The 143,849-nt window shown below is 50.3% G+C and overlaps 1 protein-coding gene and 1 pseudogene across 1 annotated transcript; one reads left to right on the forward strand and one right to left on the reverse strand.

Moving 5' to 3' along the window:
- Window positions 1–14,385: 14,385 nt before the first annotated feature.
- Window positions 14,386–72,604, reverse strand: LOC148091716 (protein Daple-like). The gene is given in 34 exon segments (XM_087823778.1): window positions 14,386–14,600; window positions 14,603–14,695; window positions 14,698–14,782; window positions 14,784–14,953; window positions 14,956–15,089; window positions 15,091–15,202; window positions 15,205–15,328; window positions 17,711–17,779; window positions 17,782–17,861; window positions 17,864–18,001; window positions 18,665–18,736; window positions 20,841–21,027; window positions 23,060–23,247; window positions 28,317–28,501; window positions 30,150–30,239; window positions 32,295–32,434; window positions 33,210–33,732; window positions 33,961–34,131; window positions 35,986–36,129; window positions 38,975–39,624; window positions 40,969–41,106; window positions 45,618–45,796; window positions 48,880–49,024; window positions 49,671–49,817; window positions 57,281–57,439; window positions 57,756–57,837; window positions 58,561–58,745; window positions 59,181–59,321; window positions 60,555–60,638; window positions 61,445–61,503; window positions 66,274–66,343; window positions 69,336–69,444; window positions 71,683–71,783; window positions 72,545–72,604. Coding segments are annotated over 34 exon segments (5,229 nt in total).
- Window positions 72,605–125,257: 52,653 nt separating this feature from the next.
- On the forward strand, window positions 125,258–128,761 carry LOC148091717 (phosphofurin acidic cluster sorting protein 2 pseudogene; annotated as a pseudogene).
- Window positions 128,762–143,849: the final 15,088 nt, after the last annotated feature.

Here is a 143,849-nt window from a genome sequence, read left to right on the forward strand (position 1 = left end):
AAGATTTATTTCTCTGAGTTCTGGAGGCTGGAAGGCCAGGTTCAGGCGCCAGCATGGTCAGGTGAGGGCCCTCTCCCTGGTCCACAGCCGGTATCTTCTCCCTGTGTCCTCACAGGGTGGAAGGGCTGAGGGGTCTCTCTGGGGTCTCTTTTATATGAGCGTTAATCCCATTCAGGAGGCTCCACTGTCATGACCTGACCACCTCCCAAGGCCCCGCCTCCAAATACCATCACCTTGGGGGTTAGATTTCAGCAGATGAGTTTGGGGGAGCACATTCAGTCTATAGTGCCTCCTCCCCTCCACCCCCTCATCCTTTCCCCCTCCATCCCCCACTCCTGCCTTAGTCTAAAGTATATTTTTATATCATTATTTTCTGAATCGCATTTGTCTTACTGGGATGCTTGACTGTGGGACTACGCACTTCGTCAGGAAAACGCCACTGGAATATGGTTTTACCCTGTGGCCCCAGCAAGACAAATAAATCACATTGGGACAATATAGTCCAACTTCAGCGTGGGCTTTTAACATTTTAACTCCAACACTCCCTCTCACGCTACTTGTTATTCTTGTCTAAGTTGTGTTCTTGATTTTACACTCCCACAGTTTCTGTTTTGAAATTTTATATCTGGTGCTTGCTTAGATTTTTGTGAGGTTTGACAGAATTAGGTGGGACCCAACAAACAGCATCTGCGTCCCCCAGAAAGTCAGCCAAGACTTTGTGGCGGTCATTAGAGTTCACTACAGACAAGCCGGTGTTGGAGACTGTGCTTGAACAAAGGGACCCCAAACACCCACCTGATCGCACCCCTGCAACCCGGCACCAGCCTCCCGTGGGGGCCTTCTCTGAGCCACCTGCAGGAGGACCAGAGAGCCCGGGGCCAAAAGCCCAGGGAGGCAGGAGCCCGGAGGTTCGGCTGCACAGGACGTGTCTCTTTTCAAGCCCCCAGCCAGGCCCATCCCCAAGGGAGCGACTGGAGTGTGAAGGGAGGCCTGGTCTCTCCCCCACGTGGCTGGGCTTGGCAGTGCCCCAGTTCGTCTGGGAAGGGGGGGTTCCTCAGGCAACAGACTTTGAGTTCTAAAACCCAGACAGTCCAGGACAAATGGAGACAAGTCTGTCACCATGGGTGCAGAGCTCCCTCCCTGTGCAGGGGGCATCAGAGATGGGGGAGAGCGTGCCTGTCCTAGCTTCCCCTGCATTTCGTCTTCTAACTTTAGGCTTCTGGAGCCTTAGCTGCACCCTCATCCCCTGGGAGCTCCTGAAAACACCGCCGGGGTGGCCCACTCAGAGGATCTGAATAAATTGGCCTGGGCTGGGGTCTGGGGGTCCGCATGTCTAACAGGTTTCTGGGGATGTGCTCCCTCTGGCCTGGGCTGCGCTCTGAGGACCACTGCTCCAACATAGCGAGAGGTGACACTAACATCCCCACTGTCCCTGCTCAGGAGCTCTTCAGGGCAGCTCCCCATCCTCGTGAAGCTGATCCCCAACTCTTGCTCATTTTTTTCCTCCTGGACCTGCAATTTTACCCCTCAGAATGCTCTAGAAGTGTCGGCAGAGTTAAATAATTAAATTTATGGACTAGATATGAAATAATAAAATATAGCAGTAGAAACTGACTTTTGATTTTATTTCCTGCCCCAGATTATGACGTCAGGTCTCTGGAATGTGATTAAATAGCAACAGTGGTTTTCCGATAATGCATGCTCAAAGCTATTCCAATACTAACATTCCAAAGGCAGAGAAGCCTGCAATTCAAATATGTTCATTCCCAGAGACAAGGAATGAAATTGCTGCAGATTCACATTATAAAGTTCAAACTCAAACCCTCTTCCCTGTGAGCTGTCTGAAGGCATCGGGGTGAAAAGGCATCGTCTTCATTTCTCATTTGGCTCCATCTCAGCCAAGGGTCTGTGACGCTGTGAAATTGGGTCCAAGGGGCTCCCAGCACCTGCTGCCTGGACTGCTTCTTAAACTGCCTTCAGGGTCTTCGAGAGGGATTAGTTCAGCCCCTAGGCTCTGATGTCTTCACTTTTGAAAGGGTCAAGAAGCCCCTGGGACTCAGGAAGCACAGCACTGGCCTCGCTCAGCACCTACAAAAGAGGATCCAATTTCCATCCTGTCTCGGTTGGTTCGGGCTGTTGTGACACATGCCACAGGTTCGGTGGCTTTTGAACAACAGAAATGTGTTTCTCATGGTTCTGGTGGCTAGAAGTCCAAGGTCAGGCAGAGGTGTGGTTGGGTGAGGCCCCGCTTCCAGGTCGCAGACCTTCCTGGGGTCATTTTTATAAGAGCACTAACCCCATTCATGAGGCTCCACTGTCTTGACCTGCTGGCCTTCCAAAGGCCCCACCTCCTAATGCCATTGCTTTGGTCATCAGCACTTCAACACAGGAATCTGGGGGGCACCAATGTGCAGACCGCAGCACATTCCCCAAGCAGTTAATTCAGGAAAAATTATATACTTAGATTTGCAGACCCCTGCAGAGACCCAGTGATGTTTGGGTGAGAGTGACGTCTGGCTCCTAGCTCTTCTCGATCTCAGGCTCTCCACTGGTGCTTGGAGCCCGTGGTTTAGGAAGACACTGCATGGTGCACACAGGAACTAGAGACACACACCATGGCTTAAAGTTCTGCTATCACTCTATTAAAAATCCTGACTTTTAAACCAAGGGTCTGATCTTTACATGGACTGGGCCACATAGTGGTGTAGTCTGTCGACAGATCACTGACTGAACAGGCCAAAAAGAGGGTGACCATGCTGGCCATGGTGGCTGATCTTGATTACCAAGGAGGATATTTTTTTTTGCCATGACACAGTGCAGGCAGAGTGTTTCTGGAACTCAAGGATCATCAGCATGGCTCTCAGTACAGCAAGTTCACTGACCAAAGCTAATAAAAAATTATAGCAACCCCAGTGAGTGCTCGCACCCTTGAGGATGAAGACCAGCCCTGGGACCACTGGGCTCTCACACCCTTGAGAATGAAGAGCAGCGCTTGGACCACAGGGTTGTAACACCCTTGAGAATGAAGCCCAGCCCTTGTGGGTGAAGATCAGCCCTGAGCCCACTGGGCTCTCACACCCTTGAAACTGAAGACCAGCCCTGGAACTAGTAGGCACTCACACACTTGAGAATGAAGACCAGCCCTGGGACCACTGGGTTCCCACAAACTGGAGAATGAAGACCACCTGGGGGACCACTGGGCTCTCACGCCCTTGATAATGAAGATCAGTCCTGGGGCCATAGAGCTCTCACACCCTTGAGAATGAAGGTATCAGTCATGCCACCTGATCGACAAGTCTTGGCAGCTGAGATGCTTTCAAGAAAATGGAACTGGAATGAGAAGGAAGATAATGAATAAGCCAGGCCTTGCTGCTAGTAGGACGGTCATACTCATTGCTGAACTAAAAATAAAGGCCTTTCAAAGTAAGGAGAAAAACAAAGAATAGCTCTTAGGCAATCACTGCGTCCCAGTTAGGAGACAGAGGCAGTGGGTATTTAGGAGAAAGGGAGCGGGAGCAATGGCGTCAGTAGAAGGAAGACGCCTCCCCCGGTGCAGGTTAACATTCACAGTGATGCTAATTCTAAACGACGTCTTTAATCTTCAGTCCAGTGGTCTTCAGTCCAGTGGTCACAATGCCTGCTTTCTTATCTTTGCAAAGAGTTCTTTGGGACACAGTGTTGCCCTGGGCCCAGTCCAAAGGTGATTTTGCCCTGTTTTAACATTCAGGGTTTTAGGTGTAAGACAGGCAAGGGGATGGCAGCCTTGAAACCATTTGAAAGCATCGGAAATAAGTGACAGCACAGAGGGAAATCTCTGAACCAGAGGAGAGGCGAGGACACTGGCCTTGAACAGTCAGAAATCTGAGGGACGGTTTCAGTTTCCACAGGCCTTGAAATGAGGTATTTAGCCAATTTAACATACATTTCAAGTAACAGAGCCTCCACCTAATACCAAAGGGTCAAGCAGCAGAATTTGCTCTGTAGCTCAGACCAGGGGAGCTTTGTGGGCCGTCCAGAAAGTGATTTCGTTCATGACACTCCCGTAGGGCAGGTAAGTGCTGAGTGTGCTCCACGGCGGGGATCCGAGTGAAGCCTCTGGCTTTTGCTTTGGAAGATATTTCAGTAGGCCTCGCCTTCTGGAGCTTTAGAAGCTGAACTGGGATGTGCCTCTATTTCTGTTGTAGTTATCTTTTCTCCTCTAACACACAGGTAGCTAACCAAAGCTTCTAAAGGGACCTGCCGTTCCCTGCTCTCAGGGTCCAAGCCATGAGATTGCTGTGTGGGGGACCAGTGTGGTGGTCGAGGCAGGGCCTCTGGGCTGGTGCAGGCCCCTGAGGTCTGGGTGGGGCGTGGAGGGTGTCGCACGTCCCTCACTGTCAGATTCCTCCACCTCCTCACCCTCGGTGGTTACTGATGCCACCCCCAGCGCCTCGTCTCTTCCCTGCCATCTGAAACCCCCTCAGTTGCCTGCCCCGAACCCCCCACCCGCAAGTATACAGCCCAGTGAGAACAGCCAGTTCAGATCCTTGAAAATACTTGGCACTGACTATCGAGGCTGACTGAAGGGGAATGGGAAAGGCACTCACGGGAGTGTCCTGATGGAAACCCTAAAACAGGCTGAGAAAAGAGAGCACATGTCCTATTCCTTAGTGATGTGTGGGAGGAAAGTCAACTTTTGGGATCTGTTCTTTATGTACATGATAATTTGTGTTTCATTTATGCCTGAGTCAAAGCTGCCCTCTGCCCAAATGAATCAGACTTATTTTAAATTATTCCATGATTCCCTTTTCTTCCCAGTCTCATGACTAAGCAGTGCTCTAACCTCGGTCCCTGCCTCACAGTCACCCCGGTTGCTGAGCGTGGTTCTAGTGCTTTAGTTATGTGGACATTGTGACTCACTCACCCTGGAGCCCACTGGGTACAGCAGTGTCAGCTCCTTTGCAGCTTGAAAGTTTAAAGCACCACCTGCCTCAATGTGCTTGGGAATATAGGGTAGATCTTTCTTCCCAAAGTTTCAGCAGCTGTCTGGAGGGGAGATTAAAAATGAGCAGCCAGGCAACAGGCCATGATGGAGGGAAGAAAAGGAGAGATATCTGGGCCACTGTCCAAGAAACTAGCTTTGATGGAAGACAGGGTGAGGGACCTGGTTGTTGTTCCTTAGAGAACTGTGTAGGTTTACACAAATCTCTGTCTCCAGGAGCTTCTGGTCCCTAGACAAAGGGGACCTGGAGGTGCAGAGCCAGATAATGGCTGTGCATTAACTCCTGACAAGCTCACCTGGGCTCCAGGGCAAAGTGGTACCTCGATCTAGGGAAGGAAGGAGGGAATCATCCTTTACATCTGGCTTAGGCTCTGGGAAGGATCTAGAAGGACTAGTGACTCCAAACACAGTGGGGCATTTGTGAGGTTAGGCCCACCCAGGAGTCTGGTGGAGACCTCACCAGTCAAGCATGGAGTATACCCAAGGATTTGGCAGGCAGAAGGCTTAAGGTCACCACGTGGGAGTGTTTTCAGGGTCCCAGCTTTGTTAGTTCTTCCATCCATCTGGTCTTTCACCTGGTCTCCATGCATACCCTGCTTTCAGCATGAAGCAGACATCCCTGAGTGGGCGGCTGGTAAAACTCGCTCTCCTCGCTGAGGCACAGCCTCTGGGCTGGTGTAGCTAGGACTCTGGTGGCAAGAGTTTGCTGCTAATGTGTTTATAGAGTGAATGTATTTCATTCAAATCTGTGTTCCTCTAGGAAGGATTAAAATAAAAACTTAAAAAAAAAAAGCCAGCCTGGAGGGGCTCCGTTGGTTGAGCATCGCCCTGTAGTCCTGTGCACCCCAGGGCTGTGGGTTTGATGCCCAGTAAGGGCCCATATGAAGGCAACTGATCGATGTTCCTCTCTCTCTGTGTCCCTCTCTCCTACTCCCTCCCTCTCTCTTCCTTTCTCTCTAATCAAGTCCTTGGGTGAAGATTTAAAGAAAAAAAAAAAAAAAAAGGTCAATCAGACTAAGACTGAATTCCAAATTTCTGGAGAATAGGCTCTGATTGGCCCACCAAAAAATAAAACAAAATACTGCACCAATCTCTTCCTTAAGGCCTGGATGAAGGAGACTGTGGGGAGCAGAGAAGACTGGGGGATGTGGGCAGAGCAAACAAGTCCAGCCCAGTATTCTTGTCTCCCCGCTGTTTGATTTCCTTCACTCCCATTATGGAAGAGGAAGCATGGCCTTTTGGAATCATTTCCCGTGGCCAGCTTGCCGTCCAGCTCTGGACTGGCCATCCCGTGAAGTGCTAGAGCTCTAGCCAGCTGTGCCCGCTGTCGACAGAACACAGCCTCTTTGGGAAATGCAGCCATGCCATATATTCAGCCCAATTGCAAATTATATTCCATACTCTTTGACTGAGCACTCTCAACATTTCCCAGATTTGGGTGTGTGTGTAAAGAGCACATTTCTACATCTCCTTTTAGATGTTCTGTCCTTGGAGTTTGAATCCCAAAAGGCAGGTTTTCATAGGAGGATAGATTGCTGGAGCTGAGAAACCTGGTTCCTGGTCTCCCTGAACTTAATCCATAAGCGACACAGTCCCCTCCATAGACAGTCCTTTCTAGGAAGTTAGCCAGGATCCTAACGAATGCAGAAACTGGAGCTAGCGGGTAAGCTGCCTCCTGTAGACTCTCAAAGGAACAAATGTGAGTTTCTTGGAGTTGGACCCAGATGGGAAGGACAGTGAGACTCAACCATTGTCTGAGACGTGAAGCCAGTGCAGGTGGTCTGTAGTAGCAAAACCACCCATCACCTGTGGCTCCGTGGGTGAGGAGCCCACTGAGGGTGAAACCCTGGGAGACCAGGAACTGTGGAGAAGACCAAGGGAATGGACTGAGCTGCCCCTGAGCAGGGCTCACAAAACACCCAAGTCTCTGCTCAGGGAGCAGGATGACTCAGTCCCTCTGTGACCATGTTGGGGAACCTCTGACTGTGCTGCTAGATGTGTTCAGGCCCTGGGCAGCGCTCCATATGGGAGTTAGCACAGGTTAGGAGAGTGGAGTCCTCCCTGTTGTTTCCCTGGCCCGTCTTCCGCTGCTTTGCACATGGGAACAGCGATGTGAGCTCAGCTTGGCCAGGGCAGGAAGGGGGAGGGAGGGTGGCAGGGTGAGTTAGCTCAGTGCTGAACTGGTACGTGGGAAAGAAGACTAAAGCTGAAAAGGAAACGTAGGGTTTTCTCTCATCCCAAATCTGATTGGCTTAGCATGGGCCACAGTCCCACCCCAGCTGTGAAGGGGAATGGGTTCTGTGTTGGACAGCCCACCAGGGTCACCAAAGGAGGGAGAAGGGCAGTGCCCCAAGGGAGTGTGTCTGGTAGAGAACATAGACAGTGACCTCCTTGGGGAACCAGCACTGGGGTATTTGCTCCAGGCGGCCATCGGGCAAGTGGCCCCTGACCCTGAGGTAACCAGTCCCAGGCTTGCTTGGGACCCATACTTAAGACTAAGGAAGAATGGCTGATCTTCATTGAGCACTTGCTATGTGCCCTCCCTCCTGCAGGTGCTTTGCATAAGTCACCATGTTTAATCTGCACCAGATTCTGGGATGTAGGTGCCCTTGAGAATCACAGCTGACAAGAGAGCATTTAGTGGTGGAGCAGCCCCGGGAGTGGGCGCCACAACGCCCAGTGCACGAGAGGGGAGGTGCTGCGTTAGCTGAGAGGGAGGCTCGGGGTCTCCAGTCTAGAACCCCCACTGGAGCCTCGGGAGAGACAGGGCAGTGCTGAGAGGGACAACACGGACATGCAGATACGAGCAGGGAGACAGGCAGCAGCTGCCCACGGGGGCATTGAAAGGCTCCTAGAATCACACTCTAGTCCACCTGTAGCCTTGAAATAAATTGGCCAGCAGAGAGAACGACAAGCGACATAAAAATCAAAAATAAATAGTCTCTCATCGAAGGTGGCTTAATAGAATTCTGTTCATTGTAACAGAAAAAGTAAATGAGGGGAGAATGCATGTGCTTCCTGCCCCAGGAGAGGGGCTCAGTGTGGCCCTGATGGTGAAGTTGACAGCAGAGAGCAGGTCCTCGGTGGCCCACAGGGGGATCTTGGGCATCCAGGGCAGGCCCCGCTCTTGCTCTTTAATAACAGGAAGAGCAGCGGGGAGGCCGCCCGGGGCAGTATTGACCTCAGGGGCTAATGCTTCACTATTGGGAAGCCATGGGGACTGAGAGCTGGCATGCGAAACACCCGAACGGACCATTTTAAAACCCAGAAACTTTCCGAGACATGAGATCTTTTGCATCATGCCCACACAGAGCCTTTGTGAAAAGTGCTGATGTCCCCCTTCCTTTCCATTTGTGGCACTCGGGTGCCCAGAGGCTGACACAACGAGTCCACTTAGTAGTGAAGTCCTGCCTTCCCCAGGACACGCCGGCCAGAGAGCACCCTGGATCTCTCTGAATGGCAGCCCAGCCTAACAGGATGTGTTCACACAGGTGTCCATGCCTGAATAAACCACTGATGACACTGTGTCCCCCCTCAAGACTCCCAAGCTGCCCAAGCTGCCCAGCCCCCGCTGCCAACAGTGTGCACTGCCTCGTCTGGAATGGGGAGCCTTCCTCTGTCCAGGGCCAGGGACACCCTTTCCCTCCTCGCTGGGCCTTTGGGACTGCAGAAGCTGGCTTCAGGTTGACTCAAGTCACTGAGCCCATGTCCCCCATGAAATACGTGCTCAGGGCGAGAAAGAACAGCCTGTGATCTACTCTGGTGCTAGGATTTTGTCCTTGAAATGGGAAGGTAGGATGAGAAATTGTGATAACACCAAGCACCAAGCAGTCGCCCGAGGGGTGCTCAAGACCCATAACCTCCACCCCTGCCCCACCCCACCCAACCTCTCCAAGAAAACCTGTAACTAAGTCAAAGCAGTGACTTTGTAATCTAAACATAGCCTCCAGAGAAGACCCCGGCCCTCACCCCATTCAAACTTCTCTCCTTAAGCTTAAAGTGCCAGAAACTTGGGGCCCCCACGGAGCAGAGAAGGGCACTTAGTGAAGGGGAAAGGACCTCACGGGGCTGCCAGGACCACTTCTGTGGCTCCTTCCATCCTGCAAAGACCTAAGGGCCGAAATTGGGCCAAGCCCACCGCCGGAATTCATTTCCCCACCTGTCTCTCAGCAGCAGTGACAGTGTCATGAAGCACTGCAGACCCCCTGGGATGACAGACCTGAAGGCTGCCTGAGCCCTGGGTGTCCCTGTCTGCACCCAGTGTAAACGTTTGCTCCAAGGACCTAAGCTCTGAGGGGCCGGTGCACTTTCCTGAACTGATCTGGAGACTACTTTGAGGGTTAGGGCCCCAGGACACAAAGCCTTAGGGAACCCACAGGCCCCCAGAGGTCCAGGCAGCCTGGGTGACATGACAGGGTAGACCCTGGAGTCTTCCCTGAGCTGGTGGCACCACACAAGGCCCGGTCACATGGCTGCAACCCTGTGGTCACAGGATAGAGGTTAAAAGCAGAGGCTCTGGGCCAGACTGAGGAGGCTATGTCCCTGAGCTGCCACAGGCTATGTGACCTTGAGAAATCACGTTCCTGGAGGGCCAGGGCACTTCTGTGCGAATCAGAGAAATGAGGTCCAGCAAGTTCCTGGCACTTACTAGGTTCCGGATCAATGTTAGTGAGGACGCAGTGATGGCAAGGATGGCGGTGGTCACCCAAACAGGCTCTGTGATTAGGCCCTAGGCAGGGATAGTTGTATGTCTGCTGGTCTTTGAGCAAAGATGACTTCATTTGTTACCATGGCACCCAGGAAAAAAGCAAAAAGCAAGACTTTCAAGTTTTGGTAGATTCAAGATGGTTGGAAACTGATGCTCTTCTTACTGAGAGATGGTTGGTTCTAAGTCCCCTCCCCTTGAATCTAGGGGGCTCAGTGACTACTTGACCAGAAGAATAAAGTGGAAGCCACACCGTGCCAGCTTCAAGTCCAGGTCTGAAGAGATGGGCAGCTCCCACCTCCTGTCTCTTGGGATGTTGCTCCTAACACTAGGCGCCCTGCTGGGAGGAAGCCCAAGTGGCCTCTTAGAGAGGCCACACCAAGAGGAACCGAGACCCTGGCCAGCAGCCCCCGCTGAAGCCAGGATCAGGGCCTCGCCAGGTGTGGTGTGACCCTGGAAGAAGACCAACAGGCCCAGCTGGACCATCTCAGCTGATGCTGCAGGAGCAGAGAGAAGCCATCCCCACCAAACCCTGCCCACATCCCAGGCTCATGAGCGGAACAGACGAGTGCTTAGCCACCATCTTCGGAAGCGGCTTGTTATGAGGCAACAGGCAACTGGGGCACAAGCATTATTTTTCTCCAAAGTCACTTAAGGGCTTATCATGTGCTGCATTCATTCATAAGGTCATTTTATTTTATTTTTATAGCAACTTTGCCAGGTGGGTACAATGATTTCCATTTTTTTCCATGAGCTAGTCAGAGGTAAGGTACCTTGTTTGAGACCAGCCAGGTAGGAAGGATGAAACCTGTTTCCCACTCTGTGCTTCCTGTTAGCTGAGTCTTCTCTCCCTGGAGAGTGCACTGTACCCAGAAGGGTCCAGCATGATCAAACATCAAGAACCCCACAGCTGACATTTGGGGGGCACTGCACGGCTTTCAAGGCAAGACTTTTACCTGCTTGATCTCATAACCACCCTAGGAAGCAGGCTCCGCCATTATGCCCATTTCCCAGAAGGTGACACTGAGGTTTCAAATGAGGGTAGGTGGTTATCTCAAGTTAATAGCTCTAATAAGTGGAAAAGCCAAGATTTGGAAATGGGGTTCACTTTCTTCAACGTGCTTATAAGAGTTGCCTCCTAAGGGGCCCCTATTGCTTTGGCATGTGGATGCTGGGGGAGGAGAGGGTGAGTTTGTGGTACTCGGCATCCAGGATCTCTGCCTGGAGCCCCTACAGAGAAGCCCTGGAAGCCACTGGAGTTTCCCTGGATAAGCGTGAGGCCTCTCCTGGGGTGTGGAGGTAGGATGGTGAGAAAGAACTGAGATGGGGGAGGCCTGGCAAAGATCTGTGACCTGGACAGGGGCCTCACCTGGACGTCTTGGTGAATCCCCGCTCTGTGCTGGGCCTCAGACCTCGCCTGGCCTGCGCAAGGCTGTCAGCCGCTGTCTTGGGGCGAGAATGGTGCTGGAGAGCAGCGTAGCCTCGGAACCCAGACTGCCTGGGTTCTCATCCCAGCCCTGCCGTTGCCAACCTGACTCAGCTCTCGGGACCTCACCTGCCAAGTAGAGCCGCGTGACATCCGCAGAACAGCTCCTCGCCCAGAGGCGGGCTCGGTCAGTGTCGGCTGTTGTTCATATGCCGCCCGCGACGGTGCCCTCTGACTACGGGGACAGCTGTTGCGGTAGCCTGAATAGTGGCCCTCACAAAGATGTTCAGGTCCTAATCCTGGAGCCTGTGAATATGTTGCCTGACATGGCAAAGGGCCATTGCAGGTGTGATTACGGATCTCAAGATTGGCAGATTGTTCTGGGTTATCCAGGTGGGCCCACTGTCATCACAAAGCTGACAGCATCAGGCAGGAAGGGAGAGAATCTGAGACTGAACCAGCCACTGTTGGCGTGGAAGATGGGAGTTGTCAAGTTTTATTGCAATGGCGTATCAGCTCCACTCCAGAAGATGAGCCAAGAAAGGCAGGCAGCTTCTAGAAGCTGGAAAGGCAATGAAATGGATTCTCTCCTAGAGTCTCCATAAAAACTCAGCTGTACCAACACCCCAAGACCCACTTCTAAGCTCCAGAGTTGTAAGATAATAAAACTGGATTGTTTTAAGCCACTAAGTCTGTGGTAATTTGTTCCGAGCACAATGGGGAACTCATAGAGCTGCCAAGACCCAACACAGCTGCATCCTTGCAGGAAGAACCACAGTGAGTCACTCCACAGCAGTTATTGAGCCCGTCACGTCACCCATACTGCTCGCCCTGTGGACACGTAGGAGCGCACTAGACCACGGAACTGAGTGTCCCCTGGGCACAGGCATGGCCAGAGCTGGGACATTCAGGGCAGGAGAGCTCAGGGTGGGCTCATGGGTGGAAAAAGGCCTCCTGGAGAAGCTGGGCCCTCAGCAGGGCTTTAAAGGGTGGAGGGTGTGGGGTTTGGACAGGGAGGAGGAGGGAAGAAAGGCATTGCTGGAAGGGGCCCAGCAGGATCACGTCCACCCTTGTGCTCCAGTCCCTGTGGGAAGCCCCTGCGCAGTGAATGGAGTAAGATAGAATGGGTGGTTTTCTTATGGAGCTGACACTCTGCAGTGGAGGCCAATATGCCATTGCAATAAAACTTGACAAGTGTTACAGCAGACGTATAGCTTGTTAAGGGGGCATGTCAGGATGGGCTTCCTGGAGGAAGTGGCCCTTCAGTTGATACGAGATAAACTGAGGGTTTGTTCTGTATCACTTTGGGCACCGGTGGTACTTTGCATTCAGTAGGTGCTGACAGGTAGTTTAGCCATATAGTCTGCTATTCTCTGTCCAATTCCTTCTTAATCCATCTTCTTACACTAAGGAGAAAGTCTCATTTGGGGGTTAGTATGTCCTGAGCGCCACGTTAATTCTTGTTAATCTTCCCTTGTAACCCACAGGCTGTTCTGCAGGCAATTGGTGCTAATTAAAATTTAATAACACTCCTTGATTTTCTATGTAGTTGTTTTCATTTAAGTACCTTCCTTTTGGGGCAAGGGGTACTGATTTTCTACTCTGCGAGTAGAACAGAATTGCCTTTTAAATGTAAGTGAACTTGCCCTGGCCAGGTGGCTCAGTTGATTGGCCCATCCTGTACACCAAAAGGTTGAGGGTTCCATCCCGTCAGGGTGTGTATGGGAGGCAACTGATGGATGTTTCTCTCTCACATGGATGTCTCCTTTCTCAGAATCATCAAAAAAACGTCCTCAGGTGAGGATTATAAATGTGTGTGTGTGTGTGTGTGTGTGTGTGAACTTAAGTGTAATAGAACCATGAGTGAGCATGTGTGGAAGAGGGGTTTCCTCTTGCCCTGGAATTGCCCACTGTGTCCAGTTATGGACAAAGAGGCACTAAGCTCCAGCCCCTCAGCAATGGGCCTGATCACTCCCTTAGGGCTTCTACATCCTAATCTCCACCCCCAACACTCACACTCAATAGTGGGGGGGCAGAGTGGGAACCGACAGAGGGGGAGTAGGGTGGGGTCAGCCCTGAAGGGGGCATGGAGGGAGCTGCCTGGAAGGTGGAACCCAGGAGTGAGCTCACAGGACTTTCAATGAATGTTTGTGGGAGGAAGGAGTGAATGGCTGAGCGACTGGCAAGTGTGAGCACTGGAGAGCTGTTCCAGAGGGGTGAGAACCATGAGAGAGAGGCTGAGAGCTCCAAGGAGCGACTGGCCAGCGGTCAGGTCCTGCAAAAGCCTGCATGGGACACAGCTTGCAGGTGCCGCTGCTCAGTTTGGCTCAAAGCATTCTCGGTGGCAGCTCCCGCTGAGCGGTTGGCTAGGACAGACTGCAGAACCTCGGGAAAGGGGAAAGGAGGCAGGAGGGGACACTTGTACAGAAGAGGTTTGGTGAGGAAGGAAGGGACATGGAGGCAGCAGCTGGACAGAAAACCATTAGAAGATTGGGCCCGGTGAGGATATTTACATGCCTTCCTCCCACCCTCACCTTTGAGCATCTATTCTGAGAGGCCTCCAAGGCCTAAACTCCAGATCTAGCTCTCCCTGGCGGAGGAGCCTTGGAAAAATCCAAAGGATGACTTAAAGCTGAGCTCCTGTTGTGATATAAATCCCGTATCAAAATGGGATTCGACTTACAGGAACTTAAAATAAACACAGGTCCAGAAAAAATCCACTGCATGGTGAACAGGAAAACCTCACTTTCACATTCTCTGACCTTGTGGCAAAGGGAGCTGTGGATTCCAGGGGCCAGGAGACGGGGGGCTGACGCAGGGAGTCCCGAGAGCCCAGATAGCCCGACACCCGTCAACACTGCCATGGATGAGTGAGGACAACTAGGACTCAATTCCACTCTTTCTCATATTATTACAACCCCACCCTTGTGTCCACCATGAGTAGCTATTTAATACAAACCCCAAAGCGCCCCTAAAATCGACCCCATTTCTTTCCCAGCATATGAACTCAAAAGGAAAAAATCTTTATAAAACCAAAACCACCAGGTTTAGTACGTTCAAGAAGAGCACCTTTAGTAAACAGGAAACCGTGTGTAAGGAACCTGGCCAAATACACACGGGAGCAGGTGAGGCTCCCCGTGGCAAAGTTCAGTGGAACATAACTATAGGGTGTCCCCCCAAAAAGTTTCACAGGTGAGACTCCTGATGGGAGTCCTTTCAGGACACCACGGGCAAACGGAAAGAAGGCCCTCGTCAGAAGGCAGATGGGTGGTTTTAAGGCTCAGGAGCTGCTGGTCCAGGAGAGCGTCGCACAAGCCATGCTCCATACAGTCCCACACTGCATGCTGGCCCACCCGGGACTGGGGACACCGGCCTGGTGCTCTTTGACTTGTTCCCATGACTGAAGTCCTCAGGGACCCAGCTGGCATGGGGAGCCAAGTGGGGAGGCCTGCCCGGGCTCCTGGCAGGGAGCCCCTCCATGGCCCTCTCATGGACCCATCATGCCAGCTGTAGTAGGTAAAGTCCTGGAGCTGGGAGTTGCTGCCACCACTGCCAGTGGCAATGGCTGGGGCTGTGGTGGATGCTGCGGGGGAGCCAGCCTCTCCTCCTTTGGGGGAGCCAACAAGAAGCACCTCATGTTCAGTGGTCGGCTTCATGGCCCTGGGCCCTGAACAGGAGCTAGCAGTCTCTCCCACAAGTGGGGTTCTCTCCTGGGCTAGGCTGTGGGAGCTGGGGGTGTGGGGCTTTGTGGGTGTGGCTGCATGTTTCCTTGTGCCCTGAGGTCTCAGAATCCCTGGATTCTCAGGGGGCTCCAGTTTGCAAGCCTCTGGCCCACTGGCTTGAGTAGGGTGGCTGAGGCCTGACTGAAGGCCCAGCTCAGCGACACACTCTGGCTGGCAAGCATGTGGGAAGTTGGGGGCACTGTGGCCTGCTGGGGTCTGCCCAGAGACAGGCTCTGGCAGGCTGGGCCTGCCTCAGGGGGCACTGGGTGGGGCCTCGGCCTCAGCAGGTCTCAAGTTGGGCTTCACATGCTGCTCCAGTTCCAGTAGCTTCCTCTCGGAGGTGCTGACAACCATCTTCATGGTGGGGCTACAGAGCTGGTGGGCATCCCAGCCCCTTCCCTCCTGGCAGGTGGCCCGGGCTGGCCTCGGATGGTTGGGACATCGGCCTTTCTGAAGAGGTAACATAGCAGGTCATCCCGGCAGCTGAGAATGTCCTACAGAGAAGAGAGGAAGAACTGAGAGGCTGGAGAAAGGCCAGGAGAGTCCTGGTAGAGGCTCGTTCACCCAGGACACCCCTGTGCAGGCCATGTGGCCAGGACTGAAGTTTCTGGCTCCTGCTTGGCCTTTCCACACACACTACCCATGGTGGGGCTGGGGTCATACACGGATCAGGAAGAAAAGCCAGGCAGCCCCCTAACTTCACCAGCAAGAAAACAGACCCAGAGAGGGAGAGGACTTTCCACAGACGCTTCCACTGGATGGGACGGTCAGGGCTGGAGGCCTGAGCACAGCAATGGTTTTCATCTGTTCCTCATTCCCACCAAGCAGAGCCTGGAGGAGCCTGGTGGAGGTGTCTCCTGAGGCAGATGGACACCATGAGAAGAGGAAAGGCAGTGAGTGCATGCAGAAGAGGAGTTGGGGTTCACCAAGGATGGAGTCAGACCCCGGCCCGCTGGACCCATGTCAGGGAGCGTCCGTCTGTGGGACGGCTCAGCAGCCCAGAACCACCTGCACCTACCAGCAACTCCTGGCCCAGGAAGACATCTGGACGCTCAACTTGACAGAGACACAGTCTGCTGTTTTGCGTGCAGGTTGGGAGTCACATATCCAGGGTTTTTGTACAGTGAGACCTGTGGTCATTAATATCAACAGGTAGCACGTATCAGCTGCTTCCCATGTGCCAGGCACTATGCTAGAAACAACAGGTGTAATCGTAAGAGAATGAAACCATCCCCCCTCCCTCCCCCAAAACCTCATTCAGTTCTCAAAGCACCCTTGCAAGGCTGTACTAGGACAACCTGTAATAGGTAAGGCAACGGAGGTCACAAAGGTCAAGCAGGTCCCACATTGAGAAAGGGACAGATTGAGGACTGGAACCCACAGCTGTCTGACTCTGCAGCCACCTTCCCACCACCCAGCCCCTCTCTGCACATTTCTAAACCTTTGACACCCAGCTTCATGAGTCTGCCCTCTCTGACCACCCAGAGGGCCCATCTCCTCACACCCCTCCCCGCATCAACACTCACGGAGTGGAGGCCTGGCACGGGCACCATTGTGACTTCCACGTCTTCAGGCCTGTTCAGGGAGGGGAGGGCGACAGGTTAGTGGGGTGAGCACAGTGGGGAGATGGAGGGAGGTGGGGGCGGCTCTCAGGGGAGGAGCATACGTTTCCACAACCAGCTCCTGCAGGGAGGATGCTTTGGTCTCATTTAGGCTGAAAAGGACAAGCCATCATCTGGGCACTTGGCAGGAATGCAGATTCTCAGGGAGCCCCCCTCAGCGCTCCTGACTCAGAAACTGCAGGCCGGCCTGGGTCCAGGCAGCCCAGGGGAGTGTGGCTCAGGCCTGCATGTGGGAGCCACGGCTTCAGACCGTGACCTTCCTGAGGGCAGGGCTTTGGTTTTTCTGCAGCTCCGGGCGCAGAGTGCTTTGTAGACAGAAACAAATGGAGAGCAGAGACCAGGATACATATTTCCTTTCAGGCCGATGCAAGACCAGGCACAGGGCGAGTCTGTGATAAAACTTGCTGATGAGCCGGTTTACTCTGTTGTTTTGAGAGCAGGCATCCCCCGGGCTGCCTACACACAGGACACGCTCCAGAAATACCGACTGAACAGATACTTTGAATTCGCTGTGTCACTGGGCTCTACTAACGCAGGCCACAGAACTCACAGTGTGGCCAGAGAAAGTCCCACTGTGTGTGTTTAAGGGAATGAGACTGTAAGGCACGCATTTCATCCATGGGGTGACCCAGAAGCGGTGACCCCACAGCTCCTGGCCAGAGCTGTGTGAGGTGCCCCTGCGGCTGCAGGAAGCTGCCCTGAGCCGGGAGGGTGTCCCCACAGCTGACGGCCGGGGGCAGAGCTGCAGCACAGACCTCAGGGCGCTCGAGCTGCGGCCACCTCTGGCTTGCGCCTTGTTTTTGTATGGCCTGTGAGCTAAGAACAGTTTTACATTTTAAATGATTAAAATATTTACTATCTGGCCCTTTACAGAAAAAATCTGCCAAACTCTGCTGGTGAAGGTTCAGAATAGGTAGGTGTCCACGCTCTGACGCACACCTAGTGGGAGATGCTAACTCTCAAGTGGGTGCTGACCACATCTTCAGGGGAGCTCCAGGGGTGGGCGCACACCCTCCCACCCCCATGTTGGCAACACACTTCTGCCGCTCACTTCACAGGGGAGGAAACAGTCTCCTGGTCTGGGCTGGCTGACAGCACGCTGTGATTTTCTCGCTAGTGGTTTTGCTCCCCATCTGAGCCAGGCTGCACCACCCCCAGTCCCATCCCTCTCTGTGACTTTGTTGTCAAGGTCCCTACCTCTGGTCCTGGTCCATCTGAGGGAGTGAGGGAGGAGAGTGCTCCCAGGCCTCTCACAGCAGCGGGGGAGCCCTGGTCACTGTCCTCCAGGAACTCCTCCAGGCTGAGCATCTCACTGCTCTGCTCAGGGAGGTACAGGGCTGCACCCAGGCCTGGGGCTGGGCCGCACCCCTCTTCTGGATGCCCTGCTGGAGGAGAGGTAAGTTCCGGGGTGGCGGTACTCATGGCAGCTGAGGGCAGTGCGTCCTGGGGTGCTGGCATCCCGGGGCAGGGTGGCTGTGTCCCTGCTGCGAGTCAGGTCTTCACTGCTGCAGCTCTTCGATCTGCAGTGGAGCTCACCGGAGGAAACTGGGTCAGGGGAGGGGACACAGAGGAACACACTTCAGTCTCCTAATCTCGCTCACCGGCCTCCAGTGGGCTCTGTGCTGCCTCTGGCTCCCTGAGCACAGAGACAGCCCTGCCTAGGAACCCAGAGCACACTTCTCCCATGCTGGCATTGTGGGCGTCCAGGGCATTCTGGAATTCTCTAGAATTTACACTGGCATTTAAAAACAAAATAACTTGGGATAAAAGTGGAAAGTTCCTTCTAAAGCTTAATTTATCAACAGCTGTAAGTACCATGCTCATTAGCCTGGGACAGTGCAGACCACTTTCTGCACCAATAAACAAACTTTAAACATCAAAAAGGAATCAAAGTCACTCACTCTGTCCTCTGCACACCATGTACTGGAACTGCTGGCACTGTCCCCATCCCGAAGCTGAAGTGACTCAGACTCAGAGAATGGGTTGCTTTCCCAGGTGCACAGAGCTGGTCAGTGGAGAAGGGATTTGAACCCAAATCTGTTCAAACCCACAGGCCTGAGCTTGAAGTTGCGTGATGTGGCCCTATGAATGCAAACGCAACGTGCTTTGAGAAACCTCACTAATTGTATTTTTTAAATCATACAAACAATATACACCCAGAACCAAAGATCCAGGTCCGCTGAAAAGCACACAGCAGGCAAGGTGGACTTACCCTCAGGCTAGGAGGGGAACTGTCACTGGTCCAATTCCAGCTGCTCTCTAGGCTGCCTGGCCAGGGCACTGAAAGGAAATGACAACACTTAACCTACAGGGCTGATGCCAAGTACAGCCCACATTAAACCATCCAATCCGAAAACAACTAATGACCCTGCCCAAGTTCTGGCAAATGGCCTCAGGAAGGACAGACTTCGAGTTGCTCTCAACGCTCCCAGGAGGAGTCCAGCCTCACCTGAGTGCTGGGTACCACGCACAGTGGGCTCTCAGGAACAACATCTTCTATGTGTGTGAGGTCTAGGGCTGTGGCCTCAAACAGTTTTGTTAATACAGAAAATCTCACACAAAACTCCAGTATAGACAAAAGGTCTGCTCTGGGATTGGGGGTTGGGGGGAGCCCGCCATTATTACCGCATGGAGCTTTCTGGAACACAGGTGGAGACACCCTGCCTAGACCAGGGCAGTGCCGCCTGGTGAGGGCAGGGGCCAGGACATGGCAGGTCATGCGTCCACGTGTGGACAATGTAGCCTGTGCCGTGCGCAGCCCACTTCCCCTCCGTGGTCCATGGGGCCGGGGACGGGGCCCTCAGGAGGAAAGACGTCTGCACTCTTCTTGGTTCGCTGCTCTTCAGCTCCTCTCTGTCCCATGTTTACATCTGCCCCAGAGGGGAAAGAAATCAACCTTCACAGTGACGATTTGGGGGAACCAGGCTCACCCTCTGCTCCCTCGGGTCAGAGGGTGAGCACCAGCTGCAGGGAGTGGGCACCGCCCCTTCCAGGGGCAGGCTGTCCCTTCCAGGCCTGCAGACCTCCCCTCCTGGCCCACTTCTCCAGCACACGCAGAATCAGGGGCCTGCCCCAGGTATCATCAGTGTCTGTCCTGCTGCACACAGACAGCTGGGGGACAGGGACACGCTTCATCATCCCTGCTCACATCTTGTGCAGAGCTGAGCTGCACTGAGAACCGGAGACTCACCAGGAGATGCTCTGCTTCCCGGCCCACCAAGCAGTCTGCTCTGGATTGACCGGGTGCACAGGGCACCCAGGTCCCAAGTGCCGGTGGGCCCCGCAAACAGCAGGCCTCTGGAAAACACCTGTTAGCAACGGTGCGTGGGGCTGAGCCCCAAATACTTGGTTTTCCTGAAGCACATAGAAGCAGAGCAAGTCCCCTCTTTGAGAAGGGAAAGTTTCAACTAAAAAATCCACCTTTCTCTTTGAAAAGGACGTGTCACTGAAAGGCAACCGCGATACAAATCAAAGGGATCCGAAAATGCCTGTTTGTCCGAGCCCTTGCTGCAAAGCCCTCTGCTGCCTTCTCCTTTCCTCAGCTGATGAAGCATGAACCTGGCTGCTCGGGAAGCTCACGAGAGGGGAGGCGACTCCTCCATCCTGTTACCCTCCACCCAGGGCCAGGAGGGAGGGCTTCGTGGTGTCCAGCAGTTTCACCAGAGCCTGCCCTTGCCTGAAGCTGTAAGTGTTTGTCTATGTCTGAGTGATCAGAGCCAGCACCATTCACCGCTTCAGGCAATGGACAGGGCAGGAGATGACGCTCGCTCCTACGCTTACTGTTGATCACTCCAGAAGCTGAGTCCAGTGTGAACTCTCTGAGGCTTTGTTTTAATTAAAAATTTAGCTTCCCACCCTTCTAGGAGTTTGCTTTTCAGAAATTGCAAAAACCCAAAGCAACTTAATTTTTGAGAAGGCTGGTCTAATTCACCATTTCCCTTCTGCAGAAATTGACAACATGCCTAAATCAGATGGCAAGTGTTTCTAACAATTTCTGAGATCAAATTTACAACTTGGAGCTACTCTGGCCAACTAAACTCCAGGTGAGGATAGCGTGACCTCCATGCAATCAGTGCTCTCTGCATGGGTCACATGACCTTTCTTCAAGCAAGGGCAGCCAGAGCCTTAGAAGTAGGGCACTTGGTAGGTAGTGACTTCCCCATCACTGGAGGTATGTAAGCAGAAGCTGCATGCTTAGGCCCATAGGAGGGCAGGGAAGGAGTGTTGAGGAACTGTGGGTCCCCTATTCCCACTTCAGCATAACAGCTCCACTTCCACCTATTTTGTGTGTGGACTTCCACAGAGAACAGCTTGAAGGACAAATCCTATTGATGGAAACAGGTCTGAGAACCCAGGCTGAAGGGCACATGCACCAACTACTCACTGTGCTGCCTGTGGCTGATGAACCTGAGCTCCAGGGACCACTCACAGAGCTGCCATCTGAATTCTAGCCTATGGTGAAAATAAGGCTGAGTCAGGGGACCTGGACCACCCATGGGGAAACTGCGGTCCTTTGTCAGAGGCCACTTCTGACTCCTGCCCAGCACCTGAGTGGTGGCTGTGTCCAGCGCCTGGAAGAGGGATACGTGTGGACCCTTAGGACCTGACTGTACTCTCGTCTGTACTCTCCCTCCCCCATTGCTCCTGCTGGGACAGCCTTGCTCTCTGCCTGTGCAATGACTGGGACAGCAAATGGAAGCAGTGTCTGGCCTGAGGATAAAGCAGCAGAAGGAGCTGATACTTAGTACCCTGGGAGCCCCACCAACCGGGAGGGGGGCTGCACCTAAAGCAGAGGCTGTGAAAGCAAAGCTCTCCTGGGGCCTTGTTCTCTTCAGGTGGCTGGAGGAAGCAGAAGGAAAGAATCCACCACCTGAGGGAGGATGCTGGGTCCCTAGAGAGGGAGCCCTGCACCAGCAGCTCCTAACCAGAAACAGACGTTGGAACCCATAGGCCACCAGGCACTGCTCTTTCCCTGGGAAGGACTACACTGCCCTGTGCTGACAGCAGCCCCGGATTTCCTCCAAAATGACTCCAGGGTCTCCCCCATTTTGCAGACAGTTCTGCATCCACCTGAGCATGAGAACCATGCTGCCAGGGAATCACAGTGGGCAGCGCTTTGTTTGCAATGTGACAGGCCCTCGGACAGGCTCTGCAGGCATATGAACAAGTGTGGGCTCTGGCTCAGAGTGGGATCCCGGTGGAGACAGCCCCTGGGTGAGCCTTGAGGGCCAGGCCTGGAGTCCCACAAGCCGCTGCAAGACTGAGGGGAGGTGGTGCACTCAGCTCCTGCTCCAGCCAGGCAGGGTTTCTGAACCACAGAGCCTGGGAGACTGGGGCAGACTACTGACTGCTGACAGTGGACACCTGAGCATGGCTGCCCAGCCATACATGGCACAGTTTCCTTGACACCCAACAGTAAGGGACTGCCATTCTCAGTGTCTGGTCAGGAGCGCAGGAGGACTGTCTGGTTGCCTGTGCTCACCCAACTCTTCTTCTCCCAGGGGTGCTTCTGATTTGTAAACAGCAGGGACCAGGTCCTGGAGCTAACCTAGGCTTGCCTTGGGGGCAGGGGCCCTATCTTTTCTTGGCTTGTCAAACCAGGGTTCTGCAGGCCATACTTCCAAGAGTCCAGTGGGTGATATCATTATGAAAACGAATATCCCTTCATGTTCTCATCAGTTTCTAACACCCCAGGGGCAATCATTTTCAGCTCTTCCTGCTGTCTTCAGATATTTTCATCTCTAAGTTATAAGCAGAGTGTCTCTTTCAGTTTTAACCTTTATTTTTCCCTTTCTGTTTGCATATTTTAAGTGCTTTTCCCCGACTGTTCCATTTAATAACATCCAGGTGGAGTTTTGGGAGCATCAGGACAGCGCTGCTCTGCAGTGTCCTGCTCCAGGCATCTTAAAGCTTTTGTCTCTGACCATGACTCTGTCACCTCTCACACTAGTTTCTCTCTGGTGTTGCAGGTCCTCCTCAGGTGTCTGGGGTCTCTGAACCTTCATGGGCTTCACCTGGCAAGATGGGACTAGACTGTTCTGCTGGGAATTTCTCCACCTACTCAGGTGACTTGAGGAGCATTTGACTATCACACCTACAGGTGTGAACACGCATGGCTACGGCATCCTGGGAGACGTTCAAGTTGTAAACCCTTCCCTGAGTCACCCCATTTTTCAGTTTAGGACACCTGCCCTCCACTCTATCAACTGACCTCCAGTTCAGAGATGCTGCTAGGTCTCTTCCCTGGAGAGTAAACCTCCAGTGCTGCCTGAGTTTAGCCCAAAATCTGGCTCACCTCCTTTCTGGAGCTCCTTGGTGCCACCAATTCCTGCACGGCGGAGGTGGGTTCTGGGCTTTCCCACTAGGGGCTGAAGACTGGGCCTCAATATGGTGATGTTATCTGTGCAAAGTCACACAGCTGCAGGCAGAGCTGAGGTCAGGACCTGTGTCTGTGTGACACCAAACCTGTCCACAGCTTAGCCCATCTGCTGACCACCCTTCAGTCTGAGAGACCCCTCCCGCCTCTGGGAGCTGGGGTCTCCAGGAATGACCTTGGGCCCCAGATGCTCATGCATCTTGGTTCTGGAGGGACCTGTGACTCACCTGGGGTGTCGCCTGGTCCCAGGAGATGGGGGTGGAGCTGGAAGGGGTAGTAGTCATGGCTGAGGATGAGCAGGCCTGGGAGCCCAGCTCTGATGGCCGGGGCTTCATGGTGGGGGTAGCCAAGGCCTCCGTGCGGTGAAGGCTGCCTCTGTGCAGGGCCACTGGCTTCGGTATTAGGTCCCTGGGGCCTGGGGCAGAGAAAGACAGTGAGAAATGGGGTCGCAAGATCCCATGCCAAGGCGGGGCTGTCACCCCGAGTCCTGACAGCAGAGGCAGCAGGGCACACGGACCGCAGGGAGAACAGCTGGGCTGCGCCTCGTGGGCTGTGGTCTGCACAGGAGGCTCAGGCTGCAGGCCTGTGCTGGGGTCCCCGGGAGGCCGGCCTCGGCTCCAAGGATAGATCCCACTGTGAGCCCCAAGCAGCTGGGAGAAAATAAAGGACAAACTCAAGAGGCTCAACAAAACATTGTTAAAATCCAACACATTAACCATTGGGCACACCTGCTGTATACCTGTGTGTCACTCGAATCCCTGGTTTAAAAGGACCTTGACAGGTAGGTGTCTGCTCAGGACCATGGTCAAGGCCCTCAAGGCCCAGAATGTGCACCCTGCCAATAGGCATCCGTTACGATCTGAGAGAGGAGTTTGTTGCCACCCAGTAACTTGTCTGAGGTGTCTCCATCTGTGCATGGTGACACCGATGTCTCCATCTCTGCATGGTGACACCGCCTGCAAAAATGACATTTACCTTGTAGTTGTGCTTTTCTGCCATCTCTGAATTTCCTACTGTGAACACATACTCTCCTCAAAGTTAAATAAAACCCTATTTTAAAAAAAAATTGAGGGATAAACAAAAAGATCTTCACTACCTAATATCAGGAAAGGGGACGGGCTCTCCAAGTACAAGTCATAAGTTTCTGCAGGTGGAGTTCCTGGGAGCATCAGGACAGCGCTGCCTGCACAGTGCCCTGTTCCACGCAGCCCATGGGCTGTGGACCCAGAGCCACGCCAAGGTCAGATTCCTGCCCCTCCCCACCCTCTCCCAGGGACCTGTCCCCGCCCCTCAGCCACTCAGTGTCTGGACTCACTGGGAAGTCTCAAGCACCCAAGTCTCACAACTTGAAATCAGGGGAAAGTTTGGATTTTGAAAGATAACCTTGATGGGAAGCAAGGCAAGTCTGGTGGAGTGAGTCAGACAGGCGTCCACTGGGTGAAGGTGACACGAGGAGCAGAGGAGAGGCGGAGATGGGCAGAGGCAGCGATGGCAGAGAAACCGCGCACTTCCCACAGCTGCCGGGAGACAGGCGGACAGACAGGTGGACGGAGGACAGGACGCAGCAGCCCAGGAGTCAGAGCAGGTGCGTGAGGCCAAGTCAGCGCCACTCGACTGACTTCAACATGGTGTAAGTCATAAAATAAATTTAAGTGGCAGCGAAGAATCGATTGGAGGGAAAATATGTGAGTAATCACAGAGGTGATACAGACATGCCAGAAATCGCGAGATGGCACAAGGATGGTGACGACAGGAAACACTGCAGGAGCTAGTGGCCCCCATGGACCGTGTCCCGGCCCTGATGGTGACCACGTGCTGATGCTCCATCTGTCCATTGCAGCTCTAACACCTGCATCCAAGATGTCAGGGGACCTCACCAAGGTCATACAGTCTCACTCCGGGCTGATCAGTTCTGCATTGCACACGGCCGGGCAGGACATACAAGCCTGCCGGTGGGAGAGAGGGTCAGCGCCTGGCCAGGGGAGTGACTGAGCATGGACATCCCGGCCTGAGGACCTGTGGGTGATGTCCCGAGGCTCCCCTAGCATTGTGCTGCGCTGGAGCACGATCCAGAGGGTGACAGCTCATCTTCTTTGAAATCGGAGTCCACACTGGCTGCTCTCAGCTTGGCTGGGAATTGGGGCCAGGAGGAGGGGTGCACTCTGTGTCATCTGGCCTTTAGGTACTGATTTGTCGGTTTTTTTGAATTTCAGAAATGAAGGAGGGGACATGAGAAGACACTGGTAGAGGGAAATATTGGAAATCTCCAGTGTCTGAGGAAGGGAGAGGCTATTTAGAGGAGGCTGGTAGGACAGAAGCCGACCAGAACCGCAGGCGTCTAGAGAAAGCCGGGCGGGCCGCTGGAGGCTTGTCTTTGTCCTTGGGTTTGCCTCTCAGAAAGGGACTCTTTCTGCGCCTTGTTCCTACATTGTCATCCCCTGGATAAGCCAAGAGAGGAAGGAAAAAACACACAAAACGGCAAATAAATGAAATGAATAACAGCAAATGCCACTACATTAGCTAAGTGTGCAGGGAAATCGTAATCCCGTCCAGCCCAGGAGAGAAGGAAACGCCGCCCAGGGCAGAGCCAGAGCCAGGGCCCGGGGCCACTGCTGCCCGGGCTCCGTTTAGTGAGTTCACCCGCGTCCCGGAGCCTGTGCTTCACTGAGCAGCGAGGAGAACTCCATGTTCCCCGCGGAGCCGACCCGTTAGGCTATTTCCAGTCCCAATGTGCTGAATTGCTGAATGAGAACGCATATAAATTTAGGACCTCATTTTCCTTCTCATTTGTTTTAATGACAGGCTCCCTGACAATTCAGCTCACACACAACTGGCTCCTGCTCCTGGTACAGACCTTGGAACACTTTGTGATATGTTCCTGGCCTGCTGCAATGAAAGAGTCCACCTGAACCTTTCTCTAAGAATTCTTTTTTTTTTTTTTTTTTTAATCCTTACCTGAGGAAATTTTGTTCTATTGATTTCTACAGAGAGTGGAAGGGAAGGAGGAGAAAGGGGAGGGGAGGGGAGGGGGGAGGGGGAGGGGAGGGGAGGGGGGGAGGGGAGGGGAGGGGAGGGGAGGGGAGGGGAGGGGAGGGGAGGGGAGGGGAGGGGAGGGGAGGGGAGGGGAGGGGAGGGGAGGGGAGGAGAGGAGAGGAGAGGAGAGGAGAGGAGAGGAGAGGAGAGGAGAGGAGAGGAGAGGAGAGGAGAGGAGAGGAGAGGAGAGGAGAGGAGAGGAGAGGAGAGGAGAGGAGAGGAGAGGAGAGGAGAGGAGAGGAGAGGAGAGGAGAGGAGAGGAGAGGAGAGGAGAGGAGAGGAGAGGAGAGGAGAGGAGAGGAGAGGAGAGGAGAGGAGAGGAGAGGAGAGGAGAGGAGAGGAGAGGAGAGGAGAGGAGAGGAGAGGAGAGGAGAGGAGAGGAGAGGAGAGGAGAGGAGAGGAGAGGAGAGGAGAGGAGAGGTCTTGTACATTTAAAATAACCTCTCATGGCAAGATGAATTTGAAAATGATGAAAATACCTCCTTCTGATACCAAAACACCCTCAACATTTAGACCCCTACGCATCCTCTAATCCAAACCTACACTTTATGACCTTTAAATCAGTCTTATCAGAGCAGACACTTGGTCTAACTTCCTGAACCTGGTCTCACTTTCTGAACATGCCCTATACATTCACATAACTGATTTATCCCATTTCTAATTTAGGATTAAAGTCCATGGTGGAACCTCTTGTTTCTTTCTCCACAGCACCCGTGGTGGCCACAGCTCACACCACAGGATAAGGGACAGACTTCAATGCTGGTGCCCAGGTCTGTTCAGCATCTTCAGGGACCAAAGCAGCTTTAGCTGCAGGCACTGCCCACAGTGGTTAAGAGTTCAGGCTCCATAATCTGTCAGACCCATGTTCGGACCCCGGCTCCAGCACATATTCTCTGGGCAAGTGCTTAACCTTGTCAAGAAGGGGACAGTAAGCGTGCCTGCCTCACAGGGCAGTTAGGACTGGATAATAGATACAGCGCATAAACGAGCTAAAGGGGTGCTGAGCCCAGAGAAAACACCCATTCCATGGCTGCCGTTACTAATATTTACCACTAACCTGCTCACTCATGGATCCAAACAACAGTTTGGCTCAGTCAAGCATTTTTTTCTCTGAAAGTTTTGCTAGCTCAACTAGGCTGCTTTAGTTCACTAGCTCACCTTAGACAATACACAAGTTGAGGCGATAAACATAAAAAAAATTAAGTAGCCAGCATGAAAACCTGAGGCCACAGAACCAGTCTAGATAAAACTAATGCTAGTAAGCTTCAACCTGCAGTGAGTGTTTTAACCAGTTCATCTCCTGTAAAGACCTGGAATACAAGCATTAGTCCCTAAACTGTGTGTTTGTGTGCATGCTTCACTTTTGCATTTTGAGTGACACACCAGGACTTGAAGTGGTGAATGTCATCTAGCAAGGCATGTGCACATGTCACACTCAAAAGGCGGCTTATCATCCGCCTTTGGGCTGCAACGTCGGCCCCTGGAAGTGCACTAGTCTGAGGCATGGGCCTGGTCTTCAGAAAGTCCTAGTGTCCTTCATAACATTTAAATTTCTCAGGGTGCACGTTTGGCAGGTTTATAGGTAAATTATCTATAAAATGATATTTAAAAGCAAAATTCAAAATTAAACCATGTTTAAGGCAATGGCTTTGTTTAATCGATGGTAAGATGCACATTGTTTCCCTAAGCCTTAGCCTCTCTGAAATCAGGACTTAGCTTCGAACATGTCCTGCAGTCACTGTCGGCAAGGTGGCAATTCTGACAAAACAGTCGCTGCCACGACCAACTTATTTTCTTCTCATGTGCGCACAATTGCACAGCTTATAACTGACAGCTTCTTAGATCTGGTGAAATACACCCAGCACATTTCAGAACCTCTGGCAGACTCCGGATGACACCCTCAATGACAAGGTGCCTGCACCCCATGGTGTCAGGTCAGAAGACAGATCAGGTGGGAGAAGAAAACCCAACCTGCTCTTCACTGTGACGACAAGGTCAGAGCCACACACGGCCTTGCTGAAGACCTTGCGTATGTCCATTACGTGTTAAATGCATCGGGATCTCCCTTCAGAAACGCTTATTCTAGGCCTGGCAGACATGAGGAAACCCAAAAACACACACTATGGAGCCTGTCTCTGCGGTAACTTGTGGGCACCAGCTCTGGGTACTCACGTCCCTACCACAGTGCACACCGTGCATGAGGCTTCTCATGCTAAAGTGACTACCTTGCTCTGGGACCGAACTGCCACAACACTGTGGTGGGTTTGTGTTTCCTACTTGGTTGTTAACATACCTAAGGAGCCAGATGTGCCTGCATGGAGCACACCCCCTTCAGGCTCCTATGCACACGTGTGCACCCTCAGCACGCTGTCCCGTTGGTTCTACCCTGCCCAGGAGGGAGGCCTGGCACCCCCCCTTCACTTCACCTGCAGCCGGGTCAGCCCCTCCTACCTTTTCTTGCGGGCCCACTGGGGGGGTCTTGCTCTTCTGCCCAGTGTGAGCACGATGGGGTGGCCTCGAGGGGCTCCTGTGGACACACAGCACTGTCTGGGGGGGACTTTGGTCCTTCTCTGGAACGCTTTTTCTTTGGCTTGATGAATTTGACAAAAGCTTTGGCTTTTGTCCAGCGGGTTTTCCTAGTTAGATGTAGATTTTTAGGTCACAGCTAACCCTGGCCACCCCTCCAACGGTCACTGGGTGCCCTACAGTGAGCTGGGATTTCCCTCACCCGCCTGGGAAGTTGGCTGTTAATTAGGGGTTCAGAATGAGGGCCCTCTTTGCCATCACCACAATGATCGTATCTGGGGCTCAGAGGTAGAACCTAATTTGCCGCTAATGAGCACAGACCCAGGATGGGGAGAAGCGTTCATCGTGGCAGAAACCCACGCTAGCCTCTCGGGAGACAGAACTTCAAACACAGCCCCCAGCTCTTGGCTGCCTGTGCCGAGTACAGGACCTGGTTCTGCGCTAATCTAACCCATGTTTGCTCCAAGTCCCCAGCAAAATGCCACTTTCAGGAAGAGCCAGGGACCTTCTCGTTTGCTGCCATGGTTAATAATAAGTGCAATAGGCTGGGATACTCTGCCCATTCCCGGCACTGAGGAATCTGGGTGGGGGGAGAGGCAGGGCAGATCGGGCCGTATGAATTGAAAACAGTGCCCCTTGCCCATCCAGCGTGGCTCAGTGCTTAGAGCGTCAGCCTGTGCGCCAATGGGTAGTGGGCTCAATTCCCAGTCAAGGGCATGTACCTGGGTTGCAGGTTCAATACCGGGCCCAAGTCAGGGTGCATGGGAAGCAACCAATGGATGTGTCTTTCTCACATCGATGTTTCTCTCCCTCTCTCTCTCCTTCTCACTCTGCCTCCCTCCTTCCCTCCCTTCCACTCTCTCTAAATATCAATGAAAAAAAATCCTCGGGTGAGGATTAAAAATAAATAAAATAAATAAAAACAGTGAATTTAAGGGTAATACATTGCAGCTGACTGGAAATGGAGGTCCTCTGACCTAACAGAACAACCCCATCTGGGTTTGAATCCTGGCTCTGCATGAAACAGCACTGTGTGCACACAAATCACTCTATTTCCTCATCGGTGCCTCAATTCCTGTCAACAGAGGGGTCAGGCGGAGGCTCTGAAATTCTGTGGTTCTGTGACTTCCACAGAGAGGCCTTGCAGGACTCACGGGGATCCGACTTCAAAGTTGGGCTGGGGCAGGACCGTCTGAAGGACCAGCTCCTGGGGCTCAGGCCCGGGACCAGGGGAAGCCCTGCTGGACAGGGACCGAGCCAGCCCACAACCAGCCTACTGTTCTCTGGAGAAAGGAAGTGTTTGTGGAAATCCCTGGGGTCCCATGAATCCAGAAGAATTTAGGTTCAAGGCCAGGAGGTTCCTGTGCCTGAAGATCATGTGTGCTGGTTCAGGTGTCTGACCCAAGCTTCCTTCCCAAAACAGAAACATGGTTTTCTATGTCCTGAAATCTTGAGACAAAACCTGACACTCCTGCTTTAATGGCTCTAAAACAAGAGACCCCTTTCCCCCTTACACAGGCTCATGGCCAGCTGGCATTTGCCATACCCTGTAGGATAGCCATGAGTATGGAGGGTGGAACTGAAAGAAACCCTAAATCCTGTCTGTGGTGGAAGGGACCTGCACACAGGTGACCTGTCATACAGTGGAAGACACGGGCCCACCCACTGGCCACCACTCCAGGTGGCTACAGTGTCCCCTCCTCGTGAGAGAGCAAGCCCTCTCTTCTGTTTAAGTCACTGGAACTTAAGTCAACTCACTGCTTTGGAGCCGGATCAGAGAACTGATGCTGAGCCATGAATTTATCTTCTACATTTTCCTTTTGTCTCTCTAAGGCATCTATTTCGTTTCTGTAAATAGAGGAGAAAGAAAAAACAATCTGGCTTTTAAAATAAAACACATGAATTGACCCATCAGCCTAGCCTGGGACCTGGCCCAGAAGAGCCCGTAGTTTTCTGGGGTTCAGGCATCATGGTGCGCATGACCATCACGGTCGCAGAGGTGGGGATGTGTGAATGGAAGCATCAGACGTGGTCCAGGAACCCTGACACCTGGAGGAGACCTGCTGGAGCACCTAGGACCAGGCTGTATGTCATCTTAGGAGAGCAAACCCCGGATCACCTGAAACTTCAAGCTTGGAAACCCCGAGGACTCTCAGGCCAAGTCAATTCAGGAAATTGTGCACTCAGGGGCAGATACAGGGCTAAGCTGGCATTTGCAGGTGCAGACTTACAAGACCTTCCATGGTGGGGAGGGGTCTGCCCTCAGTCAGTTAGATGGGCATCAAGGTTACAAAAGTCAGCTTAGCAAAGTCAGACCTCTGACCTCGACCCATTCCAATGTTGGTTTCTGATAACACTCCCACGGAAGCAAACTCAGAGCCTCTCTGGGGCCAGACAGAGGAGGAGAGGAGCAAAGCGGGCCTGGAAGGACCAGGCAGAGTGGCTGGGCTGCCCTGGCTGAGCGCTCGGTGCTGCGTGGGACTGAACTCAGCCCCTGCAAAGGAGCGCTGCTCCCGAGGAGGCGGAACTTCTGGTCATTTTCCCAAAGGATCCAGAAACCCAGGGTGTGAAGCAAAATCTCTTAATATCTAAATGCTGGAAATCAGTTCACATTTTCAAAAACACAGAAAGGACAAAAGAGGGCACCCTGCTCACGGGGAGAGGGCACCTGGCCTTCCTGAGGCAGATGGCCTGCTTTTGTTCTACCCTGTCCCCAAGTGGAGCACGTGGTGATATCCATACAATGCATCCCAGGGGGCTGCTGGCTCGTCCTACTCCTGCCTCTTGCAGCTGGTGTGGCCTTGGCAGCTCAGACCCCTGGTTTCCTCGCCTGAAAATGAGTCCTCTGGACCAAGGCAGCTGCTCAGGCTGCTCCGGTCATGAAGCTGCCACAGTCCTGCCTAAACCAAAGGCGTTCCCAGGAGTTCACTGTGGGTGAGCACCCTTGAAAGGTGATCGCTCGCAAACCACAGGGCCCCTGACCATCGACCCTGCTCTGCTCCCAGCGCCCTTGGCTCCACATCTGCTATTCTCGTCTGTGTTATTCTGCTCCCACAGCCATGCTGCTTGGCCTTATGCTAGAGCGTTTTCCTGTCTGGGTTTGACGGCCTGCCCCCTGCCCCCCTGCCAGCCGCACAAACACATGGAGGGCAGACACCGCAGCCCTCCCAGGGCTGGGAAACAGTCTGCTCAGAGCGGGCTCAGGAAGCCCTGGCCTCGTGCAGATACCCTCTAATGCAAAACCGTCACCAGATCATCCCCTTGGGTACCAGGTTCCCTCATGAGTGCCCCCCCACTGGCTAGCCTTCCCCCATCCATGTCAGCAGCAGCACCCAACTCCCACCACCACACTTCCTTCTACACCCCCATGGAGCCCCTCAACACATGTCAGGTGTGTATGTAGCTCTGCTCACATCCCATCTCCCATTCTGGTTCCTGGCGACCAGGTAATTGGTCCTGTGCACCTTGTAGGGCCTCCGGCAAACCCAGGACCCTGTAGATATTGGCAGAGGGAGGACAGTCACAGCGCACCACAACCCATTGCCCAGCCCATGAAGAAAAAGCGGACATAGGAAGGGCTCAGCCTTCGACCTGAATTCCTTCCCTGGGGGCCTCTCTTTGCTGCTGTCCTATTTTTTAAAGTGAACTTCATTCCAAAAGCAGATCACAAAGCGTCTGGCAGAGGGCAGTGTCTTTGAAAAGCAAAGGCCAATCGCCCCACTTGCAGAAACCTAGGACCATCCCAGGGAAAACGAGGAGGATGCCGTGGTAGGATGGTCTGTCCCCTCACCCTTGGGATGTGATGCGCCCCAGGGGTTCTCTGCCCTGAATGTCAGGGTCTAGGCTGGAGCTGGAAACCAGGACCCCTCTGTGAAAAGGTCCCAGCCCGCCCACACCCCTTACATGTACTGCTGCTCCTCATGGTACTGAAGTTGATTATCCAACTTCTGCTCCAGAAGCCTCAGGTTCTGGTCCATCATTTGGATCTTTTCCGAGAGGTAGTGATTTTCTTCCTCCAAGTCCCCCTTGAGATCAAACAGCATCTAAAACACAGATCGACAATGTCTCAAACGCCATGCTCCCCATGACTCATGCTGGGAATCTACTTCCAAAGAGGAAGAGAGCCACGTGCACAAAGATGGCCATTTCGGTATTTTCTACGCCAGTCAGAATGACTAATATGGTCAATGATCTGGGGACGGCCAAGCCTTCTGTCACTGCACCATCCAATCAGGCAGCCGCTGGCCACGCGTGGAGGCCGAGCTCTGAAAATGCAGCCAGTCTGAGCTGAGATGTGCCATTAGGCAAAATATACAACAGATTCTGAGGACTTAACAATTTTAAAAAATAATGTTACATATCTCATCAATATGCTGGTGGCTGGTGTGGTCCACTTGGACGAGGACTGTCCCACGCGCCAAGAGGTCTCAGTTTGATTCTCAAGTCAGGGCACACGCCTGCATTGCAGGCTGGATCCCCAGTAGGGGGACGTGCAGAACTGCGTGAGAGGACCCGGGTCAGCACTGAGCAAAGTGCTCAGCTGGAAGACAGACATGAAGCAGTACTGGGCTGTCTCCATGCACTGCCCGACCCTGCAAAGAGCCATGGCCTGATGAAAGGTGTTTCCTAACACATCCCTGCCAGTCATGGAGTTCGTCCCTTCAAATACTCCTGGCTTCCCCTCGGCCTCTGTGTGACATTCACACAGCCTCTGAGCACAGACCCCAATGAGGGCCCATTCCCACCTGGCCGAGACCAAGGCTGTCAGCCCAGGGAACTCAGCCCGGCGTCCCGAGGCCCACCAGCCCTGGGCCTCACCTCGCATTGTTTGCGGGACTTGGTGAGCGATGTTTCCGTGTCCTGGTGCTGCTCCTTCAGCTCGTGGTACCGGGCCTGCCAGCGGTCCACCTCCAGCTCTGAGCTGTCCAGGGAGGCTTGCAGCTCTGTGCTGTGGGCACGCAGTTCCTCCTGCTCCCTCCTCTGCTCTTCATACTGAGCCTGCCAGCGGTCCACCTCCAGCTTGGAGCTGTCCAGGGAGGCTTGCAGGTCCTTGTTGAGGGCGCTCAGCTCCTCCTGCTCCCTCCTCTGCTCTTCATACTGAGCCCGCCAGCTGTCCACCTCCAGCTTGGAGCTGTCCAGGGAGGCTTGCAGCTCTGTGCTGTGGGCATGCAGTTTTTCCTGCTCCCTCCTCTGCTCTTCATACTGGGCCTGCCAGCGGTCCACCACCAGCTTGGAGCTGTCCAGGGAGGCTTGCAGGTCCTTGTTGTGGGCGCTCAGCTCCTCCTGCTCCCTCCTCTGCTCTTCATACTGGGCCTGCCAGCGGCCCACCTCCAGCTCTGAGCTGTCCAGGGAGGCTTGCAGCTCTGTGCTGTGGGCACGCAGTTCCTCCTGCTCCCTCCTCTGCTCTTCATACTGGGCCTGCCAGCGGTCCACCTCCAGCTCTGAGCTGTCCAGGGACGCTTGCAGGTCCTTGTTGTGGGCGCTCAGCTCCTACTGCTCCCTCCTCTGCTCTTCATACTGAGCCTGCCAGCGGTCCACCTCCAGCTTGGAGCTGTCCAGGGAGGCTTGCAGCTCCATGTTATGGGCGCGCAGCTCCTCCTGTTCCTCCTTCAGCTCCTGGTAGTGGGCCTTCCAGTGCTTTGACTCCAGCTGGGAGCTCTCCAGTGAGGTTTGCAGCTCCTTGTTGTGGCTCTGCAGCTCCTCAAGCTCCTTCTTCAGCTGCTGGTGCCGGATATCAACCCTGGGGATGGAGAGACACAGGGCCAAGGGCTGAGGAGCACTCCCAGGCTCTGTCCCAGCTGTACAACCTTACTCAAAACCACCACCTCTCTGGGCCTCAGTTTTTCTCATGTGTAAATGAAGGTTGAACAAAATCAGCAATTTTCAAACTGTCTGTTGGGGTTCTATAAGGCTGCCCCTGGTGTCCCACTGTTGGCTTGGGCGACAGGACAGGCAGGCTCGGACACCACTTCAACACAGCGTCATTATTAGCACTCTTTATACTTAAGGCGTTGGCATCCCTGCCTACATGGATAAAGGGTTCTTCTATTAAAACACTTTTAAAAAACACTGAGCCAGAACAATTTTGCTCTAAAACTCTATGCCTATGCCCAGCTCTTCTCCCCAATTCCAAGTCCCTTTCTAATTTCAACTCCTGAGATAAATGAAAGATGAGATTCTGGGTACTATGTAAACCCAGTGAAATTATGGTCATCATCATAATTACCCCACTGGGTTTCCTGGGGGAAGATTTATACCAGAAACTCCAATTACCAGAGGCCCATGGACTCAGTTTGAACACAGATGTGTCCAGTTTGGCCTACACAGTTGTTGTTTTTAATTAATTGGTTTATTAAGATTTAAAAATTTTTAAGTTTCACATCAACATTCAGATGTCTAGCTTCTTGGGGAAAAAAAAGCATAAACAAAAGCCCTTGGCCAGCCTCCCATTTGATGCCTTCATATGGTGTGTGCTCTCCACGAGGGTCTGGTCTGTCGCTGACACTTCTCCCCCATGTCCTGGACCTGCCTGGCCACCAGAGGCACCTGAGTTTGCAGCCCTTCAGGACATTCTAAAACAAGGCTGTGGGGAGGAAGGCTTCCTACAGTCATGACTCTGGATTGAGACAGGACCTGGACTCGAAACCTGACTGTGTCAACTAGGAGCACTGACCTTGAACAAATGACTTAATCTCACTGAGCTGTTTCTTCACCTGTTCAAGAGCTCAGTCAATTCCCATGATTCCCAGTATAATGTTCTATCATCACCGTGAACACAGAATCAGTGTCCACTGAACTTGTTCCCCATGCCCCTGTAAGTCTCAGGGCACACTTGTGTCAACTGAACAAGACATAAAGATGCCTGTGTAACATACTCACAGCAACAGCACTGTGACTCCTGCCTGCATGAGCCTTATCTACCATTCGTGTCCTCCGTGAGGCCCGGTGCAGCACTGCACATGGGAGCACTAGGCAGCACTCAGCACTCCATTTGGGGGCCATTTCAAACAGCAAAATTGCCACCCAAAAGCACAAAACGAGAAAATCATGGCACTAACTGGGCCATGAGCAGGACGCTCATTTGCAGTGTGAGCACTGGCACAAGGCAGGAGTCAAAGGCCTTGTCGGCCTCAGCTGCAAATGTGCGCATCAGTCAACACCAGTGTCCTGCACTCTGGGCACATCCATGAAAGGCCACAGGTGCCATTCTGGGGGTTACAAGGACATTTCAGCCAGTAGGTGATTCATACACAGGGATTTCGTGAATGAGGACTGGCTCTCCCTCCCTCCCTCACGGGACCGATCGCTGGAGTTAGAGGCTGAGGGTGCCCGGGCCCGATGCCATCATCATCACCACCAGTGTGGGAGGTGAGGCTGTCCAAGCCCAGACAGGGCACCATCCCAGGTGTCCCTAGTCCTTCCATCCCAGCCACCAGCTGGCGTCCCCTTTTACCTTCTTACCATCCAGCAGTTGACAGGGTTGGTAAAAATATACCATCATCAGAGGACTTTCTGGAGCTTTGCTCAGCGGGTGTGAGTGAGTTGGTCTGAATGAAACCCTGGCAGACGCCGCTGCGTGGGGTGGGGCAGTTACCTGTCCAGCTCTTCCCGCAGCCTCCGGTTCTCGTCTGTGACGTTGTCGTTGACCCTCTGCTCCAGCTGCAGAGCCTCCCGCTCAGCGCTCAGCAGCTTCTCCAGCTGCCCCAGCGCCGCCCCGTGTCTCACCATGTCGTGATGCCTGTGGAGGGAACACACCCACTAGGAACAGACACCCCAGAAGACTGCAGAGCCTCCCAAAAGCAGCTTCTCTCTGCAGCGCTGAGGGGGATGCGGATGGGCAGGGAGTGGGCCTGGGCAGCTGAGAAATGGGAGAATGACAGTTGGGACAGCCTGGGGCCAGCTCTGGGGGATCTCCTCCAGCTGCGGAGCTGAGCTCTCCTCCTCCCACCTGAGGGGTCTCCATGGTCCCTTCTAGTCCCTGTCACAGCAGCCTCCCTCTGCTAGTCTGCTGAGAACACCACGACTGACCAGAGGCTTGCCTGGTGGGGCCCAAGATGCTGCCAGGGGCGAGTTGCACATACACATGCACACACACAGACACACCCTGCTCCTCAAGGCACTGCCAATCCAGCCCTTAACCTCCCCCATAACTTCCCCCTCAGTTTGGGGCTTTTATTTTCTTCCTGCCTCAATCTTCATTACAGAACAGTGTCTCTGGAGGGCAGTAGAGCACAAGAGGGAGGCCCTGACCAGCCCTTGGCCAATCCTCTAGTGTCCAGGGACAGCCTGACCCTCCTGCCCGCTGGAACCTCTCATGTCCAGGGAACCTCTTGTGTCCAGGGATGGCTCAGGAAGCTCTCCCCCAGGCTGACCTTCCTGCCTGCTGGAACCTTCCAAGTCCAGGGATGGCTTGGGAGCTCCCCACTTCCAAGGTGCTGACTGAGTCGTCTGCAGCCCTCCACCCACCCCCTATCAGCTGTCCTTGTACCATCTGCCTGGAGCCAACACTTGTGGAGACTCAAACTCGGAAACCAGCTGAGGCGGCTGTTTCAAGACAAATGTGCATATGGCCTTTAGCCACGGGCAGAGGCTGCCCCGAGTGGGAGGTGAAAAGTGGGGGTGGGCTATGCCTGGCTTGCAGGGTGGTGATCTTTCTCATCCAGGCTAACGATTCTGGAAAAACTCATCCCCATTTGACAAAGAGGGCCACGGACCATTAGGGTCCCGACCCCTGCCTCCCAGTTGTGTCTTGGACAAGCACACTGGTCAAGCATATTCCAACCATTAGTAATTGCCCTGCTGCAGGGAAGACACTGAGTGAGTCTTGCTCCCATTGAATCCCTAGTACGGGGTCTGACATCAGCCAGCATGTGCTGGGGAACGAGTGAGTGTCCGTGTTGGGTCAAATGGAATGAATGCAGAGCCATCATCCTTGTCTTCCAGGCACCTGCACCACAAACCTGTAGCCCGGCTGCAGACATACCAAGGGGTCTCTAGCTATCTTTCCAACCAGCGAAACCTACAGAGTAGCACAGTAGGTCCGCATGTTTTATGGAGCAAGAAGCTACAGGAAAAAGAGCAATGAACTCCTCCTTCAGAGCCAGTCAGATTCCACCTGCACAAACCGTCCCAGTCTGAACAGACATTAGGAACACATCATGACACTTACAAATATAACATTAGGTACATCATGACACTGTTATAAATATAACAGGACATTAGGTATATCATGACACTGTTATAAATATGACAGGACCTTAAGGATGAGGCCTGTAAGCACCTGGTGAGGGGTGGGCACCACACCAGTTTCCCATCATTAGTCAGCTGGGTGCATTCCCGCCACATCTAGACACAGGACCCACATCCAGTAGATGCTCACTAAGCATCATGTGAACACAGTATGGGTGCGGGAGGAGGAGGAGATGGAGATGCCAAGAGGCTCATGACGCTCATTTTGGCTGGAAGGAGCAGGCCTAATAGGAGCAGACATGCCAGCACCCCCGAAGGATGGAGACCTGGGTGGAAAAGGGGGTGGAAGGTCCCAAAGAGAGTCAACAGGAAGTGCTAGGTAAGTGAATACATGAGTGTCATCACCCCCAGGCTCACGACATCATCAGATGCCCTCACCAGGTTTGGCTGGCTTAGCGGCCTCCCTGGATCCCTGCAAGGGAAACTCCTGCCCTTCAGCTGCTCCCACTAAAGACCCAGCATCTGCTTCGCGTCTTGTGAGGCAGAGTCACAGGAAACACCGTCAGCAGGGACGTCTCACAAGCACAATGTGTGGACGACAGCTCCCTCCTGCACTGCTCCAGGTGTCTGAGAGGATCCCCCCTCTCCCGCCTTTGAGTCCCATGCACATCCACCTCTCCCAGGCTCTGGGTCCTGCTGCACCTTCCCAGGGCCTGGCGCAATCAGGATCTGCCCGGCAGGAGCTCGGGTCATGTTGGCGGACTGCATGCACACAAAGCCCCCATTTGTCAGGAGCACAAAGTTAAGATTTATGCATTTCAACATACATCAGTTTTACCCCAAAGAAAAGGTGCATGGAGGTAGAGAGGAGGTCACAATGAACCGAGAAAGGCAGTGTTGACAAGGACTGAAGCTGGTGATGGCACACAGTGCTTTCACTGCACTATTCTGTGTATTCCTATCTATTCAAAAGTTTTCAAAATTAAAAGTTAAAAAAAAAAAAAAAAAGCCCAGACTTTGAGACTTTGACAGGGAAGAACAGGCCCGGGAATCTAGGGAAGCACATCACTGCAGACAGGCAGCTCGGTGAACATCCCCCGACATTCTTGGTTTGGAGACAAAAGGAAGAGGGAGTAGGAATCCTCAGGGGAGCAGGGCCCCCAAAGCTAACACGTGGTTTCCCTGAGCTGGGAGTAGTGTGCACACCCTTCCCCCTGGGGACCCTCCTGCCCCTGTCTCCAGCTGCACAAAAGCCACACCGCTGAAGGTGAAGCTCGATGTACTTCTATTCACTGTGAAGCAGCAGGTCCAGAGGAAACTCGAGGGGCCAGAGCGAAGGGGGGACAGGAGCCCAGGGGAGCCCGCCAGTCTGCCCGCCAGCAGCCGGCACGCACCTATCCTTTTGAGACTTGTGCACCAGCTCCAGGGTGCGATGCAGCAGCGTCTTCTGGCGGCTATGCTCATCCTTGAGGGCCTCGTACTCCCCTGACAGGTGCTCGTGGAGCGAGCCCAGGCACGTGTGCTCCTGCAGCCGGGCCTCATAAGCTGCTGCCAGCTGCGCCTCCTCCTCGGGCCTCCCCAGCTGCTTGGTGGCGAGCTGCTGGGCCTCCGGACCCTGCTGCGGGGCCTGGCTTTCTGCCTCCAGCTCCCCGAGCTCCTGCTCCTGGGCCTGTGACTTCTGGCTGCTGCTCTCCAGGGTCTGCTGCAGCCTCTGGTTCTCCAGTATCAGGCCCTGGTTCTCACACTCCAGGGCGTCGGTGGCTGTCTTCAGAGAGGAGACCTCCCTGGCCAGCTTCTCCTTCTCCTTCTCCAGCTCCGCCACCTGCTCCACCTGCTCGGTCATCTGCTCCAGGTCCCGGTACAGCTGCTGCTTCACCAACTGCAGCTTGTTGAGGCTGGTGCTGGTCTCTGCCACCGTCTGGTGGAGGTCTCTGCTCCCCTTCTTGATGTCCTTCATGCAGGCCTCACTGGTGACCTGGGACCTCTGCTGCAGGGACCGGACCAGTTCGTTGAGACAAACCCTTATTTGAGCAAGATCATCAATCTGCACGAAAACACAATGAAAAAGACACAGGCAGCTGTGTGAACATATTTCAGGGGTTTGGGTCCAAACTAGGGGACTAAAGTGTAGGCCTGGAAAGACCACACCACCGTGGACCCGACAGAAGTTCTAACATTTCCCAGAGGCCTGATATGGACACAAGGTGAAGGGCACGGAGATCCCCACTGAGACAGTTCAAAGTCAAGCACATGCACAACAGCCAGGCTGGTTTAGAAACATAAACTACATCTCCTCCTACTTAACACAGTGAAAGTGATGTCCCAGGGTTCTTTCTATCCTGGTCGGCAGGGGCCCGAGGAGCTGGCCCACCCCTGTGGCCTCTCCTTAAGACACTCTCCCCACAGACACTGCATGTGACCTTCTCTCTGCCTTGAACACACACCGCCCTCCAAGCTCTGGCCTTCAGCAGCACGGGCTCCTCTTCACCCTCCAGGGCTCAGTGTGTGTCAGCTCGTAAGAAAAGCCCTGCACCACTATTCTAAATGTCCTGCACCTCGCAAGGCGCTCCCAGGACGATCGCACATTCCCTCAATAGCACACATCTGAAGTTACCTGGCTTGTCACCAGTCATTCTGACTTCTAAACTGTAAGCCAGATCAGGGTGGCGATTGCGCCTGCCCTGGGATGATACACAGCACCTTGTCAGCACCCTCTTCAGCACCATGAGAGAGGCTGAAACTCAAGTGCTTGATCCTGAGCCTCCCTTGCAGCTAGGGCTAGTCATATGTCGGGTCTGGCCAATGAGATGTTGATAGAGAGTCCTGGGGAGACCTTCCCTCTGTACCTTCTTCCTGCCCCCTACCTTCTTCCTGCCCATTTCTGGGGGAGGTACAATAGTCTCTGCCAAGACCAGCAGAGCACAGAGAGACAAGCCTGGCTCCTGGTGGCCTCACTGAGATGCTGTCCCACCACTGGACTGCCTACCCTGGGACTTCTTGTGGCGGGAGGCAAATTAGCCCTGGAGGTTTACCAGGGTGATCAGTGTGACACTGGACATTTGGAGAAAGTTCATTCTTTGTCCTGTGGGGCTGACCCATAAGCTGCAGGACACTTAGCAGCATCCCTGGCCTCTACCCAGCATACCCAGGAGCACCTCCTCCCTCCTCCAAGTCATGACTATCAAAAGAAAGATGGCCAGTGTCCCTGGGAAGCAACATCTGCCCCCAGCACCCTGCTGTGGCTGAGAATTGCTGTCTGAGCTGCAGCTGAGTGAGGAAACCAGAGACCCATGGGCCACTGATAAATTACCAGGCCATGACAATGGTCCTGGACTCTTCCTCTGGCAGGCAGGGCCTCCAGGGGAGTTGTTCGCTCTGGAGGACCTACCTGTCTGGCCTTGTCAGACTTTAGGATCTCCATGTCGCTGTGCAATCGTTCTCTATCTTCCATCAGCTCCTCGCTGAGGGTCTCCAAATCCTGGCTGCTCTGCTTTTCTCTCTGCAGCTCCATCTGCAGCTCTTCAATCTGCAGGGCCAAAGACCAAGCCCATTGAAGAGTTAGTTTTATGAAGTGAACTGTAATTTAAAGAAATCCCAATGCTGTCAGCCCCACAGATACTTTAACAGGCCTTTTCTCAAGGAAAGACCTTCTTCCTGACATTGGGGAGGTCCAACAGCCACTGCCAAGGCCCGAAGAGCAGGGAGATACAAGCTGGCTCCTGATGGCATAACTGGGCCACCTCCCCACATCAGGCCTTGTTCTGCAGTGACCTCCCCATACCCTTGACCACTTCTTCTCAGCCCACAGATTGCACCTTCAGCTCATGGTAGAGGAAAAGTTCTTGGCCCCCATTGGTCAGCTTCCCTCCCAGCTCACCACTCCTCACTCTCTCTGCTTCCATCTTAGGTCCTGTCTACTACTATCCTTGGAGCCAGGTCACATGTCCTGGGGCCAGCAGCCACACCCACTGGATATCCTGGAGGTACTCCACCTGGTTGGGGATATTCCTATTCACCCAGCTTCTCGGAGTAGTCCTCTGCCATGTCTCTCCTTCCTCTCACCCTCCAAGTAAATGTGTCCCCAAGGCCTGTCCTCTTTCTACATGTGGCTCCCCCCTCCACAGCCCACTGCCTGCCACAGGCCACACCACCTTCCATCTTGCCTGGACAATGGCCCAGTCACCAGCCCCGCAAAAAGTTCTTCTGCTGGGACCCACCAGTGCCCAACCTCCCTGAACGGGAACGGCCAAGATCAGCACTTCTCTCACACTGTGCCTGACACCTCAACAACGTGATGGACACAGACTCAGACTCCGGAGGCCAGGGCGGGACCTGAGGTTCCGCTCCCAGGTGAGGCCCATGCTGCTGTCCTTCCCACTGACACCAAACTCATCACCAGCTGGGAGGTGGGAGAAAGGCTTGCTTCCTGCTACCAATGTGACCACTAGTGGGTTTCCATAACTGACACAGGGCCAGCAAGCAACAGGCATCATCAGGAGCCTCTGTCAGTGTGAAGTGCTCAGCACACAGCTCACAGGCCGCAAGTAGGAGGCAACAGCTGATCCCTTGTGAGAGCCCTGTCCCCTCACCCATCACCAGAGCTTCTGACATAGTCGATTGGGGCTGGGGCCCAAGAATCTGCATGTTGACTTGTGACCCTGATGCTGCGGGTTTAGGGTGACTGCTCTAAATACTGGATCTCCAAAGTCAAAGATGGTTCTCAAAGCCTTTAAGGACTCCAGACCTCAGGACACCAATTAAAACCTCTTGGGGTCAGTCTCTCAGACCCCGAGTGGCCCAGTGGGCAGCCAGGACCAGGAGCCTACTCTCTTCGCCTGTCTGGAGTGTGGATGGCACAGGTAGCTTTACAAAGCTCCCAGAAAGATGGCTGTTCTAATGTCAGCTCTGCCCTCTTGTCTGGGGGAGGGCCACCCTGCCTTTCTCTCACAGGTAAAGGTTTCTGTCTCCAGACTCCTCTGGAAACAGCAGCCAGGCTCGCTTCTTCCCCGTGAGTGGGGAGGGCCGGGCACACTGGGGCTCCCATTCATGTCCTCACATCTCCCTGTCAGCATACCAAGCCCCCTGCCTCAACTTGGGGACTCTCTGACGGGGGAGCCTCACCCAGCCAGAGCCAATGGCAACATGCGCTACAACATGCCACGTGTCTGAGTCTTTCTCAGAAGTAAAAACGTCCTTCTGGTCGTTCTTCATCATTGCCCCATTTCCTAGCACAAGGCCTGGACTCAGCAGAGAACCAAGCATCTCCTCAGTGGCAGGGCCCATACCTGAGAGTGGCTCTGAGGAGGAAGGCCCTGGACAATTGTCACCAACCATCATTCAGGGAAGGGTACGGGGTCAGAGAAATCGAGTAATTTGTCCAAGCCCCACAGTGAGGATGTGGCTGAGCTCCATTTACAGTGGTGGGCCAACCCCAGCCCTGCTGTCATTCAGCCGGGGCCTGTGGAGTATGCCCCCAACCCCACCTCGCTCACCCTCCACCCCTTCCCTCCCAGAGAAAGAACGTTGCTCCAGCCTTTGTGTATCTGACTGTTGTTGCTTCTGGTCTGAGATGTGGCTGCCCCACGTCACACCCACACTGCTGGCCAGCCCCCCCTTTCTCTCTGTCTGATCCTTTCTGCCCTGCACTGGAGCCTTTGTTGCTGTCTGTCCCCAAAGGACTCCATTCCCCTGGAGAGCTCACTGGCTGAGATGCGAGTGGCCCCACAGGGTTTCTCGTCCCTCCCAAAGCACCGGACTTGGGCTCATGGGGTGAGGCTGTGGTTCCCAGAACCAGCCTATCAGCCCCTGTGCTGCCCTACTGTTCCCATGACAGGCCCCCAAGGGGCTGCCTCTCTTCCTCTGACAACCAGGGATCCTCGTTGAAGAAATGAACTCTTGGGACATCAATGTGGTTAGATGAGGGAGTGGCACCTTCTCTAAGGTCCACAGAAGTGTCCTGAGTTACAGGGAAGGATGTTAACTTCGGGAACTAAGGTTTAGAGACATTCAGACCAAAGTGAGCCTAAAACCTGGGTACCACGCTGAGTAGTGGGAGACCAGAGCTGGCAGCAGAGGGCCAGGGACTCCAGGCTACAGTGTCCTGGCTGACCCTTTTCCCTCCTTCTTGGACACCTTCCAGAGTGGCCATGTTGTCTAGATTTGTCAGAGGCTGTGCCTTCCCTCGCCCAGGAAGGTCACTGTTGGGCCATGTGCCCTATGGTACTTAGCTGATGGCTGAGAGGCACCATCCACTCCATGTTAAAGGGGACTGGTCACCTGCCAGGCTCGGGGGAGAAAGCACAGCCAGCCCTGCTGGGTCAGGACAGATGCAGCCGGGTCCCAAGCAGGCCGAGCAAGAAGGGAAGCCCGCAGGATGGAAGGAGGAGCCCTCCACAGAGCAGAAGGGCCACCTTCCCAGGGCTCCTGGCACCTGGCACAGGGCAGCTCTGGTCTGGGAACTGCGGCCCCTCCCTTCTACCAGGGACTCTGAGCCAAGACATGGCTCCCAAGGGCTGTGGCAGGACCACATGGTGTCCTACCAGGGAACTGATCCAGAGAGGAAGCATGTGTGGGACCTGATAGATGGGGGGATAAGGAGTTGTGCCAGGGTGATGGCACCCACCGCCAGCCCTGCTTGTGTAGAGGAGGGGCTGGAGTGGACCCCAAGGGAGGAGAAGCATCAGCGGCATCTCTTGGGCCTGCGGGTGCTGGGCCACAGGTCACATCGCAGGCCTTCTGCGGCAGACCGGGGAGGACCCGCCCAGTCAGAGGTCTCATCTTTCTAATGGAAAGTTCTTATTATTTCAGCCGAGGTTGGTCTGCCATTTAGAGACATTTCCTGCGCCAGGCCCACGTGAGCCTAAGAACCCCACACTGTCCAGTGGCTTTCCCTGTGCGGGCTGCACCGAGGGACATGGCATGAGTCAGGCTTCCTACTGTCCCACAGAGAAAGGGCAAACTATTTGCCAGCTACTGTGCTGAAAGGCACAAAATGCCTCAAGGGGACAAGGAGACTGAGTAATGGAACCTTGGATGTCCCACGGGAGGCCTGGGCAAACCACTCAACAGGAGGGGTTGCCCTGAGCCTCACCCAGAGATAAAGTGCCAGCAGAGCTGGACCCAGGTCTCCTGCCTGTAGCCCATGTCCTTCCTGCTGCTGATGCAGCTGCAGCAAATGACAGTGGCGGGACTCATGGGTAGGTTGGGACAGACGCCCAGACACCTGAAAGCACCAGTCCCACAAGGTGGTCAGCAAGAGTTCCCTTGCCCTTCCCTCATCCAGAATGTGGTCAAGCTGTGAGCACAGCCAACAGTGCCGCCCTGCCATCCCCGGTGTGTCTGTAGGAACTGATCCCCTGACCCAGAGTGGCCAGCACAGGAGGCCATACCAGCCTCTCCCAGCCCTTCTTGCTGTAGCAATGGGGTGCTCCTGACTGCAGGACGAAGCCTGGTTTGTGAGCCTGCCTGTCCCCCAGATGTCCGTGTACACTGTGCTGCTGGGGAGACCCAGGGGCTGTCCAGAAGAGAAATGCAATGCAGCCACCTCCCCGCTCATCCTACCAACGGGAAGGGGAGTGAGCATGGACCTTGTTTACCCGCAGCAGTGCCCCGAGATGGCCCATCAGCGATCCCACACTCAGGTGCGCGTCTCCCGTCACTGCTCCTCTCCCACGCCCACCCGGGGCTCTCCAACAGGGCGCTGCTCTCTTTCCATTAACCGCTTACCATGTGCTGGACCCTTCATCTACACTAACTCACACGACCCTCACACCACCTATTAGGTGGGTCCATCGTCAACCCCATTTCACAGATGAAGGCAACAAGGCACACAGAGGTCCATCTTGTCTGGTCACTTGCTGCAGGGACACCTCACGCTGCCTCCTGACTCTTCTCAGTGATTAATTGCCCTTGTCCCTCTGCTACCCCTGTGGCTGCCCTGGATTCTGCATTTCTCACAGCTGCGCAGCCTCACCAGCACCTGGGGGCTCCACCTGGCCACCTGCTTGCCCGTGGGTTCCAGACACCACCCATGGTTACCTTCTGGCTGAGCTGCTGGTTCTCCCTCTCCAGCTCCTTGCACTTGAGGCTGCTCTTCTGCAGTGCCAGGGACGTGTCCTGCAGCCCCTGGATGGTGCTCTGGAGGCTCTGGCCCTCCTCCAGCTTCAGGATGTGGATGGAGGTGCATTCCTTCAGCTCAAATTCAGACTTTCTGGAGGCTGAAGTTCAAAGTCGAGTCAGAACCCAGATTCCAGGGGCCTCCATTTCCCCTCTCTGCCCCCGGGCTCAAGATAGCCATCAGCCTGAGCCCGAGGCTTGAGGGGTTGGGATGGTCTCCCACAGGTCATCTGGGTACCCTGTCTTTTTCACAATGTGCTGTTGCAATCAGCACTTGAGGGTTCATCAGACCACTATGGCCCCCTGCTGGCTCAGCTGATATCTCCCAGGGGGGCGACCCAGAGCTGAGGAGGAAAGCAGGTGACAGTGAAGAAGCCAATGCAAAAGTTCAAGGCCATGGAACTGCTGGAACCACTTTTCCAAGTTCTAACCTGACTGTCAAGTCAAGGATTTCAAGGACTAACAGAGATGGCAAACAGATGTCATTTTCTGTGCCAGCTCTGAGTGGTGGGAGTCTGGGTAGCTCAGCTGGGGCGAGGGGGGGGGCACAATAATTGACCATTATGTCCGCCAGGGGTGGTAGAGGGCATGGGGAACATATGCCCAGTACTTGCCAACCCCATATGAGTGCCTTTGGACAGAGATTTCATTTTGTAATTTCACAATTACATTGGAAAAGGAATGACATAGTATATCTAAATTGCTTTAAAAATCTGAAGCGAGACAAAAACGTAAGTTAAAGATAGAAAACTTTACTTTGCTTTTAAACAGCTTAAATGCAGAATAGAAAAGGGAGCACAGATCCAAGGAGTATGGGGGTTCTGGGCCCTTCCTGCCACACCAGGTGCGTAAATTTAGGTAAGTCCCAGGACTTTTTCAGGAAGAAAAAATGAATGTATATGAAAGCCCTCGAAGGAGGGCTCAGGGTTATTCCCTTGCCTGTCCCTCCATGCCATGTGCTCAGCCCTGGGAGCCTATCACACTGTATTGCTAATAGTGCGGCACCTCCACCTGCTGCTGCTTCACCACCCTAGGGCTTGGGAGAACACAGGGGTGGCTTTCACAGCAGGCACATCAAGCTGGAAACAAAATGTGTGTGCCCAGCAACTCTGGACCATCACAAGGACAAAAGTGTCTGCATCCCACCCTGTTTTCTCATCTCCCACCAAGGAGAGCAGTGCAGACCCAAGAAGTCAGAACATGCTAAAGACCCCAGCAGCAGGCAGCTCAGCAGTGCAGCAAAGGAGCATCATGGTCCTGACTCTATCCCAGCGCTGACCACACACAGACACGCGCCATCAACACAAGCAGACAGGTGAAGGGCTTCGTCTTGACCAGGCTACAAATGACGCTAACCGACTAAAACACCTGTAATCCACACACTGCCGTCATTCGACAGTACCTTTACAGCATTCACTTTAAAAATAACATTTCTTATAACTGTGCTGAAATATATTCAACACAGAGCTCACTGTTTTAACCACTTTCAAGCATGCAGTTCTGGGGCATTAGATACATTCCAACTGTCCGGCAACCGTCACCAATGCCCACCCCAAGCTTTTCCATTGTCTCACCCGAAGCTCTGCACTCATGGAAATGATTGTGAAGGTTCTTCAGGTACAACAATGGAATTCACTGCAAGCCTCATTTCCTCTCCCATAAAAGCCAGTGCCTCAGGCTATTATGATGACAGCAGTTTATTGGGAAGACAACCAATGGTTCTTTACTGGGTGCTACGCTCATGAGCACCCCAAGAACCAGGGCAATGGGATATCTTCTACTAAGACAGGGCGATAAGAGCAGCCTTCTTTTGTTGGTGCCCGTGGGCCAGGCACAGCGTGTGCTTTGCTGTCTCCTCTCAGAGGATATTCCTGTAAGGCAGCTTCATTGCCCCTATTTTGCAGATAAGAAAACAGCTTTAAAAGGGGTCACCTAGCTAAAAAGTGGAGGAGCCAGGACTCTAGGCCAGGCCTTTCTGCCTCAAAAAGTCACATACCACCCACGCAGAAGTACATTCCACTTTGTTCATGAGCTTCCAGAGAAGGAGTAGAAGTGGGAACATGGAGAATAAATCACTGCCACTGACCCGAGGGGCTCACAAACTACCTTGACCAGTCTGAGTCAGTGAGGCTTTCCAGCCCCACCAGCCACCCTGGTCTCTTACAGAAACACATTGGGTCTGAGATGGTCCCTGCCAGCCAGCACCACCTCTGTTTGCCTCCAGGGGACAGGGGTCCTCCCGGATGAACCTGAACTCCCAGACCCCGAGGGACTCCCTGTTTTCCTGAGAGACTCCTCGGCCCCAGGACTGCAGCCACATAAACCACAGAAAGAACTAACTTCTCACACAGATCAATAGATAGTTCGATGAACTGATTTTAGGTTTGGAACTGATGGGACCCCTGCAAGAGAAGAAATATCCAGCTGCTTTCAACAGCCTTTCCATTAGGCTTAGGACTGTTTATCAGAATTGAAAAAGCAGCCCCCTCCCCAAACCAGCCAAGAGCCCTCCTGCTCTGTAAAGTTCTCAAAAAACATTCCTTGCACCCTCAGGTGCATGTTGGTATCTTTGAAACCAGGAACTGGCTATTGTTTGCCAGGCGCTGAGGCTTCCTGATGCACTGGCACCCCCAGCCACCTACCCCTGGCCAACTCAACACCTTCTCTGTCGGGGGTATTGGGCGGGGTGCAGACACAAGAGGGAGAGAAAGAGGCCTGGGTCCCGTGAGAAGCAGCCACTTAGCAGCCCCTACCCAGGGAGACAGAGAACAGACAGCATCCATCTTGCCCAATTATGCAAATGAACAAAGGAAATAATGCCCAGGGGACATTTATAGTGAAGATTAGTCACCCCTGGGATGTCTCCTGCCCTCCAGAGCTTTCAGTCACCCATGGGTCGATCTGAGACATTCTCTGCAGTCAGCTTGCTGTAGTCTGTGAGCTCCTGGCACTGTCCATATGGGAACTGAGAAATCTGGCAACACTTTGTAGTGCATGCCAGGCCCTTCATGTTCTCCTGGGGAGAGCTGTGAGGGAACAGTTCTAAACGACCCTTGAATAGAGTCCTATGTCCTTGACGTGAGGATGGGCTGACACTTAAGACTCAGAGCCAAGGGCTCAGCTCCCTGAATGAGGGAGGCACCACAGCTGGGCTGGCTCCTGGGCACCTGGGGCTGCGGCCTACCCTCCGAGAGGGGTGCGTCCTGGGGCAGCTGCTCCAGCGCCCGGCCCAGGTGGGTGGACTCACTCGAGCTCCCCCGCTGAGCAGTCTTGAGGACTGTGATCTCCTCCAGCAGCTCCTCGGTGCGCTTGTTGTGTGCATCTTGGTCCTAATGCAGGAAGAGAGGTGGCGTGAGGATGCAGCCTGGGGCACCCCCTGGACAGGCCCCAGCCCCTGTGCATTCACCCTCATTCCCCCAGATGAAGGGCCTCCGTGCACCTGCTCACTTCCCAAAACACAGCTGCACAGAAATGACTCCTGCAAGGCCCAGCTGTGAGAGTTACAACCACTAAGAGATGTTGAGCCAGGGACCTGGGTGATGAAGACACCTGAGGTCTCTAACTGAGTGGTGTCTGAACAAAGTAGCTACAGCACAGGCCTTAAAGCACGTAATGTGATGAAGGCAGCTTTGAGGCCCCTGAGCAGGCCTCGGGCCTAACACACCTCGGAAAGGCCATGGGACTCACAAACCACAGCTCAGCCCGCATCACACACACCAGCAGAGACCCTTTTTGCAACAGACACCCATGTACATCCATCCTTACAGAAGAGCAGCACAGCGGTCAAGCCCTATCTGGTTGCGGGACCCTAAGTGGTGCCCACTCAAGCTGCTGAGCTTAGCAAGCGTCTCTCTCAGTCAGCGGGTCAGCTTGTCAGCAGCAGCACCAACCCAGTAGCTGAAAATCAGAGCAGGGCACCGCATAACCTGACACTGCCCCAGTCTGTGTTACATGGGTCACAACAGCTTGTAATACCAATTCCAGGTCCCGCAGCTTCTGTGTCAGCTTCAAGTTCTTCTCCTCCAGCTGGTAAAGTTCGTCACGCTGGGCCCGAGCCGCAGCCAGCTGCTCCTTCATGATGGACTTGGTGTCCATCAAGGTGAAGTTATCTTGTACCAGCTCCTGGTCAGCAAAAACATACACGAAACCGTCAGATTAAAGCCCTTGCTTCATGATGACAGCGTCCTTCCAGGCATCTGGGCCCAAACCAACAACCTAGGGATAAAACTGCCACCACAGGAAAAGTCTGTCTCCACTTTTGAGCCCCTGAACCTTTTCCACGAGGCCAAGCCAATGGACTTTCTCTATGAAAAAATCCCTGAATCAAGAAGCTATTTAAATCCGGGAAGGAAACCCTTCCTCAGTGTCCCCTTTTTGCCAGCCGAGGTGTGAGAGTGTCTGACATGTGTAACCTCTCTGATTGGACAAGTGCACCTGCTGACAAGAATAGGACTTCATTGAGCCTGGTTCCTTAACAAAAAAGGGCTGGGGCTAAGAGTTGCTCCCGGGTTTCAGGGCTGAGTCTGGGCCTCTCTATTCAACATTCACCCCACTGATCTGGGTCCTGGAAAAAAAGGGCTATTCAGACAGGCTTTCGTTCCACACACAGTTCCTATTTGAACATTTTACACACGCCCTCGGGAAACCAACAGCTCTCTGCAGTTTCCTGGAAATGAGGAGTCTGTAAGACACAACAAACAAATAAGTACTATGGGCCTACTATGTGTCAGGCACATGCTGGGTGTGGAACACAAAGGCTTGTCCCTTGCAGGCCCCTCCCAGGAGTTGTCTGCTGGACTCACTCCTGTCCCAGGTGCCCAGCACATGGGGGAGCCGTTCAGTTCCTCCCCGCATCTCTGCTCCCTAACCCCGGAGCCCTGCCTTCACCACTCAGGATCGTAGGGGCACTGAGTCTCCCCTGAACGCCTTCACAGTCTGCAAACATGCACACATGGGAACCTGTCCCTTTCTCTCAGTGGGCAGTTTTCCAAGGCTTGCCCCACTTATGGGTTATAACAACTAGGAGTGGCCGGTAGCTCCTGCTTACCCGCCACCTGTTCATTTTCTCTGTGTGGGCCAGAGTCCAGGGTTCTTGGTAGAGGGGAAACCATGCACCTCACCGTCAGTGGACATGGTTCTGATCAGAGCCTGGCAGCGGGGAGGGTTTGGTCATTAGGACTCTGGATTCACCAGAGTGCCCTCTCTCTGCCTGTCTTCGGCCCTGCACCAGGCACTCTCTGTCCCTGCCTCATCCACTCTTCACAACAGCCCCGAGAGGGAGGCAGGGACAGTCACTTCCTCCACATGAAGAGGCTGACTTGGGTAAATTAAGGAATAAGCCTCAAGTCACAAAGCCAGCAAGGGGTAATGCTGGGGCTTGAACTCAGGCTGGGGAGCTGAAGACTGGTGTTCTCTCCACTGCCCTCAGCTGCCTGCAACCCATCCTTAAGGAGCCCACATGGGTCAGAATCCCCAACTACTCGGCGATGTGAGCTGGAGCACATAGAGGGGCTCCAAGCAGGGAGAAGGCCCAGCTTTCCCTCTTTGACCACTGCCCCCAGCATTCTCAACTTGTGCTCCAGCCAGTCTACCCACCAGTACTCACACCAACCACCATACTCTCAAGCCCTGAGCTCCTATAGCACAGCCTGCCCCTTTATCCTTACAACCAACTCCTACTCAGCCTTTAAAACCCAGCCAGAGTTGCTCCCTCTGTGACTCCACTCTGTCCCACCCACTGAGTCAGATGCTTGGGCTCCCAGAGTGCCCACTATGAGGCAACACTGAGCGGGCCTGACCACCACCACCCCCAGGCTAGTCCCACAGGGAAGGACTATTCCACTTCTGTTCTTGTGGGCCTCCCAGAAGTATTCAATGACACTGTCAGCTGAATCACACCATGAGGAGCAATCAGAGGTGGCATGTGAGTTGGGCCCTGGAGGATCTGGAGACAGGCAGGGATGGACAAGTGTCTAGAAGCAGAATGCAACATGGAACAAAATGATTTATAGCCCGGCTGGGCGTGGCTCAGTGGTTGAGCGTCAACCTAGGATCCAGGCGATCGGGGTTCGATTCCCGGTCAGGGCACATGCCCGGGGTTGTGGGCTGGATCGATGACTCTCTCATCATTGATGTTTCTCTCTCTCTCCCTCTCCTTTCCTCTCTCTGAAATCAATAAAGATATATTTTTTTAAAAAAATTTATAGCTACTATTCAAATATGTCTGTTTTCTGGAGGCATCAACCTTCACCATGTATTGAGCAACAGAAACATCTAAACTTGCTTTGCAAACCCCACCACCTCAGAATTGAGACTAGACCCCCAAGAAGCCTGCCTGAGTCCTAAAGCTAGCAAGGAGCTCAGCTGCAGGAGGGAGGAGCCACACCTTGGCAGCTGCCCACAGCCACTGCCTCCCAAGGGCCTGACCCCAACTGAACCGGATGCTAGGTTTGACCCAGCCCAGCGAACAGCTGAGGGACTACATTTAGGAAGTCACAGGCCAGGCCTGGCAGTTGGTTCCTGAGTGGCCCAGAGCTCTCATGGTGACTGGGAGTGAGGACTAGGAACGTGGGTTGATGGGCTCTGACTCCTGGGCCTGCCACGTGCATGGTTAGCTGTGGGACCTGAAGCAAGTGCAGGTCCCTGGACTGTGGATCCCTCCTTCCCACTATGGACATGAAAACGGGGCTGATGTGTGAAGATATCACGCGACAATGCATGTGAAATGCCCCGCGCTCGGTGCCTGAGGCCCAGCAAACAGGCGGGTTGCCCATCACCGTCACTTCCTGTTCCTATAAGACGCTCACCGAGCAACCATCTACCAAGCAACAGACAGACCCTCGTTTTCCAGGGGGAGGTCAAAGAAACAACTGTCTCCTCACCAAGCCCTAGGCCACAGCACCCAGGCATGTCCAAGGTGTTCAGGGCAACCGAAAGCCAGCACAGGGGTGTCCTCAGAGGAGGGAGATCGCCCCTCACTAAGCTCCACCTGCTCACCGGGTTTGCTGCCATGCAAACGTGGGTCTGTGAAGGACCAGGGCGTAAATCCTTCTGGCTTTTCAGGTTGTGAGTCTGTTACAACTACTCAACTCTACGGGTGTAGCAAAAGCGGCCAGGCAGTATGTGGACAAGTGGGCGTGGCTGCGTTCCAATAGACCTTTACTCATAAGAACTAGCGGGGGCCGGGTTTCACCCCTGGACTGACTGTGCAGCTCAGCCATCCCTGAGCTAGACACGTGATGGCACCGAGAACTCGAACTCAAGGCCAGGAATACACTCTCTCTCTTCAAGGAGCTCCTGGTGTGCGTAGGGACAGGCAGGAAGATACATCATGACAATGCCACGTGGTGACCATGCCTGAAGGTAAGGGGTGAACAGGAAGCCTGAAGGAGGAGGCTGGGGCATGCAGCCTGCAGAGTTTGGCCCACACGCCCGAGCTGGCCTTGCACTGGGGGAGGTGGGGTGGGCGGAGGAGGCCTCAGTGGGCACCAGGACACCCGACGGGAGCTCGGTGCAGCTGGAGCAGAGTACCACTGGGGACCGGAGGAGGGTGAGTGCCAGACAAGGGCAGAGTGTGGAGTTTACCTAAGAGCACTGGAGAGATGCCTGAGGAGCTTAGCAAGGCTGCTCCGGCGTGAACAAGAGACGGAGGCAGAGTGGCCAGTCCGGGTATTTGTGGGGCCCCTGCACTAGCGATACTGAGGCTCCAGGGCAGGCACTGGGCCAATCTGAGCAGAGGACCCGAGTCCAGCACCGCAGCCACACTCACTCTCCCAACACCTGCCTCGGGCCAGGGGCATGCTGGGAGATGGGGAGGTGGGCTCTGCAGGTGGGGAGCACCTGGACCCATGGGGTGGCACAGGGAGAAAGAAGAACCAAGGTTCACTGGCTCTGGATTAAGTTCCTGGGTGGGTGGGTGGTGACGGCAGCTTAGCAACAGCTCGGCAGTTTTGGGGGAGGGTGACCGTGCATTTCGACAGCTGACCTTGGGGGGAGGGGTCCAGGCCACACAGAGGGTGGGCAAGGGAGGCTGGATGTGCTCACTGGGCGTGAGCCCCGATCCTCAAGCCTGGCTGTGGTTGAGTGGGGGGGTGCGGAAAGCCAGAGAGGGCGGGGAATTGCAGGAAGCAGTGGTATCCCTTCCTCCCAACAGGCTCGGAGGGGGACTGATTTAGCTGGGGAGGGACTGGGCAGAATGGGGACAGTTTGGTTTTGTTTTAATTAAGGGTGGGGATGCCTTGGAAATCTTAAGGATGGGATTGAAATCAACAAATATATCTTGAGCACCTTCTATTGAAGATGACAGAGAAGGGTTTAGCTGTTGGATCCCCTGGGTGCAGTGCGTGACTATGCCTTCACTGGAGGATGAGTGGAGCTGGGACCCCATCTCCCAGGGCCAGATGGGCAGGAAGACCAAGCCTACAGAACATCTTCCTTCCCAAACCTGGTCTGTGGGGAGCTGCTGTGGCCCCAGGCACGGAGGTCCTGCCTGGGTGAGCCGCAGATGTGCTCTCCTGCTCCCTGACCCAGACCTTGAGGCACCAAGGCGATACTAATTTAGCTTGCGGCCATAAATTCTAGAAAGGCTTATGAGGAAGCTGGCCCCGGCCTGAAGGGTTAAGGGACAGTCAAGCCACATACCAAGCCAAGGACTCAATCCTCCCCAAAAAGTTCCCATTAGAAGCCGAGACAAAGGTAGTTACCAAGGTCTGAGCTCCTGCAGGAGGCAGGATGTTTACTCTGAAAGAACATTCTTATGTCCTTAAAGGAATTACTCTATCGGGCAAGGGGAAGGAATGTGGGGCGGGGTGCTATTCAGCAAAAACAATGCGGGTATAAATTGAGCTTGGAAAATAAACTCGGGGCTGCAGCAGTCACGAGCTGCAGTCCTCCCGATCCCATCGTTTTTGTCTGTCTTTTCTCCATCCTCACCCCTTCCTCAGGACCGTTCGACTCTGCCGGCGGGCTCCGGCACTGGGCACTGGGGGGATTTCTTAAGAGTGTGTGACTATGCGCTGGCCGGTGTAGTTCAGTGTTGCAGCTTCGGTCTGTGCACCAGAGGGTCTTGGGTTCAATTCCCAGTCAAAGACACATACCTGGGTTGCAGGTTCTAGCCCCAGTCAGGGCACATGTGGGAGGCAGCCAATTGATGTGTCTCTCTCACATTGATGTTTCTCTCTCCTGCCCACCCCACACCCTTCCACTCTTTCTAAAAATCAATGGAAAAAATATTCTCACTGCTCAGGGGTGGATTGACAACAACAAAAAAGTGTGTGTGACCACTGTACCCCGGGCCCCATCAATAACCCAGCTCCTAGTTGCCTTGCCAACAACCCGCCCAGCCCTGCCCTGCACGGATCGAATCCAGGGGCCCGCCTCTGTGGACAGGGATTTGCCAGGATAAACTCACTAGAAATGATACCTAAGCTCCCACCTAAGCCACACGATACCAGGTGTGAGGTGCTCAGAGACACCTAGACCACCACTCCTTTCATAGATGGGGACAAGGCTAGTCCAACACCCAGCAAGTGGGGTGACAACTGGGACTGTGCCCAGCTAAGTCACCACCTCTGGAAGCAAGCACTGCCCAGGAAACTGTAACTGTTCCAGAGGGGTCAAGACAAAGCCCCACTGGCCCTCACCCTGCTCAGGATGCACCTGGCACCTGCACGTCTGCCCTTTGCTCTCGGGAATTTCAGCCAATGACAAAACATGGGACGAGGGGACCCTTCCAGGCGATCTCTCTCTGCCTGTGTCCTCCACTTGCTGCCCTGGCAGCAGAGGTGGGACAGCTGTTTGCAGAGGGAAGTCAGGGACCGTCCTGTGCACCCCACTTCCCACTGTGCCTAGGGTCGCCCAGGCCGGGTCGCTCGCTGCTCTGGTTATTGTTTTAACCTTATGTAAACCAGACTAGGAGCCACACAGAAGCTGCCTGAAGTTTAAGAACAAAACAAGGGAATCTGAGCTCATTTTTCTAACCAAAATTAACCTTGCCCTGGCCCTGAGTCCCAAGTTCTTTTCCTCCCACGTGGTATCGACACCCAATCCCTTTCATGTGTTTCTCAGTGGCGACCCTGGGCAGGCTCTTGAGCAGGTCCCCGGGCCATCTGTGGCTCCCCTGGGACGTGGAGGAGGGCCCCTGCGTGGCGGGTGTCCACAGATGTGAGCCAGCTCGGCAGTGACAATCATGCTCGCTCTCTGCTCTGCTGCCTGTCACAGGGACACTGTCACCATTCCCAAGAAGACAAAACCTCATAGCCTTTCCCTTTCCTGATCTCCAGGCTGCAAGGATTTTCATTGCTGAGAGAGGGGTTTTTACTTGACTTCTGTGGTGACTACCACGTGCCTTGTGCACCAGGCCCCAGGGACACAGTTGGAGACCTTGTCCCTGCCCTCAGGGACTCCAGGTTGACACAAGACATCTGGCCAAGCAGGGCTGCAGGGAGGGCTGCTGACATCTGCAGGGCTGTGGGGAGCTTGTGCATGGCTGTCTGTGACTCTCCCACCATGTCCTGTGGCGATTCCAGGACATAATGTGGGCCATGTCCCAGAACCTGTCTGTGCTGAGATCTGTGCTTTTGTCACCAGCAGGGCCAGGGGACCATTTCCAGGACAAAGCCGAGAGCTGGCCTCCCACTCCCACTCCCACTGTGCTCGGGCAAGACGGATTTGGCACAGCACCCATGGTGCCTTCTCCACAGGGGAAGGGCGAGTGTGTCACTAACATTCCTGGGAGACCAGACACAACTCTGAGTAGGTGGGAGAAACAAGCCTAGACCACAGCCATCCGCAACCCACTGTCACCTGGCCCAGGGACCCCAGGGCCTGTGTGCAGCAGGAGAGCATGTTGAGGTCTCGGCCTCCAGCAGCCGGGCAGGGAGGACAGCCTGTGCTCCCCGGACCTGTGTTCAGGCCCCTCCAAAGCTTCCTGGCTGGCAATGGTGATGATTTCTTCCGATCCAACAGGCCCACTCAGTGAGCTGGCACCCTGACTTCACCCAGCTCACTCACACTGCCTCTACACCCTGGGATCTGAAAAGGGAACAAAACTCTCAATCTTTCGAAACCAAGGTCTAGAACCAGCTGCTGACATGATGCAGTTGGGGTGAGTGGTCAAAGTGTCAAGTAACCTAGCCTGGGTCTCGGTCTCTGTCCCCCCTCAGCACTGACACCCTCCCCTGAAGGGACCCAGACCTTGCTGTCAGAGCAGGGTAACCACTGAGAGCTTAACATGGGGCTTGCCGAACACCAGGTATTTCACTGTAAGAGCCTCATGAAGTAGTACAGTTATCTGTCTTTTACAGATGAGGAAACAGTCCTGCCAAGGTTTAGCCACAGAAATTGCAAGAAGTCTTAGAAAAATAATTTGTGAATAGACAGATCATCCCTGGGTCATGAAGCAGGAGAAGGAAAATCCTAAAAGAACCAGGGCCCTTCAACCATGCTCCCGACCCCGTTCCTCCCACTAATAGGGGGAGGCCCTTGGGGGTCCCACAGACAGGCTGAGTGCAGGGAAGGGTCAGCTGGAGAGGCGCTGGCTCCCCTTCCCTGGTCCAAGACAGGGATCCCAGGCGGCTGGGGCTCACCTCCATGCGGGCCTGGTAGAAGTCCGCATCTTTCAGCTTCCCCTGGAGGTGTGCAAGCTGTCTCTCCAGCCTCCCCACGAGGCGCCCCCTCTCCCTCAGGGAGTGCAGCTCACCCAGGTGGGCAGCAGCAGACTGGGCGCTGGCCGCAAGCTGGAAGTTCTGGAAGGTGGGCAAAGGAAGTGGTCCTCAATCAGGGCACCGCCAGGGAGGGAAAAGGGGCCAAGTCCCTGCAGTCCCAAGAAAAGACAGTTCCCGGTGGCCAAGAGGCTCCAGGTGCAGGCCGCTGCATGGGGGCCCCTATGCTGTCACTAAAACACATCACCCCCACAGCAGCTGTCAGGACACCTGGCTCTCAGGCAGGGTTGCATTGAGCAGGAAGGAAACAGGTCCCGAGGTTACACTCCTGGACCTTGGGCCACGGTCACTGGGGTGTCCCAGCCCCCACCCTCTCCACACACAACAGGCTCCCGCTCACCTCCTGCCTGACGTGCTGCAGCTCCAGCACCAGCTGACCCACCTCATGCCTGGTGGCCACCAGCTGCTCTGTTTTCTGCTCCCTGAGGGCAATTCAGAGGACGCTTGGTGAGGGCTTCCTCAGAAGCACCTAGAAAGCCCACCATCTTGAGAGACCAGAGGGGGAAGGAAAGGGGACCTTGCCAGTGGGGGTGAGGAGAGAGTTTGCATGTGGGGCTCAAAAAAGCTCCCGACTCAAATGTCACTTTTAGGTTTTCAATGCCTGCTCTCGGGCTACACACATCAGACACTGAGTTTTCCTCTGAGGGTGCAGGACAGGTCAGGAGCCCCCAGGAGCCACTGTGCCCCTCCACCACCAGCAGGCAGTGAGGCCTACTGACAGGGAGGTAATGGCTGGCAGCCCCCAAGACGACGGGCCAGGTGACATCACTAGCTGCAGGAAAGGGGAACAGACTCACCAGAAGGGGCGAGACACTTCCCCCTCCAGCCAAGGACACACATACCAGTGTGTGGCCACTGGAGCCCCACACAGGGCCTGAGGGCAAACAGCAGGCTGCCTCTCTAAGCCTGTAATATCTGGACTGGCAGGAGCCCAAAGCCCCCGAAGAACCCCTCCTGTGCTGCACCAGGTGGGAGCGAAATTTTCCCTGGTCAAACGGACTGAGCTCGGAGCAGGACCCAGCGACTCTGGGCTCAATACAGAGCTCTCCTGTCCACTGCACTGCATGGCAGTGACCCACATGTGCTAGAAACGTGCTGGTGACACACACAGAAGAGCAGAAAGGCCAGGGCACTGGAGGACTCACAGTTCCTGGCTGACGTGGCACAGCCTGCCCTTGGTGTCAGCCAGTTCCAGGGCCAGGTGATGGCCGTGCTCGCTGGACAGGACACTGGTTGGGCCGGGTGCGGACTCAGCACTGGAGGCCTGGAGGGGGCAGGGCAGCTGCTGTGCCCGGAGGTGGTCCCGCTCCCGAGTCAGGTCCACGATTATCTGCTGCAGGGCAGAGAGGGGGTCTCAGTGCGTGCTCCTGTGCCCGGCACAGTGCCTGCTCTAGAACTTGGTGAAAAATTACCAAAAAGTGTAAAAGAGAAGATGGCAGCCGACACCGACACTGCAAAACCAAGAGAGAGACATGAAAACAATGATGTAATTTTTTAAAAAGCGATGACATATTTAGTGAGACAGAAAGAGGCGTGAATGGAGCACGACTCCAAGTTCAACTTCTACCCTGATGCAGGTGATTCGGAGGTAACTGTGCATTTCAGGGAGAGTGCCCACGTCCTGTCCCTGTGGAACCTCGGTCAGGGGTCGGGGTGGTGTGCGGGATTGAGAGGGAGAGTGAGGGTGAGGACAATGGCTCATAACTAGGACCCCAGGCCCCTCCCCACCTGTCCCACCAGGCTGCTGGGCCCCCTGCAAACACACCTCCCTGTATTCGTCTCGCTCATCTACGAGCCTCTTCACGTGAGACAGCATGTTCTTCGAGGAGGCCTCCAGCTCCTCCCGGGACACGTCTGGAACTTCCAACATGTTCAGGTCCAGCACGTTCTTCTGGTGTTGGGTCACCTGAGGGCACACATGGGACGGTGCTGCAGCAGCTGGGCAGGGAGAAGCTGCGAGGGCCCAAGAGGACCTACCTCCCAAGGGCAGCCCTGAATTTCATCATCCCTCAGTACTATTTGGGCAGCATTGCAACCCCCTTTTATTACAAATATCCTGCTGGCTGAGCAGAAAAGACAATGAGTGGCAGACCTAGTCCCCAGGTACATACATTTTCAAAACATGTGGACACACCAGGAAAATCAAAAGGCAGAATGGTTCTTAGGCTGACAGGTGGCCACTTGCCCACATGAATGGCTAAGTGTATTTACCACAATGCTCACTTTCCCCTAGACTACAGCAAGCTGCATCCATCTCCTGCTCCAGTGCTGACTCAGAACCCAGAACCCAGCACCCATGGTGCCTGGCGGCTGTGGATCCATCAGCCCAGCCTGTCCCCGGCACCGGCATAGGGAGCTGTGTTCAGCTGCCCCTGCCAGTCACACACCTGCTCCTATGTGCTCCTGCTCCTGTCTTTTTCACGCCTTTATCTCACCTGTCCAATCAGACTGAAGGCTGAACCTCATCTCCTAAGATACTTAAAACATACAAGGCTGCTTCTGGAAGGGAGGGTGTAGGAGTGTCAGGGAAACCCATTTTCAGGTACGGGCTTGCCCCACAGGCCCAGTTTCCAGGGAAACCACTTCTCTGATGTTACCACCTCTGCCAAGGTCAATGCAGAGGGGCCGTCCTCAGTGCAGAGCCCTTCTCACCCCAGCCCAGGAGAAGAGTCTATGGTGACAGCCCTTCTGGGACCTGGTGGTTCCTAATCTCCCAGGTGGTGGCAGCCTGTTTCTCTGCCATGTCACTGACACAGAGCATCTTTCTCCATGAAGATCAACCATCTGAAGCAGGGTGACATTTGCCAGAATATATTTTGAGGGACTGTACATCAAATTCGAAGCCCCAAACCACTTGACAGTACTTAAAAGTAGTCTGATTCCATATTAGGCAAGAAGAGGCAGAAGACTTGATTGAGGAGGTTTTCAAGAATATTTTAATCTTTGCCCCCATTTTATTTTAGCATGCTGATGACTAACCTTCCCAACAGGATGGACATTTCTGTGGTGTCATTCCCCTAGTAAAATCACGAATGGGTGACATAGTCTTTAAACTTTTCCCTGGTGGAGGGAGCCTACCTCCTGTCTTCATGGGAGTGGGGTCCACAGCTGAGCCCCATGAAGCCAGCGACACACCTACCTCCTGAATATGGGCCATGATCCCGGCCTGGGTCTCAGTGTCCAGCTCCTGGATCCGGTTTATATACTCCTCTCTCCTCTCACACTGTGGAGGGTAACCCGTGTCAATGGGAGCATTTTGCCAGTGAGGCAACCTGGACCCAGCCCAGCACACAGTTTCCAGACCAACTGCCTGCCCAGCCCCTGGCTTCCTCCTTTATATTCCTCCAAGAATGTGTCCTCCTACCGCCCCTGAGACTGGGATTTCTCTAGAACTTGCTCTGAACGCCTACATCTGAATCACCTGGGTTGCTTGTTTATTAAAAAAAACAAAACATCAGGTTGAAGACATAGGGTGAAACACTAAAATATGCACGTGAAACGAGCTCTCCAAGAGATTCTTAAACTGGTAAAGATCAAGAACACTGGGTTTAAGCCTGGGAGCGGCAACCTTCTATTTCAAAGTGCTGGGTGGTAAAAGTATCTTGGAGTCTGGGGGTCGTTTGGTGTCAGCTCTACCATTGTGGTGCGAGAGCAGCCAGAGGTAACACATGAAGAAACCAGTGGGACTCTGTTCCTGGGAAAGTTTATTTTCAAAAACAGGGTGGGTCACATTTGGGCCCCCCCGCTGTGTGTAGATTCTGACCTTTTTTCTAGGTGTCTCTATACTGGGGAGAATTTGCTAATGGCACCCTGGGCTGAGGAACCCCCACCTGCTTGTTGCCAAAGGTGCACTGGCACTAGCATTGACTGCCACCTATTGAGTGGTCCCTTCTCTGAGGAAGTGAGGAATGTGTCGTGTTGGGCTGAAGGGAGCTTCATTCCTACCTCACTAAGGGGGACCTTTGTCCCCACAAACCCAAATACGAGGTGGCTTAAGGCAGGCCCCCTCCACCCCTGCCCAAGCCCTACCTGGACAGCAGAGCCCAGCACCAACACCAACAAGTTCTTGACTTCCTCCATGCTTCTGCCTAAATCCAAAGAGCAACATATTTTATTAGGCTTGTCTGTTCATAAAATCTCACTGGTGAGACACCAGTCTGCTGGGGAGCGGGGGGCGGGGGACCAGATAAACTTAAAAAAATCATTTCTCTACCCATGATTTCGACTTGGGTGTACACATTCCGTCTGTTTTCCATGTATTGGTTTGTATATTATTTAAGCCAGATGAGAACTCTGTACATAGCTATCTGTGGTCCTTTTCCACTCAAATCTGTCATCAATATTGTCCCAGGATAACCCATGAACTTCAGCATCAGCATCTCTTTTTAGTGAGTGTGGGAAGCAGCGCCCAGTGGCAGAGGCCTCTCCTCAGGGAACACTGAGCCGACTCTAAAACCGGGATGCGCACAACTCTGCCTTTCACCGTGCACACTTCAAACAGACCATCCTCCCCAGGCCTGGCATCCTGCTCGGGCCTCCCCACTCTCACATCTACCCTGCCACAGCCTCCTCCCACTTCTGCGTTTCTATATTTGGCTGGAATGTTCCAAAGAAAACCCCAGACAACATACAGACATCACTTTTGATGGCCTCACACTTATTTTGTACAAAGGCCACAGACTTACTCAACCAATCCCCTTCCAGAGGCTCAATTTTTCAATGTTTTCATCTAAATGATGCTAAACACCTTAGCAGCTAGCTAATTTTTAAGAAGAGGGAAGAAAATTAGTTTTAAAAATATATTTTAAAGCGAGAAGGAGGGACAGAAAGAAAAGATGAGCATGGATGTGAGAGCAGAACATCAATCGGCTGCCTCCTGTACGCCCCCTGCTGGAGATAGAGCTGGAAAGCCGGGCTTGTGCCCTGACCAGGAATCGACACAGCAACTTTTGGGGGCATGAGATGACACCCATCCAACTGAGCCACACTGACCAGAGCTTAAAGGCAAGTTTTTAATGCAGATTCTTATTTACTTCTTTAGGAGAAACTCACCCTTTAAGCTTCTCCTACTGCCAAATTGCCCCACAGAAACGCTTTACCCTTTTACTGTCTCACAAGCAACAAGCTTATGATAAGTCCCATTTGCCCGGACCCAGACCAACCCTGTCTTGCCGCCCCTTCTCAGCTCTGCCAAGCAGGTAGCCCAAACATGTCCTCTGTCATCATTTTACACTGTCTATCTGATTATGCGTCTTCGTGTGCTTATGAGAACCAAACACTTGATAAACAGAGTCAGATGTTGGGGCTCTAGACTTGGCTTGGTTAGCAGGAGCAGTGTGACCCCAGGAAGCTGTACTCTGGCCCCCATCCTCAGTTTCCACATCTCTGAAATGGAGACAGCTGGCCTGGGTGATGTGCAGAGGGGGTTGGGGGTAAAAAAAAAAAAAAAAGTATAGTTTTCTAACTTTCTAATCATATCCTGCTCTATTTGGGGGAGAAGGAAAGTGCCAGAAATGGCATTGTCTTCTTGAAAGACTTACCCACACCCACTCACACTGTGCTAAAATGGCCCAAAGTATTACCACGGACCCCGGGATGAAAAACACAAACTCATGCCCCGAGGATTAGTACTGTGGGTCATTTCGGGTCCCTGGGTGTACGGTGTGGATGGAGTGACAGGCGGCCTCATCCCAATACCTCCCAAATGAGATATCGCTAAGAAAAACCTTCCTGAGATGGAGACACTATGGCTGAGTCTCAGAACTGAGGACTGGGTATTCACTGACCTAAACTGCACCCTCCTTGCTGTCTCCCAGCCTGGGGAGGGCGGGAGGAGTGGGAACCAGACCACAGGGTCTCTATGGACCATCCAGGTTCCACTCTAGCATATTAGGGATATGCTGGATACGGGTAGGTGCTGCAGATCCATCCCCTCCAGTCAAACCCTCGCCTTGCTAAGTGTAGAACCTCCTCAGTGTTAGGAATGGAAAAGCCTCAAAGACTCCTATGAATTCTTTTCCCGTGAGGCTTTCATTGGGCCTAGGAGGCTCCAATCTATAGTCGTTAATAAATATAATCACCACACTGACTCACTTCTCTATTGGTGCTGAGCTGATGATCAGTCACAATTTCAGTTTTGATAAAAAGAAAAGGAAATGCACACATGAGTGTTAAAAGCCTCCAGTCAGCCTCATCAACATCTTTCCCAGCTACAGTGCTAGTGCCCAGCCCATATGCCCATGTGATGGTCCCTCCTGCACTATCAGTCCCCTCCCCTAAGCCCTTGGTGGATATTAGAGGTACAGTCCCCTCCAGCCATCACCAGCCCCTCTCCCACAGTGATTCACCTTTCCCAGGCCAGGAACTTGGCGCTGTAACCAGCAGAGCTGATAATAAGGGAGAAAGTGTTTGGAGGGCTTGGATCAGCCAAAAAAGAAGGCAGAGTTCACACAGAAAATCTTTATGTATTCTGTCCAGAGCAGAGGCCGCAAAGGACCTATTATACCATACTTTAGAATAACTTAAACAGCCCTGATGACCCATTTTCCCAGCCACAACTGATGAAAACAGTATTAAAAGTGGAAACAAGTGTTCGGTAGGCCCACTGCTCGTAGCAAGAGAGTAAGCAAGGAGACTAGAAAACCTGTACATACAGACACACACACAGATACACAGACACACAGACACACACACAGGTACACAGACGCACACACACAGGCATACACACAGTTACACACACACACAGGAACACAGACACACACACAGACACACACACATAGACACAAGCTCAAAGTTACAGTCTGAGGCTGCTCAATCAAAGAGCAAAGGGTTCTGCTCCCTTAGCACCTGAGTCACATGCAGTGACAACCATGAGCCACGCATTCATTCATTCATTCATTCATTCATTCATTCAGTTCGTTCGTTCACTCACACCCATTAGGCATCAAGAGAAGCTAAATCCCACCCAGAGCACTGTTAGAAAAGCACGGAATTCCTGTTTGCTGAGTTTTGTTAGCAGAGGGGGAAACGGCTTAAAGGTAGAGAATTAATTTTAGGAAAATCTTCATGGACAAAAATTATTCAAAATAAACTTTTGGGCCATAAGCAGGGCACTAGGAGATTCCGCTTTGCCTCCTCCGGGTGGGGCAGCCCTGTGCTTGTTCTCACCAGGCTGTGTGAGTAAAAACATGCGCTTATCACAAACGCACCCTGTGATTTTTATCCCTACAGGTTCCTATGAAACTTATAAAAAGAGAGAGAAAAGCTGAAGTTCCCTCATTTCTCATGGGAGGCCGATGCCCAATTTCTCTCCAGGATTTTAGGAGAAAGAAAAACTCCTATTTTCATAAATCTACCAGACTGTGGGTTTTGAATAGTTTCAAAACCTACAAGAGACTGTCTACTGGGTTCCTGCCAGCGATATTGGCTCAGTGACACAGTTAAGCAGGCAAAGAAAAGAAACAAACCTACTGATAACTCCCTTTCCAAGCACCCATGTGGTCTGGGTGCTGGGAGCTTTGTCATAATCAACACAGTCCTCTCAGCTCAGACCAAGGAAATCAACAATTAAAAAAAGCCAAAACCCAGCCGGCGTGGCTCAGTGGTGGAGCATCGACCTATGATCCAGATTGCAGTTCGATTCCCGGTCAGGACACATGCCCAGGGGCGTGCAGGAGGCAGCTGATTAATGATTCTCTCATCCTGATGTTTTTCTCTCTCTCCTTCTCCCTTCCTCTCTCTGAAATCAATGAAGATATATTTAAAAAAAAAAAAAAAAAAGGTGAAAAATGCTAAGGGAACCTGGAAGGAGGACATCTAGTCTGCAGTAAGAATCAGGCAGGGTTTCTTAAAGGAATGACCTCTGAGCTGAGACCCAAAGGATGAGGCGAGATCTAGGATGCAGGCGAGCAAGAGCACCCCAGGCACAGGAAACAGTATGTGCAAAGGCCCAGAGGTAAGAGAACGTGGTGTTTGTCCAGGAGCCGTGGTGCAGGCAGATGCTCACAATGCGGCAGGGAGGAGATCTGCCGCTCTGTTTAACTCACCAGGGAGCTACCAGACAAGTACGAATTAAGCTCCGACTTTCTAGAAGATGCCCAGGAGCACATTTCATTCAGTCTTTCAAGGTCACAGTGAGTGTGCGAGGCTAGAACTTGGAACCCTTGCCCTCTCAGGCCTCAGGGCGCAGTGGGAGACATGACAGGATTCCTGGTGAGACCTACCACAGACTGAAAGAGCATCACAAGGACCGTGGAAGGTAGATGTGAGCTCCTTCAACATATTCGTGTTTTTCTGGTAAACCTCACCTGAGGATATTTCTCCCATTGCTTTTTCAGAGAGAGTGGAAGGAAGGGAGGGGGGACAGAGAGAGAAACATCAATGTGAGAGTCACATCGGCTGGTTGCCTCCCACATACACCTCAACTGGGGGTAGGAGACAAACCCACAACCGAGGTAGGTGCCCTTACTTGGGAATTGAACTTGTGACCCTTCGGTGTGAGGACTGACACTCCAACCATTGAGCCACACTGGCAGGGCCCTCAACAGAGTCTTACTTTCTTACCAAAGGGCACCCATCCCGTGACGGTGACATTGATTCCACATATACTAAGGAGGAGAGACCCTGGAGAGCCCACCGCAGCAATGGCCTTGCATGCCTCTGCACTTGGACTTGGTCTTGAGGAAGAAATGTGCTCTTGGCTTCATGCCTCAGAGTAACAAACCCACCCTTTAAAATCGCATCGAAATGATGCCGTGTTTTCACTGTGCTGGCTCCAAGCTGGCAGCTGGAGCTCCGTGTCCAACAGCTGCCCAGAGCCAATGGCACTGCCAAGCACCCCGGAGGCAGCGTTCACTCACCAGACAGCGGGTCCTTGCCGATCACCACGACATCGGGCAATCTCATGAGGATCACCTGCCTGAGAACATCCTACAGAAACAAAGAGGAAAAGGTACCAATGAGAACAGGAAACAAAAATAAAGGACTAAGATGACCGGGTGAGCGTGCAGCCACTACACGGCGACTTTAACACACTATAGAAGAGGAAGGTCTACTTAGGATACAAACAAATGTGAAACGTCAAAGCTAATTCACGTCTGCCTCGATCGTAACCAGGTAAGCCTCATGTCTGCTTCTGCACAGAGACCTTGGGGAGAGAAGACACTTTACACGTCAGGGTGGCAGGGGCAGGGGTGAGCATCTGTTTAAAAGATGTCTTTATTTTTATGGTTTGGTTTGCTTGTGCAATTGGAAATACAGAGTGAAAATGAGAGAGATGCTGCTGGGTCTCCATAGCCTGATGACCCAGGATGCTGGCGCCCAGCAGTTCTCTGGTACACGCTATAGATGCGGATACTTCCATCCTATACAGCAGCGACTTCCCTGGGACAGGGATAGGTCACAGCTAATCTGCACCCATCAGAAGGGTGGTGTGGGAAACAAGCTGCCTTCTGGCCCTCACACCAAGGGCCTTTGACAGCGGGGCCAGGCACCGGCCGTCAGCCATGCCCATGCCTGGGCGTCTCTGACAAGCCCTCCTTGGAGTGTGCGGGCTCGCACCCAGACCCACCACTGCGTTCTCAGAGCGCCTCCAGGGCAGGTTGTCTTTGCTGTCCAGGTGGGCCTTGGTTTTTACAAAGCAGAAGATAAAAATCTAATTTTATAGGAGACGAGTAAGGGGGGAGGTTCCAGAGTATTCTTGGCCTTACGAAAGTGGTCACTATGGAAATTCTTCACCAAAAAAGCTCTTCTTAAGCCATTTTAAAAGGTTTCCCACTTTCCTCAGTAGTCCCCCTATTGAGTAGCTCACTGCATCTCTGCATTCAGCATCCTGCCAGCGAGCACTGGTGAAGAAAGGGCCGATTACACAGCCGGCCCCGTGGAGCAGCCCAGATCTCTCTCTGGATCATCCGATGAGAATGGCGGCATGGGACACGCAGGCCGGGGGATGCCAGAGCCTCCAAACAGCTTGTGCATGGACTCTATCCCCCCTCTTACTGTCTTTCTGTGGCTCCTGTCTGCACCAGAACTTGGGGGGACAGATGCTACCACGAGGTGCACCTCACCCCAACACAACGGGCCCCTCTGCATTTGGTGTTGGAGGCAGTTTAACTTTATTGTCTGGGGTCACATGTCGCCGCATCAGAGAGGCTGGTGTTTTTCTAAAAATGTCTCAGTGGTGAATACCTGGCTTGGACAGAAGTCTGAGCTGTGTAACAGCCTCAGCCCTCCTTCAGGCCTTGGGAAAATTCAACATGAGAAAACTGTCTCTCAAGTGAATGGCTCATGAAAGTATTCCACAGTCCCACCCAGGGCAAAACACGCACCACGGGCAAAATCAGCAAAATCCACTTTCCAGCTGCTCAGTCAGCACAAGGAAGGACTCCTGCCACATGAGCCCTGAGTCCTGGAGGCTCTGCCCCCCTCTTGCCTTCATACACAACTCAAGCGCTCAGCGCAGCTTCCAGAAGGCCCACGTGTTACCGATGCTTGACCACCCAGAGCCCCGTCTGGTCTTGGCTGCTTTCCCCGACTGCCCCCGTGCAGCTGGAGTTAGGAGTCTTGTCTCTGGCCCTGTCAGCACAGTTTGCATCTCCTGGCCCTTAGCACAGAGCATCAAAAGCACTCACTCACCATGAATGGTGCCTGCAGCCAGGAATCAGGCGCCTTCCATGCCCAGGCCCAAGTTCAGTGGCAACACCACCCCCTTCACCCAGCTGCCCCCGCCCGTGGCCAGCACAAGGGCAGCACTAGCTGAAACCCAGCAGCCTATAACATGCCCGGCCCTGAGTGTGGCTCCCCTTGGCCAAAGAAATGAAGCCACTTCAGCCCCACAGTCCCAGCTCTCCCAGGACCCACCTCGACCCCCAGTGCCTCCTCAGTGCAGCTGGCATTTCTAACTAAAAGGATGAGGCCGGTTGTACGCCTCCTAGAGGTTGCCCAGGGAATCACGGTGCTGTGCTGCCAACAGGCCATGGAATGAACACAGCTGAGTGCTAAGAACAGGTCCCAGGCACAGTCTGGCCCAAGATCTCAGTGGAACCGCAGGGTGAACCTGGGACATGTTACTGAGCACTCAGTGGTTCTTGAACCATGTTTCCTGGGGTCCCAGGAACCCACAGGGATGCCCTGGAGGGAGAGGACAGGGCTGAGCAGAAGGCACTAGGGTCCCCCAACCCCCACATCAATCAAAATCATTGAACTTCACCTCAGATCTTAAAAAACTTCATATGGGTGAAAAAGTTTCAGTGCCAAGGAAACCAGGGTCCTGAGGGACAGTTTAGGTCCATAATGCTTCAGTGCTGGCCATATAAACACCATAAACATCAAAGATTTCACCCAACCTTCCCAAGGCCCTTCCCCATCAGGCCCTCCTACTCACTGACTACCTGCTAATGAGGTATGGTGAGCACTGGACAAGTGGACACTCCACACGGTGAACTCTAGAGCTCCTGTGTGCAAGCTCAGGGCTCATCAATTACAGTCCCAAACCCAACATAACCCTTCTGTGCTCCCATATCTCCTTCAACCCCTTGAATTGCTGCTGTACAAAGACTCACTGAGCTGTGGACCAGAACCACATCAGGGTGCCCATCCCAGAGCCCATCGCAACCACTCCCAGTGCAATTGGTGCTTGGGGTCACAGTGGTACCTGAGGCTCATCTTTGGAGCTCTGTCAGCACCAGACACTAATGCTCTGCACATCGCTTGAAGAGAACTCCCTGGACAAAGTAAAGCAACCTAACACCCGACCCTTCTCACAATGCAAAAAAACAACATGCAAGTGAAAAAAACAAAACAAGTGTCGGCACGTAGGGGTCTGCCCTTGAACACAATGTCCTCCCGGCTTCCTGTGGGGAAATCGTGAGTGACAACACTGCCAGGGGCACAGAACTCCTGGGGAACTGAGAGCTGCCCTCACCTTGTAGAAGGTCTTGATATTTCTGACCAGGATGCTCAAGTTCTCAATCCGAAGGTTCGCATTGTTGTTGACGTTCTGGTGGATGGGCTTCTTTCCAGGCCTGGGATCACTGGGGGAAGAAAGAGGAGAATGGAAATGGCATCTCCCAGCTTTGCCGCACCCCCCTGCCCGGTGGCGGATAGTCCTCTCCAAGTCTAGGTGGGTGTGAGGGTGTAACGAGTGTGGCTCCAGTAAACCTAATTCTGCCACTGCTGCGCCGTGGACTTGGATGAGCCCCATCACTCCCGCCCCACAACAAGGCCCTCAACCTCCTCAGGCCTTTAATCACAGTCACTGCCATTCCCACTGTTAACAGCACCCACAAACCACCACCAGTGCAGACCCCAAAAGTTACACCGTGTCAAAATCAATAACCTATCCCAAGATATATTTCAAGATTAAAAGGATTAAAAACTGAACATACCAAAATGTATGAACTATCAAGAGAGAAAAGGGGGAAAAAAGGAACATTTTCTGATTTACATCAGTAAAAATCATTAATGTTCCACTTCACATGAGTCCTCTCCTCTGTCACCAGCATGGCTCTCAGGCAGGTCCTGCCTGTGATTTTACATCCCAGGGACACAAGTCACTTGAAAGAGCTGGCGTCATCAGAACTGGGCACTATATGGTGCCCAGAGCAGCCTACGAGAAATGCTAACAGTAGTTGATGTGGGAAGCCCCAAAAGTGTCTTTTACTTTCCTCTCCCAGGCAAAAGTCTAGTCTGGTCGTGATGAGACTAGAAATCTGAATCAAGTGACTTATAATTCCAATCATCTGTATATGTGCAGGATATTTCTCAAAATTCTGTGTAAAAAGAAGGTTTCCTATCTGAAGAGAAGGGGCTCAATAGGACCATTTAGCTGCCACATCTCCTGCTTTTCATGACAAAGCCATCCCCCCACGTGACTGTCCCAAGACACAGGCAAGGATATCTAATTCAAATGAGGGCTGTGTTCAGGGTTCCATCTGTTCCCAGCCCTGTGATAACGGTGCTGAGAAATTTCATAAGGTGACACATGTGCTTCTTAACATAGCAGAACTTAGAGAACATGCAGGGCTTTTCTGTTTCGTTGTTACTGTCACCTCAGCTTTCCTTTAGGTCAGATGGGACCACCCCAACTGTGCCAGGAGCCAAAGGGCCTCAGCACACACCGGGATGCTGGCTGCACCTAAAAGACACTACACGCACCCAGGGTAGGGCCTGGCTCTGACCGCCTCTGCTTCCCCCATCCGTTCTGAAGGCAGCAGCTAACTGCAACAACACTGCAAAAGAGCCCCGCCATTTACTGGGTGAGAGGCCCTTCAATGAATTTAGCCTCAGGCCAAATGTGAACAGGCAATGAACTGCCATTTCTCAAAGGAACGGCCAGCAGGCTTTCCTGATTTACAGGCAAGTGGTAAAAGCTTCAGGAATTCCAAAGGTCAGGGAAGAGCCCGGCCGGGCATGGCTAAGTGGTTGAGCTTTGACCTGGCATCCTGGCAATCGGGTTTCGATTCCCAGTCAGGGCACATGCCCGGGTTGTGGGCTCGATCAATGACTCTCTCATCATTGATGTTTCTATCTCTCTCCTTCTCCTTTCCTCTCTCTGAAATCAATAAAAGATATATTTTAAAAAAAAGGTCAGGGAAGAAAGAAACAGTGCCCGGCCTTTGTTCTGCCTCTGCCTGGGTGTAAAAGCTGAATGGAAAGGCTGGGGACACTGCTAATGTTCTTAATTAAACAGTCCTGGGCTTGGGTAAGGGCAGGTTGAAGTTTCACTCATCACTGCTCAAGTGGAATCCAGTAATTTTCAGGGCCTAACAGAATGGGGGTGGAGGGGTAGCCAGAACTGGACTATCCAGGGGACAACCTCAGGAAAACTCATTTTCGCCAATGGTTTTGGAGCAGTGCTGCCAAAGCTAATAGATATGTCATTTAGAATCTAATCACAGGCTTCTGAGAGCGAGACCTTAGTCACTCACAGATGCTCCTGACCCACCGACTCCTCTGTAACCAGACACTGTCTGTTACTCTTCCTGGATCCCCAAAAGGTTTTTGTTTTAATTTCATTGCTTAAACCACATTCAGTACCCGAGTTGGAAGTTAATTGCACCACCTACACCAAGTGTTTGACAGTCCTTCAATTCCAAATTCCCGTCACCAAACAAGCTGCCAGCCCGCTGTCCTGGAGCTCTTCTCGCCCCAAGGAGTGGCAGCAAAGGCACTCGGACTGAGACGCCCCTGGGCCAGTGGAAAGACCCTCCCATAGCAACCGCAGGTCCCATTTCTACACCCTTAAAGCAACACTTTCGTAGACAACTTACATTTGTAGCATGACCTGGTTCAGAAAGATGCCATCCACCAGTTTAGTGTAGAAACTCAAGTTGTCGCAGTTGCCGCTTCGGAATGGGTCCAAAGTTTGAACCTGCGAGGAGGGGTTGGGGAGAAAGGCAGCACAAGTCACCCCGAGCACATCCTAAAGCTCTGCAGACAACCACAGGCCTGTGGGCTGAAGGGGTCCCCCAACGCCCACCCATGCTTCAGTAGGCGCAAGGCCCCCTTTCCCCAGGGCCCCCTCACTTCCTTCTCCAGGCAACAGACAGGAGGCAGCAGGAGGAACACCTTCCTCCCACTTTTCTCCAGCACCGAGAAGGGGAAAAACAAAAGTAAAGGGAACTTTTCAACAAATGTCTCATGTCTCTGATCTATTGGAAGTCACTGTGCCCACCCCAGACTGTACACATTCCCACTCTGAGACCCCCAATCCCACCCATCACGGCCATTCAAGGGCTGGTCTTGGGTTCAAAAACTAACTACACCAGGATATTTGGGGAGACAGAGTCCTATTCCTGAGTGGTCAATCCACAGGGGCTACGGCGACCACATCGACCCTGTCCACTCCTGGACTGGCAGCCCAGCACCCCGGTAGGGACAGGTGTACCCACGGGCCAGGGCTGGGGCACTGAGGGGTCCTGCACAGGGAGCACCGGCTCCAGAGTTGGAAACACCTCCGGGCCCCAGGCCACTGTCCGGACCCCAGCTGGGAACACCTGCTAAGACCCCTGAGTCCCCGGACTGCCTGCCACCTGCAGCCCCCACCCTGGCGGGTCAGGTCTGCAGTGAGCTGAGGGGGGTGGGAGAGGAGCCCGGGCACCAACACTGGGGCTGGGAGCCAGGGGCACTCACCCAGGTCACCAGCGGGCTCTGCAGGAAGAGCTCCATGAGCTCTGAGACGGTCACATCCATCCCGAGGCTGCGTCCAGTCGCTGCGCCCACCGGCTCTGTGCACACCTCTGTGCCCACCGGCTCTGTGCCTCGAACTCTGAAGAGCTCCGTGCCCCAAATTCTAAACGGCTTTTCACCCCACATTCTAAACCGCTCTTCGCCCCACATTCTAAACTGCCCTTCACCCCACATTGCAAATGTACAGCGGTTTGGACCCAATGCCAAGTGCTTTGAAACATGCAAAAATCATGACACTCTCCCTATGAAACTTAAGGCCTATCTGGACACATAAAATATAAAGGTTACATATCTACTTTCTACATGATTATTAATGGAAATTAACCACAGAAACCTAATTTTGTCTATCCCCATTTTTTTAAATTATTTTTTTCCATCAGCCGAATTACAGAAATGTGATCAGTTCCTTTGAGGCAACAATACACTCACTTTATTTTGCTAAGTCTTGCCCAGTATCTCAGCTTGGGAATTCTCCCCATCGGCAGGGAAAGGGGATGCTCCGGTTAGCAGTTCATCCGTCAGGACAGCTAAACTCCACCAGTCAACTGCCTGCAGAACAATGTGATAGAATAGTAACTAATATGTAATTTATAGGAAAGAAAAATGAAAAAAATAAACCTGTATATTTGGAATATGTATTTTTTCCATTGCTTTTCAGAGAGTGGAAGGGAGACACACACACAGAGAGAGAGAGAGAGAGAGAGAGACAGAGAGAGAGAGGGAAACATTGATGTGAGAGAGACACATCAATTGCTCGCCTCCCACAAGGCACCCAGACCTGGGCAGGGGATTGAGCCTGCAACCAGGGCACGTGCCCCTGGCCACAATTGAACCTGGGAGCCCCCAGTCTGAGAGCTGACACTAACCACTCTAACTGGCTAGGGCTGGAAAATGTTTTAACAAAAAGATTTTGTACATAGCTTTCCATTTAAGGAGTCTTAAATTAGCACATGCAAGAAAGACATTTAGAGAACAAATATGCTGGTACCCCAGAACAGAATTTAAACATTTAGGCCATTAATCAATGAGATAAAAGTGTTTTAATCGTTTTCTAAACCAGTAATGGTTTTACTTTGCTTAATTAAATTTTAATTTAAAATAAATTTGAATTATTAAGTAAATGAAATCTTTGGACTTATGAGAGAGGTGAAAAAAGTACTGATTAACATTTTTATTAATTATCCAGCTCCAATAAATACTATAAAATTACTTAAAGTCAAAGAACAAAAATGAAAAAAATCCCACTTTAAGATGTTCTTTTTTCATAACCACCTAAATCAATTCCTTTTGTAAAACCTATCCCATAAATCTAACAGTCTTCATTTGCAGGGAGCATGATGGGATTTAAAATAATGTACATCAAAATATGATCCAAATGGGAAACAAATTTATAAATGTAGTTAAATCATTAGCTGTGAACTGAGGACACAGCTAATAATGCCGCCTAGGGAAATGGCCTGAGGTTCCCTATGTTCAGCCCTTTTCTTGAGCTCCACCACTATTCTGAACTCCGCTCCTCCTGCCACATCCTTTCTGCCTCCACCTCCAGGCCCCTAGAACCTCCAGAAATCCCTGATCTGCCTTCTTCTGAGCTCACCACCCCCCCTCCACAGAACAGCCGCCTGGGTTTATCCCTTTCTTTACTTCAAAACCACAGGCACCTGGAGTGAGACACTTACTTAGCAGTCCTGCTACTATCAGAAGCTGACTCATTACCACCCAAACCTTAGCATGTTCTCCCTAAGGGTGTAGTAAGTACAAAGCCTGTTAGAGGAGTCCTTTGCGTCTTTTATGAGAGCTGAGCACTTTGGGGATGCATTTTATCCAGCAGACAGCCCCAGATATCAAAAGAAAATTATATAAACTAGCCTTAGGACCCCAGGCTCCCGCTGACCAACTGGTAGAAATAACTTCCAGTTTTTAACAACCGAAACAGGGCAGAGAAAGAGCAAGAAAGCCATCCTATAGCAACAGGCAGCTCAGCTTTAAGCCATATGTCACCTCAAGGGCCATGCCCCCTCTGTCACAAGTTCCGCCACTGGAAGGTGGACTGTCTTGGGGTCTGGGGGTCCCCGGGACGAGAACCTAACCACACATGGCCTTGAACTGACGGGACCCAACGATCCAGTTGGCCCCCCACTAAGAACATCTATGAAGGGACAGAGCCATAGGTGACCCTTGATGTGACAGGTAAACCCATTACACTTTTATTTTATTAGACTGCTTGCTCTGCTCTCACCCACTCGCCAGGACCGCTTTCTTCCAAAACCTGTTTGGTCCCTGGGGGATGGGGATCCTCAAGGCTACTCAACCCCCCAACTGCAGCCTCAAGAATCTCACTTTTAGTCATGTCTTTCTAAGCCTCCAGATAATATAATTAAAGAAAATCTTATAAAAATAAGTCTCTGAAATGCTCCAAACTCTCCCAGAAGATGGGAGTTACACAAGCTGCAGAAGCTGCAAAGAGGGAGGAGTGCCGCCCTCCCCTGGTAAAGGAGAGAAGTGTCAGCTTTAAATCCAAAGTGCAGGAGGCCTGGGAGCTGCAGCTCTGGGGACAAGCTGCCTGCCAGGCCTGTTTGCTCCTCCTCCTGCCTTTTCTTAATTTTCCAAAGTCTTTGGTAACTTAAAAGCTTTGGAGCATTGCTGGGTTAAATAATAAAAGTTATGAAACATCTAGATATTTTAAAATAACATGAAATACTGAAACATTGATTGCTACAAAAGTTAAATTCACCTGCTTTTAGCTTTTATCACACAAAATCTCAATGGATTTGGAACTGTTGATGTAATGTCTTGTACTTTTTTAAAGGTGTGGTTGCAAATAAGAGTATGTGTAAGTGTATTCATACATGTCAATCTGAGAAATGCTGGTTGTTTACTTTTTGGTTATCATTGGGAAATTAAGGTTTCTAAAAATTAAGAATTCAAATTAAATTGGAAACATTATATGAATTTAATAATAGAAGGCACAAAATATAAAAACACATATTTTCAGGACAAGGATTGAAGTTATTCTAATGATGGTTATTTCTGAATGGGTAAAATGTTTGTAAAAGGTTGTGAAGATTGTAAAAGTTTATGAAATTTTGAAGTCTGACGGAAGACCCCAGTCAGGCCCCAGTCCCCTCCTCCACCTTATTTCTCTCTGGTGGACCTAGAGTTGCTTTCATTGCACTTTCTCTCCCACTTGTCAGTGTGGGGAAAACTTACCTGTCCAGCTATGGAGTAAGTCCTTTATGGAGACACACGTCATCAATGTGGAAGTGAAAGAAATCTGCCCTCTGGACACAGAGTCACCAGCCCACATGACTGACACCTGGGTGACGGGGCCCAGTGAGCCAGGACCTGATCACCCCTGATATCGAAGGGACCTCTTCTCTCCTCGTATTTCTAACAGCCCCACTCTTGTCATGTCACATCTTAGGTCACTAGGGCTCTGACTTGTAAGTTTCCAAAGCAGCCCTGCCCGGGCTCTCTCCTGTTGCTTAAGGCCTTCGATTGAAGCCTAGACTTACTTTATTTCCACTGCTCATTCACAGTCCTTGACTTTTACATTGAAAGTCTCAACAGGTCTTCCCGCTTGGTATTTAGGAACTTCTCTCCCCTTTTCTAACCTTCTTAAATGTTATCAAAGGCAAGGGAAAGATCTTATGTCTTCTCTACAAAAATTAATAATTTAAATCATGCATATGGTCTTCGTGTATTTGTCTGTATGTGATATGTAGTGTGTTTTCTGCCTCTGGATGGCACCACTAGGATATAATGTTTTATTGGCCTACAGAGATTAAATACTTATATAAATTAAATAGGATCCTATGGTCTATACAAAATGTTTAATATCAAAACCGATTTAAGTTTAATTATATCTTTTAAAGTTATACCATAATATATATACCTGTGTTTTACCTTGATTTACAAAAGATTTATGAACTTTTGGTTAAGTATATTTAACAGTCTTCCCAAAGTTTAAATTTCAAAAGACTTTCTTAAACAGACAAATGACTTTGAGTTATTACAATGGGCCCTGAAATACCTCAAGGATTCATCCTCTCTCCTATGTTTTTAAACCAATTAGGCCTATTTAATATGCTTGAAAATTACCTGGGAAGCTTTGCCAAATAAGAATTAATAATGATAATAATAATTATTATATACATTTGACAAATATTCTAAAACTTCCAGTCTGCTCTAGAAGGAACTTACAAAGATTCAGAGCTGAGCTCAAACAGGAAATTCTCAGGAGTAACAGGTATCCTGTCAGTGACAATGGACAGGCGTATAGCAACAGTTCCCTCTGGAAGTCAACTGACAGTAGTTATCGAGATGTTTGTGAACCACATATTGGGGTGTTCATGAATTGATTCCCCTGCCCGCACCACTGAATTCACCTTTCACATGTCATTTAAAGAATCTTGATATATTTAAAATTATTTCTTTTATACTTACACAAATCAAAATTTCAATAACAGTTGAATATATGAACTCATTCCAGTGAGATATTAACTGGATGCTAAAATTTTAAACTCCCTGCTTCCAAATTTTAGGGCCAACATTTCAGAAAAATGATGCAAAACTGATGAGCCTAGAGCTATGTTAGACAAAATACATAACAATGCTGTGGAAAAGAGGGCCAGGCAGACAGAAACCACAGAGGAGTGAGTGCAAGTCAGGCACAGTGGTGAGCATGCTGCATACATTATATCTCATCCAGTCAACTCAAAGTTGTCAAGCTGTTCCATGAACTCCCAATGACTCAGCTGTCTTTTGGACCCAGGTATGCAGAAATTCTAGAGTAATGTAAGGTTTTCTTTCATAAGAATTGGTTCTGTGCCCTGGTTGGTGTGGCTCAGTTGACTGGAGCATCATTCCATAGACTGAAAGGTTGTGGGTTTGATTCCTGGTCAGGGTACATACCTAGGTTTCGTGTTCAATCCCCAGTCGGGGTGTGTATGGGAGGCAACCAATCAATGTTTCTCTCTCACATCGATGATTCTCTCTCTCTCTCTCTCTCTCTCTCTCTCTCCCTCTCCTTTCCGCTCTCTCTAAAATATGTAATAACATACCCTTGGGTGAGGATTTTAAAAAGTCTTCTCTGAATTTGATATTTTTAAATACACATTTTTATCAATCATAACCTTACATATATTTGAAATCTAGTAGCAAATTCACAAGTGGCAGACATCACTGGCAGAGAATTCTTCGTGAGCATATAGGCTTGAGTTTTAGTTCCCGAGGGTTCAGGTGAAACAACCCTGACCCTGGGAGACAAAGGCAAAGTGGTTTTTGGAAAGTACAGCTCTGCCATCATATAACCATATGACTTAGGGATAGGCAGTTCCCTTCCCATGCGGACCTTACTGTCCACAAAGAAATGATATGCCAACTGTCCCCTCTGTTTCCCAGGGGATCAAATTATAATGTGATAATAAGTTAGGATTTTGGAAATAGTAAAAGAGCTATTTAAAAGTGCATAATACCATTTACAATCCCAAGTTTGTGTCCTCAAATGACATTTAATCTTTTCCTTAAACAAATGCATAAAGAAAATGGTTTCATGGCAATGCAACTATAGACTAACTGTCTGAAAATTAGATGCAAGTTCATTTGTCTTTTCAAATATTGCCTCATGCATTCAAAATCACTATCTAAACTCTGAAATACAAATGACTAAGAGAAGGCTCAACATTAATTCAGGAAATGAAGGAAGAGAAACTAGACAAGAATGAAAGGAAAATAACCAAGATGTTAGCATAGCAAATTCAAATGCAGGGCCCATGAGTAGGTTTACAGTTCTGAGTACACGAAACACAGTGTATTCTTGTTTATTTAGCCTTGTACTGTTTAGTTCAGCTGTAAACCTACTTTTGCCCACTCCTGTATATGAATATTTATCTAAATCAAACTATTACTCTGAAAAGAAGAGGTGAATTTGATAATGATAACTGATTAAATCTTAAAGGGTGTAAGTATTTTATTTCCACATGAATGGAAATTATAAATCAGAAATGTAAATACATGAACACAAAGGAAGACATCAGGCTGCAGGAGGAAATGATCTGGGGACAGCTAAGTTGCCCTGGAGCACAGATTGAAGTTCTGAGTCCTTTAATGTTCGGCCCCTTGAGAGTTTGGCCAGGGTCCCGTTGGGGACGGGGTGAGGAGCTCAGAGCTCCTTGGTGCAGTCCTGGGAGAGCAGGAAGAGTGCACACCCCTGCCCTTCCCTGGGACCCCTGTGCTCCCAAACCTCTTCTGCCACAAAACTTGTCTGCCTGTGTTCCAGATGTTTAGGCAATTACTGACCACTCTGTGATAAACTCATTCACTTTTCACTGAGCCCACACCTGGACATGCACAGAGGCAGCACGTGAGAACTGGAGAGGAAACAGGAAGGAGAGAGGCACCAGGGATGCAAAAGGAGAAATAACCTTTGGTCACCTTGGTCACTGCTCTTGTTTCTCAGGCTAGATATTCAGGGCTCCTGAGTCCAGAAGACAAAGTACTGGGCAGGGTCTAAGAAAGAATGTTAGGAAGGAGGGCACTTAGAGCCAGAGACCCTTTTACCCCAAATTTTATTTTGTTCATTAGATTCCATATATAAGTGACACCACATGGCGTTTGTCTCTTTCTGGCTTACTTCACTTTGCACAATACCCTCTAGGTCCATTCATGCTGTCACCAATGGTAAGGTTTCATTACTCTTTATGGCCAAGTCATGTTCCATTGTACACATGTACCAAGAGAGTCTGGTATCCACTTGTCTACTGATGGGCACTGGGACTGCTTCCAAATCTCAGCCATTGTAAATAACGCTGCAGTGACCATAGGGGTCACATATTACTTCAAGTTAGTGTTTTGGGTTCCTTCGATGTATTCCCAGAAGTGGAATGGCTGCATAAGGCAGTCCAAAGTGTTTACACACTGTTCCCACAGTGGCTGCAGAGTCTTTTGTTTGAGTTGGAGAAAGCAGTGCCCAGCTTTGGGCGGGGTGCCCCCCCCCCCACTCAGGACAACCACAGTCCAGAGCCCTGCCTTGGTCTGCCAGCATCAGAAAGCTCTATGAGGGGTGAAGGGAAGGCCAGGGTCACCCAGCTGCCACTTGATGGGGGAGAAAGGCAGGGTGCATCACACAGCAGAAAAAGATTCACCTGCTCCAAAGGAAGATGGGGAAGCAGGGGCCTTGTGCAGGGAGCCATGGAGAGCTGGGGTTTGACAGTGTCCCTGGCTGACGGCACAATCTAAACAGCTTGATTTTATCCCGGTAGCTGGTGACACCATGAGAAACCCAACTGGCAATGCTCTAAGCAGAGTTCTGTACGATCCCCTAAGACAGGAGTGGGGTAGGGCTGATGTTCTGAATATTACCTCCTGTGACAGAGCACTGCTACCTGGGACCTTTCCCTCTCTTGTACCCGAGGCAGGTGCCAGTACTGCGTGTGTCTTCTCCAGACATTGCAGTCAACTCCTAGGCTGTCACTTGTAAAGGACTCCCAGACAGACCCCTGTGCACTTCTGGAAGAGTCTGGATTATGTTATAGGTCCATGTACGTGTTAAATGAATTTGCCCCATGACTTATCTGACATATAAGACAGAGCCTTGCTTAGTAGGAACAGTAACAGCAAAGTACAAATGATGATTTACTCTGTAAGTCTGATGCCCACAAAAAGCTGTGATCAATTTGAAAGCTACTGAACACCGGGCACAGATTAGAGAAGCAGCGTTATTGGTGTTTTTTAATTTTACATATCAATTACAGTTTACATTTGTTATTTTGTATTAGTTTCAGGTGTAAAGCACAGTGGTTACATAATCGTATACTTTACAAAGTGGTCCCCCCAATACTTCCAGCACCCACCTGGCACTGTACATAATAATGACAGTATAACTGACTGCATTCCTGTGCTGTAGGTTACAGCAACTGGCTATTCTGTAATTACTAATCTGTACTCTCAGTCCCTCTTTCACTCAGCCCCCAACCCTCCTCTCCTCTGGCAACCATGAGCCTAAGAGTATGATTATGAATTTGGTAAATTGTTTAAGATGCCAATACTCACTAACTACTACTCTCATGATTTTCAGCTTCATGTTCATGTATTTAAAAAGCAGTTTCCTGATTGAAAGCTTAAGTATGGGAAAATGGAAAAATGGTATTTTTTCCTGCTATGACTGGGAGAAGGAGCTCAAGGCTGCCCCCCTTTCTGTGCACCTCTGCTTCCTGCCCAGCACCGTCCACGAGGGTGATGAAATGTGACTTCTCAGAGATGGAGGCTGTCCTTACCCAGGCTGGATCTGTAACTGCCAAGCAGATACTGAAGGGAGGTAACAGAATATCACTTCCCGCTACTCCCTCTTGAACAGCTTGTCCCTCTGTTCTGTACATGGCACGCCTGTGTCCCCAACATTCACTTGCTGAATCCTTAATCCCCATGTGGTGGTGCTTGGAGGTGGGTATATGGAAGGTGGTGAGGTATATATGACGTCATGAAGTGACCGCTGGATTGAATTAGGGCCCTTTAAGAAGAGGAAAAACTAGAGCCCTCCCTCTGGTCTTAGCCACAGAGGAACACCAGGAGATGGCCATCTGCAAGCAAGGAAGCAGGTTCTCATCAGACACGCCAACTGCCAGCACCTTGGTCTTGGACCCCCAGCATCCAACACTGTGAGGAAGGAAGGTCTACTGTTTAAGCCACATACTTTGTGGAATTTCTTAGAGCAGCCTGAGTTGACCAAGACACTGTCAGGAATCTTCCTCTACCTCCAAGTCTGGAGGGAGTTTAACAGGACCAAGTTTGCACCACTTCTGCGCACATTCCTTTCCAGAAGCTCAGAGATCGTCCCTTATTTTGAGAGTATGGCCATGTAGGTGACACGAGGACTTCCTGTTCCCTGAGGCTTTCTCCTTTCCTTCCTGTATGTCTTTAGCAGAAGCAGCCGTGTGTGTGTGTGGGGGGGGGGGGGGGCGGAACTGACCTGTCTGTCCAATTCACCAACCAAGAGGAGGGGAATCCCAGTGTCTTGGGAGGAGTAGGAGGCCTGTGTGTCCCAGTCGCAGGTGTGGTGTGTGCTCTGCCAGCTCTGACTTGACATCTTTCCTGGTGTCACCACTAGTCACAAAATGATTACACCACCTGCAGGCTTGGAGCTGTCTGTGACTCGGCGAAGATTTTCAATGCACTTATACCTCAAGGAACTTACTCTGGATGATGCTGTTAGATAAACTAAAAAGATAAAAGCATGAACGGTGTTTTCCAGATGGCCTGTGGATGGCATGCTGTTTCCAACACTGTTGTTTTCGTGCCTCTGGCACATATTAGTGCAGTTCAGAACTCTGTTAGGAGGCTGACTAGGCCTTTGGGCACTTATTGTTTGGAGTATTTGTGTCCCACAGGCATGAACCCAAACGCATAATATGGATGGGCATTGAAAATAATATAACATCTTAAAAACTGGTTATCTTGAACCTTAAAATTTAAATTCAGAAAGATGCTTCTTTGCCAGGCCTTTTCAAATTCATTAGTCAGAATCCTGGCTTTCATCATTCTTTTCTCAGCTCCTCGCTCTCTCCTCTTTAAAATTCTTTAAATCCTCACCTAAGGATATGTTTTTATTGATTTTTAGAGCAAGAGGAAGAGAGATAGGGGAACATTTGCCCATGCATGTGCCCCAAACTAGGATCAAACTCTCAAGCCAGACATTTGCCCTGACCAGAAAGTGAACCTGCAACGTTTTGGGGATATAGAATGATGCTCCAGTCAACTGAGCACTCACCAGGGCTTGTCTCATCTCTTGTTCCCTGACTCACAACTTGCTCCAGTCATTCTGGGCCACTGCTGTTACTAACGAATATTCTCATTTTCCCACATCCCATCTCTCTGCTCCTAATTACTCCAGCTCAGAAACCTTCAACACACTACGTGTGGATTCCTTTCAAATTAAGGTCTGTAAAAAAAATAATAATAAATGTAGCCTCTTTAAAATGGAGTAGAGCTGCCATGCCAGAGAAACTGCACTGACTGTCTTAAGTTTCAAACCTTTAATGTTATATCATATCGGGAGTGGATTAAACTCCTGGCTGTGTGGATGAGATGTTCTTCACCCTGCATTCTCACCCAGCCTTACCCACATAAACACTTGAGCATTCTGAGAGTACATGCACTCCTGGGCTTGGTTTTCTTAGAAAGTGATAATAAAATAGTTGATGCTCTCAGAGGAAATGAAAGATGCTTATTATGGCAGCTTCAACTGGGGACGTTAGGTAGGAGTAACAAAACAATCAGACACTTGAGAATCCCCTATAGGTAGAACACAAGGTGTGTAGAAATAGACAAAAAGAGGGGGAACAATAACCACACTAGTGCTCATTTAAGAGCAAAGGTTCTCATTACATGATAGAGGAGGACTTGGCACCATATACATGTCCATCTGCCCAAAGCCATCTATAGGGTCCATGGAATTCCTACCAAGACAACAATGGTGCACTTCACAGAACTAGAGCACATATTCCAAAATGTATATGGAATCACAAAAGACTCAGAAGAGCCAACAGCAATCTTGAGAAAAAAAGAACAAAGTTGGAGTAATTATGCTACCTAATATCAAGCTACACTGCAAGCCATAGCAGTAAAAACAGCCTGGTACTGGCAGAAAAACAGACATATAGATCAATGAAACAGAATAGAGAGCCCAGAAATAAACCCACATCTTTATAGTCAATTAATATTAGACAAAGGAGGCAAAAACATACAATGGGTTAAAGATAGCCTACTCTATAAATGATGTTGGTAAAATTGGACATATATATGCAAAAAAGGGAACTAGACCACCTTCTTATACCATACACAAAAATAAATTCCAAATGAAGCCCGGCTGGTGTGGTTCGGCTGTTGAATATTGACTTATGATCCAGATTGCAGTTTTATTCCTAGTCACTGCTCATGCCTGGGTTGCAGGCTCGATCCCCAGTTGGGGGCATGCAGGAGGATGCCAATCAATGACTCTCTCATCACTGATGTTTCGATCTCTCTCTCTCCCTCCCCCTTCCTCTCTCTGAAATCATTAAAATATATATTTTTAAAAAAGAATATATCCTACAAGGCTATATTAATCAAAACAGTATGGTATTGGCATAAAAACAAACACATAGATCAGTGGAACAGAGTAGAAAGCCCAGAAACATACCTATGACTACATGGTCAATTAAGATATGACAAAGGAGGTAAGAACATACAATAAGGGAAAGATAGTCTATTCAATAAATGGTGATGGGAATACTGGACAGATACATGAAACACAAAGAAACTACAACACCTTCTTACACAATACACAAGAATAAACTCAAAATACATTCAAGAGTTATATGTTAGAGCTGAAACCATAAAAATCCTAGAAGAAAACAGGTAGTAAAATCTCAGAGCGATAATTTTTCTGATATATCTCTGTGGGCAAGGGAAACATAAGAATTAAATAAATGGGACTACATCAAACTAAAAAGGTTTTGCACAGAAAAGGAAACTATTAACAAAATAAAAAGACAACCCACTAATGGAAGAATATATTCACAATACTTCTGATTGGTTAATATCCAAAATTTATAAAGATCTTATGACACAACACCAAAACACCATCCACTTAAGAAATGAGCAAAGGCCCTGAATAGACACTTCTTCTAAAAGAACATACAGATGGACAATGGACATATGAAAGGGTGCTCAAAGTCACTAATCATCAGAGAAATGCAAATTAAAATCACAATGAGATATCAGCTCACACCTGTCTGAATGTCTACCCTCAAGAAATCAAGAAACAACAGGTATTGGTGACCATGTGGAGAAAAGGGAACCCTAGGGCACTGGTTGTCTGAATGCAGATTGGTGCAACCACTGTGGAAAACAGTATGGAGGGTCCTCAAAAAATTAAAAATAGAACTGTCTTATAATCCAGCAATTCCATTTCTGGGTATATATCCGAAGAAACCCAAAACACTAATTTAAAAGAATATATGCACCTTATGTTTATTACAATAGTCAAGGTATGGCAGCAACCCAAGTGCCCATCAACAGATGAGTGGATAAAAAAGCTGTAATACATATATATATATACAACAGAATATTTCTTTGCCATAAAAAAGAAAAATCTTACCAATTGGGACAGCATAGATAGACCTAGAAAGTATTGTGCTAATCAAAATAAGTCAGAGAAAGACAAATACCCTATGATTTCACTTACATGTGGAATATAAAGAATAAAATAAATAAACAAACAAAATTGAAACAGACTCATAGACACAGAGATCAGACTGATTCTTGCCAGAGGGAGGAGTTTTGGGGGATGGGTGAAATATGTGAAATAGGATTAAGAAGTCAAAGTGATAGTTACAAACAGTTACAGGGATGTAAGGTACAGCATAGGGAATATAGTCAATAATATGATAATAATGTACAGTGCCAGGTGGGTACCTGAAATATTGCGGTGGCCACTTTGAAATTACATGATTGTCTAACCACTATGTGGTACATCTGAAACTAATACCAAGTAATATTGAATGTAAACTGTAATTGAAAAAAATACAGTTCAAAAAATAAAGTCTTAAAGAATAACAAATATATAAAATAAAAAGTAGAAGAGTATTACTCTTTTACCATTTTACTACCATGTGACCTTGACAAGAATTTCACATGACTACTGCCTCTTAAATCATTAATATGACTAATGTACTTAAACAGGTTGGCATCAGGAATATGTAACGCAGATATATGGGTAGTCTCCACATCCTGTTAGGTGTGCAAATTGATCCCAAGGTTAGGCTCCAGCACTGTTGTTACGTGTCTTAAACATAATGTCCCCAGCCTGCTGCAGTCAAGTCTCCAACAGCAGTGCACTCGTTACTTACTTCCTGTTGCTGAGAGTCATGTTCCTCTTTCCCTTCATCTTCCTCTTCTGTTTCCTCATCCTCTTACCCACTTTCTTCACTTTCTTTGTCATCGTCCTCTTCATCTTCTTCAGAAAAATCACCTTCCTCTCTTTCATTAAGTGCCTCAATTCTGCAAAAAAACAACTATGATGAGGATCACATGCAATAGTATTTTAGAGCAGATCAAGTATCTCCTATATATAGGAGTGTCCCCTATTTTGAGCTGAAAATTCAAGAGGAGGGAAAATTCCCAAACTCTTTTTATGAGGCAAGCATCATCCTAATCCCAAAATCAGATAAGACACTACAAAGAAAGAAAATCACAGGCCCATATCCTTGGTGAACATAGATGTTACAATCCTGACTAAAATACTAGCAAACTGGATCCAGCAATACATTAAAAAGATCATACACCACAACCAAGTGGGATTTATTCCGGGGACGCATGGTTGGTACAACATCCACAAATCAAAAAATGTGATACATCACATAAGCAAAATGAAGGACAAAAATCATATGATTGTATCAATAGATGGAGACAAAGCATTTGACAAAATCCAGCACTCACATCTGATAAACACTCTCAGCAAAGTGGGAATAGAGGGATCACACCTCAACATAATAAAGGCCATGTATGACAAACCTACAGCCAACATCATACTCAATGGGCAAAAACTAAAACCATTTCTATTCAAAACAGGAACAAGACAGGGAAGTCCACTTTCACCACGCTTATTCAACATAATACTAGAAGTCCTAGCCACAGCCATCAGACAGGAAGAAAACATAAAAGGTATCCAAATTGGAAAGGAGGAAGTAAAACTGCCATTATTTGCTGATGACATGATACTGTACATAGAAAACCCTAAAGACTCCAAGAAAATACTATTAGATTTGATAAATGAATTTGGCAAGGTAGCTGGATATAAAATAAACATCCAGAAATCAATGGCATTCTTATACACCAACAATGAACTTTCAGAGAGAAAAACAATACCATTTACCATTGCAACTAAAAAAATAAGATACCGAGGAATAACCTTAACCAAGGATGTAAAAGACCTGTACTCGGAAAACTATGTGAAACTGAAAAAAGAAATAGAGGAAGATTTAAACAAGTGGAAGAAGAAACCATGCTCATGGATTGGAAGAATAAATATCATTAAAATGCCCATACTACCCAAAGCAATTCATAAATTCAATGCAACTCGTATTAAAATACCAACAGCATAATTCACAGATCTAGAACAAACATTTTGAAAATTTATATGGAAACAAAAAAGATCCCAAATAGCTGCAGCCATCTTGAGGAAAAAGAACATAGTGGGAGGAATCACATTACCGAACATCAAACTGTATTGCAAAGCCATTGTAATCAAAACAGCCTGGTATTGGTACAACAACAGGCATATAGATCAATGGAACAGAACAGAGACCCCAGAAATAGACCCACGCCACTATGGTCAGTAAATATTTGACAAAGGAGGCAAGAGCATCCAGTGGAGTAAAGGCAGTCTCTTCAATAAGTGACGCTGGGAAAATTGAATAGATACATGCAAAAAAATGAAACTAGACCACCAAATTTCACCATACGCAAAAATAACCTCAAAATGTACAAAAGACTTAAATGTATGTCATGAATCCATAAAAGTCCTGGAAGAAAACATAGGCAGTAAGCCACAGACATCCCACACAGTGGAATTTTCACTGATACATCTCCTAGGGCAAGAGAAATAGAAGAAAAAATAAACATACAGCACTACATCAAACTAAAAAGCTTCTGCACAGCAAAAGAAAACAGCCTCAAAATACAAAGGAACCCGACGGTCTGAGAAAACATTCACCAAGGATGTATCTGAAGGGGCTAATTTCCAAAGTGTACAAAGATCTCATACTACTCAGCAAGAGGAAGACAGACAACGCAATTAAGAAATGGGCAAAAGACCTGAATAGAGATTTCTCCAAAGAGAACACACAGATGGCCAAGAGACACATGAGAAAATGCTCAACATTGCTAATCATCACAGAGATGCAAATTAAAACCACAATGAGGTATCACTTAGCACCTGTCAGGATGGCTCCATCAACAAATCAACAAGTGACTCGTGCTGGTGAGGATGTGGAGAAAGGGGAACCCTGGTGGGAGTGCAGACTGGTGCAACCACTATGGAAAACAGTATGGAGCTTCCTCAAAAAATTAAAAATGGAGCTGCATTTTGACCCAGTGATTACACTCCTAGGAATGTTTCCTAAGAATCCTGAAACACTAATCATAGAGAATATATGCATCCCTATGTTAACAGCAGCACAGTTTACAATAGCTAAGATCTGGAAACAGCCCAAGTGCCCATCAGTAGATGAGTGGATAAAAAAGATGTAGGATGTATACACCATGGAATACTATGCAGCAGTAAAGAAGAGGGATCTCGTACCCTTTGGGACAGTATGGATTGACCTGGAGAAAATTATGCTAAGTGAAATAAGCCAGGTAGAGAAAGACAAACATCACATGATCTCACTTATATGTGGAATCTAAACAACTTAATAAACTGATGAACAGAATAGACTCAATGACATGGAGGCATACATCAGACTAATGAATGTCAGAGGGATGGAGGAGGGTTGGTGGGTGGAGTGGAAGAAAGTAACCAAAGAATTTATACACATATATGCACAACCCAAGGACATGGGCAATGGTGGGGAGAGGGACTGGGGAGGGGGAAGGGATGGAGTGAAATGGGTCATTAGGGAGAGAAAGGCACATCTGTAATATTTTAAACAAAAATAAAATTAAAACAAAAGGTTTTAGAGTGCAGAGCACACTACTTGCTACATACAGAATACAAAATAAATTAAGTTGCCTCTTTTTTACATTTGTAATCCTTAATCTAATCTTATCATTCCAAAATTTAGACCACAAAGACATAGATAACTGCAAGAAATCTTTTTAAATATATTTTGAAAATTTCACTGTTACCTCAATATTTTTCTCATTATTAGTGTTTTTAACTGTACTAATAAAAAAGAAAAAAAAAAGAAAGAAATAATGCCTCAAACAGTTTCAATGCTGTAAACACAGCTCATTGCAACGCGTATGCTTTACCTTTGGTAAATATCTCGCCTTTTACTGGCTTCTAGAGTTCCTTTCAATTGATTCCCTGAAAGCAAACTATCAACCTACAATAAACAGAGACTGTTTTAAATATCATATTCTTAAATACCATGTAATCTTAGGAAACAAAATTGTAATCGTTTCCCCAATATTTTTGGATGAACACATAGAATAACGTGGAAAGAATTTTACAGTGAACACCCATATACCCACCAGCTAGGTTCTACATTAACATTTGACTATACTATACTCATTTGATCCATCTGTTCATCAGCCCTATTTTGTTATTTCAAAGTAAACTGCAATTGTCAATGCATTTCCCCGTAAATAATGCACCATGGTATCACTAACTAGAGTTCAACATTTGGTGTAAAATTTACATACAATGAAAGGGACAAATCTTACATATACATTTGTATGCACCTGTGTAACCAAACCCCATCAACGTATAGAAAAGGACCTTTACCCCAGAACACTCCCAGGAAGTATGGACTCTTTCGTGGAATCCTTTCACAGTGTTTCTGAGATACTTCCATATTGTTTGTTGTGTGTATCATTAATTTATTCCTTCTTATTTCTGAGTAGTATGCACTGTATGAACTCACCACACCTTTGCTTGTCCTCACTCTTTCTTTGTAATTCACACCCGAGGATATTTTTCCCATTGCTTTGCAGAGAGTGGAAAGGAGAGAGAGAAACATCGACGTGAGAGAGAAACATCGATTGGTAGCTTCCTGCATGTGTCCCAACCAGGGCTCGGAATGGGGCCTGTAACCAAGGTACGTACCCTTGGCCAGAATCAAACCCAGGACCCTACAGTCCGAAGGCCAACGCCCTAACCACTGAACCAAACCAGCCAGGGCCATCCTCATTCTTACATCTTACACCTTGACTTAGTATTTTCCAAACACTACATGGAACACTGCCAATGTCCTCACAAAGCAGCCACATACCTGTTGTGTTCTTTTCTATAAATGATGTGAAGTCAAAGTGTGTAAGAAAGAGGAAAGTTCTCTAGCTTCTCTGCTCTTGCTATTCTGCATCTTGTCAGGGTCATGACTGAGCTGGGCTCTTGTCCCCTGGACACCAAGTTGGAAATCTGTTCCGTGTTTTCCTTTAGGCATCCTCTGTAGGGACAGAGAGGAATGAGCTCACACTATCCAAGGCCATTCCCAGAAGCAGGGCATTAAGGGCTCGGACTCCTGAGCCAATTCTTCTCCAGGGTGACAATCGTCGTTAGCAGCTTGTTGTTTTAATAACAATTTCTGTTATTCTCCCAACATCACACTAAACTACAATCAGATACAGAACCATATTCAATATACAGCCAAAGTTCCCCATAAGCCCATGACTCGTCACGTTTTATTTTTATTTCCACCAGAAGAGTATTTTGTTTTTGTTGCACCACTATAATTCCAATAGAGTCACTTAAGAAATATTTATCCATCAAATCGTTGGTACTTTTTAAATGAGAGTCCAAACTGGATAAAATATGAGCATTCAGTAAATCGCTTCTCTGCCAGCGATAATAAAAATATTTTATTTAGTGGAAACAACACTTGGCAATTTTTTTAAATGTAAAATTAGCAAAGTTAAATAGGAATTTCAGAAAATAACCCACTCTTTTACTTTTTAAGTAATATATATTTGGTATTGAAAATCATGAGAATATCAAAATGGAGAGAAACGTAATAATTATCACCATGCTACCAGCTACCATCCTAGCAGGTTTCCTTCTATCTTTTTCCTACATATATGGGGCGTTCCAAAAAAGTTTACATACTTTTACAGCTGGTAGCTCAATTTTGAAAATGAAATGTGTTTTCATAAACACAGCCTTTATAATTATTCAAAATGTGTGTATATTTATTTTGGACACCCTAAAGCGTTACTTTGAAGCTATACAAGCATTTGCACAAGGAAAAGGGGAAAGACAATAAGCTGTGTGTGTATCCTAAGAAATTAGAGCAGGAACAGCAAAGTCAACCTAAGGAGAAAAAAAATGGAAGGCAATAAAGGACTAATTTCATTTCAAAAGCTGACGAGCCCGTGGTGGGACCGATCGATTGGGGTGTCTACCTGCAGAAAGAGTCAACGTAGGGATTAAAGAGGACATCCTGGCCCACAAATACCTCAGAAATAAAACAACAGAATGGGTGGTTGAGTTGTTTGGAGCATCAGCCATATGTCAAAAAGGCTGTCGTTTCGATCCCTGACCTGGCCACATACGGGAGTCAGCTGACCGATGTTTCCCTCCCACATCAATGTTTCTCTCTCTTCTTCCCTTCCCCTCTCTCTTGATTCAATAAACATGCCCTCAGCTGAGGATTCAAAAACAACTTTATGGCAATAAACCTGAAAATCTAGACAAAGTGGTCAAATTCCCAGACAAATTTCCGAAAGTAACCCACAGGGACCGAGAACATGCCCTACAACCAAAGCAACCGAATCCAGGGGCAAACCTCCCACAAAGCAACTCCCGGCTCAGGCTATGTTATAGGTGACTTCTCCCAAACACTCCTGGGACACACAATTACGATTTTACACAAATGACACTGTGGCTCAGTGAGAGATGACACAGTCATCAACCTATTCCACAAGTTGTCCCGGCACCAGAATCCAACATGGGCAGATGACAGGGATCACAAACCCCAGACACAGACGCCTGAACAGACATCTATACCCTAAGACCCACCAATGAATGCATGAGATGCAGTTATGCTTCCAAGAACAGAAGGCCAGTTTAATACCAGAAAACCCATTTATGTAATTACCAGATCAGCAACTAAAGGAGCATCACACGAGGTCAATCTGGTAAGTGTCTGATGGCATTCAGTGTCCACTCACAGTAAGCACAGAACAAAACCCTAAGGAGCAACCATCACACAGCCATCAGAAGAGCTAGAATTACAAAGATGATGAGCCCTGACCTGTTTGGCTCAGTGGTTACAGCATAGGTGGGCAGATTGAAGGGTCCCGGGTTAGATTACGGCCTATGGCATGTACCTTGGTGCAGGCTCAATCCCCGGCCCCAGTCAGGGCAACTACAGGAGCAACCAATCAATGTCTCTCTCAGTCATCAATGTTTCTCTCTCTCCCTTCCACTGTCTCTGAAAAGCAGTGGAAAGAATATCCTTGTGTGAGGATTAAAAAAAAATAATAAAAATAAAATGATGCTGATAAGGAAGGTAACACAGCTGGAGGCAGTGGATGGTGATGCCACCACTTTGAAAAATGGGGCAGCAGCTTATGACGCTGACAGCCACCCACCAGCCCTGTGGCCGGGGGGCTCAGTGGGTTGAGTGTCGTCCTCTGCACCGAAAGGTTGACAGTTCGACTCCTGGTCAGGGCATATGCCCAGGTTGTGGGTTTCGATCCCAGTGGGAGTGCGTGTAGGAGGCAACTGATGGGTGTTTCTCTGTCCAATCGAGGTTTCTTTCTCCCTCACTCTCTCTCTCAAAACACCAATGTATATATATTTAAAATGTGTACAGGGACAGTACGATGCAAACATATGTCCGACTTCATAAACTAACAACTAACTTGTGACCCTCAGCGGCGGTAAGTGCAAGGGACTATATAAGTGTCCCAGACCCTGCTGGAGCCCAGGGACAGGGGACACAAGGCGGGGGAGGGTGGACCCTGTTGCAGGAGGCTCGGGGCCAGCAGGGAGGAGCCCTGTGTCACCACAGGAAAATACACAAAACCCAACCGCCCCGCCACCTGAGAGGGAAGAGCAGGAAGGAGTCGATGTTGACAACGAGGCTCAAGAGGCTCAGACCTTGGAAGCATCACAGGCTGTGCAGCCAAGGCCACCTCATCGGAAGAGGGGCCCCAACACATCCAGGCAAAACAGGGTTTCCACCCCCCAAACAAGCTGCTGAGACCAACAGAGAAAGGAGACAAACCTAGCAAAAGAAAGGAAAAAATTTCACTGATGAGGACAGACAAGTGGACTAAGTGGCCTACATTAGAAATCAGAGAGATTCAAATGAAAACCACAACATATCACACCTACTAGACGGGCAAAAATTAAAAGTCAGGCCATGCCGGAAAGAATGCCTGAGGGGGCCGGAGCTGGCACAGCACCCTGGGGAGCTGCCCAGTAGTAATGCTGGGCACACACACCCCCAAACCCCACTGCTGATAGGTGTTCACGAAAGGCCTGCCCACCCACCCACAGGAGGTTGTATGTGAGGGACAGGGACCGAATGCCGAGGGCAACAAGATCGTCACTGGCCCAAAACTGGAAACATGCCACAGGTCCCAACAGAAGCAGGCTGCCTTCTGATGGGGCACCAGGCAGCAGCGACAGACATCAGCACCGACACCACTCAGACAGAGATAAGGTACAACAGAGAACAGAGAAAACATGACCCTTGCATACAAGTCCCCACAGGGCACAACTAAGACCATCCTGGAAGGACCACCCCTGGCAGCAGCGAGGGGGACTCAGCAGAGCCCGTGTTCAGTGCAGTTGACCATCAACTCTGCTCCTGACCACTCCAACAGCAGCTCCCCGACACCCGTTGCTGAGCAGCCCCACATCCCCACATGCACACCAAATGGGCTTCCCATTGCGGCTCTATGGGGGGCAGCCCCCACACAGCCCTGGCCTCACCTGCATTTCCCCCCTCCCAGTTAAACCTTCACAGTTTTTTGTGGAGCCCAGGAAGGCGCTGGAGAGGCATAGCACAGGTAGACTACACTTTACAACATGCCTATGTGCACATGGCCAGGTGGGGGCAAGCACAGATGAGGTGAGTGCTGATGGAACACAGCCTTGGTGTTCTGATGACAATGCAGAGACAGACAGAAGCCTGCCGGGGAGGGGGGAGGGCAGAGGGTCCAGGAGCTGCCAAAACAGGAAAAGGAGAGGGCAAGCTGGGGGACAAACTCCTCAGCACCACCACGACCCTGAGCTCTAGGCCCTGCACTCCGGGAATGCAAACCCTCTGCATCCCCAACACTTCACTCCAAGACACTGGTTGAAGGAGACTGGTAGAATGTGTGGCCGCCACATTGCACACCAGCCACTTTCTGTGCCAGGGTGTCACTCCTGAGGTTCCGGCCAGTAGGTCTCCCCAGGGAGAGCTCCTTCCTGCAGCCCACCCCTGTAGCCTGCTGTCTATTTCAGAACCAGGCCCTGGTGCAAGAGCATGTCCCTCCCCCTCAGCCTGAAGCTTCATCAGCAGGAACAACAGAATGGGGAAGAAACCAGAAGAGCCAGGAGCCGATGGGAGAAATGGGGAAGTTGGGAGTCTGAGTGGACAGGCTGGCCACAGTGCTGGCCTGTGGATAAGCTTGGTCCAGCTTTAACCACCGGGTGAAGGAGCTTCCCCAAGTTGGGGGGCAGTGTCTTTTGCGATGACAAAATTAACAGCAGGACTCAGACTAGTGGTTCTATGCAAGCAGATGTCTCTAAGTTACCAAGCACAGTGCTCATGGGGAAAGGGCCCCGGCACCACCTGGGCAGGCAGGAAGGCCCAGACCCCAGGACAGGGATGAAGGAAGCCCGGGGGTGAAGGAATACAAACGAGGTCCCAGGTCCGTTAGTCCTCCAGACAGTGTGCCCTGAGGGACACCCCCAGGCCGCTCAGACCTCACAGCATGGCGGGGTGCAAAAGGAAATCCGGGGTACCCAGGGGAGGGAGGAGACACCCAGGTCAACTCCGCCTGCACATCACCAGACAGGTGCAAGGATACCCGCTGGCAGACACCCGGGTGAGCGCCCTGGACAGCCCGGGAGACGTGGGCCTGGGGAACCCTCCGTGCCCAGGGGTTACTCGCAGGGGCCGCGTGTGCCTGCCCAAGGAGGGGCACAGACGCCGCGGCCCCGCGCCTGAGGTCCCAGCAGAGCCCTGGGCCGCCGGTCAGGGCACAGTTCCCAGATGGCGATACCGGGTGGGCGGCCCACGGTGGGGGTACCCGCGCGAGGGCCCGGGTGGGGCCGGGCGGCCAGCAGTGCGCGGGAAGAAAGCAGCCAGGGGGCGCGACCTACCTGGGCACGCAGCTGGGGCTGGAGCCGTCCACGTCCCAGGTAGCGAACAGGTTCACGGGCACCGGCGTTTTGAGCGCGGCGGTAGCGCCGGCCAGGTCCAGGCAGCGCAGGTCGGACTCCCGGTCCTCGGCGGCCTGGGGCTGCGGCCGGGCCACGGACACGCGGCGGCGGTGGAGGCCGTGGTGGAGGCGGCAGGCGGGCGGCGGGCGGCGGGCAGGCCAAGCACGGGGAAGGCGGTGGCGCGGACAACGGGAGGATGCGAGGCTGGAAAGGCCGAGCGAGCGGCGGGTTGGTCTACGGGCCGCGAGGAAGCTGCGGCCGGCCCTTCCCGCGCTCCCCCAAGCTCAGACCACGCAGCCGCCGTCGCAGCCGATTGGCTGGGCGGGCACGCGCTCACTACCTGAGGCCCAATCACGGCCCGCGGAGCGCCTGACGGGTGAGGTCACGCAACCCCTCTCAGCAGGCGCGAGGCCAGGCAGCCCTGCCCGCGGCCCCGAGAGCCCGCGCACGCCCGCGCCTGCGCACAGGCCCCGCCCCTCGTGCCCCGCCTGGACTGTTGGGAGCGGACTCGAGGGGTACATAGGGCCGCCTGTGCGCTGCGCCCATCCTGGCGCTTCCCTGCCCTCCTGTTGCGCAGCCCCGAGGAGCACTGGTCCCCATGCACCATCCCGGCTTCTGCACGGGGGACAGAGAGTCTCCCCGTCCCCCGCGCCCTCCCTGGGTCCCCTGGCGCCCTCCTGTCCCTGTCATCCCGTGTCATCTCCCCATCCCCCTGGGCCCCTCGCACCCCGCCTGTTCCCTGCAGGGCCTCGAGGGCGCCCCGAGATGGGGTACAATACAGGGACCGGGGTCGGGAGGTGCACAGCCTGCTCCCACCTCTGCCACCCATTGGGTTTCCAATTGCCCGGGCCCTGGGGCGCCCCCCGAACTCAAGGTGTGGAATTGAGCCTCCGTAAATACCCCCTGGGGTGTCTTTCTGCCCGACACTCCTTAATGTCCAGCAATGCCCTGTCTGCGTTTTTTACACAAGACAATGGAGCACAAATGCCTGGGCGCAGGGTGGGCTCCTGCCCCCCCCCCCCCAGTGACCTTGGGGACCCAGGCTAGTGGGAAGGAGGCGATGGGCAGAGCTGCCCACTGAGCCCACAGGATACAGAACTCGGGAAAGGTCCTAGGAAAGGACATCTAGGTTTGGGGGCCAAGGAGTCCCCTCGCCCATCCTCTTGGCGGTGGTTCTGGTCAGTCACCAGACGCAGAGGTCTAGGGAAGGCTTTCCTGGCACCTCTCTGTTTCTTCGTGTCCCCGTATCACACAGTTGCTTTTCCCTCAGGTTCTGTGTGTGTCCTGTGGTCTACAAGTGGCTTTACTGAAATAAGCCAAAGCCACTGACTTCCACTGTCCTTCTGCTTTGCATCCCAGAGCCCCTGGGAGCTCTTTCTCCTGCCAGGAACCCCACCCACCCGGCCTCCAGCTGTAACTGGGTATCTGCGGCTGCTTCAAGCCGGGGTGCCCTTTGAGAACAAGAGAATCTGTGTTTCCCACGTGTTCCTGCCCCTTTGGGTGGTGCAACTGACAGCACAAGGGCCTGTTCTGCCTGGCCAGCTGACTGGGTGTTGTCTTCCACTGCTGCTCCTGCCACTAGCGCCTCTGGGTCTTACACCTGTGAGATGAGGGTGTTTGGAGAGCGGGTAGCAGTCCCCAGGGAGGACAGGCTGCCTTTGGTGACAGCAGGAGACAGACACCCGTTGACCTCAGCCGTTGGCATGTGGCACTGTGGGACAGCGCAGGGTGGTCAGATGAATGAGCGGCCTGACACTGTGTCTGTGTGCAATAGCATCTCACTCAGGCATGGGGTACAACTGGGGGTCAAGTGAGGAAAGGCAGAGTGACTAAGCCATGCACATGGGGGCTTGACTCCAGCTGCCCCCTCCTCTGCACCAGACACCCTAGTGAGCCCTTCCTGGCCACGACAGCCTGGATCCATCCCCATTTGACAGTTGAGGAAACTGAGGCTCAGGAGGTCATGCAATTGCTAAGGAGAGGAGTCAGGTTGGGGGCCCACATAGTCTGGCCCAGAGAGTGTCGATGCCCCCCCCACCCCTGGCAGCCCAAGTCACCACTATGGTGAAAATGATTCAATTATTGTTTGAGGCACAGACACAGACACAAAGACACACTGTTCATACTGTGCCTTCACTCTGTGTGTTTCTTGGTTTTTCAGGTGGAACCACGTGGAAGCAAAATGGTAGTGCCAATGAGCTTGGGGACTTCTCTATTTTCCAAATTTTCCACAGTGCACAGGTATTGCTCTGTTGAACAAAGTTACTTCATTTTGGCCAGAACCTCTTATTTGCATTGTCACTGGTCACCCTCTGCATTTGAACATGACTGTGTTCGTCTTCCTCCAGTGAACAGTGGGTCCCAGGAGGATGCCATGACGGTGGGGAGGATGCCCCCCCCATGAGCCTGGCATGGGGTGACATCCCCCCAAATGTGTGGAGTCTTCCTGGTGACTTGTTCTTTAAAGCAGGAACTTAGAGGGGAAACTCTCTGGCCAAATAGGATGTCTGGGTGTGGCTGGCCTGGAAGCCAGAGTGTTATTCAGAGCCCTGGGGTCCCAGGAGGGCACCCTGAAAACCTCCGCTGAGAACCTGGCCATGTGTCCCCTGCCCACCACATTTTTTAAATTAATTAAAGCCTGATTTCCCAGTGGTGCAATAGCACCCCCGCTGTGCTGAAGCCCAGACTTCTGGGTATGAGGTCCAAGCTCAAGACCCTTCCCTGCAGTCCCACGTGGTCACTGGGAGTCCCTCTGCTGCAGGCAGGGGCTCTGACAACTCCTTGGTCTCAGATATGATGATACAGCCAGGCGTGGGGGAGAGGGCAGTGCTGTGTCACCAGGCTGAGATGGCCCCTGTTGGCAAGGGGTCCCCCTCCGGGCCCTGGGATGCTGCAGGGTGTGGGGACCACGACAGTATTTTCATATGCCTCCAGCACAGCAGGCTATGCACATGGAGTAAGCGAGAGAGGCAGGGGACATCAACACCAAAGGAAACAAGCCAGCATGGGCTTGAGGTAAAGTCATCAGCCACGAAAGACATCAGGCCCTGGAGTTGTTTCAACAAAGGAAAACACAGGCAGGTTCAACATCAACGTGAGGAGGAATGAGATAACATAGAAACCAAGATTTCAAAAACAAAATCAAGGAGGACTTCTGTGAGTTGACAAATCAAAGTTCGGTCCTGGCCCATGTGGCACTATGGTTAGTGCATCAGCCCACAGACCAAAGGGTCATGGGTCCAAGTCCCAGTCAAGGGTACATACCTGGGTTTCAGGTTCAATCCCAGCCTTGGTCAGGGTTCATGCAGGAGCCAACCAATCAACGTGTCTCTCTCTCTCTCTTTCCCCTTCCACTCTCTCTAAAAGATCAATGAAAAAAATATCCTCTGGTGAGGATTAACACAAAAAAAACACACCAAAAAACGCACACACACAAAAATCAAAGTTTGGAAAGTTCAGTGGATGGGTTTTTAAAAAAGCACATTAGGTGCAGCTAAAGACAGAATCAGTGAAGTGGAAGATAAGTCTGCAGAAATTGACCAGGTTGTAGCACTAACAGAGAATGCAAGAGGTGCAAAAATGTGGAGACAGCCCAGCCCAAATGACTTAGTGGTTGACAGTCAGCCTATGAACCAGGAGGTCATGGTTCGATTCCTGGTCAGGGCACATGCCCGGGTTGCAGGCTCAATCCCCAGTGGGGGTTGTGCAGGAGGCAGCAGATCAATGTTTCTCTCTCATCATTGATGTTTTTCTCTCTCTCCCTCTCTCTCTCTAAAATCAATGAAGAGCCCGGCCAGGCTTGGCTCAGTGGTTGAGTGTCGACCTAGGATCCAGGTGATCAGGGTTTGATTCCTAGTCAGGGCACATGCCCAGGTTATGGCTCAATCCTCAGTCGGGGGCCTGGGGGAGGAAGCTGATCAATGACTCTCATCATTGATGTTCTCTCTCTCTCTCCTTTCCTTTCCTCTCTCTGAAATCAATAAAGATATATTAAAAAGAAATAAATAAAATAAAATCAATAAAGAGCTATATATATTTTTTGAAAACATAGAGACAGGTGCTCCTAGTTCTGGAACAAAAGAAAACAGACCATGGGGGAGGCCACTTTGACACCAGAAACCCTCTGAGTTGTGCAGCTTTAGGGCAGAGCATTCTGAGGAGGTGAGCAGAGTAAACAGCAAGTGTGGGGGTCCTCCAGCCAGAACTGGCCCTGCAGGTGCAGGTGCAGGGCCAGTGGGGAAGAGGACCTGGGAGACGAGTGGACATGCTATGGTTTTTCCATGGAGTGTGTGGGGGGGGAGACAATCTGCTTCCAAAGCAGAAAGGAGGCATGGGCAGAGGTGGAGGTTGGGAAGCAGGGATGTGACTGCAGGTAGGATGAGTTTTGGAGGAAGAGTCAGCAGGCTGGAAGCAGAATGAGTGAGGGTATGGGGTGTGGAATGAAGAGGGCGTACCCTTCTCTGGGAGGGATGGCGGGGACGGGAAAGGTGAGAGGGTGAGTCGAGGTGCGGCATGCCATACTCCGGAGGCAGGGGACAGTGTTATTAACGGGCATATTGATAGTGTCACATGCACAGGCAGAGACAGTAGTGTGGGGGGAAGGGCTTCCAGGACACAGACAGCACTGCCCATTCAGGCGGCATCCTGGGGACCAGAAAGTCAGGAGACTGGGGAGAGGGAGCAGCAGGGAGGGGCCTCCTCTTCCCGGCCGTGACTTACACGGGGGCCCAGGCCAGCACAGGAGGCTGACCTGCCTGGAGGCCTGGAGACAAGGGAGCCGTGGTTTCAGAGGTCCCACCAGGTAGCAGCAGGGCCAACAAGGAGATGCTGAGCCAGAGGCATGAAACCTTCACTCGCACCAGCAGCAGGAGGTAAGTCACCTGCAAGATGAGAGGCTGTTTGGAACAGCAAAAGAAAACAAAATACCTGGGAACAAACATAAGAAGTTAGACAATGTTAAAATCCCAGCTAGGTTTGCTCACTCCTTCAACCTGTACCTGAACTGTGATTTTCATCAAAGTGCTAATTTGGAAATGGTCAAATGAATTCTCAGATGCTTATGGAAAACTAACTGTGAGCACATGAGCAGGATGCTTTTGCAAGAGAAGACTAAGGAAGGACCACATCTACGATGAGGATGACAGGATGGGTGTCACTATGTACTGGTCAGTGGAACCAAGCTGAGGGCACGAGGTAAGAGCTGCATCTCCACCGCTAGGGAAAGGATGGGTGACCCAAAAAATGGTGTTGGGACAACAGGTGAGATTTTTTTTTTAAAGAGATCTTTTAAAACTGACTTTATATATATATATTTAATTTCAGAGAGGAAGGGAGAGGGAGAGATGGGAACATCAATGATGAGAGTCATTGATCGGCTGCCTCCTGCATGCCCCTCAATGGGGATACAGCCCACAACCGAGGCATGTGCCCTGACTGGGAATCAAACAGGCAACCTTTTGGTTGAGGGGATGATGCCCACCCCACTGAGCCTCACCAGCTAGGGCCAGACTTTTTTTTTTTTTTTTTTTAGCTGAATCCTTAATTCACTGCTTACACCAAAATAAATTCCAGATGGGGGAGGAATTTTGTCATGAAATATGAAACTATAAAATCTGAGAACTTGGAAAAATAGTTTGACATCTTGAAGCAGAGAGAGCTTTTATAAGCAAGCCACAAACTGGGGGAAAATTGCCACAGACAGATCAAAAGAGTAATTTTAACACATTAAGAACTCTTATAAGTCAGTAATTAAAAGGACCTAATAGAAAAAAAATCTCCAAAAGATACAGCCTCCATTTCACATCCACTATTAAAATTTAAATGAGAAATTACAATAAAATAAACTGTGTGAAAAATAAAGGTAATACATACTCAGCCTTCTTCCTAATAATTTTAGGACCTTTTATGACAATCTGTGCCCTTTAGGTCTTCCCATCTGTGGTGTGTGCATGGGGGGCCATGTGCCCCTCTTCCCAGCTCCACAGTCAGGGACCAGCACTGGCAGCTGGAGGTTGGCCCAGGTGGAAGTATTTACACCACAGAAATTGGCAAACAAAGCACTGCTTAACTTATTGTGCTGTTTATCGACAAATTTCTCAAAGGCAATGCCCTGGAGAAGGGCAGTCATCTCAGAAGAACTTGGCTCTCAGGCTCCCACCAATGGCCATGGACCTTGCAGAGCCATGAGTGTTAGAGTCTCTGGGTGTTTGTCCCTTGCAGATGAATCCTTTCAGGGTCAGGAAAAAGATTTTTTAAAAAGCATTAAACACGGTTGTAGATGTTCCGTTTTCCAGAATAAAAGACAAAGGTTCTGAAGCAAACAAGGGCAGGAGGCAGCACGGCTGTTTATCCCTAATGAGGCAGTGGGGACAGTGCCCTCCCTCCTCCTTGGCCCTGAGCCCCCTCCCAGAGATACAGCTGCATCCAACTGCACAACCTCAAATGCCCACTAGGGAGATGGATTCTGCTCCTTGAGGGCCAAGATGACAGCACAAGGATGGGGAGGCCACAGAGTGAGGCACGCACCCCTGGGTTCTGCCAACCCTGACTCCAGGTCTTCACAGACATTAGCCTCTGTCCGGCCACCAGGTCCATCACCAGGTCGTCCTAACTTTGAATCAGGCGGTGGTTCAGCCATGTTTCTGGTTGTGTCTGAGAGGGTGGTTCCAGGTGGATCAGAATGTGAACCGGTTGCTGAGTAAAGCAGATTGCTCTCCCCAGTGTGGTGGGCCTTATCCAATCAGTTGAAGGTCTGTATAGAACAAAAAAGTGGAGAAATTTGCCCCTTTTGTTCTGTCTCACTGTTGAACTGGCACATCACATCTCATCCTATGCCCTCAGACTGTGACTGATGCCCTCAGCTCCTCTGGTTCTCACGCCTTCAGATGCAGGCAGAATCACACCATTAGTTTCCCAGCCTCCATCTGGAAGACAGCAGATCGTGGGACTGCTAAGCCTCCACAGTCACAGATGTCCTTTTATGTGTACACCCTACTGGTGTTTCTCGGGAGAACCCTGAGGACCACCAGGAGCTTGAGGAGCTGATGCTGCAGTTCAGCTGGAAGGATCAGTGTGTGACTGTGGCTGAGACACTGCCCTGAGTCCATTTTTAATTGTGTTGTCCATATGGGGCTCTTGTTGGTGTTTTGTTGTAGGGAGGCTCAAAGTTGGCTGTTTGCAAGTGGGCTTTCACCAACTGGGCAGTGTGGCTCAGAGGGTTGGGGTGTAGACCTGTACAGCAAAAGGTAGTGGGTTCAATTCCTGGGCAAGGGCACATACCCAGATTGTGGGTTTGATTTCTGGCAGGGGCACATGCGGGGGTTTGGGGAGGGGTTGGCAATGGATGTTTCTCTTTCACGACAATGTTTCTCTCTCCTGTCTCTCTCTCTCTCAAATCAATAAAAAATATTTGCAAAAGAACAAGAAAAGTGCCAAAAATGAAAGAGACTCCTCTGGGCTTGAGGGGGCTTCCTGAGTAAAGGAAACTGTTAGGATAGCTAGGCTGTGTGTGCACCTGAAGTTGTCCAGGGTCTCTGCAGCCACAAATACACCATCTGCAAAGTGACCAGGCAGATGGGAAAAATGTCTGAGACGTGGTGACCAGGGGTTGGTACCCTGGGTGCATAAAAGGCCCTGCAGGTGTGGCACCCTGAGGACTGGGACCTGGAGCAGCCCTCTGCCTGCTGGGCCATGGATCCTGCAGCTGAAACTAGACACGTCAACAGGGATGTGGGATGAGGTGTGTGCAACACTTCAAGTAGCAAAACATAGGGAAAGGAACAGCAGAAGAGGAATGGATCGGCCACAGGTACACATCCACCCTGGGGAACATGGACCGTGATTGCTGGTGCCGTCCAGCCAGCATGGGAAACTGCTCCCCATGTGTGGCTGTGTGACAGTCCAAAAAAATGTGCCCAGGAGTTGGCTCGGTGCACACCCGGCCTTGGTGAGCCCTGTGAACAAACGGCACCTTTGTGTTTAATTTAATACTCCTCTGTGTTTCCTACAATGGAAAATAGTGTCACAGTAAGCCAGTGCATGAGTTAAATGTTGTAGAAAGGAAAACAGCAAGCCCCTAACGTGGAAGTCAGCAGAGGCCAATTGCGGGTAAGTCACAGCAGAAGATACCAGTGGCTGCCCTGCTGTGAGCAGACGTTTGGATCAACGTAGAAATGGTGTCCGGTTTTCCGCAGGGTTTTCTTTCTTTTCTTTTTTCAAAATCCTCACAGAGCATATTTTTTTCCCGTTGATTTTTTTAGAAAGTGGAGGTGAGGGAGGAGGGGTGGGAGGGAGAGAGACACATCGATTGGTTGCCTCCCACAGGTGCCCTGACCAGGGCCCCAGGGCCAGGGATGGAGCCTGCAACTGAGGTACGTGCCCTTGACCAGAATGGAACCTGAAGACCTTTGGTCCGAGTGCCGACAACCTAACCACTAAGCCAAACCGACCAGGGCTTCTTGATTTTTCTAATGTCTTACAATTAGCAGAAATGATTTTGGTCATCTTAAGGCAAAAGAGTAAAGTTGGGGGCCCAGTCGGTAGAGGTACCTGAGTGCCAGGTTTTGCACTATAACAAGAGTGGAGGTGGGAGGGATAGTGCATTTTGGGGCAAACAGAGACTGAGCCACAGCAGTTTTCAGATGTGCCTCTGCTGTGTGGGACAAAGATAGGGATTCTGGTCACAGGTAGAAGGGCTGTGGGGTCCAGATGAACTGCACTGGGTTGGCCCTGCTGATGCTAAGAGGTGAAGAGGGAGTGGGCAAGAGCCACCGGGCAGGTGTCCTGGGCAGGACTTGGTGACCACTTGGGTTTGGGTGACCAGCTCAGGTTCAGAGACTGCCATCCCCCAGGAGAAAGGGAAAATTGCAAAGGGGAGACCCAGAACAGAAAGCAAAACAGCGCTGGCTGATGTGGGTCAGCGGTTAGGACGTTGGCCCGAACTCCAAAGGGCCTTTGGTTTGATTCCTGGTCAAAGGCAGGTACCAGGTTTGATGCCTGGCTCCAGTCAGGTGCATGTGGGAGGCAACCCATCACTGTGTCTCTTTCACATCAATGTTTCTCTCCCTTTCTCTCTTCCCCTGTGCGCCTCCCTTCCACTCTCTAAAAAGTGGCCTGGGTTGTGGATTCACAGCAAAAAAACACTGATGCCTCTGTCTCTCTCTCCCTCTCCCTTCCTCTCTCTAAAATCAATAAAAACATATTTAGATTCACCAAAGAACTTATATGCATAACCCATGGACACAGAAAATAGCATGGTGAAAGCCTGGGGTGGGGGGCAAGTGCGGGGTGGAGGGGGCCAATGGGGAAAAAAGAGGCCATCTGCAATACTTTCAACAATAAAGATACATTAGAAAGGAAATAATAACATGTAAAAAATGAAAGAAAATAAAATGCAACACCTATATTCAGAAACATGAAGGAAAATAGAATTTCACGAGAGAACTGGAACCTAAAGAAAAAGGATCACAGGGAAAGTCCAGAGCTGAACATAAAATGACTGCAGCGGCCACTGGAAAAGAGACAGCTGATGCCACGCGGCAGAGGGGACGCTTGAAAGTGGGAGCAGCAGGTGGAAAACAGGCGGGTGGAAGCACGGAGGGGGAAAGGAGGGAAAACACAGAGGACAAGGCCTTGGGGAGGGAGCAAGCACCTCGCTGGGCACCAGAAATCCCAGAGAGCGCAGTGGGAGAGAACCGAGCCAAGGCCACGCCTGAATTTAATTAGCTTAACAAGTAAAAAGTCACCTAGGAACAGCCTAGCCAAACTGCTGAAAATAGAAGTTTTAAAATCATCCAGGAAAAAACACACACACATTATCTTCAATGCGCAACAAAAAGATACAAAGCAGTGTTTGGACAAAGTGAAACCGGAGCACAGCCCAGCGGGGCCACCGCCAGCCTCCAGCTCCACCCTGGGCACCTGCCGGCCTGTCACTCTCACTCCTCCCCCTCCAGCCGCCCCGGCTGCTCCTTGGGCGCCCCCCCCTCGGAAACCAGCTGGGGAGCCCGACCCTTGCACACCCGAGATGCTGGTCAAGCTCCCCACACCCTCTCGCCGTCCCCACCTCGGGGGCACCTCTTGGCGCTGTGGATTCTGGCTGCTCGCCCAGCCAGGGTGGAGAGGGGGTGGCCCTCCTCCGGGTACCCCTCTTCTGTGTGGCTCCCTTGCGCTCTCCTCGGGCCCAGCCAGGAGGACACCCCACTCCTCTCCCCAGGGATGGGGAGCAGAAAAGACCCCCGCTCCCTAGCGCCCCCTGCAGGAAGCCCATCCCCCCCGCCTGCTGGTCCTCAGCCCTGGCCTGCCCGGCCCCACCCTGAGCATCGCCTCCTCCTGCGGAGCCCTCGCCTGTGCGGAGCCGCCTCCCGAGGACTTCAGGGCCGGCTCCCCAGGCTGCCGCGAAGCCTCCACGTCCTGCGAGGGCATCACCCGTGGTAACGGGAATCTTGGTTCTTGCGTTCGCAGCCTTCCTGGCTCCCCATTCGGTTGGCGCCCCTGCCTTCTCCAAACTGTACTCGCGCGTTGACTTTTAGGGTTACTCCCGGGGACTTCATGAGTGTCGGGGGCCTGAGGACGGCAGGCGTGGGTGGGGGGACACAAAGTGGGACTGCCAAGGGTAACCGCAGGTGCGGGAGTCCTGTGGGGACAGAGGACAGGACAGGGGCGGGGAGCATGGGGACGACAGGGCACAGGTCCCGGGGTCGCGGAGAGCCACGGGGCGCCCCCCCGGCAGAGGGACAGGGCAGGAGCAGGCCGGGCAGGGGTGTCCGCCCTCCAGCCCTCCATGGTCCCCGGGGACCTGCTTCGCAGACCCCGCCAGGGGCCCAGGCCACCACTCTGGCCCCGCCCACAGCTCCCAGTCCAGTCTCAGGCCGCCCACTGCTCGTGGCCCAGTCACAGGCCGCGGTGACACTCCGGGCCCGCCCACCATCTGGCCCCGCCCCTGCTCACAACTCCGGAGTGGCAGGCTGCTCTCCCAACCGCTAGCTCCTCAGGCCCCAGCCATCAACCTAACTCCGCCTCGGCCCCGCCCACAGCACCCTGCGCACTCCCACCCCTGCCCCGCCCCCACACTCAGGCTCCGCCCCTCCTCCCGAAGCCCTTGTGCCATTGGCAAGGCCTGCGGGTTGGTGCTGTCCTGACTGGGGCTCGGAAGTCCTGGGTTCGAGTCCTCACGTCTCCGCCTTTGCCCCAGTGCCCATCTCTGCCCCGCAGGCGTGGCCGTTCCTGATGGTGCCGTGAATCTGCCCTAATAGGTGTGTACAGGTGAGGAGAGAGCAGGTCAGGCGCTTGGTCAGGGATCCACACTGAGCAGCTGGTGGACCCAGGGCTACTCCTAGGCAGGCTGGCTCCAGTTTTGTTTCCATGAAGGTGACACTTGCTGTCCGTCTGTCCACCACTGTGCCACAGCCCCAAATATCTACTCAAGCTATTACATATAGCTTTTTGGTTTAAGAAACGAGAGCTGAATGAATAGTTTTCTGGATACCAGTTCATTAAATTAAATGCCATTTATTTCAGTACTAGTACACTAAACAGACCAAATACATCTTTCTTGATTACAGTAAAATACACTTAATACAAAGAAAGCTCCAGGCAATACTAGGGTAGAGAGAAAAAGAGCACTAAAATTATGCGCCTCCCCTCCCCACAAAACCTGCCCACAGTGGGGTCTCTTCTCCCCCCTGGAGGCTGTCTGGGAGAAAGGGACAAGTGGCAGGGAAACAGGAAGGGGTGACGTGCTCCAATGTGGTGCTGCTCTGCTAAGAAGTTGGAGAGGAGAATTTTTTTCCAGTTGGAACAGTCGAGAGAATATAAAATAAGCTAACTTTGCTATACTGCCAATAATAGAGTCCAAAATCCACCTTCTCTCAATGTCCTAACTTTTCTAGTAATTAAATAACTTTGGCATCACAGTGAAATGAAAGGGGGTTTTCTATCAACCAAGTCCCCCCCCCCCGAAAAGGGCCCAGGAGCTTCAACAACTGTGAGGAAGACAGTGAGGGGCAGAGAGGTTTGTGTAAGGAACAGGCTCATGTGACTGTTTGGCTGAGTCCACATCCACAGGGTGGGTGGCGGGCTGGAGACCTGGGGAGAGGGGAGGCTGCAGCTGAGTCCAAGGCACGTGGAGGAGATTCCTGCCTCCTCTGGATGCTGGTCATTTGACAGAGACCCAGGCACATTATGGAGGGCGACCTGCTTTACAACCTAATGCTAATCACGTCTAAAAATTACCTTCCCAGCAACTCCAAGAACAGAAGCAGACTCATAGATACAGAGAACATTCTAAGGGTTGCCAGATGGGAGGGGATGTTGGGGGGATGGGTATAAAAAGGTGAAGGGATTAAGAGGTGCAAATTGATTGTTACAGAACAGTCATGGGGATATAAAGTGCAGCATAGGGAATATAGTAATTATATTCTACTAACAAGTATGGTGTCAGGTGGGTACAGATTTATGGGGATAATCCCTTAGTAAGTTATGTAATGTATAATCACTGGGGTGTATACCTAAAGATAATTTACTATTGTATGTCAACTGTAATGGAAAATAAAAATAGAGAAAAAACATAACTTTCTAAGAATTATTTGTGACATGTGCTCTGCTTACTTCCAAAAAGCATTTAAAGCTATTGTTATGAAGCCTGAAAGCAACCGGACAAATTGAAGTTCTCCTTGGGAAAATGTTGATGGTATATTGTAATGCAAGTTACAGCATTACTTTGGGAGGAAGACACCAACATGTAAGTTTTTTAAAAGCCCAATTTGTTCTAAAGGTGGAGTTTAGCTGCACACTCAGCCTCCTCAAGGGCCAAGTCCTGGAAGTGCCCTCACCATTACCCACTTTTATTTCTCCTCTGTCCTCTCCCAGTGCCTAAGAGCCCCCTTTGCCAGGTTTTGTGCTCACTAGCACCCTCACCAGACACTGATCAGACAGGAAGGACTGAGATGCCCCTGGGTCAGCACATTCACTTCTGCCTGTAGGTGGCTTTCAGGGATGGTCATTGTGTGTATGGGGGTTGGAGGATTCCTGGGTTAAAGTGATGGGGAAATGTTAATTATGTATCCATTCTTCTCCAGCAAGTGTCTGCACACACAGTCCGCCCAGTCTATCACACTCTCTCTCCTGTCTCCCTAAGCAAACCACTTGGACCCACAACGCCTAATTTGAAAATCTTAAAACTACACTGAGGTAATAATTCTCATTTTTAATCCCTTTGCACAGGACTCTTACTTCTGCCCTAATTCTGCCAGTGAGTATCCCATTCTTTGAGCTTTTTACAATGTAAGCTCCAACACTATGACATCTCCCAAGTAAATTTAAAAAAAAAAAAAAAAGAGGAAGGAAGGAAGGAAGGAAGGAAGGAAGGAAGGAAGGAAGGAAGGAAGGAAGGAAGGAAGGAAGGAAGGAAGGAAGAAAAAGAAAGAAAGAAAGGAAAGAAAGAAAGGAAAGAAAGGAAAGAAGAAGGAAGGAAGGAAGGGAGGGAGGGAGGGAGGGAGGGAGGGAGGGAGGAAGGAAGGAAGGAAGGAAGGAAGGAAGGAAGGAAGGAAGGAAGGAAGGAAGGAAGGAAGGAAGGAAGGAAGGAAAGAGAAAGAAAGAAAGAAAGAAAGAAAGAAAGAAAGAAAGAAAGAAAGAAAGAAAGAAAGAAAGAAAGAAAGAAAGAAAGAAACAGGAAGGAAGGAAGGAAGGAAGGAAGGAAGGAAGGAAGGAAGGAAAGAGAAAGAAAGAAAGAAAGAAAGAAAGAAAGAAAGAAAGAAAGAAAGAAAGAAAGAAAGAAAGAAGAAAGAAAGAAAGAAAGAGAAGAAAGGAAGGAAGGAAGGAAGGAAGGAAGGAAGGAAGGAAGGAAGGAAGGAAGGAAGAAAGAAAGAAAGAAAGAAAGAAAGAAAGAAAGAAAGAAAGAAAGAAAGAAAGAAAGAAAGAAAGAAAGAAAGAAAGAAAGGAAGAAAAGACAAAAGGCAGAACAATAAAGGTTGGAGAAATTTTTCACTTTTCCTGCTGGGAGGATTTTAACAGACCCTTCATGATGATCTCACTAAAGCTGTCAGCTACAAACATTGTTTATTACAGCTTTTTTGAAATGTAGAAAGAGAAAAAGACTCTATTTTTTAATATTTTACCCCAAAGCTATTGTTCTCATTCCTTTTCCCGTACTTTTCCCCACATTCCCTACCTCCAAGACTGTTTCTACTGGCCCTCATTAGCAGAAAAGTGTAACAGATTGTTGGACTATGAAAAATGGATCTGGCAGAAATGCTAAGGGATTTGAGTGTCTGGGGGATGGAGAACAGGCTTGTTTTAGTTCTTTGATGTTTGTTTCAAATTGTTGGGTTGCCCCAAAATTATGAAAGGCTTATAAGTCATTTAATGTGCAAAAGGAGGGACAGCTTAAGAATTTTTCATTTGACCAACTGAGCCTTCAAAAAACCCACAACAACAACAAAAAATCTCAAAAGGAAAAGTTTTAAGTAAACTGCTTAACCGTAACTTGGTACTCTTAAAAACACCTTTGACTTGAATAGCTGAAAACAACTCAGCCATATGCATGGTAAACACAAAACGAAACAAAGAAACAAAACCCCTCTAGGTGAATGGAAATAGTTTCGCCAAGGAAAAATGTCCTGCATGTGCTTATTTAGCATCCGTTTCCCTCTCATTTCTTTGTGTTTGGTAAGGCCAGGTTAAGTTTCTCCCTGTTTCCAAGAGACGTGGACCTGTTGCCAGACTTCTGAGCCCTTTACCCTGTACCCCTGAATCAGCTATGGGAGCAGAACCGGCCTGCCAGCCAGCCAGCGTCTACACTGGAACACTGTGCACACACCTGGCAGAACTGGGATAAACCTAGACGCCGTCCAGGCACTGGGGACCCTGTCCTACAGTAACAGGGGTACAGAATGCTTCTCCTTTCTCCTGGCCCCACATACCTGCAGCCTGTCTTGCAGATGGGCTCTAGCTAGTATTGCCCTTGATGTCCCAGTGGGAGCAGCCGGAGGGAGGGCCGCCCCTCTACAGTCCTGCATCGGAACATCCTGCCCAAAGAGCGCCCCCAACTCCACAGCCTGAGCATCTGAGGGAGGGGGGTGCCCAGAGCTCCCGGAGAGCTGACCCAGCAGCACAGAAGTGTCCAGGGTATTTTTACGCACATTCCCTCCACCCCCAGACATGTCACCACAGTCTTCTAGGAGAAAATCTTGGGGATTCAAAGAGCACCCACAGAGTACGAGCTCCTCCCTGTGGAAAGTGGGCCTGTGGTGACCTCTGCAGGACCCACGCCCTGGAGTGGAGCAGGCCCAGAATCCCCCCCCTACATCCCCAAGGGGTCAGGTGTTTGCAAAACTGCCCAGTGGCTCCCGGTGCCTCCCCCGCCTCCCAACCCCGCTCAGCGTCCCCTCCCCCAGCCCCCCTCCCGCTTCCAGCCCAGACTCACCAGCCCCCGCCTGATAGCGGGGAATCCGGGCGGGACCTGCAGGACCCAGGTCTCCTGCCCCCTTCCCCAAACCCCGCCTGTGCGTCCAGACCCCCCGGGGCCACTCACCCCTCTCTAGAGCGGGGACCAGGAGCCCCTGGGCGGCACCAGCGGGGCCGCACCCTCCGGACTGTGGGTCTGGAAATTCCTCCCACGGGGCGGAGCGGACGGGGAGCCGCACAGTCCCTCCCCCAGCAGGCGGCGCCCCAGTGCGACCCCCAAGTGCTGAGCTCGGGGAGGGGCGCCCCGGACAGGAAGGGAGGGAGACCCAGGGGAGCAGAGCGGAGGTGGTTGTGTGAGGTTTGCTTGTAAGAAACTTACAAATGTTAACCTAGGTGTTTGTCCAGTGACAGGAGCAGACCGATAGTATAATCAGTGGACCTCACCTGGGAGTGAGCTTGCTCCCCAGGGCACGTGGGGCAATGTCTGGACAAAATGTCTTTTTGATTTTCATGACTGCGGGAGGGGTTGCTGCTGGCATCCAGTGGGCAGAGGTCAGGGATGCTGCTAAGATCCTACAATGTACAGCAGACCCCACAATGAAGAATTATCTGGCCCAGAACGTCCACAGGCTGAGGCAGGAAAGTGGTCTCAGTGGCGACACAGGAAGGGCCAGTTCAGGTGCTTCCTCTCTCTCAGCTCCCCCTGGCTGGGCGGCTGCAGAGCTGGGCTGAGATCCTGGCTACACGATTGACAGGCTGGCCTCTCTGAGTCTCAGTTTCCTCATCTGTGAAGTGGGGTAGCCATACAAATTCATGGATTTAAAAAAGCAAGGCTTCATTAACGATGGAAGGAATGAGTGAAAGTATTGGGAACCAAGCTTAGCACCTATTTGGTATTAAATATAAAAATAAGGAAAGCTTTGAGTAAAAGGAAGTTTAGAGAGTGTCTGCGACTTGCTGAATGTCACCCAGGACAGAAGGGCACTTGGAACGGGCCTGGGAACTCCTGCCTGGTGCTTCCTGCACCACCGGCCCCTCTCCCTGATAGTATTTAATGCTGAGGGGCCGGCTTCCACCCCTAGCCCCAAGGAAGTTGTTCTGGGTACCGGGAGGCCCACCCTGGCCTGCAGAGGCCTGGAAACATGTTTTAGGCTGTTTGGCTGACTGGAGAGAGACAGGGTTGAGGGGAGGGAGGTGACCTGGAAGGGCCTGACATGCACCTTCCATAATCTGAGATGCCCTGACCATTGATCTTTTCACACCGGGCTCCCAGGGACCTTGAGAAGGGGTTGGCAGGTCACACCGGTAGGTGCTCATGGCACTGGGAGGAACCACTTGATTGAGGCACCAGGAGTAAATCAATGGCCTCCAGGTGCAGTGTGCTGAGCTGTAGTTTCTCTCCCTGGGCCAGAGGAAAACCAGAAAGCTAGGTGTGTCCCCCCGGTCCCTGCCAGTGGTGTACTGGGAAATGATTAACAACTGGCTCTTCTGTCCTCTCCAGACTGCCCCCCCCCGCGACACAACTGTATAGGTTTATTGTAAATTTTACTGATATAAAGGATTCAAAGCACATAATTTACAAATAATGGTAAAATATACAATGCTCTTTACTCTAAATCCCATATAGCCAATTGGTGCTCACAAAAACACTTTTACTAATTATTTGCCTAACTTTGTATCCATAGCCACCTTAAGGAGGCAAATCCCGACATGAATGGGGATTGACATTATTTTGTCAGTGCCATGAGCCACTTCTCTGCAGAATCTGAATCATTTTCAAATACTGGAAGAATATTTACTCAGTCTGTTGTGCTGTTCACAATGCCCTAGACACAATACATTTTCACAATTAACATGTATCACTACTATTTTCTCCAGTAGTTTCTGAAGTCTAGACAGGAAAACAGTAGATCAAGCTGATTTGTAGCATTTGCTGATCTCAGGTGGCCAATGTGACATGGGGCTGGGAAGAACTAACAGAAACAATGGACATAAATAACTTTAAAAGAATAGGTAATAGTAAAAGTTAGTGAAATAATGAGGAAGTGATTACTTCTGGGTATTTATTAACTTTGATGAGTATCATTTAATTATAAGCTTATACAATTTAATTTAAAATGACTGTGTCTAACAATCAGCTCACAACATTTCTAAAAATTTAAGAGTTGGGTCTTGTGAATTGGTGCAAGTCAGCTAGAGTGTCTGGTGGAGGGGAGGACCCCTTTTCCTGGCCTCCCTGCCCATTTCCCCTCAGCAGCTCCTGACCTCTACAGCCCCACCCCCTCTTTCACAGACTTTCTTCTTTCTCCTAGATGCCAAGAGCAGAAATTCCCCGAGGTCAAACCTGAACTTCCTCTTTGATAAGCTTAGCCATGCAAGCTCCAGTGCGGTAAGGACCTAGAGGTCTGGGGGTGGCAGGTGGAGCCTCCTGCATCCCACACCCCAACCTCCTCAGAAAGCCAGCCCTCCTTCTGGGGACACATCGCAGCTGGGGAAGGAAAGCTCTGCTTAGATCTGGGGTAATACTGTTGGTCCCGCATGGCGAAGGCATCAGCCTGGGGGTCGCCAGCCACCTCCGTCCCACATCCTATGTTAGAGCCACATCCTTGGACACACAGATGTGAGTTGTGAACAGTTTGCTACTGGGCCTCTGGTCCCTTCCTGAGCTCACCAGAGAGTTGAGATCTGAGTGCACAAAAGTTACAATGAGTAGGGTTTGTTTTGTCTAGTTTTATAAAACTCTTGTATGGGTTTTTCTTGAACCAGGTTCACTAATATGGAAGAGGAGTCCTTCGCCTGTCAAAGGTGAGTCAAATGTTTGTTCTACTGTGGCCTCATGGCCTGCTAACCTGACATCCTGACAGCAGGGGAGGGTCAGTGGCCTCTTCTGAAGCCTCTGTGTTGGGGCCCAGGATGGGGAAGGAAGCAGATGGCCTCAGGTGTGGATGGGAAGGTTGTTTGATAATTTGGCCCAGACTCACTGAGTTGGTTTCTCTGCCCCAGAGCAGCTGGGTTGAAGGGCCGTAATGCAGAGCTTGCTTTCCTCCCCTGGAGGGAGTGTCCTCAGTTTGTCCCCTTGCCTTTCTGCTCTCGGCCACCTTTCCCTCCTTATGTCTTTGGCCAGGGCTCTGGGATGAGCTGTGCCCTCCCAGAGATGCCTCAGCGCCCTAAACATTGTGAGAGCAACCTGAGGGAGGACCTCTGCTCCCAGCCACAGGGGAGGAACATGTCGTTTGCAACTGATGAGGGCCTGGGCCCAGCTCCCCTCAAGGCCTGAGCTTGTGCTGGTGAAGTGAGTAGAGACCCTTCTCAATTCCCACCCTGCAAAGGGACTCCAGGGGTGAGAGTGGCAGTTGGAACCAAGGAGAGGGGCAGAGCTGAGCCCATTTTATATAAACTGCATCTATGGAAACCAGGAGAAGATGGGGATGCTGATATGCCTCCAGCTCCCATCCTGTACTCCAGATGCCTCTGTTCACCAGACTCGTGTGCATGCCCAACTCCTCAGGCAGTCTGATGTCGGGCATCCTGTGTGGGGCACCCTCCTGTCCTGAGATATTCAGGGCTACGGCCATGGGCACCTGTGTTCTCCCTTCCTTCCTTCCCCCAGCATTTGATTACCCTCCCTTTTTGTCTTCTCCATGGAAAGCCTTGATTCTCTCTTGGAGAAGGCTCCTGTCCTAGCAGTTTGGCAGTGCCGTTCACTGCTCTGACCATTGCAGGCCTGTTGCTCCACTGCCCACCTGCCCACCAGACCAGCTATCTCTCCCAGTGTCCCAGCCTGGCCACAGCTCTGCCTGATCCTTCACCAGGACACCCTGTGAGCACCTCCCATCTCTGGACAAGGCCTCATTCCTCCAGCCCCCTGACCCTCACCACTGATGTGCTATGTCTGGGTCATTTGTTACCTTCATTTTGTCTGCAGAGGCAAGCATTGGGCAAGGGGGCATCTGGGTATTGTGTCCTCAGAGACCTGAGAGGCAGAGAGTGTGCTGTGGTGGGGAGCCCACAGGGGACTGCACCTGGGGTGGGGCCGCGCTGGGTCCTGGACCCGCCGGGCATTTCGTGCTGGTGGAGGGAGCACTTTTCCAGCGGCCGACTCTGTCGCTCCTTGAAGATGTCCTGGTAGAAATCGGCTCTGTGGCCCCATATCTCTGGAACTCCCAACATCTGTTTGCTTCTGTGCTAGAAACTTCTTCCCCATCTGCTGACAGCAGGCCCAGGGCCGCCTCCATCCCTGCAGCCTGTGTGTGGCCCGTAGAAGCTGCGACAGAGCTGGGTGTGTCTGGGAGCCGGTGCCACTCTCTTTCTCGTGGCCTCATTGACCACAGGCTACTGGTTGCTGTGGGAGAAGCCCCAGGTCAGTCTCCCCCTTGGAGCAGATGTTTCTCCCAGGAAGGGGTGGGCAGCCAGGAGAGAGAAGGATTGGGAGAGAGCGAGCCCGTGAGCGCCTGGGCCTTGGCTGAGGAGACCCTGAGACCGAGGGCCAGGCCGGGATCCAGGTCTCTGCTGGTGGTGGAGGTTCCTGGGGAGTTACTTCAACCACCTCTTAGGGGAGAGCCAGAGAGGTGAAGTGGGGTGGACCCGTCAGGCGCAGCCCGAGGTGTGGGTGTGGAACTCAGGTGAGGGGGAGGAGCGGCCTCCTCCTGCATGTCATGTTCCTGGCATCTGTGGGGAGCTCAGTGATGCCTGGAGGCTGTGCCCTTCAGCTTTGTTGGGGCTCGATCCCCCAGTCCTCCTCTTCCACTTTCCCACCGTGGGTCCACAGGCACTTGCCATTCCTGCAACTTGGGCCCCAGCCAGGTGCAGTTGAGACACCACCTGCCATAGGCCCCCTCAGCCAGAGCCACCTTCCCTGGGATGAGCCAGTGTGCTGTCCTCCGAGCAGACCCCCTCGCTGTCACCTCCCATCTGAGTCTGCAGGTGGTTTCTGCTGACGGGCCCTGCAGGGTTAAGGCCTGGCGTCCTCCAGGTAAGACAGAGTCTGAAGAGCAGACCCTTGGAGTTGCTACAGTTTCAAGTGCATATGGGGCCTCCCTAACGCAGGGCTGCGAGGGTGACGCTGACTGGGCTCCTGCTTTATTGAGCAGGTGACAAGGATTTCCAACCAGATGCTCTATTTGCATTGCATCTGGGCTTTGTCCCAAGTCAGGGCATATAGACGTTATACCTGTCCTTGACCGAGGTCACAGTTTCCCCATTGCTTTTGCAGAACCTCGATCCTTCATCCCCACTCACGTGGACCCTGTGGCATCCTGTTTGCAAGCTGGCGGAGCCCTCCCTTCACACTGTTTGGGGAATGTGTTTACTTCAGTTACTAGTCCAGTAGGAGTCATTCTATTTAGAAGCCCAACCAGTGGTTTAGTAATTGGAAATCCTGACGCACTGGGAAGCTGCCGCCTGTTCCTCCATACGTGGGGGCCGCTCTGTTCTGGATCCAGAAGGAGAGCAGCGGCCTGTGCCCACGCGCACGCACACCAACACTCCAGGTGTAATGGCCTTGGGTGGGGTTGGAAACAAGGCAGCCCGGCCGGGCGTGGCTTGGCGGCCCCCAGGACTGTCTGTAGAGCTGTTATTAGATGAGGGGACCCAGGGAAGTTGATCCCAGGAAGTGAGGTCACTTCCCAATAGAACTTGGAACCCCGGTTACCAAGCACCCAATTTCTAGCAACAGCCCAACCACCACCACGCTTGGCGAGAGACATTTGAGAGTGCGAGACGTTCTCTTGCTGTCTTCCCAGTGATCGGGCTCCTGCTTCAGGGGACCCCCCAGAGAGAGTTCTTCTAGTGTCTGCCGACGTTGGTTCAACCCTCACCCCCGACGTCGCTGGCCATTTTCAAGAAGATCGCCTGAGGTAACACAGGGCAGCCAGGGGGAGACCAATCCAGGCCAGGCCGCCTCTGTGAGCCATCCCTGTGCAACCCACATACCCGCTGGTGCAGGAACAGGTTTCTGGGCACTGGATGACCTAGAGGTCCTGTCACAATCACACCCCAGGACAGGGCAGGCAGGTGGGGAGGAGCTTCCCAAGTGGCCTCAGATCTGTGCCAGTGGGATCCTTGGGCCCTCAGGCTGTTAGACCTTTGCCTTTCAAGTGGAGGTCTGAGCAGTTCACAGTGTATGTGTCTGGAGTGGAGGGTCACAGGGGTCTGGAACCAGCAAAACCAGGGCTCTGAGGCTTTCTGCCTGGTGACTGGGAACTGTCTTTACAGAGCTCCCCACAGGACAACCGACAGGAGCTGACAGATGGCGACCTCAACTCCATCCCCCTGCAGGAGGCACAGGTGCCTCACACATCCACAAGAGTGCAGCACAGGGTCAGGGGGAGTGTAGGTGCCGAGTTCACCCAAACTCCAGGACCCCATGCAGGCAAAGGGGCCCCGGGTTCCAGAAGCCACCCTGCTACTCCCCTGAGATCTCTCCTAGAGTCCAATTTCCAGAGGAAACTAGGACCCTGTCCCTGCCCCCCTCACTCATTCCCATGGTCCAGCCTCCTTCAGACCAAATGTAAAGTCGCTCTCCCCAAATTTTTAGGAATATTAAAAGGGAGACTTTTGTAATATTTAACTTAATAGCAATGAGGGGATTTGTGTTCTCGGCAGAGCAGTGCCTGTGCTTTGAGGGCTTGGGAAAAAGGAAAACTACTTTGAAATTTCTAAGATGCGTTATCGTAGATGCAAAAAAAAAAACAATAGACAGGCTAAGTTAAAGTAAAGATTGTCCTTTGTTGGGGAAGAAGCCAGTCTAGGCGATGACTACCCACCATAAACTGCTTTTAGTTAAAAAGTTATAATTTCAGCCATAGCTGGTTTCTCGCTGTGGCTCGAGCATCGGCCTGTGGACTGAAGGGTCCTGGGTTCCATTCCAGCCAAGGGCATGTGCCTCCATTTCTGGATCCATCCCCGGCTCCAGTAGGGGCATGTGCGGATGGCAATCAGTTGATGTGTCTCTCTCCCCTTCCACTCTCTGAAATCAATAACAATACGTTTAAAAACAGAACAAAACAAAAATCACATTTACATACCAGGAACAAAAGCCACTGGATGGAACCAGTAACACCGTTTAGGAAGAGAAAATGTCTAACACTAGAAAAGGGCAAGGAGGGTCTGAGGGCAATAAGCAACCCAGACAACTGAAAACCCTTTACATGTACTCTCATAATTTTTATTAAGCTAATTATGTTTTCCTTGTTCACCCACTGTCACGTGTACCTTATCATATGTTCAGCCAGATGAATTAAGACACTACTATTTCATTTTCATAACCGATCATCAGAATATCATTGTCTAGTAGGTGGGAGAAATCAGCAGGTTCCCAAGTTAAAATCTAATAAGGGAGACAGATATTGCTTCCATCAGGAAACTGTAAGGAGATAACAATATAAAAATCATTTTATGTACATTTAACCAATACAATTCGGTGCTACAAGAACAAGGTTTGGGCAGCAGTAATTAGTGAGCATACAGCCCTCGTCGGGAGAGCTGTCTGCTTCCCTGGTCTGGGCCTTCTCGACCTTGAAAAGTCTTTGATCGTGTAGATGGGGGCGAGTGTCAGAGACGGGGGCCCGTGTCCATTGGCCGTTAGGCCCCTGATAAGGTGCAGTCCCTTTGAACACTGTTGAAGAGAGTCTTCAATTAATGTCTCTCAATGGATAAAACCTCCTGGGAGGACTGGGAAATGACTACTACTAATTTATCTGTCCCTACAACCTTGTTAGTGAGTCATTGATGACAATGTAGAATGTCTGCTTTTAGTTTACCTTATATTTGGAAAACAAAAAGATTTAAAAATCAGCAATATTTAAAACAGAGTCATAAGAACAATAGTAATCCTCAGTTGATTTAGTACCATTGCCAGTTTTTTTTTTGTGTTTTTTTTTTTTATCCTGATTATTTGCCAGTATTGTCAGGAATTCAGTTATTCCTTAGAGTTCTATAAATCTCCACTCAGTTCAGAGATCTGACCTGCTTAGAAACCTGTAATTTAGAGTAAGCCAGGGCCCTTTTCATGGATTTCTCTAGAGATGTAACATATTTCTCAGTGCATGAGGGTAACATAGTGACTGTCTGTGAATGACAAAGCGGCATGGTTAGAGATGTGACTATAATGCAATAGATAAAAATCTTTTGTCTTTTGTAAGAGATAACATTTCAAGACAATAAATTTTAGTAAATAATAACTACTGTGAAATGTCATGGAGAATAATATGAAGTCCATATGTGTGTGTATGTATTGAGATTCAATACATAATTTTAATATATAAAGAACAAATACTATGTAATATTCTAAACATTGTTCATGGCTTACTGGAAGTGTGTTTTGAGCACTGGAAATAATTCATAAACTCCCAATGTGTGGACCACAAATATCGGGAGTACCACTGCGGGATGTCCCCACAGGGAACCATCACTCTTGGCTTGCCTGGTGTCTCTGACAGGTCACCTGTTACCCCTAAGAGTTTCCTGTTTGAACTTGGCTTTGAATCTTTGTACGTTCCTTCCTAGAGCAGGTGGAACTCTTTAGAACATTTATTTTAATAAAAATATAAGTAAACAAACAGAACAGTTCTACTTTTGTTTGGTAAAGCTTCTCATGTAATTTCATGCATGTTCAATATGCTTAATTTAGTTTAAAAAATGTTTCTTTTATAAGGAGGGAGACTAAATCCTTGAGGTATCCAGGGCCCGCTGGAATAACTTAGTCATCTCTCAGTGAAAAAATCTCTTAAAATTTAAAGTTGGGGAAGGTTGTCAAATATACTTAACTAAAAGTTTATATCATAATTTTTTGTCCATTTTGATAAAACAAGCACATTTTATGGTAATAACTCTAAAATACATTAATCAAACTTCAAAACACTTTTAATGTTAAATATTTTGTCCAGACTACAGAATTCTGCTTATTTGTGTAACTACTTTCTCTTTTTGGGTTAATAAAAGATTATATCCTAGTAATGCTATCCAGAGGCTGGCAATTCACCACACATAATGCACAGATGAACACATATCACCTAAAGACCATGCACAGAATTGGAATTACTAATTCTTAGAGAGAAAAGGCAAGAATCTTTCTTTTTAATCCACACCTGAGGATATCTTTTCAGTGAGAGTGGGAGAGATAGAAGGAGAGAGAAACATCAATGTGAGAGAGAGACACCAATTGGTTGCCTCCGGCACACACCCCAACCCAGGCCGAGCCTGCAGCCATGGTACACGCCCATGGCCAGAATTGAACCCAGAACCCTTCAGCCCTGGGCTCATGCTCTAACCACTGAGTCAAAGAGGCTAGGGCAAGAATATATAGTTTTATAAATTCAAAATTTTCACAAAATTTTATAGCCGTTCACAACCTTTTACACACTTTTCTACAACTTTCACAAACCTTCTTACCCATTCAGAAATAACTGTCCTTGGAACCACTCACTGTCTTCCATTTCCCTGATAAAAGACCCTTCATGCCTAACGCTTTCTATTATCACACCTACTTGAATTTTAGCTCTTACAAGCCTTAATTTCAAATGTTAACCAAAAACGTAAATGACCAGCATTGCTTAGATTAACACTTATGAACATATTTTAAATACTCTCACTGTCACAAAACACACCTTCAACAAAGCACAAGATATGACATCAACAGCTCCAAATCCATTTTACAGGCTTTCTGTAATAAAAAGCCCAAAGCAGGCACTTAAGACTTGCCTAGAAATCAGTGTTTCCGTATTTCATGTTATTTCAAAATATCTAGATACTCAATAATTTTAAATAAAATTCACTAATTTGGAAAAGAATAGTTGACATGAGTTAAGGTGATCTGCATAGTTGGATGAGGGTGTGTTGTGATTTTTTTCTATTTTGACAAGATTTACCTTGCAGAGATTTGTATTATAAAAATTGGCCTAGCACTGGCTGGCGTGGCTTTGTGGTTAGAGCATCAGCTGGCGCACTGAAGGTTCTTGGGTTCAATTTCTGGTCAAGGGCCCCTACCTGGGTTGCAGGTTCTCTCCCTGCCCAGTCAGGGTGAGCAGCGGAGACAACAAGTAGGTTACCAGGCCACCTCACCTGTCTCTCTCACATTGATGTTTTTCTCTCTCTGTCTTCTCTCCCTCCTTCCCCCCTTTCTTCCACTCTTTCCAAAAGGCAATGGAAAAAATATCCTGGGGTGAGGATTACCAAAAAAATAAAAAATAAAAAAGCCCAGACTAGATTCTTGGTGAAGTTGGGTACTTGCATTTCAAAGATCCTGGGACTTTGGTTTCACAATGTCAGTTATCTATAAGTCACCTGAGATGCCCTGGGCTGGTGGTGAGAAGAGAGTTGGGCTAGGCAGAAGGATTTGGTGGGCTTTTAGTTGTTTCTGGAGCCACATCTCTGGCCCTATGAAGGCTTCAGTTATAAGAGAAGGACAGTGATTTTCAATAGCTCAGGCACTGGGTTGCCACCCGAATGTTGGCAAGGGAATGACAAACCCAGTCACCCACATTGGGACTGTTTCTTTCTATTTGTGTACATTTTTCTAGTTTACAGAAACCACATAGCTTAGGGAAGTCTCTGAGAGCGATAAGGGCTTTTGGATATATGGAACCATTCCATTTCCCTTGGGAAAGGTAAAACAGGACCCAGCTGCAAGACAGTATTAAAATGAACGGTGCCACTAACTGACCAAACCTGTCTAGTGCCCACATTGTATTAAGGCCAGGTCATGTTACAAAAAAAGAGTAGCCTTCTTCTTGAGAGGCTCAGGGTCATATTTCACCCGGTTGGCAAGTATGTACCCCAAAAGGGGATTCTCAAGGCACTGTGGCCTGGTTGCCCATCTATATAGAGATCTATGGAGCAATCAGAGAGTTGGAGGCATCTTTGCAAGTCTCTGGGCTCCTTGGGCCATTCTGAGTAGGGCAGGTGTCCTGTTAAGCTGTCTCTCAGGCTCTCATGGAAGATAATAAAGAAATGATGGTTAGCAAACCTTCAGTCAGTCTCCAGATGTGTTTCCTCTTTGGAGGTTCCTTTGAAATCATGATTTCCTCCTTTTGGTCCAGTATCTGGTTCACTTAGTTCTAAAGACTTATTACCCTTCTGGTAAAAGCATAGGTGGGGATCACTGGTTTCATTTAAAACACACACACACACACACACACACACACACACACCCCAAAACACCCATCCCACCCTGTCAGGTGAATGGGGGCAGATTTGATGGTAAAGATAGATGTATATCCCATAGCATTCCCTAGTTGGAAGGAAACAGGTTGTGATTTAAAAACAGACATTGGCTAAATATCCCTGCCATGTGTACAGAAGCTTTACTCCAAAGGGAAGGCAATTAGTTGTGTGTGGGTAAGAGCGAGTAAAGTAGCCCCAGTATAGGGGCCTCAGTGGCTTCCTGTTTATGATAATTCCAACTTCTCCCAAAATGACCTGAGAAGAACCACCCTTGGAGCAGCCCTGAGCCTGCTTTTGTTTGTTTTCTAAGTCCTATTTGAGCCTCCGATAGTCCTTAAACTGGACAGACGTCTCCATGAAAGTTGTCTTGCAAACCTTAATGAGTCATCCTGTGCTTTTGCTCCCAGAAAGCAGTAGGTATATTAATTGGAGTAGGTCGGAAGAGTCAGGGTTACATGTCCTAACAGCTAAATTTCTTTGTGAACCTCTCAGGTTCACAGAGAACATTGGGAACAATTGCTGGTTCCCCTCTGGCTGAGACCAGCTTTTCTCCAAAGGGAGCTGTTAGAATTCCCCTCCTCAGTTTCCCTTCAGGCAGTAGGGAGTGTAGGGAGGAGACTCCAGGGGAGGAAAGGAAGGGGAAGGCAAGTAGGGAGAGGAGGCCCAGAGAACAGAGGGTCCAGGGAGGAATGTGGAAGGGGGAGGGAGGGCTGTTGGCAGATATTAGCTTCAGGAGGGTTCAGAGACAGTCCCTGAAGTTTATAATTACCATCCTTTTTAAAAGAATGTATCTGTGTTTCTCCTTCAAAGCTTCTAATTTCCAATGGAAGGCACGCTTTGCATTCATTCATCCATTTTCTTTCTTTTCTCTTTTTCTTATTTCAAGCTCTCATTTATTAGACTAGTATTTATTTTGTATAATGAAGGGGCAAGGACTCACTAAACAAACACAGGTAAAGAGAATCATAGGGACCATATGCAGTAGAGGGTAAAACAATGAAATAGATTATTTTTATTATTTATTTATTGTTTGTTTAAAATATTACAAATGTCCCTTTTTCTCCCCAATGATCTATTCCACCCCATCCCATCCCCCTGCCCAGTCCCTCTCCCCACCATCATCCGTGTCCTTGGGTTGTGCATATATGTATATAAATTCTTTGGTTCCTCTCTCCCCCTCCACTCACCAGCCCTCCTCCATCCCTCTGACATTCTTCAGTCTGATACATGCTTCCATGTCATTGAATCTATTCTGTTCATCAGTTTACTAAGCTCTTCAGATGCCACATATAAGCAAGATCATATAATGTTTGTCTTTCTCTGCCTGGCTTATCTCACTTAGCATAATACTCTCCAGGTCCATTCTTCTTTACAGCTGCGTAGTATTCCGTGGTGTAAATGTCCCCCAGCTTTTTATCCACTCATCTACTGATGGGCACTTGGGCTGTTTCCAGATCTTAGCTATTGTAAACTGTGCTGCTATAAACATAGGGGTGCATAGATTCTTTCTGATTAGTGTTTCATGATTTCGGATACATTCCCAGAAGTGGGATCAGTGGGTCTAAAGGCAGCTCCATTTTTAATTTTTTGAGGAACCTCCATTCTGTTTTCCATAGTGGCTGCACCAATCTGCATTCCCACCAGCAGTGCACTAGGTTCCCCTTTCCCCATACCCTCACCAGCACAAGTCGCTTGGTGATTTGTTGATGGCAGCCATTCTTACCGGTGTGAAGTGATACCTCATTGTGGTTTTAATTTGCTTCTCTCTGATGATCAGCGACATTGAGCATTTTCTCCTACGTCCCTTGGCCATCTGTATGTCCTCTTTGGAGAAGTGTCTATTCAGGTCCTTTGCCCATTTCTTAATTGGGTTGTTTGTCTTCCTCTTGCTGAGTAATATGAGTTCTTTGTACACTTTGGAAATTAGCCCCCTTATCAGATACATCCGTGGCAAATATGTTTTCCAGACCATGGGGTTCCTTTGTATTTTGAGGCACTTTATGTTTTCTTTTCCTGTGCAGAAGCTCTTTAGTTTGATGTAGTCTTATACGTTTATTTTTCCTTTTGTTTCTGTTGCCCTAGGAGATGTATCAGTGAAAATTCCACTATGTGGGATGTCTATGACTTACTGCCTATCTTTTCTCCCAGGATTTTTATGGTTTCATGACTTACGTTTAAGTCTTTAACCATTTTGAGTTTATTTTTGTGTATGGTGAAAGTCGGTGGTCTAGTTTCATTGTTTTGCATGTATCTTTCCAGTTTTCCCAGCACCACTTATTGAAGAGACTGTTTTCACTCCATTGTATGCTCTTACCTCCTTTGTCAAATATTAATTGACCACAATGACATGGGTCTATTTCTGGGGACTCTGTTCTGTTCCATTTATCTATATGCCTGTTTTTGTACCAATACCAGGTTATTTTGATAACAGTGGCTTTGTAGGACAGTTTGATGTCAAGCAAAGTGATCCCTCCCACTCTGTTCTTTTTTCTCAAGATGGCTCAGATATTTGGTGTCTTTTTTAGTTCCATTCATTCATCCAACTTGAAAGCCAACATTTTTCTAATTTTTTCATGAAAATATTACTTTAGGAACCCAAAGACAACTGCATTTTGGCCATTTATAAGTTAATTTTTTCTAATTAAACCTTTCCATGTCTGTTTCCTATCCTGAGTATTAATGAGGGCTGGGGTTTGACAAGTCCCAGGCTTGGATGCACACATTCTTATGTTAATTTCATTGTGGTTTGTTTGTTTGTTTGTTTGTTTGTTTGTTTGTTGTAATATGTGCAAAGGCTGAGCAAGTTTTCTAGGAATGTTATGTACTGGGTGAAAACGTGCTGCTCATGGGTGGAGCTTCAGAAAGTCCCCCCCCTTGATTCCCATTCAACACTCTTACGTGCCTTGGTTTCTCTCTAGACTGTCTAAAACAACCTGAAGGACTCAGGTTGTTCCTTGACAAAACCATATGGCACTCCCCGGGATGAGCCAGTCAGTTTAATTAGAGTCAAGCTGGAATTTCCCTAAGGGGTGCCTGCACATCATGAGGCATGACCTCTGAGACCTCCACCAACATTCTTAGTCACCTATGAACACCTGACACTTCAGCTGCAAGAAGGATATGCCCCTTTTTCTTTGGAGCTGAAAGGAGTTCACCTGTCATTTAGAGTGAATGTTTTTGGCCCAGATCCTCAGAAAGGATTTCCAATTGAAAAGCCACAGTTAAAAACCAGTCACCCATTTTTCCAACTGTCTTGCTTTAGCCTAGGTTCTGTCAACCATAAACCTTACTTCCACCTTGAGGATTTAAAATACAGCTCAGATAAAGTCAGACCCTCTACCACAAGCAAGGGAAGGTCCTGGATCCAAGAGAAAAGTCACCCAAGTTCACATAATGGTGAAGAACTAGTGGGCTCAGTGGGCCCTTTGCTGGATCCTTGCACCAGGTCTGGGTCAGCAGGGTGGTCCTGGGTGAGCTTCTGTGGAATCCCACCAAACTACACCAAGTAAATGTCATTGTAAAAAACATTCAAACCTGTGAAGAATTTCTGTGAGTTTATTTGAGCCAAAATGTCAAACAGTTGCCAGGAAGCAAAATATCAACACTTTGACACAATGCTCTGGAAAATGGCAGTTTTACACCTTCCTTATTTTATAGTTTATAACCAAAAGGGGAGACGTATGAGGGTTACACAAAAGCCCCTGGTGATGGATTAGTGACGTGGGAGAAAGCAAATCTGGGAACCCATACCAATGAGATTAGTAGTCTATGTAGAGCTGTGCCTGTGCTTTGAGGGGTCTGGAAAAGGGAAAATTACTTAGACATTCCAAATATAGGTTTTCATAGATGCAAAAGGACTATAGACAGACTCAGTTAAGGTAAAGATTGACCTTTGTCAGGGAAGGTGCTGGCATAAGATGTGACTACTCATCATCATTTACTTTTAGTTAAAAAGTTTTCATTTCAGACCATCCTTTGTGTTTACTTTAGGTCTCTGAGTTTGCAAGGCCACCATGAAGGCCTTCCCTGAGCTAGTCAGTTTAGCAGGTGGCCCCTTTTGTTCACACACTCCTTCGATCACTTCTCTCCCACATCTTGCCACCAATCACTAAGTGTTTGGGGCTTGGGTGTGAGCTACAGTCCCCAACCCTCCTGTCAATTCATGAGCTGCCTCTGATGGCATGTCCTCCTCTGTCCCAACACAGGAAAAAGCATCAGCCCTGAAGGTGCAAGCAGCTCCAACACCACCCACGGGCCTGGCCAGTGCGCCGCCAGTCTCCAGAAGCAGGTGACCTTGAACCAGTTTGGTCCCCAGAAGGTGGACTTCTCCAGCCCCACCTGTGTGCCCAGGTTGTGCACCCGGACCTTAAAGAAGCTGGTGGTTTTCGAGGAGCTGGAGAATGGGCTTATGTCAATCTTGATTGCCTTGAAGATACAGGGCTCCAACAGCATTCTGAGGTCCTATGAGGTTGTGCTGCCCCCCAGTGGACAAGTGGAGACCGACCTGGAGCTGACCTTCTCTCTGAAATACCCCCATTTCCTCAAGAGAGAAGGCAACAAGCTACAGATCCTGTTGCAGGAGAGGAAGTGCATTAGGAGCTGGACCATCCTGGGCTACAGGTATCTGGGCTACAAGACTCTGGCTGAGGGCACCATCCACATGGCCCAGGTGATGCAGTGACCTCCCCAGGGCAGCCAAGTGCTGAGCTTCTGCAGCAGCATTAAGGAGGCCTCCCCCAAGGTGGCTGAGATTTGGATCTCCTCCCTGTCCAGCCAGCCCATCGACCATGAGGATAGCTCCAGGCAGGTGGCCCCCATGCCAAGTCCACTGATAGCTACTCTGAGGGGGAGTCCTGGAGCTTCTCCTCTGAGCAGGAAGCCAGCAATGATGCCAGGTAGTGGCAGGACCTGGACAAGGATAACTTCCACAAGGGGAGCCACAGACGGAGGAGAGTTTGAAAGGGAGAATGGCGGTCATGACCAAGGAGCCAACCTTCAAGCAAAAGGTCATGGCATGGCTGCAGAGGGTCAGACCCCCTAAGGAGGTTCTGGAGTGAAAGCTGGAACCTGAGGGGTGTGTCTCCGAGGTGAAGGAGAACTTGGACCTTCTCTATGGCACTCTGGAGAACCCCAGCAACAGTGACTCAGGCATGGAGGATAATGATAGTGCCATCAGCACCCGAAAGCCCAAGGGCAAGCCATATTTCAAAGGCCTGTCACATTCCAGCTGGCAGATGAAGACAGGGTGCATCCACAGTACCTGGAGCAAGGAGAGTCTGGCAGATGTGCCGAAAAAGACATGGGTCCTGGGTGGCAAGCAGCCCAGTGACAGAGTCTCAGAATCGGTGGCCTCCAGCATATCTGCCCCCAAGGTCTGGAGCTTCTCTGCATTCAGCCAGCACATCAAACATGGGGACAGCACCATGCAGGCCAGCCCCCAGGACAAGTCCATGGATCACTACTCTGAGGAGGAGTCTGAGAGCTTGTCCTCCAAGTAGGAGGCCAACAGTGATGCCGGGCACAGGCAGGACAAGGATGAGAACAAATTCCGCCTGGAGGAGCCTAATAACGAGGGGCCATCAATAGGAAGAAAGGGAGCCATGACCAGGCAACAAGATATCAAATAAAAAGTCCTCGCCAGGCTGGGCAGGGTCAAAATACCACAGGAGGCCCTGGACTCAAGCAGGAACCTGCGGACCACATCCCTAAGGTGGAGGAGGACCTGGACCTTCTGTATGACACGCTGGAGAACCCCAATGTCAGTGGCCTAGACATGGAGGACAGTGACCATGACAGTGTCCTCAGCACTCCCAAGCCCAAGCTCAGGCCATCCTTTAATGGCCTGAGACACTTCAGCTCCCAGACGGAGACGGGGAGCATCCCTAGTGCCCGGAGGCAGAAGAAGTCTCTGAGTCTGGCCCATGTGCCCCAGAAGATGAGAGCCCTGGGTGGCAAACAGCCCAGCAAGAGAGTCCCAAACTGGGTGGCCCCAGGCACACCAACCCCTGGGGTTTAGTAGGCACAGCCCAGAGAAAGCCTGGAGGCAGGGACCTCTACTAGGGACATGTTCACCAAGAAGCAGCTTCCCAAGGGGTGCGTCACTCCCGTCATCCTGCACTCCCGTCTTCACCTCCACCAGGTCCTAGTGGAAGCAGGCAGGCGACCAGGGCCTGAGCACATCCCTGAAGGAGGAGCAGCAGATGTGGCCACAGAACAAGCAGGCCAACTGCCGGGACCAGGAGTTCAGGTCGATTCCACCGAGCCAGCTGCTGATCCCCAGGAAGACCGTGTATGACCAGCTTACCCTCATGCTCATCTCCAACGACCAGCAGCCCGAGAGCATCATCCTTGTCAACACCCTGAACTGGCAGGGCCAGTTCCTGTGGGACATCTTGCAGGGGATCACCCTGCCCATGGTGTGCACCTGCTCCCCGCTCACGTCCAGGAGGCCTTCAGCACCATCGTCTCCTAGATACAGACATGCAACTGCAATTCCAAGCCCCCAATGGCTGTGAAGATCATGGTGTGGGGGGTGCAGCACTACTTCAGTCATGTGCTGAGGCTTTTCGTGGAGCAGCTGTCCCACAAGACGCCCCACTGGCTGGGCTATATGCGTTTCTTCGTGATCCCTCTGGGTTCCCACCCCGTGGCCAGGTACCTGGGCTCTGTGGGTTAGCTCTACAAGCAGCTTCTTCCAAGACCTGGCCTGGGGGCACCTGTTCAACAAGCTGGAGGTCCTGAGTGCCTTGCAGGACTTGGTGGACATCCTATCGAGAATCACACAGTAAATTGTGGTTGGCAAATGCCCTCCAGCTGCCCACTGTGGAGGCCATGGTCACCTCCAAGCAGAAGAGCTCCAACAAAGAGTCCTCACAGGAGTTCATTCCCTTTGAGGGGGTGGTAAATGTTGGAAGAGTGGAAACATCCTCGGCCATGATAGGAAACTCAGATGTTGAGGGCCCCTCGGGCTCCAGCATGATTTCATCCACCCAGCCCTCCAAGGGAGCCTCATCCACCTACCCTCCTCTTGGTCAGTGAGTCAGGGCCTGTTCTCCCCCAGGCAGGGCTTTCCTGCCAAGCTGAAGGGGTTGCAGGTGGATTACTAGATGGAAGCCCAGCTCACAGACATGAAGAGAGACTATGACAAGAAAGACCTGCCCACCGGCAAAAGCATGCTCAAGTGCACCTTCCAGGTTCTGCAGGTCAGCAGGCTGCAGAGCAGCAGCAAGGCCACAGCCACGCCCACTATTTCCATGACAGTGGTCACCAAGGGGAAGAAGAAAGTGATGTTTTTGCCCAAGAAAACCAAGGACAAGGCTGTGCAGTCCAAAAGCCAGAGCATGGATGGCATCAGCCCCCTGGCCTGCATGACCAAACACCTGCAGAACGTGCTGTCCCTTCTCAGTGATTGTGTGGAGTGGGACGGTGTGAAGTCCTTTCGGCTGGCAGCCCAGTGGTGCTCCCACCTCAAGCACTTCCTCATCTGCATCTTTGGACTCTCCAAGTCCACCTTCTAGCCCTGCCCTTGGCCCTGCCCCTCCACCTGCTCTAGCCAGGCGCTGGAGGGACCAGCTGCTTTTCTGTTAACACTTCAGTGCACTACAGAGACACATTCTGGAAACACAAAGAGAAACAGTCTTCAGCGAGAATCTGCTTGCAACCTGGAAATTAACAGGGTGGCCCCAACTGGGAGCCCCCAAGTGCTCTGCTTATTAACCAGACCACTCTGTCAGGTGGGATATCAAGCAGGCAGTGTTGAGCTGGGGAATCATGGAATGTGTGTTTTGCACTCAGAACCCTGACACCCCAGTGAAAAGGGTTCTTGCCTTTGGGACCTGCCCTTTCTAGAAGCCAGGACTCTGCTTCATTGATGTTTCTCTCTCTCTCTCTCCCTCTCCCTTACTCTCTGAAATCAATATATATATATATATATATATATGAACATATACTTTAAAAATATGAGCCAAAAGAAAATACACTCACTCCTTCTACCAAGAAATACTTGCCATGAAGTAGAGTTTCCGTTTTCACCTCTCCATCTCAGGGCTGCAGTGTGTATTGGGTGTGAGTGTGGGAAAGAGGGTATCAGGGCTGTGCTCCTCTGTGACTTGATGTCCTGACAGGTGGACATAGCAGAGTCAGTCTTGTACCCCTCATCCATTCTCAGTGAGCATCACAGACTCTTTGATTTTTCAAGCTCATGGCTAAGCTGCTCCATGGTAATCGCTGATAGGCCCACCTCCAGGGTGCAACAGTGGAGGTTTGTGTTTGGGGCTGTGACAGGCAGTGATAACCATGTCTTAGCTCTGTATACACAAAGGTATACAAAAGAATTATCTAAATGTTCACCCCCACACTTCACCATATCCCAAACCCACAGGCATCCACTCTAGTGCTGGCAGCCTCATCAAACCCCAGGGTTCTGACCAAAGAACACTTTTCAGAACTTGAAGGTCAAATTGGCACCCTAAGTGTTTAAGTGCATGAACTGTGCTCTTCAGGTTAGCATAATCAGGTGAAAATAGACCATTTTAAATATTTGCTAGAATAGATACTAAAGAAACAACTGGAAAAAGTGGGTTACAAGATGTGATGTCAATTCCATCTCAAAGACATAAAATTTTTATGAGTATTTTTCCACTGACAAGACCATCCCCATGTGATGTTAGTTGTATCATATATTAACAGAATAGCTAGTAAACTCATGTGACAAGATGATATGTTGCAAGAGTGCTGTGGTGGAGCCTAAAATAATAAAATAGTTCTGTGTTTACTGTCTTCTGTTGTCATTTGTCAGTAAAACGGTAACAGGAAAAACAAAAATGGAAGTAGCACTCTAGGTGTATATATAGCCACATGAATAATTCTGGTCATTTCTAAAAAGTGCATGTTACAACTACACAGACTAGTATATAGAATAAAATATAATCACCTGTGTTTGTACTAAATCTTAAAGTGTGGCCATTGCATGGGTGTGTGTTAATTAGAACTTTAGAGTGACAGTTGAGACCGTTGAACTGATTCCATCCCAGTTTTCCCCTCCCCTAGGTAATTACTATCATCTACTCTGTTTGTCATTCTTATTTACATTTTTATGATTTTACACCAAAGTTGTGCACTCACAGAAATAATTAGCATTGTTTTGAATATTTTAAATGTTTATTTCCATAGCCTCATCCAGGATGTATTCTGAAACTGGCTTTTTCACTCACATAATGCTGTGAGATTTGTCCATGTCCCTACACATACACACTCAAGTCCATTAGTGGTACAGCTGTCATAGGTGTATACTAGAATTGGTTGATTCTGCTGTTGAACAACATTTAGGAAAGTTCCAGGTTTCACCATTATGAACAATGCTGAAGTGGACTTTCTTGTACACTTCCTTTTGGGCACATGGATGAAGGTTCTCTAGAGTGTATTACTAAGAGTGCCTTTCTGGGAGGAAGGCCCTGCACACCTAACTTTACTCGTGGGTGCTGTTTCAGAGGCTGCTTCAGCCACCCCCACCTCTTCAGCTGCTCTGAATGTTGTATGCTCAGGGCTCATAACTGCCCTTTCCCTAGCCAGAGGACTCAGGTGCTCCCCCTCCCTGCCCTGGGATGTAGGGGCAAAGCCAGTGGGTGACAAGTGACTGGCACTGGGTGGACAAGACTGGCTCCTTACCTCCAAGTGGGAGTGATTCACTGGGTACAATTTGGGTTCCAGATCTCCTCTCAAGACCAGGCTGAACTTAATGAGCTGAGTCCACATCTCTGCTCATCTCCATCGTCTTCTGAGGTCATTGCTTCAGTAAGCACTTTCCCAGTCCCTACAAGTCACTCTGCTTCCAGGGAACCTGGGTCAATATGACTAATATTTCCAAAGTCTCTCCAAAATGGTTGTTCCAATTCCTACAGTTAGGGAGAGGCGTGGAGGCTGAGAAAGAGACAGGCATTTCAGGAGTTGGGGTTGGGAGGCTTTGAGATGAAAGAGCTTGTGACTTCAACAAGCTGAAAGAAAGCCAGTCTGGCTGAAGTTCTGGGGACAGAAAACACAGAATAATCCTGGTTGAAGCTGTACATATATGTAGGAGCGAGACAGTAGACCTCATAGGCTGGTGTTCATTTTTTTCCTAATTGTAATAGGAAGTTCTTGAGATGCTTTATGCAGAAAAGTGATGGGGCAATTTAATTTGCATCCCTTTGCAATTAGTGACCTTGAGCATCTTTTCCTAGGTCTATTGGCCATCGGGATGTCCTTTTAGAGAAGTGCCCTTTTAGGTCCTTTGCCCATTTTTAAGTGGGATTGTTGGCTTTTTTTGCTGTTGAGTTGCCGGAGTTCTTATCTATTTGGGGTGTTAACCCCTTATCAGATATATCATTGGGGAACATATCCTCCCATTCAGTGGGTTCTCTTTCATTTTGTTGGTGATTTCCTGTGCTGTGCAAAAACTGTTTAGTTAGATGTAGTCCCATTTGTTTATTTTTTCCTTTGTTTCCCTTGCTGGGAAAGATATATCAGAAAAAATATTACTAAAAGAAATGCTCAGAATTTATTGCCTGTGTTTTCTTCTGGTATTTTTATGGTACTGAGTCTTACATTTAATTGTTTAGTCCATTTCGAGTTTGTTCTCCTATGTGTGGCAGGAAGGTGATCTGCTTTCACTCATTCATACGTATCTGTCTGATTTCCCAGCATCACTAATGTAACAGTCTTTACCCCATCGGATGCTCCTGCTTTGTCTGTCCCATATTAATTGACCATCTAAGTGGGTTGTTTCTGGGCTCTCTTCTGTCCCATGGATCTATGTTCGGTTTTTATGCCAGTCCCCTGTTGTTGTGATTGCTATGGCCTTGTTGTATCGATTCACACCAGCTACTGTGTTTCCTCAAGCTCTGTTCTTCATTTTCCATGTTGCTGTGATTATCTGGGGTCTTTGGTTGATCCATATAAAATTTTGGATTATTTGTTCTAGTTCCGTGAAATACACCCTTGGTATTTTGATGGGAATTGCATTGAATCAATAGATTGTGTTCGGTCGTATGGACATTTAACATTGTAAATTCTTCCTGTCCCAGAACAGAAGGAAAAGTCTGAGAAGGACTTGGAGCAACAAGGGCAGCTGGAAAGGTGGTGGCACCTGCCAACCTTCTGGTTGAAGAGAAGGGTGAGGACCTTCTGTCTGAATCATCTTCCCTGCTCTGGTCCTTTCAGACATCCTAACATAGCACCATTTTAGTATAAAAAATAAATTAATTAAATTAAATTCAACCATTAAGTAAATATTTTATAGCTACACTCTGAGTCCCCACTTTGCATTGTGTGTATGTGTACCCCTTTACACATGCCATGCAATGCTCAGCCATGGATTTTATTCTGTCATCCTGTATCCCCTAAAACCGTCACATGGGTGCCTTGGGGAAACCAGAGGATCGCTTTCCAATTGTCATGTGAGAATATTTCTTACTGTCCGCACACAGTAACAGAGTCTGACAAGCCACCTGCACGTTACATATTTCTTGTGGAGCCATTCATTACTGAGAGAGTAAAGGCTAACAGTTCAGTGGAAACTAACTTAGAGACGGAGGAAGCATTCAGACCTTAAACCACAAAGGGCCTTTGGCTATAAAAGTGCACCCAAGACTACAAAATAGTGCAGCTTGAAGACGGAATCCTCCCTTGACTGTAGTACATTGAGAGGTAAGGAGCAATTACATAAAGTGACAAATGTGTTTCTTAACAATAGCAAACTTTAGAGAACATGCAGGGCATTTCTGTTTCATTGTTACTGTCACCTCAGCTTTCCTTTAGGTCAGACAGGACTGCCTCAGGTGTGCCAGGAGCCAAAGGGCCTCAGTACATACAGGGATGCTGGCTGCACCTAAAAGACACTACATGCACCTAGGGTCTGGCCAAGCTCTGATCATCTCTGCTTTCCCCACCAGTTCTGAAGGGCAGCAGCTAACTGAAACGACCTTGCAAGAGCCCTGACATTTACTGTGGGAGAGGCCCTTCACTGAATTTAGCCTCGGGGCAAGTGTGAACTGGCAGTGCACTGGCATTTCTCAAAGGAACGGCCAGCAGGCTTTCCTGATTTACAGGCAAGTGGTAAAAGCTTCAGGAATTCCAAAGGTCAGGGAAGGAAGAAACTCTGCCCGGCCTTTGCTTTGCCTCTGCCTGGGTGTAAAAGTTGAATGGAAAGGCTGGGGACACTGCTAAGGTTCTTAATTAAACAGTCCTGGGCTTGGGTAAGGGCAGGTTGAAGTTTCACTCGTCACTGCACCAATGGAATCCAGTAATTTTCAGGGTCTAACAGAATGGGGGGGAGTAGCCAGAACTGGACTATCCAGGGTACAACCCCAGGAAAACTCATTTTTGCCAATGTTTCTGGAGAAGTGCTGCCAAAGTGAACAAATCTGTCCTTTAGAAGAACAATCAAACACAGGATTGATAAGATTGGTAACACTGGTAGTGCCTTTGGGAAAAAAACATTAGAACTGAACTGTCTCTCCCAAAGCACACCACCACATGACTTATTCAAACAAAGGAGCAATATTCTTGGGAAATGCCTTAAAACAGATCTTTTTAGGTGAGTCTATTTGAACCACTTCCTGAATCTGCAAAAGCTGACTCCTCCTGCATGGGCCCCATGTTAAGCAGATTCTCATTGGCTGAAGGGTTTATTCTCAAGTACGACAACTAACTTAGTTGTGGGGAGTAGGGGAGCATAAGGGGTGATCCACTGAGAACATCAGGATACTCCCTTTCCCTTCAAGTGCCTAAGGATCATACTGACACTAAGTCCAATATATCCCCTGGAGTTTCTGCGTCAAACAGCGCAGCAGGTGCAGGAGCCAGCACCTCGTGCGGCTGGCTGTCCATCAGGCTCTGCAGAGGTCAGCCACAGCAAGGATGTGGTCACACATACACGCTAACAGGGGAACCTTCCACCAGACCCTTCAAGATGCATGCACCAAATCGGCTCCACTGCATTCTGACTCCCTGGGCCTCTCCTAACAGCTACTTCACATGCAGTTCAGAAGAGACTTAACCAACTGCACTTGCTATGGGGCAACTGACAATGGGAGAGGAAGTGAAAGGGCCCAGAAACACAGGCTCCTAACCGAGAGCGAGACCTTAGTCACTCACAGATGCTCCTGACCCACCGACTCCTCTGTAACCAGACACTGTCCATTACACTTCCTGGATCCCCAAAAGGTTTGTTTTCATTTCACTGCTTAACCCACATTCAGTACCCAAGTTGGAAGTTAATTGCACCACCTATACCAAGTGTTTGACAGTCCTTGAATTCCAAATTCCCGTCACCGAACAAGCTGCCAGCCCGTGGTCCTGGAGCACTTCTCACCCCAAGGAGTGGCAGCAAAGGCCACCTGGCCCAGGGGAAATACCCTCCCATAGCAACCGCAGGTCCCATTTCTACACCCTTAAAGCAACCCTTCTCAAGACAACTTACATTTGTAGCATGACCTGGTTCAGAAAGATGCCATCCACCAGATTCATGTAGAAATTCAGGTTGTCACAGTTTGGAATTGTTCCAAAGTTTGAACCTGCGAGGAGGGGTTGGGGAGAAAGGCAGGACAAGTCACCCCGTGCACATCCTAAAGCTCTCCAGGCAGCCACAGGCCTGTGGGCTGAAGGGGTCACCCAACGCCCCCCATGCTTCAGTAGGCGCAAGGCCCCCTTTCCCCAGGGCCCCCTCACTTCCCTCTCCACGTAACAGACAGGAGGCAGCAGGAGGGACACTTTCCCTCCAGTTTTCTCCAGCGCCCAGAAGGGGAAAAAACAAAAGTAAATCTCTCCCGTCTCTGATCTATTGGAAGTCACTGTGCCCCCCGCAGGCTGTGCACGTTCCCACTTGGAGACCCCGAATCCCACCCGTCCCCGCCATTCACGGGCTGGTCTTGGGTTCAAATACTTACTACACGAGGATATTTGGGGAGAGTGAGTTCTTTTCCAGAGTGGTCAAGCCCCAGGGGCCATGGTGACCACTCAGACCCTGTCTGCTCCTGGACCAGCCCCCCAGCGCCCTGGCAGGAACAGGCGCACCCATGGGCCAGGCCTGGGGCACCGCGGGGTCCTCCACAGGGAGCACCGGCTCCAGAGCTGGAAACACCTCTGGACCCGGGCGCAGGTGCGGTGGGCAGCGGTTACGGACAAAAGGCGGGACTGCGAGGCGAGGCGGGTCCGGGCGGGGCTGGGCGAGGGCGCTCAGGCCTGGTCGCCTTCCCGGAGGCGCGGTCCCGGCGTGTGGTGCGCGGCACGAGGGGCAGCCCCGGGTGGCTGAGGGGCGCTGGGACGGGGGCGGGACGGCGGGGAAGGTCGTGCGTCAGGGCTCCCAGGACGCGGACACCAGCTCTCGCCCCTGGAGCCCGGCCTCCCCGCCACCCGCCCGAGGAACAGCCGGCGGTACCTGCTGCCTCGGCTCCGGCGGCGCTGCCCGGACAGCAGGCGTCGCGCGGGGGCGCCAGCAGCTCCTCCCCTCCGTGCTTCCTGCGCAGGTCGCCAGGGAAACCGCCAGGTCGGCCCTGGTTGGAGACGTCAGGCGGTGACGCCATCAGTGCGCGGTGACGCCATCAGTGCGCGGTGACGCCATCAGTGCGCGGCGACGTCATCAGTGCTCGCCCGCCTCACATCTCCAGGCTGAGCGGGCTGGGAGACGCGATGGTCGCCTGTCGCGTGCCCCCCGCCAAGGCCCCGAGCTCTGGGCCCCTGCCCTTGGCCCCTCTAACTGGCCCACCCAGAGGCCTGGGGCGAAGGCGGGGGAGACCCATGGGCCGAAACTGCAGGTCCCGGGACACCGCAGTGTGGGCACAGGGCTGTGGGACGGGGGATTACGCCGCTAATTTTTTTATGCAAGCTTTGCTGAAGCAACCTTGATAGCACTTAAGCATCTTAAACTCTTAAATTAACTGTAAGGAGAGCGTTCCTCTGTGGCCCGAGTGGGGTACACAGTTCTGTTGCACACTCTCCTTTCCAAAGGCAGGTTTTGTTCTTTGCAATTTGGGGTGTTGCTGAAGTTCCATTTCATTTGCAGTACTGGGAGGACTGTGAGTCTTTCTGTTCTACAGCAAGCCTGTGAGTAAGCATTATGATCCCCATTTTGTAACCGTGAACATGTCTCATTTTTAAAATATTCTTTAGCTTATACAGGCCTAATAATACTAAATTTGGTGAGAATTTAGAGTTTAAAAGACTCCTAACATAAATTAGTTATAACAAAAAGAAAAAATTAGTGTATATAAGGCTAACTATACTAACTTTAGGGAAAAATAGAGCACTAACTTGAGCTACTATAGGTTCCTACAATAAAAATATGAAAACTTTATATTATTCCAAATGAATATAAAATAAGAACTAGAATAAAATACACTAACACAACAAAACTCATAAAAAAAGTTATATACTTACAGTTTCCATATGAGCACCCTGCAGGACTCAGCAGTTCCAGTTCCCAGGTAACAAGAAATGCTTGATCCCAAATCTCCCAACCTTGGGAATTTGGCTGATGCTGACCAGTTCCAGAAGATCTATATCGGGACCACCAAGAAGGCAGCCTGTCCATCCACAGTTTCTCTTCATGTCCACAATGTCCCCTCCCTCCTTCTACCCTGAAGAATTGCTGGCTTGATTGAGATCATAAGATGGTTTTTTGGACAGGAGTCTGCCATGATCTCAGGTCACCCACACTTGAATAAACCACTTTCCTTCTCACCAATTTCTGTCTCACGTGCTTGACTTTTGTTGCGTCAGTCAGTGGAGCCTGCCTTTGGTTTCAATTTTACATCTCCTCTTAGATTGTAATAACATTTCCCAAGTGGGACAGGGTCCTATAAATCCAATTCCCAAGCTCTTTCCATTACTCTGAATAAGGAAAATGATCTGAGCTCACTTTTCAAATGATGAATCACGCTGATATAAATGTTCTTCAGTACCACACACAATCTGATTCCAAAGGCCCAAATGCCATGCCATTTATGTGTAGTTCTTATCTTCAAGTATAATATAAAGTGACAAGTGTCCACCTCACTGAATTTTCACACTGAACACTAAAATAAGCACTAACTAAAGCAGGTGAGCCCTGACTACGTGATCTGGAGCCCAAAATTGTGGTACCTCCACCTCATAAGTGACAATGTGACAATAATAATAACAATAATGCCACTACTTATTTGGACTCTACACTATTAGAAATGCATCTAATTTTATCTCTGACTTCATGACAGAGTTCAAGCTGAAGTCCGGCAAGCTACGTGATGTGCCTGTGATCCCTCAGGCAGCACAAGCATCTGCGATGCTCCACAAACTTCCTACTGCATCATCTGACTCCCTGTCAGCAGAAAAGGGAAAAGAAAACATGACGGAGCTGGAGAAGGACAAGCCGGTGGGAAGGGGAAGATAATTGAAATAGGGAACGTTCATGTGGTGTCACAGCAGCAGAGTGAAATTCAGGCTACAGCTGTGCAAGTGGGATCTAGGCCACTCTGGAGATAAGTTTGGGGAGGTTGCCAACATCAGTGAGCAGAAGGCAATGGTAGGGAGGCTCTGGGGCTTAAGTTAAGAGCAACTTCTATTTCTGTAAAAGGGATAAGAGGACAATAAGAGGACACCAACCAAGTAGTCCATAGACATGTGATTCTGTAGTGTGCGTGTTGCATTTGGAGACCCCCACTAGGCAATGAGTGTTTCAGTTGATAGGACAGGAAATCATCTTTTTCTCACTAGTTAAGCAGCAGACTGACACAGCCCATCACCTTCCATGTCCATGTCAGAAATCCCAGACATACCCAATTTAGACCCTTAGCTGGGGAGAGGGCTCAATGGGGCAGAGGGAATCCATGGTAGAACTCGTCTATGGGGCTGTAGAGAGCACTGGGAAAGCCTCCCAGCGAACCACTAATGAAACCAGTGTCCTTGGTCAAAGTCTCATCTTCTCTGGGCACAGACGTTCTTATTTTTAGAATAAAACAATAACACTTACCTCCTTCTCAAAGTGTTTCCATAAACACCAAATAAAGGAATAGATGTGAAAACATCTTACATGCTATAAATTGTACTTTGATGGATCCAATGTTAATATTATGAAATGTAGTGATTACTTATCTTTAATTACGTGTGTCCAGCCAGACGTAGGTTGAGGAATAGAAAGCCTAGGAGGAAGACTCACTGTGAGGGGGACTGCATTAGCTTGGGACATGCTCTTATCAAGTGGCAGGATGGAGAAGGGAGGAGGTGCTAGAGAGAGGTGTGAGGTCAGATAAAGGTCACTCAAAGCCGCAGAGCCCGACTCCTGTCATTCTGCAGAGGCAGGAAAAGAAGGGAGCAACTGAGAGGCCTGGGTACGTGGAGTGAGGCGCATGCGCCCAGAGTTGTCAGCCATCACCCACTTTTTGCAAACAGGAGCCAAGAGGACCAACCTTTGGAGAAACCAATCAGTTACTGAATCGTCAGAGGAAAATTGGGGTCATATGAATTCCAGGAAGCCAAAATTGGGGTCATATGAATCCCGGGAAGTGTTTTTCCAAGAGGGGTCATGGTAAAGGTGACGGAGAAGAGACGGCAAGGGGACTGAGGCCCCAACAGCCTTCTGATTGAGCAACAAGAAGTCACTGGTAACCTTCCAGAGGGCAACAGTGGTGCATCCCTGGTAGCTGCAGGGGAGAGCACATTGTGAGGGACTCAGGCCTTCCTGTGCCCTCGAGATTCACCCATGAGACACAGTCATAAAAGTTCATCCATCAATTAAATATTAGAAGATTGTTCAATTTTTTTTAATGTCACTTTATTTTTCTCACCTGTTTTTATTGCTAGCCCTTAACAATTAAAAGCAAAAACTAGCGCTGACTTTGTCACAAGGAGATTTAGAACATGAAGCCCTAAGTCAGAGTTTCAGGTGGGTAAAGATTTCAAGCAGTCGGGTTTTCACCCTTCATTTCGGTCCCCTGGTGGATCTCGTTGACTGATTTGTGGATATTGACCCACCCTTGCATCCCCGGAATAAATGCCACTTGATCCTGTTGAATGATTGTGCCAATGTGTGGTTGCATTTGGAGCTAGTATTTTGTTGAGGGATTTTGCATCTATGTTCAACAGGGATAATCGTTCATCACTTCCTTTTTGTAGTGTCTTTGTCTGGTTTTGATATCAGGGTAATGCTGGCTTCATAAACGAGTTTGGAGGCATTTACTCTTCTATTTTTTGGAAGAGTAAGAAAAAGATTGGTATTAATGTTTTTAAGTGTTTGACATAATTCTCCAGTGAAGCTGTCTGAAAGGCTGTTGCCATGGTCTAGAAATGAGTGGTGCACAATCCACCTGCTGTATTTTGTTATCAGACAGGACTTGGCAAGCCCTTGGATAGACTCAGCCATGTGATGGGGTCTGTACATCAAGATGCCATCTGAAAATATCAGGACACATCTGATAGATGCTGTGATGGAGGAGCAGCAGCCTGACACACACATGTCACTAACTAGTGAACCATAATAGAAGAACTGTAATTAGTTACCAACTGAAGCAGGAAAGCGAGAGCACAATGTCCAGAGAGTGTTTAGGGTCCATGTTTCACTTTGGTGATGGTATAAGAAACCACTTCTCCCTTGAGCATGATCACTGGCAGATGGGGGTTGTCCTGTATCTCTGAACACCCTTTGAAGATGCCCTCTCCCTGCCTGATGGGAACCTGCTACCAGGTAGGTCACTTTCCCAGAGGTCTATGCACTTTGAAACTGTAATTCTAATGGATGAATGAAAAACGGTTTCAATGAGAAGAGCTGATGGTGGAAGGTTGTGATCTGGGAATGAAGCCCTGCCTGGATTTGGGAAATCAGTCCAAATGGGCATCCTCTAGCTTCCCCAAGGCTAGGCCCTGCCCACTCCCAAACCAGGATCAGCAGTGAGCATTGTTTATGTTACAGAGACTGTAGAATTTGGGGTGGAGAACACACATTTTACACTGCCATTTGCATCAGGTGTGACACTGTGAATATTCCTTCATGTGTATGCTACTGAAGAAGAGAACCCCCACACTGTGGTACATGCTGGGGCTGAGCTGTGGGACTGGGGTTGGCTCTGTTGGGCTGGGGTCCCTGAGTTAGGGCACCTGGGCAGCTGCAGCTCTGATGTTCTACATGATGATGGGGAAACCAGTGACCTAATAAAAATTTGGTCACTGACTGGGCCAAAATGCAGAAGCACCCTGTCTTCTGCAGGGGTTAGACTGTCAATAAACCATGGTGGAAAGAATGAATTAACCAACTCTAATAAGCAAGGACGGCTGGGTAGAAAGGGGCCAGGGCCAGCCCAGGCACAAGGTGCTGCACAGAGGCCCCGCCAGGAGGCGCTGCAGCGGCAAACACACCTGGCCTTGGGCCTCCTGGATCTCACCCTGTGCGCCCACCGGGGGAGGGGCACAAGCGTGGGGGGCGGGGGAGGGCCAGCCCTCTGACCCGCTGGGCTTCCTGGCTCCAGCCACTGGGCCAGCACAAGTCCCTGCTGCCTGCGAGGCTGCTGGAGTGGAAGCCCTGCCTCCAGGCCTCCTACCCATTGCCCCGTGTCCTGGCCACGGTACTGTGGGCGCTTATCTGCCACCTGCTGCACGGCCCCGCTGCTCTCCCAGGAGGGGGGCATGGAGCTGACACTGTTGGAGCTGCAGTTCTTGGGCAAGACCCTCTTTGTCAACACCCATGCGGTGAGTGCCCTCCACTCACCTGCCCCACCCCCTCCCTCCATGTGACCTGATGGTGGGACAGGGTGTGGCCAGCGTGACTGTCGCTCTGCAGCCGGTTGGGAGCTTCCCGAGTGCTCGTGGCTGCAGCTGGGGCTCTTGACGGGTGAACTTGGGCTCCTCACGTGTTTAAAGTGCTGGGGGAGTGGGGTTTCCCTGGGGTTACTCTGTGGCGCAACAGAAGGGTTAACTCCAGCCTGTCACTTTGCCATGGGTGGGACTTGGGGAGCCCCTGGGTCTGTGAGAAAGCAGGAGAACTGAGAGGCTCCTTCAATTCCCCAGGCAGGACCAAGAGCCCCAGTGTGGGCTCCTTCCTGACTCTGTGCCTGGCTTGTCCCCTGTCATTCTGGTGGTGGTTGCACTCATCCCCTGGGACCAAGATGAGGTGGGGCTAAGCTGACAGGTGGAAGCCAGGGCAGAGTTCCAGCCAGGCCCCAGCGGTGCCCTGTGCTCATTAATCCAGGGCTTAATGAGCCCTGCATGTTCATGGCTCCTGCCTCAAGGGAAGGGGGGAGGAAAAAGAGGGATCTGTAGTCCTCAGAAAGTTAACTACTTTCACAAACAGGGTGTGTGTGTGTGTGTGTGTGTGTGTGTGTGTGTGTGTGTGTGTGTGTGTGTGTGTGTGTGTGTGTGTGTGTTGGGGGCAGGGGGGGCGGGTTCTTACAAGAGGAGGGAAGGGACTGGGCAGGGAAGAGCTTAAGGCAGGTGTAGGGATGGGTGTCTGGGAGGGAAATCTCCCTGGGAGCCCATATACAACGTTGTGTTTATTCAGCAGTGAGGAGTAAAGGGATCATCATTGGTTGGTTGGTTTTGGAAGAAATAAGAGGGACCATTCTTGTCATCTTTACTTGGAGCCCAGGAACTCCCTGACTCAGACTCGGCTGGAAGGGGCTTGCCGCTCTCAGGATGACTTTGAAACTATTTTAAAAAGAGATGGCAGGGCTGGGGGCCTGCCGGAGGCAGCCAATCAATGAGGACTCTCTCATCATTGATGTTTCTGTCTCTCCCTCTCACTCACCCTTCCTCTCTCTGAAATCAATAAAGACATGAGAGAGAGACGGGGGGAAAGAGAGAGCGAGAGAGAGATGGCAGCACTTCCTCCACCTTTGAGATGACAGCTGGAGTCCTTACTTACTAACAGGCTAATGTTCCAACTGGTTTAATTGCAGGAATGATTCACACATAGCTTCCTATCGGAGAAAATAGGTGATGTGTGGCTCTGAGTCCTGCATTAACCTAATTTCAGGATAGAACAAACCCTACATATAAGTATTTCAGCTTGTAAACCTTTTGATAAAATTAAATAACATCTATTATATATTTTAAACTTTTAGAGCAGAAGATATAGCCACATTTTAACTTGATGTTTACAAAAGTGTTGATTTTTACCCAAAGAAAATTGGCTTCACTTGAAGTTTTTCATACCTGGGAAGTTAGTTGTTGAATTTGAATAAAAGTGACATATAGTCCTCAACACATCTGTATTTCTGAGCCTATAAAAAATTGTTTTATACAAATACAAAAAATATACAATTGATTTTTTAAAAAGGTAATGATAAATTTTCTCTTTTGGGGTCCATGTCAGTTACTAAGAAATGCTTAATCGGATCAACCAAAATATTATAGGATAATTTTTGTTGACATCATGTATTTTGGAAATGAGCAGCCTTAAAAAATGTGCTTACATTTTTGTGAAGTGTCGACACTACAAAGGTTAATCCAAGGAAAAGGTTATTACTGATAAGAGTTAGAGAAAGGAGATATTTGGGAAGATTGTAGAAATCTGAACCTAGAATTAATTTTTAAGAGCTTGTACAACCTTAGTTAAGTGGCCCAATTGTACCCTCATATTACAAATGTAGCTAGGAGATCCAGAAAGGTTAAGTGAAATTCCTAAGGCCACAAAGCTAATTTGAATATTAACAAAAAGATATAACTAAACATTAATATCATTGCCTTTTTAAACAAAGTATTCTATAACTTTAAGGTAACACTGGGTTCCAGTTTATTTGCCCCAGAGATAAACATAAACAAATGTCCTGTTAATAATATCAGTTTGTCCAAACAAAAAAACGAATCTGAGGTGCAATCATGTCACAGCTAATTCGTGTCTCCTTCCAATACATTGAAAGCCAGTATTTTTAAAATCAGTACTTAAAATAGGCCTTGGTCCAGCCGAGCATGGCTCAGTGGTTGAGCATTGACCTAGGATCCAGGCAATCGGGGTTTGAATCCCGGTCAGGGCACATGCCCGGGTTGCTGGCTCAATCAATGACTTTCTCATATTGACGTTTCTATCTCTCTCTCTCCCTCTCCTTTCCTCTCTGAAATCAATAAAGATATATTTAATAAATAAATAAATAAATAAATAAATAAATAAATAAATAAATAAATAAAATAGGCCTTTTGCAGTCTGAGAATTCAAGATACTTTAAAAAATTTGTAAATACACATACATGCAAATTCTTCATATATACAAATTTCACAAAATTAAGACGTTGCAAAGAAAATAGAAGGGTTATGGTGACTCTGACAAGCTTCACTTAAATGTTTTACCACTGACATATTCCCGAATAAAGCACTCATAGTAGTTTTAATACATCTTCTACATGGCCTGTTTATAACATTTTCTCTTTTAAACATAAAAGTTAGTCACTAGCAGTCTTCTGAAATTCTAATTTGAGAATTCAAGATGTTCTCAATTCACTACTCATATTTAAGGCTACTTTGGTAAAGGCATTGCAGCAAGAACACAGAAACAATAGCATATTTTCTAATATGTATTTTTTTCACCTGCAAACTGTAGCAAAACATGATCAGCTTCATTACGCAGACAGGCATCCTCCCACGTCTCTAAAGAACACAGGCGCGTATAAACAG

The sequence above is a fragment of the Miniopterus natalensis genome, chromosome 13, assembly GCF_054644295.1.
Source record: "Miniopterus natalensis isolate mMinNat1 chromosome 13, mMinNat1.hap1, whole genome shotgun sequence".
Lineage (NCBI taxonomy): Eukaryota > Metazoa > Chordata > Mammalia > Chiroptera > Miniopteridae > Miniopterus > Miniopterus natalensis.